The sequence below is a fragment of the Carcharodon carcharias genome, chromosome 11, assembly GCF_017639515.1.
Source record: "Carcharodon carcharias isolate sCarCar2 chromosome 11, sCarCar2.pri, whole genome shotgun sequence".
Lineage (NCBI taxonomy): Eukaryota > Metazoa > Chordata > Chondrichthyes > Lamniformes > Lamnidae > Carcharodon > Carcharodon carcharias.
The window spans coordinates 121,905,177-122,027,072 of record NC_054477.1 but is presented as its reverse complement, the minus strand read 5'-3'; the positions used below and the strand labels follow the sequence as shown (position 1 = coordinate 122,027,072).

Here is a 121,896-nt window from a genome sequence, read left to right as displayed (position 1 = left end):
TCAACTGTATGTCTTGTCCAAAACTTAAACCAGTATCCCTTAGTCCTTGTACCGTCAGCTAATGGGAACAATTTTTATTTGTTTACTTTCTCTAAACCTGTTATAATCTGGAATTTAGGGTGAAGGGAACTATTGCTGAAAAACAGTTTTTGTCAAAGCGTTTCATCCTGCACTCATCAGGACAATGCACAAGAAAATACCACTGCCAGGGGAAGCAACATGTTAATACTGTATGAGAAGAGAGTGCTGATTGGTTGGCAAGTGGACTGATAGTTTCCATGCTTTAAACTTGAAATTAAGCTTAAGCATGTTGCGATGAGCCTATAGAATGTAATCAATAGCCAGATTTTTAGTCAAAAAAAGTTGTGATCAGACTGTACAGTGCTTTTGTCAGTCCATACTTTGAGTGCTGCTGAGAAACAAAAAGGCCATTCAAGTACTGGAGAAAATGAAGAGATCCTGAGTATCAAAAATTTGATTGTGAAGAAAAGCTGGAACACTGAGCTTTTTAGGCTGGAAAGTAGATATTTGAGAACCAATCTTATAAATGTTCATGAAATAATTAAGAGGGTGGAAAAGTAAATACAGAAAAGCGCTTTACAATAAATTGGAAGGGTAGAACAAGGGGACCCAGGATCACACAAATAAAAGGAAAATTGAGGAATGATGCCTGAAAGTTCATCTTTATCTGTGATCAACACTTGGAATGGGTTTTTCAACTAAGATTTGGAGGCAATATCTTTTCAGAAACAGAACTTCAAGTGGATGAGCTAAGATGGACTTGCTGACCTTCTTCACCTGTACCTACCTTATGATCTTTAGTCCAGGGTATTTTCCTTCAAAACACAGCAGTTTGGTAGTTGGTAGTTAACACCATTATTAAACTCCAAGTTCATGTTTAACAGTATATTAGCGATACATGCCAATAAAGACCTGCTGATTTGCTCTTAAAATATAAAAATTAAGTTTGAACTATCAGCAATCTCTCTCTCATTAAGCTATCAAGTATATAATGGTGGTTTCATCACTGAAATATATCAATTTAATTTGATGCAAAAGCCTTCTAAGCTAAGTTTAGCCAAGCTAGAGGGAAATCTTCCAAGAGGTTATTACAGAAAAAAGCTTACTGATGACATAGAGTAGTTTGCAGATTAGTCCATCCTGCTGTATGACTTTGGGAGACTGTAGAGGAAAAAAACTAAATAAAATAAGCAGTCAAAAAAATATTCTTCCGGTCGCTTCAGTGCCTCAAGCCTCAACCCATTCCAGGCTGGCAAGATCATGGGATAATGTTCTCCCAGTCCTCATGGTATCCATGTCCCTCTGATACTATCTGCTTGTAGTTGAGCAAGAGTGGCTCACATTTAATTTCACTATAAAGTTTCTTCCTTTTCCATACAAATTTGGAGCTGGTATACAATCAAACTGGCCTTTCAAGGCTGAAGAAATGGGATCAACTCCATTGTTGGTGTTGCTTAAATGATAGACTCCTGATCATTTGTATCAAGCTTGAGACATTTAACATTCTGTTTGGAATCTTCAGATGCATCGCCATCTTGTTTAGCAGCACAACTGCCATCAACATCACTGATAGTCTCCTGGGTTGTATTTGTAGGGCCAATATTTTTTTGGGAATCCTGTGGTGTATTAGCCCGGTTGGTATCATTTCTCAAATCCTGTTGTGTTTTAATGCAGTGAAGGCCATCTCTGGCAGCCTGGTATCCAATGTTTTGAACCGAATATTGCTAAAAATGATAAATTATAAATTAATTTCAACACTTCCAAGAGGTAATAGCAAGTAGAGCACCTGAAATCATCAATAGCAAAAGTAATAAATACGTCTTCCAGCCATGAAAATTTTGGATAGATTTTGTCTTTTTCCCCTGGGCATCAAATAATCTACCTGGGTAGATTGCCTGGTCTTTATAGAATCCACCTGATTTGCATTCAATTCCTTTTAATCAGGCAGCTTCCATAAATAAGTCAAGCCATGGTTAATTAAAATCATGCAGGTTATATACCTGCACTGAGATTGCCCAGATCCCCTCAAATAAAAATTCTACATAGTCTTTTTTTAAACCACACACCCAAAGTCTTTCTTTAGATATGCAATTGTGATCTAATAGAACCATAGAACATTACAGCACAGAAAACAGGCCATTCGGCCCTTCTAGTCTGTGCCGAAATATTATTCCGCTAGTCCCATTGACCTGCGCCTAGTCCATAACTCTCCAGACCTCTCCCATAATGTTGTCATTGCCGAAAGGAATTTTAACTCTGCCCTGAAAAAGAAAGCAGCTTCAGCTTTCCTGCCAGGCTGAACCACAGTGAAAGAAGATTGGGATGTGAACAGGACCTGAAAAGTACGTCTTTCAGTCTTTCAGTTTTCTTTGGGGAACCAGCAGGCATGCTCCTTAGGTCCCATAAAGAAACTATGGTCCTTTCCTCCTCCAAACTCCCCATTTCCCTCCATAAGACCGTTCCAGAGCCCCTACCCCACACCTGCATGCAGCCATGACTCATCCAATTTTCTGCAGACCTGCAGATACCTCCCACCATTTTAGACATGAAGCAGACTGGAACCATATTAATGAATCCCAGAAGTTAAAATAGTCCAGGTCTGATTCACGTAACAAAAATAATCATCAAATTCCTAAGAATAAAGAGTAATATGTTCTCACCTGGGGAATAACAACCAGTTGCTTCCTTTTATGCCTGAAATACAAGGTTTCAATACTTCAGCACATTTTACCAATAATATGATTTCAAATTTATCATAACTTTTCATAACCCTTTCCGATCCCCCTTTTCCAATAATTTATCTTTATTTTTAGATATATTTTTATTTTCCCATCTATTTCCATTATTTTTAAATGTATTTCCAAGCATTGTTTTATCTCTACCTTTTAGCCTATTTCGATCCCTTCCCCCTACCCCACCCCCACTAGGGCTATCTGTACCTTGCTTGTCCTGCTTTCTACCCTTAATGTCACCATTAGCACATTCCTTAGCTAATATCACCACCGTCAACACCTCTTTGTCCTTTTGTCTATGACATCTTTGGCAATCTCTTCTCTGCCTCTGCCTATCACTGGCCCTCTATTCAGCTGTATCTGTCTCACCCCCCTCAACCAGCTTATATTTCACCTCATTTCTATATTTCTTAGTTCTGATGAAGAGTCATTCGGACTCGAAACGTTAACTGTATTCCTATCCGCAGATGCTGTCAGACCTGCTGAGTTTTTCCAGCTATTTTTGTTTTTGTCATAACTTTTGTGTGCAAAATTAGGATCAGTAGCACTATTGTTTGTGTGTGATGGTTGCTGTTTGGGGACCAAATGGACTGACACACACTTCTCTAAATCTCACCAAGTAACATCATGGTAAAGGACAAAGATGAGATATCTGTTATCCATATCTAAATCAGCTGTTAGCCATTTGCATTTGGAACTGCAGTGCCTACTTCAGGCCCCTGCTGTACTTTGTTTTTTTTCTGAGGCAGCTAGTGCCAGTGCTGATTGCCTCTTGAAGAAGCAAAGCTAAACACTACATAAGTTAAAAAAAGGTAAATATTTATCATAATCACAGTTGCTCCCTCTTCTGATATCTCTGACCTCACTCCTGATTCCAGCCTCCAAGCCATCCTCCTGCACCCGATCTCCCCGGACCATAGTACTTAGGCCTGGCCCTGACCTCCTTGTTCCACACCAAGAGCACTCATCACTCCCCAAAAGTAATCTCAAGATCTGCAATCTTGCACTTAACCACCTCCCTAACAGTGTTCCTAAGATCTTAGATCTTTCTAACCTAGCCTACAGCCAACGGTATTCCCTAAGCCTGCAATCTTCCTACCTATTACCAGATTAAATCCAGCCATGGACTCCGAGGCCCATCTGTTCCTCTTCTAGAACATTGAGATCCAACCAAATCACTTATCTAGAAATAGGAGCACTAGCCTGTGCCATTTATATTCTGATGAAACCTGAGGCCCAAAATCCTTGGACATTTGCATTTAAACATAGGCTGCTTACTCTGTACGTGTAAGGTGTCCAAGAACAGGCCTACCTGATTTTCTAGGCCATCTTCTTTTATTGCAACTTTTTGTTTGGTATAAAGTAATATTAATTTTCATAAATCTTTACTTCAATAAATAAATTTGATTATTAAGGTAAATCTGCCGAATCAGCCTAGCTCTCCATTTGGCTAATTCCTTCAATGCATTGCTGCCCCAAGTATATAGATCATGCAGATTTAATGAGGGAACAGGTTTGGCTATTAAATCACTCTTTAACAATAATAAATCATAAGGATTATATACTGCTCTCATTAATCGTTAACTCCCTCATCCCAGTTTGGATTGTCCTCTGTAGGGTGAGTATGCAGGCAGAAGAACAGGTAGCATTGCAGCAGAAAATGGCAGGTACAAGTGCAAACCAAATGCAGAAGCATGAGGTGAGGGATATGTAAATGTCCAAATATGTAAATTATGAAGGGCTAATTTAGAGGTGCAAAAAAAGGTGATCAAAATATCCCATAGGATTCTAGGGTTCACTGTAAGAGTGTTTTACATCATTGCAGTCAATGGTTGTAAAATACTCCACCCTGGGATTTTCTAGCTCCCTGTGAATGGCATCGCATGTCAGGAATGTTCGACTATGGTGTAGTTCAATCATGATTAACTGTGGTTGCCCCAGCTGGGAATGATATACTGGAAACAATACAACTGTGGTTCACCAGAATGGTAACAGGGATGGAGGCAATGAGCTGTAATAGAGCACTGCATAAATTTAGGTTAAATTGCATAAAGACAAGGAAAATTTCAGGCTGCTCTGACCAAGGTGTTTAAAACGATGAAAGGAATACAAAAACTGCACAGAGATTTTCTTCCGTCTCATCGGGAAATCCAGAACAAGGACACATAATCCTGGACTCCAAGCTGAATGAGGCACTAATTAATAAAAACAGAAAATGCTGGAAAAACTCAGCAGGTCTGACAGCATCTGTGGAGAGAGAAACAAAGTTAACATTTTGAGCTGGCACGGTTCTTCTTCAGAACTCAGGGCAATAGTTAACTGAGGATCAATTCTTTCAAAAAAAGGTCTGTGAAAGTGTGGAGTATAGAGTCCCAAGTGGGCACGTTGAAAAGGAAGAAAAGGTGTACAAAGACAGAGTGGGTGAACCAACTCCCAAAAACAGATGCGGGGATTGTAATATATGATGAACCCAGGGCTGCCGTTCATTATGTTGCAAACAAAACCTCTTCAAGGGGAGGTGCATTATAGTTGCAAGAAATGATGAGAGGCATTTCAAAACTGAATCTGTGCCCTGATACTTTGAGCAATGGCTGAACATGCAAGAGACCGGGCACCAGGTTTTCAGACGCTGGGCTGGCAATCTTCTGGAAGAGACATCTTGACTCCACAGGGGACAGCAGGCCTTCTAGACAAATTTTCAGGAGACAGTGGCAATAAGTAGCGGTGATGTCAATGGATTATTGTTCCAAGAACATGAATGCAGTACAGGAAGAGGCTTAGTAATTTCACGAGTTGTCAAGGTGAATGAGTTAATTTTCAAATGACATATCCTACCACTGCACCACTAGCCTCATCCACTCTCAATTCATTACACCTTCATCACCCACCTATCAATAAACTCTATTAATCATTACTCAAGCTTTCAACTAATAAAATTTGCACAGCTCTCACACTTAGCTTTGTTGCAAGATTTGCAAACACAACTTAAAGCTGGCAAACACTGCAAGGTATTCAGCCAAGACAGCTAGATCAGCCAAACTTATTGCAAGACATGTAGTGACATATTCCTTTCATTCTTGCATGGGAAGAATGCACACAGTAGCACACAGCAGCAAAAAACTAGAGGACAAGCAAGGCTGTATGTTTTAGCCCTACGGAGGAGACAGTGCTGGCCATCATGTGAAGGCACATCACTGAGGCCATGGCCATCAACGGGGTTGAAGTGATCGATAACAAGGGCATCTGCATATCTAATCCTCCTTCTCTCATCTCACTTTTCCCTTATCCCACAATTTCTTCTGATTTAGGAGTTGCAGATGGTGTAAGCATACACTTCTTACTTTCTTCACTCGCTTCAGCACAATCCAACCCTTGTTCCTTTATTAGCCACTAGAGGCTTCAAAGTCAGTGGAGAAAGTGAAAAAGAATGTGAAGTTGAGCAGGTACCATCACTTGATCTTACAGCTGCAGCCACCAGTTCAGAATCTGCACATATTTTAGAGACTAGGGAGGGAATCTTGTGCTCTGAAGTCTAAGTTTGATAGCGGGTGCAGAAGTGGGAGTGAATCCTGCTGGGGAGCCAGATAGCTGAACTTACACAATTTTGCACTCTTCAACTCATTACTTATTCATCCATGCAGAGCATGGCAAATCTTGTGGTGGGGGTGGGCAGGAAGTCGCTGTCCCTGTCATTACCTCATGGGGTCAAAGGTCTGGGCACCATACTTAAAGGGCAGTGGCCAGCCATTCACTCACTGCAAGCCAGGAGTTCCATACTGTGCATCAAACAGAATGCCGAAGAGAAGACAACAACATTGGGCCCTGCGGTTGTGCAAAGTCTCCCTGCAGACTTGCCTCCAGGCCATCCAGGAAAGGCGGTAGGTGCTGTTTCTCCGGGAAGGCAGTAGGAGATCCTCCCGTCTGACCACAGTGGTCGCAGCAGAGGTTTGCACCCATGGAGTCCAGTACGGAGACAGCCAGCAGTGTCAGAAGATGATGAATGATCTGCTGAGTTCCGCCAGGACAAGTGTACCATCTACTCACTGCAAATTGGCACTCTCATAAGGGCATCGGGCAATCTAAGTGTGCTAGTGCACAGGGATGTCACACACGAGTTTGGGTTGCAGCACTCACCAGAAGATGGGACACCTGCACTGAATGTGTGCCAGCCACTTAATGCTCTCAATCTCATATCAGTTGCAGGACAACAGGCTCCTTAATCACTTACTAGGGAGGACTCAGCAGCTGCCACAGGCATGCATGATCCTGAACTGCTCATACTACCACTGGCATGATAAGCAATTCTTCTGTCTTTCTGCAGCAGGAGAACGCCTACAACAAGCAGAATGCCCCCAGTCCGGAGGGGGAATCCCTGATGTTCAAGTTCTCACCCTGTGTGAGGAGATGGCTGCCGAGCTAACCAGGGAGGAGCAGGACAGTGCCTGTGCCAAGGGCGAGACAGGACTCCCCAAGGAAGCCAGTGAAGATGCCTCCAATCTGCAGTTGTCAGCTATGCCCACTGAGTGAGGTGTATTTAAATAATGAGCCTGCATGCTTAGTCAATCACTAAATCTTTCTTTTCTGTACTCCAGGTACCAGCAAGAAAGCGGGAGGACCACAAGGTAGACCAGACACGGCCCCTGCCCCAAACCCACCTCTGAACCCTCAGAGGATGCACTGTCATGGTGTTCACCTACACAATCCACACAGATACACTCACCTCAGTGGGTCTGAGTTCTAGATTAGGCTCGGGGTCACAATCTGGTGAGCACATCACTGATACAGTTCCACAGCTGGCACAGGAAGTGACAGCCAAGGCCTCTGATACTTGGAGGACTGCTGGAGACCAGGTCCCTGCTGAGCCCCAAGCAGATGACGAGCCTCTGGACTTGGCCCTAAGAGACCTGTTGGAGTTGCAGGAACAGGCAGGGGAACATCAGGGAAAGTTACCAGAGGCAATGCGCAGGCTGGACTGAAGGCTAGAGGGGTCCATCCATGTTCTGTCTGCTGCTATGGTTCTGGCAAGTTCTATGCACACATTTAGTGCCAGGTCTCTGCATATTAGCATAGTTTGGTGCATATGAAGGATCAAAACAACAGTAGGGTCAACGGCAACTAGTGCAATTTAATTCATCTATCATAAATCAACGTACATTAGAGAAAAATATTGTCTGTAACAAAAAAGGTGCTGGGACCTTCCAGCCAGCAGAAGATAGAAAACCTAAATGTTCAACAAATGTGTCGGCTGCTTACTCTGCCTGGAATCTGATAGCTATCAGATTGTCACGGGCCCTTCTGCAGTGTGTTACCAATGCTAGGGCCTCTGCATGTAGCTTGATGACATCCTGGCCCTCATCAGCTCCATCCCCTTCACCGTCCTCTTTGTCAGAGGAGACAGCTTGCTCCTCCATGTCTCCCTTGGCCAAGACAACCCCGTTTGTAGTATTAGGTTGTGCAGGACGCAGCACATAACAATGATCCGGGACACTCTATGAGGTGAGTATTAGAGAGCTCCACCTGATCAGTCCAAACATCTGAACCTCATCTTTAGGAGGCCTTTTGTCTGCTCAGTCATGGACCTGGTGGAGGCAAGGGCATCATTGTACCTCTTCTCAGCAGCATGGTGAACTGATGTCATCAACCAAGGCCTGGATTTTCCTGTCGGCGATTTGGGGGTGGGGCACACTCACCGACGAGAAAATGACATGGGATGATATCAGGTGGAGTCCCCGACGTCACCCTGGTCCCTTTAAACTTTTAGGAAGGCGGGTGGACAGTGAAATCAGCTGTCCGCCCGCCGACCTGTCAATGGCCAATTGAGGCCATTGACAGGATCATTAAGATAATTAAAGACCCTGCTTGTCCAACCTTAAGGCTGGCGGGCAGGCCAGGAGCCCCAGCGGGTTTCTGATAAAACATGAAATCTCATCCACTGGCGGGATGAGGTTTCATGTCCGTTTTTAAAAAGTCCAATAAAGTTTATGCCATTTTTATTAAAATGTCGCATCTCGTGTGACATTGTTACATGAGGGGGACATGTTAATAATTTTTTAATTTTTCTATTTTTTGACTTTTCTTACCTGTCACTAATCTCCCTGAGACAGGACTTTGCCTCAGGGAGCTGTGCGCTCTTTCGTGCCCATGCGTGAAAGAGCGCACTTTGATAGATGGGGAATCCCTCCTCCCCCACACAAGAAGCGCATAGCGCTTTTTGTCAGGAAAGCCGCTGGGCTGGCCTTTATTGGCCTGCCCACTCAAAATGGCGGTGGGGCCTGTTTCGGTGGCGGGGGTCGGCTGTCCGCCCACCGCCAAGCCAGTGGGGCCTGCCTGCCATCCAAGGGCAAAATTCTGCCCTAAGTCTTCTGGAGGTATCTGTTTTCCCTGAGTAGCTAGCCCTGCAATTGCCAAGGTCCTTCAAAAACTTACAGCGCCTGGGAGTGAGTTAGAATGTATGCAATGTGTGAGCACCCTGCAAACTGAGCACAAACTTTTAGGATTTGCCTTCAGTGATCACATATCAGCTGCATGTTCTATTGATAAATGTGACTGGCTGTTGCCAGAGAGTGCTCAAGTCCACATGTGTGTGGTGAATTGCACCATGCGCTTGCTGGAAACCTGATATTGCTGCAAATCCCAATGCTCATGGAAACTGGCTTTCAGGATCCAAATGGAATTGGACAAATTGGTGCACTCTCCTGAACATGCCCCCTGTGACCTCCCGTGTGTACTTGTGTGTCACTGACTGGGAGATGCCACACAAATCACCAGTGGAGCCCTAGGAGAATCCATTCGCAAAGAAGTTCAAGGTGGCAGTGACCTTCAATGCCATTGGCATTCCAAGTCCTTGCAGCCACAGCTTGTTGTGGAGAAGCTGGCAGATGTGAGCAACCACATCCCAGGATATCCAAATGGGCCTCTGGTATTGTCTTCCGCTCATTTGTAGATAAGTGTATATCACCTGCAATATACCCATGTTTGGGCCAATGGTCACCTTTGAAGTGGACCCTGTTCGCTAGCATCTTGACCTTCTTGAGGCCCCACTGTCTCTTGTTGCTCTCGCTGTTGCTCCTCCTGGCCCTGTGCCAACCTGCACCAGTCCCTCCTTCACCTCATCTGTGAGGCATTACCAAGTCAGGGTTGCCTGGGGCCTGCATCATCAAAGCCTCAGTGGATCTATGAAAGCACTGTAGTAATAAATTTAGCGCCTATGTCTTTTACAGGTTTCCCTCTATCTCAAAGCCAGCAAGCCAGTGATAAGCCAGGCCTTTTGCCTGGCCTCTGTCTAGACATGGCATCCCCCTTCCTGGTGAATGACATCTTGGGGGACCAGAGGTGGGTGTTCCTCTCATTCATATATGATTGCACATGGAGATATTGCTCTTTGACCAGGCTGTTGAAAGCCATGTGTGTGAAGCCTCCCTCTGACACTATTCCGCTTACCTCCACTATGCTCAAGACTCTATAGAAAGACCATTGCCTTGGCAGCATAGGAAGACTTACCATATGAGCCCTTGTCAAGTATGACCACTCACTTGGGAGGATGGAGGTTTGAAGTCGTGAGTTGGCTGCATCCACCAGCAGTGCCTGTTGGAGACACCCACCTCCCTTTTTCCCTTCATCCTTGCCTCTGACTGCAGCTGATGGTAAATGGCACAGAATGAACAGCAGCTCCACATCTTGCTAGGGTCTCAATGTTATGAGACCCATGGGGTGGAACAAACTTACTTCCATGCGAGCTTTACCAGAGAGGAACATAACTGAGCATGTTTGACATCCAGTCACCTCGTGATTAGAGTGTCACTTTAGTCAGCCACTTGTGCTGTCCTCGAAATCTACCCACCTGAAAAGACCCTCCTCCCACTTTGAGAGATCGCACTTACTGACTAATTGTGTTGTCAAGGTCAGATTTGAAAAATGGTGGGGGCCACCTTCCAAACTCGGCCCGCCACCTTCCAAATTCAGCCCGCCACCTTTCACCCTCCCCTGTTCCCTACGAAATTCCCCCTATCACCCAATATCACCTCTGTGATATTCCTCTCCCGTCTGTCACCCTTGAACCTCCCCCTAATACCCTGGACCCTATCACGATCCACCTGCACATGCCTTCCCTCCCTTCAGACCCAACACCCATTACCGGCCCCTTGCTCAACGTGACCCCTCCCATTATCCAAACCACCTGTCCAGTCTGACTCTGTGACCCCTTCCCCCCCTACAACATGAAATCTCCACCTGCCAAATTATCACGCTGGATCTGCCACCCTACCACACTCCACTTAGAAAATATCAATGGGATTAGACAAAGTCAACAAGGATTTATGACAGGGAAATCATGTTTGACAAACTTGCTGGAGTTTTTTGAGGATGTAACTAGCAGAATAGGTAAAGGAGAACCAGTGGATGTGGTGTATTTGGACTTTCAGAAAGCTTTTGATAAAGCCCCACATAAGCGGTTAGTGTACAAAATTAGAGCACATGGGATTGGGGGTAATATATTAACATGGATTGAGAATTAGTTAGCAGACAGGAAACAGAAAGTTGGAATAAATGGGTCTTTTTTAGAGTGGCAGGCCATGACTAGTGGGGTACCGCAGGGATCAGTGCTTGGGCCCCAGCTATTCATAATATATATCAATGATTTGGATGAGGGAACCAAATGTAATATTTCCAAAACAAAAACAGAATTACCTGGAAAAACTCAGCAGGTCTGGCAGCATCGGCGGAGAAGAGAAGAGTTGACGTTTCGAGTGCTCATGACCCTTCAACGGAACTAGGTGAATCCAAGGAAAGGGGTGAAATATAAACTGGTTTAAGGTGTGTGTGTGTGTGTGTGTGTGTGTATGTGTGTGTGTGTGTGTGTGTGTGTGTGTGTGGGGGTTGGGGAGGGTGGTGTTGGGTGGGGGGGGGAAAGTGGATGGGGGTGGTGTGGTTATAGGGACAAGCAAGCAGTGATAGAAGCAAATCATCAAAACATATCACAGACAAAAGAACAAAAGAACACATAGGTGTTGAAGTTGGTGATAATATCTAAACGAATGTACTAATTAAGAATGGATGTTAGGGCACTCAAGGTATAGCTCTAGTAGGGGTGGGGGGAACATAAAAGATTTAAAAATGTTTAAAAATAATGGAAATAGGTGGGAAAAGAAAAATCTATTTAATTTCTTGGAAAAAACAAAAGGAATGGGGAAGAAACAGAAAGGGGGTAGGGATGGAGGAAGAGAGTTCAAGACCTAAAGTTGTTGAATTCAGTATTCAGTCCGGAAGGCTGTAAAGGATCATCCTCCACCATTTCCGCCAACTCCAGCATGATGCCACCACCAAACACATCTTCCCTTCAACTGTCGGCATTCCGTAGGGATCATTCCCTCCGGGACACCCTGGTCCACTCCTCCATCACCCCCTACTCCTCAACCCCCACCTATGGCACCTCCCCATGCCCACGCAAAAGATGTAACACCTGTCCCTTCACTTCCTCTCTCCTCACCGTCCAAGGGCCCAAACACTCCTTTCAAGTGAAGCAGCATTTCACTTGCATTTCCCCCAACTTAGTCTACTGTATTCGTTGCTCCCAATGCGGTCTCCTCTACATTGGAGAGACCAAACGTAAACTGGGCGACCGCTTTGCAGAACACCTGCGGTCTGTCCGCAAGAATGACCCAAACCTCCCTGTCGCTTGCCATTTTAACACTCCACCCTGCTCCCTTGCCCACATGTCTGTCCTTGGCTTGCTGTTCCAGTGAAGCCCAACGCAAACTGGTGGAACAGCACCTCATCTTCCAACTAGGCACTTTACAGCCTTCTGGACTGAATATTGAATTCAACAACTTTAGGTCTTGAACTCCCTCCTTCATCCCCATCCCCTTTCTGTTTCTTCCCCCTTCCTTTTGTTTTTTCCAAAAAATTATATAGATTTTTCTTTTCCCACCTATTTCCATTATTTTTAAATATTTTTAAATCTTTTATGCTCCCCCCACCCCCACTAGAGCTATACCTTGAGTGCCCTACCATCCATTCTTAATTAGCACATTCATTTAAATAATATCACCAACTTCAACATCTATGTGTTCTTTCATTCTTTTGCCTGTGACATCTTTTGATGATCTGCTTCTATCACTGCTTGCTTGTCCCTACAACCACAACACCCCCCTCCACTTCTCTCCCCCCACCCAACCGCACCCCCACCCCCCCCCCCCAAACCCCACACAGACCTTAAACCAGCTTATATTTCACCTCTTTCCTTGGATTCACCTAGTTCTGTTGAAGGGTCATGAGGACTCGAAACGTCAACTCTTGTCTTCTCCACCGATGCTGTCAGACCTGCTGAGATTTTCCAGGTAATTCTGTTTTTGTTTTGGATTTCCAGCATCTGCAGTTTTTTGTTTTTATCTCTGTAATATTTCCAAGTTTGCTGATGACATGAAACTTGGTGGGAATGTTATCAGTGAGGAGGATGTTAAGAGGCTTCAAGGCAATTTAGAGAGGTTGGGCGAGTGGGTAAATACATGGCAGATGCAGTACAAACTGGATAAGTGTGAAGTTATCCACTTTGGTAGGAAAAGCAAAATGGCAGAGTATTATTTAAATGGTGATGGACTGGGAAATGTTGATGTTCAAAGGGACCTGGGTGTCCTTGTACATCAATCACTGAAAGCAAGCACGCAGGTGCAGCAAGCAGCTAAGAAGGGAAATGGTATGTTGGCCTTCATTGCAAGAGGACTTGAATACAGGAGCAACGATGTCTTACTGGATCTATACTTGGCAGATGGAGTTTAATGTAGGAAAGTGTAGGGTCATGCACTTTGGTAGGAAGCATCAAAAGGCAAAGTATTATTTAAATGGAGAGATTCCAAAAAAATGCAGCACAGAGGGTAAAAGCAAAATACTGTGGATGCTGGAAATCTGAAACAAAAACAAAAATTGCTGGAAAAACTCAGCAGGTCTGACAGCATCTGTGGAGAGGAATATAGTTAACATTTTGAGTCCGTGAACAGCACGGAGGGATCTGGATGTTCTTGTGCATGGAATACAAAAAGTTAGCTTGCAGGTGCAGCAAGTAATTAAGAAGACAAATTGAATTTTGGCCTGAATTGCTATGGGGTTGGAGTTTAAAAATAGGGAAGTCTTGTTACAACTATGTTGGTGAGGCTGCACCTGGAGTACTGTGTACAGTTTTGGTCCCCGTATTTAAGAAAGGATATACTGGCATTGGAGGCAGTTCAAAAGAGATTCACTAGGCTGATTTCTGGGATGAATAGGTTGACTTATCAAGAACAGCTAAACAAGTTAGGCCTTTATTCACTAGAGTTTAGAAGAATGAGTGGTGATCTTAATGAAATGTACAAAATTCTGAGGGGGCTTAACAAGGTAGATGTTGAAAAGATGTTTCCACTAGTGAGGGAACCTCGAACTAGGGGACAGAGTTACAGAATAAGGGGACAATCATTTCAAACTGTGATGTGAAGGAATTTCTTCTCTCAGAAGGTAGTGAATGTCTGGAATTCACTAGAGAGTTGTGGAGGCTATATCACTGAAAGCATTTAAAGAAGAGGTAGATAGATTTTTGAAATATTGGAGAGTTGAGGGCTATGAGGAGCTGGCATGAAAGAGGTGTTGAGGCAGATCTGGGGCACATCAACCATGATCCTATTGAATGGTGGGGCAGGCTTAAGGGGCTGAATGGCCTACCCCTGCTCCTATTTCTTATGTTCTTATGTACAGGGCCTTGGTGAGGCCACACCTGGACTATCGTGTGCAGTTGTGGTCTCCTTACCTAAGAAAGGGTATACTTGCCATAGAGGGAATGCAGCAAAGGTTCACTACACTGATTCCTGGATGGTAGGATTGTCGTGTGAGGAGAGATTGAGTCAACTGAGGCTGTATGCACTGGAGTTTATAAGAATGCGAGGGGATCATATTGAAACATGTAAAATTCTGACGGGGCTGGACAGACTGGATACAGAGATGATATTTCCTCTGGCTGGGGAAGTTTAGAACAAGGGGTCACAGTCTTGGGATACGGGGTAGCCCATTTAGGACTGAGATAAGGAGAAACTTCTTCATTCACAGGATGGTGAACCTATGGAATTCTCTACCACAGAACACTGTGGAGGCCAAGTCACTGAATATATTTAAGAAAGAAATAGATTCCTAGACTCTAAAAGCATCAAGGGTTATGGGGAGAGAGAGGGAGTATGGTGTTGAGATAGAGGATCAGCCATGATCATGTTCGAAGGGCCGAATGACCTACTCCTGCTCCTATTTTCTATATTTCTATGTTTCCCCCCTCTGACTGTGACTGTTCCCTCCTCTGACCAATACCCTGAGTTCAACAACCAGGACTCGACTGTCAACACCACTGATCCCATCCTCTAGGACATTCTCTCCTCAACGGTATTCAGATACTCTTCCCCCCATCCCACTCTCACTTCAACAGACACTCGCTTCCCCCCATTCCCCAGACATTTTCCCCCTCCCTTGCACCCCAATCCCTTTAGCCTGCCTCCCCTGCCCCAGCTTTCATCCACCCTACCCCACCTTTGAACCCTCACCTGCATCCCATGCTCAGCCTTGGTACAGCTTTTGCTACCAGCATGCAATATGAGTGAAGTTATGAGCAGTCCCCAAGAAGGCAAAAACAGTGTCCACTGACCTCAAAGTAGCAGAAGACGTGAAGCTTGCCAGGTGTGTGTCACTTATAGTCGTAAAACTGAACGTTCTAGCTTTGTTGGGGAGCTTGGCCCGCCTTTATTTCACCTTTAAAGTCCCGAGAACAAAATTCCTACAGTTCATTCCGATGTCAGGAAACAGATTTTCAGCCTCACGCCAAAACAAGTTCTCACGCCCACCACATCCTGGTTGCTGGTGGGACCAGAGGATCCTGCCCTCAGAGAGTGAGACACTGGGCACAAAAGTGCAGGAGTTAGTGCAGTGGGGAGGATGGTTTAAGTGCTAGGTCACTGGAGAGTAAGTTCGCGTTCCGCTGCAGACAAATCAGACAAGGACTTTGACGGGCCAGTTGATAGAAGGAGGCTAATGGGTATGCATATCCAAAGGTTTGGTGTACTGGAAAGTCTGACAGAAGCACCAGAAGCAACACCAGACATAAATAAAAATGAGCTGCCAACATGGTGAAGCTACAGTATAGGAATACATGCATGCTAAACAGCAAAAGCAGCATAGTATAGAGAAAGGAAAGTGATCCCACAATTAATGGATCAGATCAAAGCTCTGCAGTCCTGCCACATCCAGTCATGAATGATGTTGGACAATCATACAACTCACTGGAGGAGGCTCCACACATATCGCCATCCTCAATGATGGGGGAGTCCAGCACATCAGTACAAAAGACAAGGCCGAAGCATTTGCAATCATCCTTAACCAGCACTGCCAAGTGGATGATCCATCTCGGCCTCCTCCTGAGGTCTCCAGCATCACAGATGCTAATCTTCAGATAATTCGATTCACTGCACATGACATGAACCAATAAACATCTGAAGGCACTGAATGAACCAAAGGTTATGGGCCCTGACAACATCCCAGCCATAGTACTGAAATTTGTGCTCCAGAAATAGTCACATCCCTAGTCAAGCTGTACCAGTATAGCAACAACAATGGCATCAATCCGACAATGTGGAAAATTGCCCTGGTATGTCCTGTCTTTGAAAAACAAATCCAATTCCAGCCAATTATTGCCTCTTCTGTCTACCCTCAGTCTTCAGCAAGGTGATGCAAGGTATATTTCACAATGCTGTCACACAGTGCTAACACAGCAATAACGTGCTTAACTATGCTCAATTTGGGACCTGGCAAGACTGCTTAGCTCCTGACCTCATTAGAGACTTGGTCCAAAAGTGATTAACGAGTTGAATTCCAGAGGTGAAGTGAGCATGGCTGCCTTGACATGAAAGGCAACATTTTATCCAGTGTGGCATCAAGGAGCCCAAAAAAAACTGAAGTCAAGGGGAACTAGGGGGAGAACTCTCCACTGGTTGCAATCATATGTAGCACAAAAGAAGATGGCTATGGTTGTTGGAGATCAATCATCTCAGCCCTGGGATGTCACTGCAGGAGTTCCTCAGGGCAGTGTCCTAGGCCCAACCATCTTCTGTTGCTTTATCAATAACTCTTCCCTCTGATGTAAGACCTGAAGCGGGGATGTTCACTGATGATTGCACAACGTTCAGCACCATTTGTGACTCCTCAGACACTGAAGCATTCCATGTCCATATGGAGTAAGAGCTGGACAACATTCAAATTTGGGCGGATAAGTGGCAAGTCACATTTGTGCCACACAGGTGCAAGGCAATGACCATATCCACAAGAGAGAACCTAACTATCACCCCATGACATTCAATGGCATTGCTGTCATTGAATCCCCTACCATCAACATCCTGGGGGTTACCATTGATCAGAAACTGAACTGGACCAGCCATATAAATACTGTGGCTACAAGGGCAGGTTAGAGGCTGGAAATTCTCTAGCAAGTAACTCACCTCCTCAATCCCCGAATCCTGCCCATCATCTATAAGGAACAAGTCAGAATTATGATGGAATTCTCTCCAGTTCTCTGGATGAGTACAGTTCTAACAATACTCAAGATGCTTGACACATCCAAGACAAAGCAGCCATTTGATCAGGACCATATCCACTATCTTAAACATTCACTCCCTCTAATATCGGCATATAGTAGCAGCATCTACAAAATGAACTGCAACTCACCAAGGCTCTTTTGACAGCAACTTCCAAACCCGCCAACTCTACCACCTGGAAAGACCAAGGCAGCAGGCACATGGGAATACTGCCACCTTCAAGTTCTCTTCCAAGCCAAACACCATCCAGACTTGGAATTATATCACCGTTCCTCTCTCAAGACCTTCAATGGATATGACCAACCAATGAAAGCCTTTACTGTCACTGAATAAAAATGATAGAACTCCTTTCCTAATAGCACTGTGGGTATACCTACATCACATGGACTGCAGCAGTTCAAGCAAATAGCTCACCACCACCTTTTCAAGGGCAATTAGGGATGGGCAACAAATGTTGGTCTTGCCAGCAAGCTCACATCCCAAGGACAAATAAAAAATAAAGCCTGCCCATAATGTCAAGGAGCCAACCAGGCACTAGGCTGTGTTCAGATCTTGGAGTCATTAATTTCCAACATCCATCAGCACACCTGTGAAACCAATCATAATGCAGCAACTGCTGAGCAATGTCACAGATTCTATTGTGACACAAACAGCCTCCATCAAAGGTTTGAGTGGTGCAGTGGAAACTCACACCGCTTTCTTGTAAGTTCTCACTGCTGCTGTTGTTCTGGATATTCAAAGGTGCTTCTAAGACACCGCAGCAGTTCACCAATCTGCTCTTGTTGAATGGGGCGATATGGTTGAGGTTACTGGTACTGGTATCTCACATTAATTATTTCATTACATAAAGCCCAGGCAGAAAGGGGCTGTCCACAGTGTCGCCTCCCTTCCTCTTCCTGTTCCTCCACTTCCTGTTGTACTTCCCTTCCTCCACTTCACTGCTGTCCTCATCCTCCTTCTTGTGTCCCTTCTTATTTTCTCACATGATGGGTGGTGGCAAGACTTTCAAAATGGCCAGGTTGTGCAGCATGCAGCATACTACCACGAATTTTGACACCTGCTCAGCTTCCAGTCAGTGGAAGCATTATTTGTGCATGCCAGTGGTCTGCTCTGTAATGTTCCTTGTGGCAGCATGGTTGTCATTGTAGACCTGTTGTGCACATGTACATGGATTCTGGACCAGGGTTTTGAGATGAATGGAGAACCCTTGTCACCCAGTAGCCAGCCTTTGATATTTGGTGGTATAAGAAGAAAGCTGTCCTTCTGCTTAATGAACTTCATTGACCTCCCTTAGCAGCCTGGAAGAAGCCAAAGGCATAAATGTTAAGAGCCGTGATTAACCCGACAACCACAGGCAATGTAGTCCTTTCTTTGCTTTGAAGTTGCAGCTGTGACTGGAGCATTTGCCAGATTTCACTCACAATCTCTTTTGTAAAACAAAGCTATATTAACCATTGTCTTCACTAGAGTTGAGATAAGAGAATTTCTCTCTAGACCTTCAATGGATATGACCAACCAAAGAAAGCCTTTTTTTTACCTCCTCCTCCCTCTTCAAGCAGTGTGTTCTGCTCTGCATGACCTCTCTTCCTTTTTCCTCATCACACTTAATTCACAAAAGAAGACACATCTGGTCACCCATGCCTAGAAACAACTTGTTTCAGCAGAAACTTTTAAAGGACCAAAAATGTACTTCAGCATTAGCCTTTCTGTAGATTATTGAAACCTTAGGCAAGTATAGAGGAAAACTTCAAAAATTCGCTACAACTGCAGAAGCAGCCAGAAGAAATAATCCAAGAGCTAATTTATAAGTAGTTAACCATTCCTTAAGTAGCTCTTTCAGAGGTGTGGTGGTTAAAATCCAGGTCTTACAGAGGACTGATGCAGAATGAAGTGATGACTGCCATGATAATGAACACTCACCAGCAGACCTGTGGTCATACACTAGCTGCCCTCTGAGGGCGTGGAATCTCTTTCGGTTCATGAAAATAGTTGCGTTCACATGAGATGCCACAAGAAAAATGTGTGTGCAGTCAATGGCACCCGACACTATGGGGAAGTACACAATCTTTGCAAACCCTCGTGCTTGTTTCCCCTGCTTGTCTTTAGCAAGAGGAAAGCTGTCCTTCTGTTTAATGAACCTCAGTGGCCTCCCTTAGCAGCCTGGAAGAAGCCAAAGGCTTACATGTTAAGGGCTGCAATTACCTCACCAACCACAAAGAATGTAATCCTTTCTTTGTTTGAGGGTGCAGCTGTGACTGGAACAGTTGCTAGTTTTCACTCACAAACTCTTTTGTTAAAGCAAAGATATATTAAGTATTGTCTTCACTAGGGTTGAGATAAGAGAATTTCTCTCTAGATCTTCAATGGATATGGCCAACTAATGAAAGCCCTTCTTCACCTCCTCCTCCCTCTTCAAGCAGCTTGTCCTGCTCTGCATTACCTCTCTCACTTTTTCCTCGTCACACTTAAATCTCAAAGGAAGACATTTCCAATCACCCATGCCTAGAAATAACTTGTTTCAGCAGAAACTTTTAAAGGACCAAAAATGTACATTAGCATTAGCCTTTCTGTAGATTACTGAAACCTTAGGCAAGTATAAGAAAACTTCAAAAATGCATACAACTGCATAAGCAGTCAGAAGAAATAATTCAAGAGCTAATTTATTAGTGGTTAATTATTCCTTAAGTAGCACTGTCAGGGGTTGGATAGGGTGGGGAAGGGGGGCATCCTCCAAGTTATTTAATATCCTGTTCAGTCGTGGGAAGGTTAAGAAAGATGTAGTCTGAAGCTTGGCATTGAGAAATGGCAACATTGGTGTCAAATCGGCAGTGCACACAGATTAAGGTCATAATCTGCATACTGCCGGCAGTTATTGGGTGCATGCAAGCAAACCTCTTTAACAGGATGGTCCAGCGAATTTCCCATTGGAGATACGTGTGTATATCTCAGACACTATTCTGGAGTTTTAGGAGACTGTGTAGCATTTAAATAATGGTTGACACAGAGCCCAATTTCTCCAGAGAGTTACTGAATTGGAAAGGGTTATGTGGAGGGATTATGTAGAATTGGGATTAAAACATAGGAGTGCTAAGGCTAACAAAATAGCAGAACAGGTTCAGTGGGTGAAATGGCCTTCTTTTGTTCCTATGTTCTTCTATGTTGATGTCCTATCCCCTCAACTCCCACCAGTATTATTCCACAGCAGACTTCTGGGAGGTACTTTATCCCATTATAAATAGCCCTCTGTTTTCTTTCCAGTGATGTTCCTCAATATTGCTCCCCAGCCTGAGAGTTTGTGTAACCTGAGCTGGAGGCTTTCTTTGACACAGACTAATATGTTGAATATTAGGAATCACTGGTATGTATCAGACTAAGTAAAACACTTCATTTACCACTCCTGCCAGGAGCCATCATTTCATCCAACTGGGCTAAGCAAGTTGGAGGCATTAGCCCTGCAGTTGAGTTTGATGTAAATACCTCCTGAAGGGATGAATATTTGATCTTTCAGCTCCACCGTTATTGATAGCTTAACCATTGTTCTGATTAAGTTCATGTTTATGGCATTATGAATTTCAGTGTGATTTATGCCCACCTTATCAGCAGTTTGGTAATGCATTGTTAATGACTGACTGATTACTTCTTGTGATTTGTAGAATTGGAAGGCACACGCCAATGATCTTAGCAAAATAAACAATGGGGCTAAATTTAGGAATGAAACACTACCAATGGTCTGTCCCCATTTATCAGGAAATGGCAGACATGCTGCCCGACCAGTCTTTTAATGAAAATCACCCGCAGTCCACCTGATAGCAGCAGCCAACGGGCAAGGTTCCCCATTGATATTGCGTTTTTGTTAAACTGGCTTTAGTGTTATCACTCATTTGTCCTTCCTTGCCTGAGAGCTCAGAAAACTTGCTTCCAAGCCTGTCTTGTGGCCCTGGAGTCATGTATCTAGAGGTGTAAGCAGCCATTTCAACCCTTTGATTTTCTGCTGGAGTCTCATTTTTTTTTATTCATTGCTGGGATGTGAAATTCATTGGCAAGGCCAGAATTTGTTGCTCATCCCTAATTGCCCTTGAGAAGGTGGTGGTGAGCTGCCTTCTTGAACTACTACAGCTCCTCTTGTGGAGGTACACCCAGAGCGCTCTTAGGGAGGAAGTTCCAGGTTTCAGATCCAGGACCCAGGAGTAAAGGAATAGTGACAAGTAGCATTCATATCACATGTCACTAATTCAGAATGGTGTATGACTTGGAGGGGAATTTGATGCTTGTGGTGTTCCCACGTACTTGCTACTGTTGTCCTTCTAGGTGGTAGAGGTCATAGATTTGGAAGGTACTGTCAAAGGTGCCTTGGTGAGTTGTTGCAGTGCATCTTGTAGATGGTATCCATGATGCCATTGTGGGCTGGTAGTAGATGGGTGCCGATCAGATGGGCTGCCTGGTCCTGGATATTGTTGAATTTCTCGAGTGTTATTTGAGCTGCACTCATCAAGGCAAGTGGAGAGCATTCTATCACACTCTTGACTTGTGCCTTGTAGATGGTGGACAGACTTTGGGGAGTCAGGAGCTGAATTACTCACTGCTGAATTGCCAGCTTCTGACTTGCTGTGATATGCACAGCATTTATATGGCTGGTCCAGTTAAGTCTCTGGTCAATGGTAATCCCCAGGATGTTGATGGCAGGATTCAGCAATGGTAATGCCATTGAATGTCAGAGGGAGATGGATAGATTCTGCTTTGTTGAAAATGGTCATTGCCTGGCATTTGTGTGATATGAATGCTACTTGTCACTTATCAATACAAGCTTAAATGTTGTTCAGGTCTTGCTGCATGAACTGCTTCAGTATCTGAGGAATAATGATTGGTACTGAACATTATTCAATAATCAGCAAACATCCCTAATTCTGACCTTGTAAAGGAGGGAATGTAATTGATGAAGCAGCTAAAGATGTTAAGGCCTAAGACAACACCCTGAGGAAGTCCTGCATTGGATACCCTGGGAATGAGATAATTGGCCCCCAACAATCTCAACCTTCATCCCATATGCTTCATATGATTGCAATCGGTGGACGGTTTTCCCCCGATTCCCACTGACTTCAATTTTGCTCAGACTCTTTGGAGCTACGCCAGGTCAAATATTGCCTTAATTTCAAAGGCAATCACTCTCAACTCACTTCTGAAGTTCAGCTTTTTTGACCAAGTTTAGATCATAACTGTATTGAGATTTGGAGAATATTAGCCCTGACAGATCCCAATTGAGCCACATGAGAGAGTACTGTCGATGACATTTTCTATCACTTTGCTGATGGTTGAGATTAGACTAATGGAAGGGTATTGGCCAGAGTGAATTTATCCTGCTTTTTGTTGACAGGATATACCTGGACAATTTTCCACATTGTTGTGTAGATGCCAGTATTGTAGGTGTACATGAAAAGCTTGGCTAGAATTTGGAGCGCAAACTGGGATGTTTCCAACATCCATAGCCTTTCCTGCATCCAGTGCCTTCAGAATCCTTTGATAAGATGTGGAATTGAATTGGCTAAAGCCTGGCATTTGTAATCCTGGGAACCTCAGTGGGATGGTGAGATAGATCACTGGGTACTTCTGGCTGAAGATGGTTACAAATGTTTCAGCCTTGTCTTTTGCACTATTGTTCTGGGCTTCCCCATCATTGAGGATGGGAATATTTGTGGAGCCTGCCGCTCTGCTTAATTGTTTAATTGTCCACTACCATTCACAACTGGATGTGGCAGGACTGGGGAGCTTTGATCTGGTCCATTGTTTGTCGGATCACTTAGTTCTGTCTATCACATGCTGCTTCTGCTGTTTAGCATGATTGGAGTCCTGTGTTGTAGCTTCACCAGGTTGGCATCTCACTTTCAGATATGCCTAGTGCTGCTCCTATCGTGCTCTCCTGTACTCCTCAATGAATCACAGGGTGATCCCCTGGCCTGATGGTAATGGTAGGGTGAGGAATATACCAGACCATGAGATTACTGATTGTGCTTGAATACAATTCTGCTGCTGATGATAGCCCAGAGCACCTCATGGATGCCCAGTTTTGAGCTGCTTGATTTGTTCTGAATCTATCCCATTTAGCACAGCGGTAATGCCACACAACATGATGGAGGGTATCCTCAGTGTGAAGATGGGATTTTGTCTCCACAAGGATTGTGTTTGTCACTCCTTACCAATACCTTTATGGACAGAGGCATCTATGACAGGTAGACTGGTGAAGGTGAGGTCAAATAGGTATTTTTCCTCTGGTTGGTTCTCTTACCACCTGTTGCAGGACCTGTCTGGCAAATATGTTCTTTCGACCAGCTCAGTCAATAGTGGTGCTTGTTGGGGAGCTGCACCTGGAATACAGACCCCACCTAGAGTGCATTTGATGCCCTTGCTATCCGCAGTGTTTCTCCAAGTGGTGTTCAACATGGAGGAGTACTGATTCATCAGCTGGGCATTTAATGGGCTTAAATGACCACCCCCCCCCCACCCCCGATGTCATCATACCTCATTTCACCAAGGGTAAGGCCTACTGCATGCCTGCACGATGATCTTAAAACTCTAGGCCAGGTCTCTCTGTACTTAATACTCTTTAGATCTGTGCCGTTAAGTCTATGTTGCCTCTCCCAATCCCTGCTGCTAAAACGCATCACCTCACACTTCTCTGTAGTAAATTCCATCCGCCATTTGTCTGCGTATTTTGCTAGCCTATTCATGTCCTGTTTCAGCCGATTGGTATCATCGTCACTGTTTGGGGAACATCACTGTTTACCATCCTGCAGTCTGAAGAGCAAACATTTACCATGCCTCCCTTCTTTGTCCTTAAGCCAATTTTTTATCCAATTTCACAATGACCCTCCTATTCCATGAAACTCATTTGTGTTAATCAGCCTTTCATATGGTACTTTGTCAAACACTTTCTTAAGATCCATGTAGACAATATCCATGGCACTCCCTTAATTAACATTCTGTATTACTTTATCATCTGGGACCGAGACACCAAGGCCTCCACTTTCTAATGCAATTCCACAAAGAGAAATCAAACTTGTTATTAATTAATTGGAGATTGAAATAAACCACAGACCTGTGCAGTTTCTTTCCTTAGTCTATCCACCTCTCTCTGTTCCTCATAAATATTTATCTACATTTAAACAATGACTGCACCTGAAAATAGCTGATTTTGTGTAGACACTTTTCACAGATGTTCAAAGGTGCCAGAGTGGAAATTCCTCCCTTCTCCCTTTCTCCTTTCCTTCTCTCCTCTTTGCTTTTCTCCCTACCTTGCCCTATCTATAAGATAGTCTTTTTCTCTCAACCAATTGAAGCGCATCAATGCTGTTTATTATTACAAGTGGAAGTAGTTCCCAAGCTGGCCAGTTTGATTTAACTGGAACCTTTCTACTTTCTTGAGGAGTTCCGGATCAGGATCATTAATCTGGAAGCTGAAATGCAGACATTGCGCAACATACGGGAGGGGGAGAAATACCTGGATACACTGTTCCAGAAGACAGTCACACCTCTTTGAAAAGGATCATCTGTTTTGGTCAGCAGTGAGGGGCAGGAGGATGTGACTGTCAGTGAGGCAGGTAATGAGACTGAGCAGACAGTAGTGGAGGAGCCTCAGGCTTTGCAATTGTCAAACAGGTTTGAGGTTCTCACAATCTGTCTGGGTGAAAGGGAAGTCTGCAAGGTGGATGAGCTAGCTGGTCGTGGCACTGTGGTATAGGAAGCCATTCAAGCAGGGGGGGAGAAGAAAGGAATGTAGTGATAGTAGGGGATAGTATAGTGAGGGGGATTGAAGCAGTTCTCTGCAACAAAGAGCGAGAGTCCAGACGGCTGTCTGGCTTGCCCGGTACCAGGGTTTGGGACATCTGCTCAGGGCTGGAGAGGAATTACAGTGGGAGGGAGAGTGTCCAGTTGTCATGTTCCATGTACGTACCAATGACATAGACAGAACTAGAAAGAGGTTCTGAAAAGTCAGTATGAGGAACTAGGTACCAAATTAAGAAGCAGAAATCAAAGGTAATAATCTCTGAATTATTACCTGAGCCACTTGCAAATTGGCATAGAGCAAATACGATTAGAGAGACAAATGCAAGGCTCAAAGACTGGTGTGGGAGAAGTGGGTTCTGGTTTGTGGGGCTCTGGCATCAGTACTGGGGAAAGTGGGGGTGGTTTACACCTGAACCATGCTGAGGTGAGTGTCCTCGCAAATCGCATAACTAAGGAAGTAGTGAGGGCTTTAAACTAAACAAGAGTGGTGAGGGATCAAGCTTGGGTAGAGGTAGCAATTCGAGGTGTAGAGTCTGGACAGGAGAGCAAATTTGTAATATGAGAAGTGAGGGTGAGAGAGGGGTAGAAAGGGACAGAGAGAAAAAAAACCTAAGAATACATTAACAGTCAAGACTAGATGTTACAAAGGTAACAAAAAGACAAAACTGAAGGCTCTCTATCTGAATGCACATAGTATTCATAACAAAGTAAATGAATTGATGGTCCACATTGAAGTAAATAAATATGATCAGATAGCAATTACGGAGATGTGGCTGCAGGACGATGGGTGCATGACATTCAAGAAGAATAGGAAGCTAGGTAAAGGTGGAGGGGTAGCACTGTTAATCAAAGAGGGCTTGGTGCAATAGTTAGACATGACCTTGACTCAGGAGATCAGGATGTAGAATCGGTTTGGGTGGAGATGAGGAATAGTAGGGGGAGAAAGCCATCTGTGGGAGTGGTCTACAGTCCCCCCCAACTATCTCCAAAGTGTGGGACGACTTACTGAAGAGAAAATATTGTGTTCTTGTGATAAAGGGACGGCAATAATCATGGGTGATTTTAATCAACATATAAACTGGAAAAATCAGATTGGCAGTAGTAGCCTGGATGAGGAGTCATAGACTGCTTTTAAGATAGTTTCTTAAAGCAGCATGTTCTGGAACCAACCAGAGAGCAGGTTATATTAGACTTGGTATTGTGTAATTGACAGGGTTAATTAATGTCCTCAGAGTGCAGGCACCCCTCGGTAGAAGCAACCACAATATAATTGAATTTTACATCTAGTTTGAAGGGGAGATGAATGTGTCTAAGACTCATATCTTAAAATTAAATAAGGGCAACTATGTGGGGATGAAAGCTGAGCTAGCTGAAGTGAACTGGGAAACTAGGCTAGAGGACAGGTCAATAGAGAAGCAGTGGCAGAAATTTAAGGGGAGATTTCAGAGTATTCAGAATAAGTACATTCCTGCTGTCAAGAAAAATTCTAAGGGGAGGACCCAACATCTGTTGTTTACTAAATTAGTTAAGGAAAACATCAAACTTAAGGGAAAAGCATACAGCCCCCCAAAGCTGAATGGCAGGACAGATAATATGACAGAATATAAAAATGGCAGTGAATGATTAAAAGATTTATCATGACAGTGTGAGAGGAAGCTAGCTAGAAATGTAAAAACAGATAGCAAGAGTTTCTACAGGCATTTAAAAAGGAAAAGAGTAAGTAAAGTGAGTGTTGGTCCTCCAGAGGGTGTCAGTGGGGAGTTAATAGTAGCTAATAAGGAAATGGCAGAAGAAATCAACAAGTATTTTGCTTCTGTGTTCACTATAGAGGATATGAAAAACATTCCAGTAATAGCTGCAAATTTGGAAGAGAATGGGAGAAAGGAACTTGGTGAAATTGAAATCACCAGGGAAATGGTACTGAGCACATGCGGGTTGGCAAGTCTATGGGTCCCGATGGATTACATCCTAGAATCTTAAAAGATGTGGCTAATGAGGTAGCCGATGTGCTAGTGTTAATTTTCCACAATTAGCTAGATTCTGGAAAGGTTCCATCAGATTGGAAAGTAGTAAATATAACCCCTCTATTCAAAAAGGGAGGGAGGCAGAAAGCAGGAATCTATAGGCCAATTAGCTTGACGTCTGTTGCGGGGAAGTTTTTAGAACTGATCATTAAGGAGGTTACAGCTGGATTCTTAGGAGAGCTCAAGGCAATAGGAAAGAGTCAGCATGGTTTTGTGAAAGGAAAATCATGATTAACCAATGTATTGGAATTTTTTGAAGGAGTAACATGTGCAGTGGATAAAGGGGAGCCTATAGATGTACTGTACTTGGATTTCCAGAAGGCATTTGATAAGGTGTCACATCAAAGATGATTATGGAAAATAAAAACACATGGTGTAGGGAGTAACGTATTAGCATGGATAGAAGTATGCATAAATGGGTATTTTTCTGATTGGCAAGATGTGATGAGTGGAGTCCCACAGGCATCTGTACTGGGGCCTCAACTTTTTATGATTTACATCAATGACTTAGAGGACGGGAGTGAAGACATGGTAGCTAAATCTGCAGGTGACACAAAGGTAGGAAAATATGTTGTGAAGAAGACATGAGGAGGTTGTAGATGGATATAGATAGGTTGAGTGAGTGGGCAAAGATCTGGCAAATGGAGTTTAATGTGGGAAAATGTGAAGTTGTTTGGTAGGAAGAACAGAGTGGAGAACGGCTGCATAATTCTGAGGTGCAGAGAGATCTAGGTGTTCTTGTACATGAGTCACAAAAAGTTAGAATGCAGGTACAGCAAGTATTAAGATGGCTAATGGAATGTTATCCTGTATTACAAGAGGGATTAACATAAAAGTAAGGATGTTATGCTTCAGTTATATGGGGTATTGGTGAGACCGCACCTCAATTACTGTGTGCAGTTTTGGTCTCCTTATTTATGGAAGGATGTAAATGCATTGGAGGCGGTTCAAAGGAGGTTTACTAGATTGATACCTGGAATGAGTGAGTTGTCTTATGAGGAAAGTTTGGACAGACTGGGCTTGTTCCATTGGAGTTTAGAAGAGTGAGGGGTGATTTGATTGAAGTATACAAGATCCTGAACAGCCTTGATAAGTTGGACATCGAAAGGATGTTTCCTCATGTGGGTGAGTCCAGAACTAGGGGACATTGTTTTAAAATTAGGGGGTCACCCTTTTAGGACAGAGATGAGTGGAATTATTTTTCTCTCAGAGGGTTATGTGACTTTGGAACTCCCTGCCTCAGAAGATGGTGGAGGCGGGGACATTGAGTATTTTTAAGGCAGAGGTAGATAGATTCTTGTTAGGCAAGGGATGAAAGGTTATTGGGGTTAGCTGGGAATGTGGAAATCGAAACACAAACAGATCAGCCATGACTTTATTGAATGGTGGAGCAGGCATGAAGGGCCAAATGGTCTACTCCTGTTCCTATTTCTTATGTTCTTATGTTCTATGCTCTGTACTGAAGCACCGAGGGAAAGAGGTGGTTGAAGACCAGCAATATACAGACAGCTTTTTCAAATTTGTCCTTCACAAGCCATGAGTACATATCTGGAATTCAGGTAGCTGACATCCACACTTCTGTAATACAATTCTGTTCCATAAAGCTCAGTATCTGCAGTGTGAATTTTGATAATATTTGGGAAATGTGCACTATTAACAAGCTCAGCAGTAGCTTGTTCTGTAATTGGTCTTCCAGGAACTAAGAATGTGCAATTTATGTAATGGAAATAATGATGTGATTCCATTTAATTTGCTAAAGTTTATATAAAAAGAATTAGACTCAAACTGACTTCATTAGTTCATTTCAAACAAAGACTAATCTGATGCATGTGAGTGACTGGAGCAGCACCTAGTGAGCATGAGCATCAGGAAGCAAGGTTAAAAAAACTTTAAAAGTGGGTTTGTGCTGACTAGTGAATTATATCTTTTTATAAGTATTTCATAAGTCTTTAATTAGTCTAATAAATTGAAACATGACAGGAATTCTGAGCTCTATTGAGTGCACATCCTTTGACATCTGGACACTCCAGGATGCTACTCGTATCCTGGACAATTACACGTGCAGCGAGTGTTAGCTGAAAGAGTTTTATTTAGGGTCTTGGATCTTGAGTGGCAGCTGCAACCGCGAAGTTGGTAGCCACATGGATAGCATGTTTCTGGGTGTGGTCACCCTGAAGCTGAAGGGTTTGCAGGCAGAGAGGGAATGAGTGACCATCAAGAAGGAGCAGACAGGTAGTATAGGAGTCCCCTGAGTAGATCTTTCTCTCCAATCAGTATTCAATTCTCAATCCTGGTGAGAGTAATAGTTCCTCTGGAGAGTGCATCTTCGGCCAAGTCCGTAGCGCAGCAACTAGCTTGGAGGAAGATTGGGAGAGCAAGGAAATTATGGTGAAGCTTTATTAAACAAGTGAAGAATTGTATCCAAATTTGGGCACCACACTATAGGAAAGATGTGAAGGTATTGGAGTGAGTGCAGAAAAGATTTATGAGAATGATTCTGTGGATTGAGATATTTCAGTTACTTATATTGGCAAAGCTGAGATTGTTCCCTTTGGAGAAAGTTGGGAGGAGATTTGATAGAAATGTGGTTAGGATCTGGAATGAGCTGTCTAAGATTGTTGTGGAGATAGATTTGATTGAGGCTTTCAAAAAGGAATTGGATAATTATCTGAAGAGAAAGAATTTGCAGGGCTGTAGGACAAAGTTCAGGTCTGTGCAGCTTTATCACCTTCCAGAGATACCTTTTATCTTTGTATAAATCTTAACTTTTCAGTTAAAAGTTAAAGAAGTTAAAGGCATCAGTGGCGAAATCAAGTCTGGCTGACTTGGGAGGGATCAAATTCAAAACCTGGCTGACTTAGCAGAAAGGGGAGAAAGCTGAATCTGGAAGCCGAAGACACCCTCCCCCACCCACCCCATAAACCTCCACTGGCTCTGCCACTAAAATGGGTTAAAATCATTAAATTGTGCGATGATGAACATTTCACAACACTTTGTTGCTCCAGCTTTTCATTAAATACAGTGCGGGCTCCTGTTGTATGGAATACTCTAGTTCAGTTAATTAACTGCATGTCTTAGAGAGTAAGCTTTTCAATTGCAGAGTCCCAGTGTCGAACATAAATTCACCATTCATTCAAACATATTGAATATTATGCATGGTGCATAACTGAATTTTCAACATTCATTTCTGGTGGGAGAACAAAGTTAGGAACTGACCCCATGGGAAATAAGGCCTGTGCAGCCCACATTCTGTCAATTAACATCACCAAAAAATCACGAGCTACTTGATTATGTGGGTTCCTGATTTTCTCTCTACAGGCGAGAAACTCTGTGACCATTCAAAATACTGACACTGAAATGTCACCTCTTTGAACTCCTGATAGAATCTGTCTGTTCAACAATTTGAATGTCAACAATTTGCTTTTCCATGTATGTAACATACACATGTTAAAATAGTTACCACAAACAGCTGTATTTAAACTTCAGATGTGACACGTTGAAGTTCAGTGCTTGTATAAAAGCCCCACACACCTACTGTTAAGGAGCAAACACAGTCTGAAGTAACCTGTTGCTGTTATTATTCTTGTCTTTTATCCTAGAAGGCCTGTCCTTGAATTTGGAACAAGTTACTGGTTATAGTTCAAACCTTACAAAAATTGTCAGCATTTTCAGTAGCTTTAAGGGCTAATTGCAGACTCCTGCACTGCCAACAAGGGATGGTGCTCACAGGAAGAGTCTGGTGGGATTTCACAGCTTCACAGCCTGATTTTCAGCTCATTAAATTCAAGGAATGTAAAGTCAGGTCTCCATGTCTGCAATTTCAGTCATATGCTGCTTCCTATTGGCAGCTCATGAACTCAGCTTCAATCCTTCAGCTCATCATTGACTTCTAATGCTGGTTGGTGCCCTCACTGCAGCATTATGCCACAGGGCTGACATATACTCACTCTCTGTGAGTTGAGGGCTGATTTTATGCATACTGAGAAACTTTGGACTCTCTGATTTTTCCCATCTCCAAATTACAATGAATCGAAGATGATCCATAGAAATTCAAGGAATTTCCTAATATCTGATGTCACTGGACCCAGGCCTGCTTCAGGAGCTTATTCAGAAAATGGTCCCTCTATGGAGTATTGTGGTGGGAGATGCTATTTTGTGGGAACTGCACAGGTCAGACCAATGAGCCTCAATCTAAGAATTTTTTTGAAGGGAAGCAATGTTCAAACAAGTTAACAGAATAAGTGTGTGACACTTCGGATTGCCACTAGTTCTATAAATCTGAATGTATATCTACTTACCACTTCAAAACATAGCAAAAGCAGGCACTTGCTGCGAAGATCACACTTATTGCTATTAGCACAGCTCTTGTAGGAATCCCTGTAATAATAAATCACAATCACTAAACCCTTCGCCCACAGCACTTCATTTATTTGCTTTAATTGATTTCAGGTTCTTTTTTTCGTAACACAGACATTAAAATCTTATTTTATACCATTTACCACTGTAAAACACACAGAGCATTACTTAAAGGGTCATTACTCTTTCCAATCACTCATTCAACCAATAAAGACTAAGAGACACAGCTTTCTGCAATGTGATTTTGTCCCCTAAACTTTTGATTCTAACAATCACAACAGTTTTATTCTAATCTACTTCCCTCACAAGCTCCACAACTGGCAGCTGGTTAATTTTTTTGCGCTATCTAGCCCAGAAGGAAAACCACACACAAAAAAAGTTTTCTGGACCTTCCCTGGCCCTGAATCAACTTCCTGACAGTTGTCCAAGTGAAGAAACCACAAGGAGAGGAATCTTATTGAAGCGACGAAGGTCTTGCCTGCTGTTTGGAGAGCCAGCAAGACACCCATGCTGCCATTTTCCCTGAAAGCCCATCAAACCACAAGCCAATCAGGCAGTGGTGTGGCCAGCGGTGGGCCTACCCCTGGAATCAACACTCAGGGAGCAGAAATCTCACCTACCGAGAGTTACCAGCCAATCAGAGGTCAGCAGCTCTCCCGGGCTCATCAGCACCACATGGGAGGCTGTGGCTGCTGCCGGAAGGGCAGGCAGTGGAATCTCAGGATTGTGGAGCTACTCAGTAATGTAGCATGGTGGGAGTGGGGTGAGGTTGCAGGGAAAGGGATGCAGCAGGATCAGCAGCAAGGGCAGGGTTATGGTCTCAGTTCCCCCAACACCGCCCCAATGTCCAATCTCTTGATCAGGCACTGATTGCCTTAGATCAACAGACCTCACCACCTGCACCCCCCCCCCCCACCCCAACAAGGTGACAAGTAACCTGCACAGTTTTATATGTCATGCATGCCACATGACAAATAATCCGCCTGGAACTTTGTTAATATCAGTGATGGCGGGATGAGGTCCTTAAGTGGTCATTAATTGGTCACTTTAGGGCCTCAGTTGGTGATTGGAAGATCAAACATGGGCCTTCCTGCCCAGAACTTAATTCTGACAGAGGCAGGATGGTAGCAGAGTTCTGCCTAAGAAAATTCTCTTTCCACCTCCAAGCTCACCACCAGCCAGAGCACACGATTCCACCCGAAGAATTCCCATGTGGATGCTGGCCTATGGTTAAGAATACATTCAAGACCCAATACTATCCTTGGGACCTGATCTAATAAAGCAGCTTTGGGTATATGTCCCTCGCACCTGAGATCAATATGCTGGTTAGTAGCTCATGCACATTTTAACTGACCCTCCCAACACCTAACCCCCAGCTATTCTATTCATTATTCTGGCTGAAATTGTCCATATTGTACTAAATTTATGTCAATTTTTGATTGATGGTTTGTATCACAATACCTCATTCACAGACCTAATGTCAAAAACCTCCATCTTATTAAATATTGGTTGCCTGAATTCTGGAACTGACTTTCCCATGGTCCTAAAATTGGAGCCTTTGTTCTACACTCTGAAATCAAATGGTTTCATCTGTAATTTGAACTTTGAAACCCATCCCTAAACTTAGATTAATCTAGCTCCTTTTAATGGCATTGTAATGACACAGAAATAATTACACTTCATTGGAATCTGTTCCTAGTTCTATTATTTAATAAAGGAATATCTCCTACCAATCTCCCACCTGAGACTTACTGAACCTGCACCTGAACCTGCACATACCTTCTACATAGTTCACTTTGATCCATGTCACACAAACAAATCGAAATTGTAAAGATACGATCTTAGTACCACCCAAAACTCTGTGCTCAGATGAAAATCCCCCTCACCTTCCTAACATTATTTGGAAAAATAAAGTTCCACTATAATCCTCTGATGCTAATTTCAATTCTATCACAGGCTTTTCTTAATCCTCCATATTTATTAAAATAATTTTTAGCAAATAGTGTAGAGTATTCACAGAATTAGGGCTCAGTTAGGAACCAAGTGCAATGGGTTTTATAGCCATCCAAGTTGTGGACCTCAATGCTTGATAAACCTTCTGCAATAATTATGTGCAACATGTCATAAGACCATAAGACATAGGAGCAGAAATATGGCCATTCGGCCCATTGAGTCTGCTCTGCCATTTAATCATGGCTGATAAGTTTCTCAACCCCAACCTCCCGCCTTCTCCCCGTAACATTTGATCCCCTTACCAATCAAGAACCTATCTATCTCGGTCTTAAATACACTCAATGACCTGGCCTCCACAGCCTTCTGTGGCAATGAATTCCATAGATTCACCACTCTATGGCTAAAGAAGTTTCTTCGCATCTCTGTTCTAAAAGGTCTTCCCTTTACTCTGAGGCTGTGCCCTCCGGTCCTAGTCTCTCTTACTAATGGAAACATCTGGCCCCACATCCACTCTATCCAGGCCTTTCAGTATTCTGTAAGTTTCAATCAGATTCCCTTCATTCTTCTAAATTCCATCGAGTATAGCCCAGAGTTCTCAAACGTTCCTTATATGTTAAGCCTTTCATTTCTGGGATCATTCTCGTGAACCTCCTCTGGTCCAGAGAAGGGTCCCTCTCCAGGGCCAGAACATCCTTGCTGAGATACGGGGCCCAAAATTGCTCATAATATTCTAAATGTGGTCTGACCAGAGCCTTATAAAGCCTCAGCAGCACATCCCTGTTTTTATATTCGTGTCCTCTCGAAATAAATGCCAACATTGCATTTGCCTTCCTAACTACCGACTCAACCTGCAAGTTAACCTTAAGAGAATCCTGGACTAGTGCCCCCAAGTCCCTTTGCACTCCAGATTTCTGAATTCTCTCCCCATTTAGAAAATAGTCTATGCCTCTATTCTTCCTACCAAAGTGCATGACCTCACACTTCCCCACATTGTATTCGATCTGCCACTTCTTTGCCCATTCTCCTAACCTGTCCAAATCCTTCTGCAGCCCCCCGCCTCCTCAATACTACCTGTCCCTCCACCTATCTTTGTATCATCTGCAAACTTAGCCAGGATGCCCTCAGTTCCTTCATCTAGATCATTAATGTATAAAGTGAAAAGTTGTGGTCCCAACACTGACCCCTGCAGAACTCCACTAGTCACCAGCCGCCATCCTGAGAATGATCCCCTTATCCACACTCTCTGCCTCCTGCCAGACAGCCAATCTTCTATCCATGCTAGTGCCTTGCCTCTAACACCATGGGCTCTTATCTTACTGTGCAGCTCCTGTGCGGCACCTTATCAAAGGCCTTCTGGAAGTCCAAGTAGATAACATCCATTGGCTCTCCTTTGTCTAACCTACTCATTAGCTGCTCAAAGAATTCTAACAGATTTGTCAGGCATGACCTCCCCTTGATGAAACCATGCTGACTTTGCCCAATATTACCATGCACTTCCAAGTATTCTGAAATCCTTAATAATGGACTCTAAAATCTTACCAACGACCGAGGTCAGGCTAATCGGCCTGTAATTTCCTGTCTTTTGCCTCCCTTCTTAAACAGGGGGGTTACATTAGTGATTTTCCAGTCCTCTGGGACCCTCCCTGACTCGAGTGATTCCTGAAAGATCACCACTAATGCCTCCACTATCTCTTCAGCTATCTCCTTCAGAACTCTGGGGTGTAATCCTTCAGGTCCAGGTGATGTATCCACCTTCAGACCTTTCAGTATTCCTAGCACCTTCTACTTGGTAATGGCCACCATACTCACCTCTGCCCCCTGACTCTCTTGAACTTTGGGGTTACTCGTGTCTTCCACCATGAAGACTGACACAAAGTACCTATTCAGTTCCTCCTCCAGTTCTCTGTTACCCACTACTACTTCTCCAGCATCATTTTCCAACGGCCCAATGTCCACTTTTGCCTCTCTCTTACCCTTTATATATCTAAAAAACTCTTGCAATCTTCTTTTATATTACTGGCTAGTTTACCCACATATTTAATCTTCTCCCTCCTTATTTCTTTTTTAGTTGTCCTCTGTTGGTCTTTGTAGGCTTCCCAATCCCCTGGTTTCCCACTGCTCTTTGCCACATTGTATGCTTTCTCTTTAGCTTTTATGTTGTCCCTGACTTCCCTTGTCAGCTATGGTTGCCTCGTCCTCCCCTTATTATGCTTCTTCTTCCTAGGGATGAATTTTTGCTGTGTCTCCCAATTTACTCCCAGAAACTCCTGCCATTGCTGTTCCACTGTCTTTCCTGCTAGGCTCATCTCCCAGTCAATTCTCGCCAGCTCCTCCCTCATGCCTCTGTATTTGCCTTTATTCAACTGTAATACCGTTACATCTGATTCGCTTTTTCCTCTCAAATTGCAGGGTAAATTCTATCATATTATGGTCATTTCCTCCTAAGGGTTCCTTTACCTTAAGCTCCCTTAACAAATCTGCCTCATTACACATCACTAAATCTAGAATTGCCTGTTCCCTAGTGGGCTCCAACACAAGCTGCTCCAAAAAGCCATCTCGTAGACATTCCACAAATTCCTTTTCTTGGGATCCACTACCAACCTGATTTTCCCACTCTACCTGCATATTGAAATCCCCCATGATCACTGTAACCTTGCCTTTCTTACACACCTTTTCTATCTCCTGGTGTATCTTGTGCCCCACATCCTGACTACTGTTCGGAGGCCTGTACATAACTCCCATTATGGTTTTTTAACCTTAGTGGTTCCTCAACTCTACCCACACAGATTCTACATCATCTGACCCTATGTCATTTCTTGCTATCGATTTCATTTCATTTCTTACTAACAAAGCAACCCCACCCCCTCTGTCAACCTGCCAATCTTTTCGATAGGATGTAGATCTTTGGATATTTAGCTCCCAGTCCTGATCCCCTTGCAGCCATGTCGCGGTGACACCCACCACATCAGACCTGCCGATTTCAATCTGCACCACAAGCTCATTTACCTTATTTCATATACTGCGTGCATTCAGATGCAACACCTTCAGTCCTGTATTTCCCGTTCCCTTTCTCATTTTCGTCCCTTTATCTGATATGTTTGAAGTTAGATTCCTAGCCCTTTCCAAACACTCTGTCCTATTTTGTGTTCTGGAGACTTTAATATCCTCTCCTGGGCTGTTCTTTCTTTTCAGTTTTTTCATAATTTTCCATGAAGTTGAATCCACCACCACACCCCGCCCACCGCCCCCCCCCACCCCACCCCTGCCCCCCCACACACGCTAACTTGCTGCTTTGTTCCCATTAGCCATACTTCGTGGAGTTTTACCCTTCCCTCCCCCCCCTCACTTTCTAATTTAAAGTCCTTTCGACTACCCTATTTACCCTTTTCACCACAACATTGGTCCCAGATCTGTTCAGGTGAAGACCGTCCCCACGATACAGATCCCTCCTGTTCCTATACTGATGCCACTGCCCCACGAAATGGAATCCCTCTTTCCCGCACCACTCCTTTAGCCACGTTTTTACTTCCCTTATTCTCGCGTTCCCTATGCCAATTTGCACGTGGCTCGGGTAGTAATCCGGAGATTATAACCCCTGAGGACCTGTTCTTTAATTTAGTTCCTAGTTCCTGATAATCCCCAAACAGGTCCTCTTTCCTAGTCTTACCTATGTTATTTGTCCCGACATGGACCACAACAACTGGATCCTCCCCCTCCCTCTCCAATATCCTTTCAAGCCGGTCAGAGATGTCCCTCACCCTGGTACCGGGCAGGCAACATACCATGCGGGACTCTCGATTCTGCTTACTAAGGATGCTATCAATTCCCCTGATTATAGAATCCCCTACAACTACCACTTGTCTCTTTTCTCCCCCCTCTTGAATGGCCTCCTGAGCCATGGTGCCGTGGTCAGCTGGCTCATCCTCCCTACAGCCCTGTTCCTCATCCACACAGGGAGCAAGTACCTCGTACCTGTTGGACAAGGTCAAGAGCTGAGGTTCCTCTGTTCCTGAACACAGGATCCCTCTACCTGCCTCATTTGCAATCACACCCTGCTGACTCTGACTACTGACCGGACTTGAGGTACTTAATCTACCAGGTGTGACTGCCTCCTGAAACAAAGCGTCCAGGTAACTCTCCCCCTTCCGGATGTGCTGCAGCGTATGGAGCTCGGACTCCAGCTCATCAATTCTCTGCCAGAGTTCCTCCAGCAACCAACACTTGCTGCAGATGTGGTCACTGCGGCTCGCAATGGGATCTGCCAGCTCCCACATCGTACAGCTTTAGCACATCACCTGCCCAGCCATCTCAACTTAGATAATTAATATATTAATTAGCTTTGCAGTGTTTTTTTTTTCAAATTTGGTGCAGATTTCCTACCAACCTATCAGGTCACAGCTTTCCTGTGATGTCACTTTTACAGTTTTGGCTTCAGTTACTCTATGCCCTGAGGTCACCGCTCTGGTGCTCCTCCTTCCAAGTCTGCTCCCAGGATTTACTCACCAATCTGCTGCTTTTTCTTTAAAATCCACTTTTAGAAGAGTGTCCTTGCAGGTCTGGTACGCTCCTGAAGGCATTCCTCTCTTTTTTTTAGGCTTGAGGAGGATGGAGGTATGGAAATACTACAGCAATGTAATGTTTGGGGCCATTCCGTTCTTTGACAGTGGGTCCTCCTGAATTTCCTCCTGAGTCGTGGTGGCTGCGGTGATTTCTCCCAGAATGCTTCAGTCACTTCTCACCAGCACCCTCTGTTGGATGCTCTTCCTCCTGTTGAGTGCAAGAATCTTTCTCCTCGATTCCCTCCTGAGTGGCGGTGGCTGCAGTGACTTCTCCCAGAATGCTTCAGTCACTTCTCACCAGCGCCCTCTGTTGGATGCTCTTCCTCCTGTGGAGTGCAAGAGTCCTTCTCGATTCCCTCCTGAGTGGCGGTGGCTGCGGTGACTTCTCCCAGAATGCTTCAGTCACTTCTCATCAGCTCCCTGTGTTCTGGTCATATGCCAGTCACTGGAAGCTGGCTGTTTTTGTGAGGCAGGATACTTATCCTACTGTAAAAATCCCAAAGTGCTTCATAGCAAACACTATTTGACACCAAGCCACATAAGGTGATATTGGTCAAAGACGTATGTTTTAAGGAGCATGTTAAAGAAGCAGGGAGAGTTGGAGAAATTTATGAAAGGAATCCTAGAGATTAGGGTCTTGCAGTTGGTGGCATGACTCCCTGTCATGGAGCAATGAAAGTCAGGAATGTGCAAGAGGCCAGAATCAGAGGAGCATAAAGATCTTTGAGCAGCTTGAACTTAAAGAGGCGCCTGAGACAAGGGGGGATGAAACCATGGAGGGATTGACAAAAATGATTGATGATTTTAAAAGCAGTTTAAAGGATTGGGTATGGTGGGGGTGTCCTAACTGCTGCTATTAGCCTGTGCTGTTGCTTTGAAATCTTCCCCATTGTAAAATTCAGTGAAGTATCGATGATTTGATTGTATGGCTGCAAACTGCTGGACTAGTTCCTCATTAACCACTTTAACAGAATCTTAACAAGCAGTTAATTTTCTCCAATCCTAGTTAATCCATTTCTGGAAAGTATGGAATAATCTGGATGAGTCTATCAGTATTTGCCACCGACATCCAACCACATTTTATTTTATCTAGTTTTTGATTAAAACTAACAAGTTCAAGACTTCATTTTAAAGTAATATAAGGCAGAGCACGTCCATCAGTTGCTATAGTTACAGCCTTCCACCATCTTCTTATTTCATAGCTTTTGTGTATGACTGCAGTAAATCATTGCTTGGGCCCAAATACACATTGATTTAGCACCTCTCAAGATGCCATTGTATTAACTCACTGGAAAGCAGAAGACTAATACTACAACCATCTATTTAGCTATCTTTCTGCACTTTACAAGCATTTTAGTACAATCGATGTTCTACTGTACAATTTCCCCAGTCAATAGCCTACCACTTTGGGGAAACAACCTCGGCTCAGTCATTCACTATTGTTGCACAGATCCTCTCCCATTGGACTGTTAATGGCAAATTAGGTTTTTACAACAATTGAACAGTTTTCATGGTCAAATTTTCAGTCCTAACTCACAAATGAACACATTTATTGAATACAATGTTGTAACTTGCCCTGTGGAAGTTGAACTCTGAGTTGCTGGTTCCCCTACTAATGTCCTGATCCCTTTAAATTACATTTATGTAAATTGTCTGCCCTTGTCATGAGTATGGTTCTGATACATGCTCACATTTGCACCCTGATCATTAAAAATTGTCCCAGGAAGTCTCAGTGCTATTAGCAATTTACCTTTCTGGGGAGATTAGCTGTTCGAATTGACTAACATCCATACTTGAGAATTGAATCCCTAATTTCAGCCAATAAAGATTCAATAGAGAATGGAGGAAAGACCCTCCCCTGTGAACTCTGTTATTTTACTTCAGTCATTTAATGCTTTTTAAGTGTCCATTTTTAGCTACACCTTTGTTCTGCTGCCATCATGACTACAGATCATAACAGTTTTCCACAGAAATACATAATTCATTTTTCTCCCCCTAGTTATATTATTCTCTTGAATAGCAAGAGATTTCCTGGGATGAACTCAGATACTCTTTTCTTTGCCAAATCTCAATTTTAGCTCTCAGCCCTGTATTCCCCACACTAATAGCAAAATCTTCAACAAACTTTGTTCAACCAATTACCTATTAAACTCCAGATTTAGTCCCTTCCCCTAATTGGTTCCCTACAGCCAATCAAATCTTCAAAACAAGGAAATTAATTACTTAATTCATTTCATGCTATGTGTAAATTGACTGCAAGTTTTCCTATGCTATAGTGATTACACTTCAGAAGAAATTTACTGCTGTTCAACACTTTGGGATATCCTGACCACGAGATAAATGTAAGTTCTTTTCCACAGGAACTAATCTCTTCTTACAACCTATAACCGGGTAGCAGTCAAATTCTAGAACCATTTCTGCCATGTTATTTTTGATTATTTCAGTTACAAAAAGTATAATTTATATTCAAGAATTTTTTGGTGAAATATAGCTGTCACGTCAGTTCTTCACTATTCTACCATATACCTTAAATATTTCTAACATAACAAATGCATAAATGTATCTACAATTCAGAATGAAAATTATGAACTCACTCATAGACTTTTCCATTCAATTAACAAATCAGTATAATAACTTTCCCTTGCATAACCTGACATATCCCAATAAACCACATGAAGATTCCGTCCAATTTCACAGCCTTAATTTGACATTACCACATAAGCAAGAATGTACAAGTACATTGGGACTTCATTATTCAATCTCTTCTAGAACTGTGTACTTCCAGGCTCAACATCCTTCCAAGTGCTGTCAGACTTGCCACCACCTGAGCCTGATGTCGCTTTTCCACCAAGTCTCATTATCCTCAGACCCTTGCCACTGTTTCTCTCTCCCAGATCTTATTTAAATAGTACTGTCTCCTGCCGGAAGCTGGTGATGGCATCAAGTGATAATGTGAATTGGGTTCGGAGGTGAATGCAGTTGGGGCTCAAAGAACATAGGAATAGATTTGTGTGAATTTGATTTCATTCCTGGATGGCCCAGCTCTAATTTAAAAATGATATTGCTTTGTTCTTAATTCCCTAACTTGATGAAATAGTTTCTCTTCGTCTGTCCTATCAAATCCTTTTAATGTTTCAAAGACCTCATCTTTCAAACTTCTTGATAAGGGAGTAAAAGCCACATTTATGCAACCTGTCCTCATAATTTAACCCTCTAAGTGGTGAATTTCATCTGACATGTTACACATTGACGGCTCTGTGCCTTCTTATTTTAGATAAATGGGGTACAGTTAAAAAAGACTGCAAATGAAAAAGATTCTGGAGAATCTATGCTATTCCACACCCTCCAAAGCAAATATATCCTGAAGCATGACGCCCAGCACTGATTGCAATACTCCAGGTGGGGTCAAGGCTGTATGCAACTGAGGCATAATGTCCTTCTTTTTGTATTCCCACCCATGCAGGCCCAGTTATGCCTGTCTCTTTATTGGGTATGTGGAACATTACTTGTTCCAGTCCTACTCCGGCCCCCTTCCACAACTCTTTCTCTGGTACATCGATGACTGCTTTGGTGCCGCTTCATGCTCTCGTCTGGGTCTGGAAAAATGTATTAATTTTGCTTCCAATCTCCACCCCTCCATCATTTTCACGTGGTCCATCACTGACACTTCCCTTCCCTTCCTTGATCTCTCAGTCTCAATTTCTGGTGATAGACTGTCCACCAATATTCATTACAAGCCTACCGACTCCCACACCTACCTCAACTACAGCTCCTCACGCCCCGCTTCCTGTAAGGGCTCCATCCCATTCTCTCAGTTCCTTCGTCTCCAACGCATCTGTTCTGATGATGCCACTTTCAAAAACAGTTCCTTTGACATGTCTTCCTTCTCCCTTAACCAAGTGTTTTCCACCCACGATGGTTGACAGGGACCTCAACCGTGTCCGGCCCATCTCCTACGCATCCGCCCTCACACCTTCCTCTCCCTCCCAGAACAATGATAGGTTCCCCTTGTTCTCACTTTTCACCCCACCAGCCTCCAGGTTCAAAGGATCATCCTCTGCCATTTCCGCCAACTCCAGCATGATGCCACAACCAAACACATCTTCCCTTCACCCCCACAGGAAGCTTCCTGCAGGGATCGTTCCCTCCGGGACACCCTGGTCCACTCCTCCATCACCCCTTACACCTCAACCCCCTCCCACAGCACCTTCCCATGCAACCACAGAAGGTGCAACACCCGCCCCTTTACTTCCCCCCTCCTCACCGTCCAAGGGCTTAAACACTTCACTTGCACTTCCCTCAATATAGTCTACTGCATTCGCTGCTCCCAATGCAGTCCCCTCTACATTGTAGAGACCAATCGAAGACTAGGTGACCGCTCTGTGAAACACCTTCGGTCTGTCTGCAAGCATGACCCAGACCTCCCTGTCGCTTGCCATTTCAATACTCCACCATGCTCTCATGCCCACATGTCCGTCCTCGGCTTGCTGCATTGTTCCAGTGAAGCTTAACGCAAACTGGAGGAACAGCACCTCATCTTCCGACTAGGCACTTTTCAGCCTTCCGGACTTAATATTGAGTTCAACAATTTCAGATCATGAACTCTCTCCTCCAACCCCCTTTCCAAATGCCCTTTTTCGAATAATTTATAATTTTTTTACAAATATATTTTTCTTTTCCCACCTATTTTTAGATTTATTTTGATCCATTGTTTCATCTCCACTTTTTAGCCCATTTCAATCCCTTCCCCCCACCCCACCCCCACTAGGGCCATCTGTCACTAGCTTGTACTGCTTGCTACCCTTAATGTCCCCATTAGCGCATCCTTTAGATAATATCACCACCATCAACACCCCTTTGTCCTTTTGTCTATGACAACTTTGGCAGTCTCTTCTTGGCCTCCACCTATCACTGGCCCCCTATTGAGCTCTACCTGTCCCAACCCTTCTACCAGATTATATTTCACCTCATTTCTATATTTCTTATTTCTGATGAAGGGTCATATGGACTCGCAATGTCAACTGTATCCCTCCCCGCAGATGCGGTCAGACCTGTTGCGTTTTTCCAGGTATTTTTGTTTTTATTTTAGATTTCCAGCATCTTTAGTATTTTGCTTTTATCTTAGGGAATGTGCACATTCACCTGGGCATCCCTGAAGGAAAAGGGTTGTGGCTGGTAGGTCACAGAGGGTAAGTGGAAGGTGATGCCAGGGGGATCAACTGTGATGGTGGAAAGGAAATGGGTGACAGGAGGAGGAGAAAAGATGGGGTAGCACACAAGAAACCAAATCAAGGCCATGCTGTCTAAATAAAAAGTGAAATGGCAGTTGTGATGGGCAAGATCAGGTGTTGCACAGGGCTCTGATCATTGGATGAGTGGAGATGCAGGTCAGCTCAGATGGAGAAGTAAAAGTGAGATAGGCAGCATTGAATATTCTCAGGACAGTGAGGTGAGCGTGGTACGTGAAGGACCTGCATGCATAGTAGAGTGCTTGCACAAGGCTCTGAAAGGCCTTGCCCCACACACAGTCCTCTCTCTAGAATCACTCATTGACCAGCTGCTTCCTCTGCAGTAACAGAGGACAAGGTTCAGGGGCTCGCAGGCAAAGGGGACTCAGAGGGAGAGGACAGTCTCTGAGATTTCTGAGTGGATGTCCCAGGGGTGTCCAGTTGCCACTCCTCCTCCCTTTGGAGGGTAAGGAGCAGCTGGAGAGACATCGAGTTACCCCGTTTCCCTCTCACAGTGCCAATGCAGGAAATTATAGCTTGAGAGACATTGGCATTGCAAATTGGGATTATATTATAAGCATTAGGAATCAGGCAGGCAATCAGGCAAAAAAATCATTGGGAATAAGAAAGGTGGATAATTTGGGAGGTCAAGCAAAGCATCAGAATGGTGGGGCCAAAGTGGGCCAAAGAAGGCAAATGCAATTCATCGCAGTCCTCTTGCCCTGGTTTCTCGCCAAAGTCAACAACTACAGTCTTTATGATTTATTTTTATCGTCAGATCTGTAAACGGATTTCACATTGGAGGGGTTGTTTGTGCTAGTACTTCACACTGTGTGATTTTTTTTATGTCTGATAGTAACCCAAATGTAAATTTGTTAGATTCCCTGAAAATGCTGCTGGGATTACCTATTTTGTAATAGATGTCCCGAATAACCAATCTTTGAAAATAAGGCCAGTTTTCTTTGGAGTCACTAAATAACCCTTGGAGACCCATTGAAGATGTCTCTGCAAAAACTGGAATGTGACATTAACCCAGTCATGGTTTGATTTATCACTCAATATCAGTTAAATAAATATTATTCGGGACACTGTTCAGAATTCTGGTCAAAGTGTGCCTCAACAATATTATGCTAGCAAAATAATATCATAGATCTTATTCAAAACATGCTGGAGAAAATTATTTTAGAGGTACTATTTTGGTCACAACCTACATTTTAGGCTGGATGTTCATCTCAGAGGAAGGAAGCAGGATTTGGGAAATTTCCTGGTTCAGCATGCTTGCCTCATAATAAAGTGCCTGGGGGGAGGAGGTACAAGTGCATGCTTGGCTGAGAGCCCAGACTTCTAGTAGTTTGTTGAAACAACTACACACAAGGGAAAATATTGTTTGACAGTCTTTTTCATAGATCTATTTTCTGAATGGTTCAATGTTTATTTACACAAGATAAAGAGGTGTCAAGTGCTTATAGTTTCTGCTATTTCAACACTTGCCATTGTTATTATAGGGTTCATTGGTTCTGTACAGAGTGTATACGGGGTAAATGTGCATATAAGCACAATGAGTTGGCATGGGGGGTATGATTGGTTATTGGGGTGGGTGGGGGCATGGTTTGGCATGAAGGTTATAAATGGCCATTGGGATTGGGTAGGGACAGGGGTTGGCAAGCAGGGAGATGGAAAAACCTTTTGAAGTTATCTTTCAACAAGTTTCCACATTCCAGGCTATGGTTCACCACTCTTCTGAGGGACCATGAACCATAAGCCCTTGAGAAGCTACCCCCCAACTCAATGAAAATTGTGGGGAGCCACAAGCTTCGTATACCCACAATGGATCACACTCTTCCCACACTCTTCTCCCATATTATCCAAAATTTGGGATGCCAGGAATGGGGGCAGGAATCCCAGAATAGGGTATCATTCGCTATTTTTAAAGGTCCGCGGAGTCTCCCCAACTCTGTGAATATCTGACCCTTTATGTCAACAGCAATCTATATTGTAATTAAGTTACCAATATTATGGGTTACAACATTCAATAGCATTATCCTATAACATTAGTGTAAATTATGAACTGCCAAACAGAATGCAAAATCTATCAAGAATCTGGATCTGTCAACATTGAAATCTTCTCTATTTGACATCTGTTGAGAATTGGCATTTTTCCTCATCAGATATACAACCTAATTTTTATGTATAATGATGTTGTAAGTACAATGTCAAGCTGGTTTATAGAAATATATCAATTCATTTCAGATTCCAAAACCCTGTGATGTTCATCCAAACCATCTTAAGTCAAAACAAAATTGTTCTTAGTAAAATGTAAATACGTACATTGATTTTCATCTGAAGTAATCTCAATTTCCCAATATGCTCTCTTCTTCCAGTGTTGATAGGATACTACACACATATACATGCCAGCATAACTTTCCTTCATAGGTCCCTTGAATTTGAGGTTATTTTTGACTAGTTCAATGCCTTCAGGAAGTGAGTCATTTTGCCTTGGAAAATAATAGATAATAATTAAATTCACTTTAAATTAAAGATACTTGGAAAATACACTTTTCAGATTTTGTTGCAAAATATTTGAGATAATTTTGAATGCATATACTTTGATTAATACTGCTTCCAGAAAAGTAATTTGTTTTCAATCGGTAAGTCTCAGTCAATAAGTTTATGTGTTACATAAAAAGTTCAGGGTGGAAAGAATAAAATAATTAAAGATAAGAAAGTCCATTCAGCCCATCATAGCTGTTCCATCCAGAGAGACCCTATAATGCCCAGATAATACTTCTAATTATTCCACCCCCATAACTCTTTCTAAGAGTCTATTCCAAAAAAATCACTCTTTATGTGAGGAAGAACTTCCAGATAAATGTACCTTTATTCTTGTGCTAAAGCTACATTTAATTTAAAATAGTAATCCATATTTGCCTAATCCATTATCTCAATTATTTCATATACCTCTCAGACACATCCTTTAAAGTCCATTGTCTAGAATTTACACAGGGAGCAGGCTCCAACACCCCAGAGTAAATTTCGGGTGCGAACCCACCTCCATTTAGCTGGCTTACCCCACTTTAATTTTTCAGTGATGGTCCTTTAATTAGTATGAGGTGGGACTTTGGTTAATCTTCAGGAGAATATCCGACCTCGTAGACCAGGCTGTCAATTGGAGGCTGGCAATTCTGCACATCTGTATTACCAGCAGGGACAGTGGCCACTGCTGGTGCTGTAGGTAGGGCATGAGGTGGTGTTCCGTGATGGACCCGAACATTGAGGTAAGTCTGAGATCACTCAAGGAACGGGCTGACAGACCCCAGTGAGGAGGGGTGGGAGGCAGGTTAGATAGGGCAGGGAGCGGAGGGCAGACATGGAGAGACAAAACTGTTGGGGGCCTCTGATTAGCATGGGGGGGGAACCAAAAAGAAGGCACCTCCCCCTGTTTCAGAGTTAAACCTGCTGGACTACATGTTGGGCACTGGCCTCTACAGCTTGCTGTTATATCGGAGCCAACAGCAGGATAAGGCCCTTAATTGCCCATTTAATTTTCACTGGCCCGTCAGCCTTGACTCAATTTTTGAGTTCGAAGGTCATTGGTTTCAAATCACACTCCAGAGATTTGAGTATATAGGCTGCAACTTCAGTCCATTACTTTGGGAATGCTATACCTTCAGAGATACTGGCCGGGATTTTCCAGCCCCATCGCAGGTGGGACCCACTGTGGGCAAGGCGGTGCCCCAGTCAGAAGTCCATGCAGGTCTCCCTGCAGGTAGCCATATTACATTCAGTTCAATAAAGACATTATGCTAGAAAGACTGTAGTCTTTGAGTTTGTAACATAGGGGAGAACCTTCTCCCCATTTAGGGGGCCGCTGGGCCGGAGCGGGCGCGGGCAGGCATGCAGCTGATCGCCACCTGCGATCGGCTGGGTGCTGCTATTTTGAGTGAGCGGGCCAATTAAGGCCTTCCCAGTGTGATGCACACCCGGAAAAATTAAAGTGGGGTAAGCCAGCTAAATGGAGGTGGGTTCGCACCCGAAATTTACTCTGGGGTGTTGCAGCCTGCCCCCTGTGTAAATTCCAGACAATGGACTTTAAAGGATGTGTCTGAGAGGTATATGAAGTAATTGAGCTGAGCGGTCCCTGTGCGGGCAGGGGGAGTAGACTGAATCAGGGCCAGTGCTCTTTCCCACATGCGCACATAAGAGCGTAGAAATCTCCCTAACGCACAGAGCTACCTCAGGGAGATTAGTTTGTTAGATGGGAACACCAAAGCAAAGTAGATAGATGGGAACACCACCATCTAAAAGTTCCCCTGCAAGTCCCTCACAATTCTGACTTGGAAATATATTGCCGTTCCTTCACTGTCACTGGGTCAAAATTCAAAATCTTTGAACTCCCTTCCTAACAGCACTGTGGGTGTCCCTACACCACATGGACTGCAGTGGTTCAAAAAGGCAGTTCACCACCACCTTCTTAAGGGCAACTAAGGATGGGCAATAAATGCTGGCCCAGGCAGCAAAGTCCACATCCCATGAATGAATGAAAAAAAACAAGAAGTGTCAGATAGGCACTGGTGTGCTGTGCGACATCATGACCTTCACAGAGCAATGCAAAGAGGCTCAATGTGGCGATCCAAAAATGAAGCCTTCGAAAGTAAGTTTGAGGATATAAGATGGCACGATAATCACACTGAGAGGATAAGTTATTCTGAGAGCTCACTGCAATGGCAAGAAGGAAGATTTAGAGTTCATAGAGGGGATGCAACAGCCACTCATCTCAGCTGGGGCAAGTCTAAAGGTGAACTCATAACCCTAAATGTGCAAACAGCGACTTAAAATGTGTTGCAGGACACAAAACCATTGACTGCTGAACAGGTCCTAAAGGAGTACAAAGATGTTTTTACAGGGTTTGAATGTCTACCTGGAGAATATAATCTCCAAGTAGATGGCAGTGTAAGACCAATTCAGCATCTGCCAAGAAGAGTTCCAGCTGCCCTGAAGTCAACCCCAAAAGACAAGATAGAAGAGCTGGAGAAGAAGGGAGTAATCAAGAAAGTGACAACTCCTACAGACTGGATTAGCAGCATGGCAGCAGTGAAACAACCTGGAAAGCTGTGAGTATGCTTAGACCCAAAGGATCTAAATAACATGCTGAAGCAATCTCACTACCCATGACAACCATTGAAGGGATTTCACTGCAACTTGCCAAGACAAAAATATTCACTACCCTAAATGCGAACGATGGCTACTGGCAAGTGAAGGTGGATGAAAACAGGAGCTTTCTAGCTACCTTCTGAATGCCGTTTGGGAAATAGAGATGGTTGCATATGCTGTTTAGAATTTCCATGACTCCGGAATAGTATCAGCGCAGACAGCATGAGATATTTAGTGATCTTCCTGGAGTGGAAGCCATAGTGGATGGTCTACTAGTCTATGGATGTGGAGCTACAATCAAGAAACCATAGCTGACCATGATCAAATTTAATATGACAGCTAGAAAGAGCTCGCCAGAAGAACCTGAAGCTGAACAAGAAGAAATTGCAACTGAAGATGCGTGAAGCCAAAAACTTAGGTCACATATTATAAGCAAAAGGTCTTTGCCTGGCTCCTGACAAGGTGAAAGCACTAGCAGCAATGCAGTGATTAACAGTTGTGAAAGCAGTGCAATGATTTGTTGGATTCATGAACTATTTAGCAAAATTTTTTGCCTAATTTTTCGTCAGAGTGTGAACTATTATGCAAACTCACTGCCAAAGATGTGCAGTGGTATTGGGGAACAGAAGAAGCTGCCAGCATTCAGTAAAATCAAACAATTGGTGACAGCAACACCAGTGCTGAAGTAGTATCACATCACTGATGAAGTCATATTGCAGAGTAACACCAGTGAGACAGGTCTTGGAGCAACCCTAACACAACAAGGACAACCAGTCGCATTTACATCTAGGGCATTAACACAAATAGAACAACGCCACGCTCAGATCGAGAAAGAGTGCCAGGCTATTATTTTTGCTTGTGAGCATACTTGCTTGGGAGAGATAATATAACAGTGGAGTTCAATCACAAGCCACTTCACAGTATTTTTCTCAAACCATTACTATCTGCTCCAAAGTGCAAAGGATGTTACTTCGTTTACAGTGACATCATCTGGACTTGACACACAAGCAAGGGAAACAAATGTATATCGCTGACATGATGTCAAGAGCAGCATTTCCCATGAAGAAATTACAGGATGCTGCAACAGAACATGAAATGTTCCAGATTCAGCATGAGGCAGCAGCTCAACATGCTCTGGAAGTCATCAATTCAGAAGAGACATTGAACCTGACAGACAAGTGCCTTGCTCAAAACAAGCAAACTATCCAACAATATGCAACTCTCCAAGTTCTACAAGAAGCAGTGATGAAAGCATGGCCTGAGGTCATCAAGGACACGCCTGTGGTCACAAGAATATATTGGGCATACAGAGATGCAGTGACACCCCAAGATGGCACCTTGTACAAAGGAAGTAGAGTCATAGTCTCTAAGCAGATGAGAGGAGAGGTGCTGAAGCACATCTATGCAAGCCATTAAGGAATTGATAAGAGTCTGAGGATGGCAAGAAACATAGAAAATAGGAGCAGGAGTAGGTCATTCAGCCCCTCGAGCCTGCTCCACCAGTCAATATGATCATAGTTCATCCTGTATTGCAATGCCATACTCCCTCCCTATACCCATTGATGCCTTTAGAGTCCAGAAATCTATATATTTTCCTTCTTACATGTGCTCAGTAACTTGGACTCCACAGGCCTCTGTGGTAGAGAATCCCACTGGTTCACCACCGTCTGAGTGAAGAAATGTTTCCTCATCTCAGTCCTAAATGGTCCACCCAGTATCCTGATTCGGTGTCCCTTGTTCTAGACCCCCCAGCCAGAGGAAACATCATCCCTGCATACAACATGTCCCACCCTGTCAGAATTTTCGATGTCTGAATGAGATCCCCTCTCATTCTTCTAAACTCCAGTGAACACAGGTCAATTCAGTCCAATCTCTCCTAATACAAAGATCCTCCCATCCCAAGAATCAGTCTGGTGAACTTTCGCTGCACTCCCTCTATGGCAAGTGTATCCTCTCTTAGGGGAGAATTTTCCCCAAGTTGGGCGCCCTGTGTGGGAGCGGGCACCAGCGATCAGGACCGCGCTGCCATTTTATGCAGGTGGGCCAATTAAGGCCCGCCCAGTGTGTTTGCCGACTCCTGGGGACGGCGGGAGTGGATGGGTGGAGGCAGATCCGCAATCGCCGCCGGGTTGAATGGCGACCCGGCAGCCTGGTTAAAGGCCAAGCTGCAGCCGCTCCAAGGCTGTTGTACATGGCTAGAGGTCGGGGCCAAGGCACATCGAGGCTGGCCATGCAGGACAGTAGGGCGGGTGGTCACAGGTTTTCAGACGAGCACCTTGCTGCCCTCCTCAAGGAGGTGGCAGCACGACAGGAGGTGCTCTTCCTCGAGGACGGGAGAAGGAGGCCACCTCACTTGACCAAGCATTCGAGGAAGGAGGTAGCAGAGGTCGTGAGCTCCCACGACGTGATGCAGCGCTCATGGACCCAGTGCCGCAAACACTTCAACAACCTGCTGTGCACAGCAAGGGTGAGTAGCATGTTGGCATCGTTCAGTTCACCTATCATGTAAGTTTCTCCCCCACTGGCTGACGACCCATGTCTTAGTGACCTGAGTGCAATGAGTCATTAACGGCATGTGTCCTTAGCTGGATGGCCCAGCAGATATTCCCCATGCATTTGTCAGCCTGAGAGGGTTGTGGTGAGATGGGTTCTGCACCCACAGCATGTGATGGACTGACATCCACATGACTGTGGGGTGGGCAACCTGGAGGATCTGCACCCAGGCGCACTGCTCGAACTCCAGGACAAGTCGAAATCAGGGTGATGACATGGTGGGAGGGGATGTTCAAGGTGGCTTGAATCTGATGTATCTGCTGCCCTCTGCGCTCCACGTCATTGTGCCTCCTTGCAACGGCAGGTACAACTGTGTGTTCCCAACTGTGATGAAGGCAGCATGTGATCAAGGAGTTGGGGGGGTGGGGAAGGACACATATGGCGTATTTGTGTGAGCGCTGGGCTATCAGTGGGGGAAGGATGCACTGCACTCCTGCAATATCAAATGGGCTTGGGGTGAGCCGGCCGCCTGGAGATTGACAGTACAAGGATCACTTATCAATGCTATTATTTCATTTCCAGGAGAAGAATTCTCATAAAAAAAACACCAAGTGGCTGAGGACTGGCCGTGGGCCAGGCCAGATTTTGCTGCTTAGCCGTTTTGAGCAGGAGGCCCTTCACTTGGAGAAGCGCCACGCGCCCAGGTCCACTGGAGCCGGAGAGGTTGGGGTTCCACGGGCAGGTATGTATGGCCAGCACCCACGTCAACAGTAGTCTCCCAACATCCATGGCAGTGCTGATTGTTGAGTGAGTGACATAACCAACATGCTTGCCCAGTGTGTGTGGAATAATGAGCGCATGATGATCCTGGGGACAGACATGTACATTGACATTGCCCGCAGGCTAACTGATCAAATTTCCTTACTCTTCCTTTCAGTATCAGCGGCACAGGACCGGGACCCAGAGCAGCAGGGGCCCCCTCTGACCTGAGGGGCTTGAAGTTTTACCATCAGAAGCATCACACCATCTCTGCCAGGCAGGCGCCAAAGCAGATACTGGCATCTCGGTGGGCATCATATCTTCGGTTAGTGTCCCGTGTCACAGCGGTGAGGGCACTTCACAGTCACTGGAGCAGCTGGCGGAGACAGAGAGTGCCGATGGCGCCAGCAGCCGGAGGACTGCAGCGGCCCAGGCACATGCTCAGTCCGTCGCTGATGATCAGCCTCTGGAATCATTGGAGATGCAGCCAAGTGCTGATGCGTGGCCGAGTGTTTGGGAACATCTGGTGGAGATACATGAAGTTCTGCTTGGCTTGGTGTTAGTGGTGGAGGAATCTACACGGACTGTGGCCGATGCATTGAGCCTCATAGCTGAGCGCCAAGCTTCCTCCATGGAGAGAGTAGCGACTCTCATGGAGAGTCAGCTCCAAGGACAGGATCAAGGGTTCCTGGGGTTATGTTCGGACCTGCAATCCCTCACAGGGACATTGACCTCATGTGGTCAGTGCCCGTGTGGGCAGTGGTTTGGGCACCAGATATCTCACCTTGGTGCCCATCCATCTACGGTGAGCAGGGAGGGCCGAATGGACCTCACGTCGGTGGAGCAGCTGCCAGTTGTCTCTGCGGGTGCCTCTCAGGACACTCCGGTGAGGGCAGAATCCAATGAGGCTGCGGCGACTAGGGAGATGCCAGTTGAGGAGCTAGCAGCTCCCTCCCAGGCGGGGCCTGCACAGGCTCCACGGGCCAGAGGACGTCCGCCAAGGTCATCGAGGCCAACAGGACAGCAGAGAGAGAAGGCTGTCTTAGATGCCAGTGCCAGCGAGGGGGCACCACAAAGATGTAGCACCCGCAAATGTAAAATGAAGGCACCTTAGGCACACCCCGGGTTCATCACTGGTGGTTTTTTGTTGGCCCCCAGTATGAGTTCCTTCCGATTGTGTGTGACGTGCAACACCACTTTACTTCTGTTATGTCAAGAGACTTTTATTACAGCATTAAATTTATGTCATCTAAAATGGTTGGGGGTGCCTCTTTTCCTGGGCTGGTGCATGGATTCCTGAGATTTGATGAGTGATTTGTTGTCAATGCTCCTATCCAGTCAGATTTTGCACTAAGGTCTCCAGGATGGAGGCTACTACAGGCTGGGCTTGTGTTGGAGATCCATATGTACTGTGCCAGCTAAAGGTTCCTTGGATTAGAGTGTCCCAGGTGTCCCTGCCTCCCTAGAGTATGCCAGGGTTTGCTTGTGCCCCCTCCTCATTTCCCTGTGCGTGCTCATCCTCGGACTCACTGCTGGACTCATCGTGCTCAGCCGCAGCCATTCCGTCTACATCTTCTTCATCCACAGCGTCCCCCCTTTGCAGCTCAAGATTGTGGGGAGACCAGCATGCAACCACTACCAGCGACATTCAATCTGGGGGACACTGCAGTGCAGCCCCTGAACGGTCCAGGCATCTGAAGTACATTTTGAGAAGACTGATGGCTTTCTCCACCATAGCCCTTGTGGAGGCATGACTTCTATTATACTGCTGCTCAGTTTTTGTTCTTAGATGGGGGAGAGGCGTCATGAGCCACCTTCTGAGCCCTTGTCACCCAGCAGCCATCCATCCAGCCGTGCTGGAGCACTGAAGAGCCCCAGCACCTGGGAGTGTCTGAGGATGTAGCTGCCTGGGTACCTTGCGCAGACTTGCAGAACCTGCAGCTTGTGATCACACACTATCTGCACGTTCATGGAGTGGAAGCCCTTCCATTTGACGAAGGCACTGGGCTCACCTGCTGGCGCCTTGATGGCCACATGTGTGCAGTCGATTGCATTCTGGACACAGGGGAAGCCAGCAATCGCTACGAAGCCTCTAGCTCACTCAGTCTGGCTGGCCTCGTCCCAACATTAGTGGATGAAGGTGGATACCCGTCTGAACAGAGCGTCTGTAACCTGCTCGACACAAGTGTGGACGACTGATTGGGAGACACTGCAAAGATCACCCACTGACCCCTGGAAAGAGCCAGAGGCATAGAAGTTCAGGGAAGCTGTGACCTTTAGAGACACGGGCATGCGGTATCCACCCACACAGTTAGCTGAGATCTCTGGACCAATCATCTGACAGATATTGTTGACTGTCTCCCTTGACAGATGGAGCCTCCTTCGACACCGCACCTCAGACATGTTGAGGTAGGTGCTTCGCCGCCTGTATATCCTGGCAGCAGGAGAGTGCCGTCTTCTGCGGCCCCTTGCGCCTTGGACTACCTCTTAGCCCTGCAGTCCCTGTGCCTCCCAAAGGTGGCTCCCCTGGAGGCTGAATATGCACTACTAGCCTCCTCCCCCTTCTAGCCCTCCCTTCCTCCTCAGATGAGGTGCCTCCAGTGGAGAGGCCGCCTCCCATTCCCAGACTCAGGGAGGCTTCCTGAAACCTACATGCCCCAAAACAAATCCTCACTGAAAAGTGCTGACCTGAAGGTTATGAGTCCAGTCCAAGCAGCTGCTATGCGTTTGCAACTTTCCCACCTCACAAAGGAAAGTTTCACTAACTTCTGAGCAGTAATTTTTAAATGTCTTGATTCGTGAACCCACTGAGCCCTCTTCTCCTGCCTGTGGAGAGCTTCATGCAAATTTCTGATACCCACCTGCCCGTTGTGCCTGTGTAACGAGCCGAAGATTGCACAGGCGCCTTAAAATCCAGGTCAATTGGAGCCTCAAGGGTCTTAAGTGGCCCATTAATTAATGGCAGTCGCAACAAACATTGTTGCGTGCCCGCCCGCCAAAATATCGTGCTAATGCGCGGTGACATCGGGACATGCGCCCAACCTCACCACACACCATTTTATGTGTCGGCGAGTGGGGCCCCCCACACATCAACGGAAAAATTCTGCCCTTAGGTAAGACAACCTAAACTGCACACAATACTCCTGGTGTGGCCTCACCAAGGCCCTGTACAGCTGCAGTAAGACATCCTTGCTCCTGTGCTCAAGTCCTCTTGCAATGAAGGCCAACATATCATTTGTAGTCTTAACTGCTTGCTGTACCTGTGTGCTTGCTTTCAATGACTGGTGTACAAGGACACCCAGGTCCCTCTGTACATCAACATTTCCCAATCTATCACCATTTAAATAATACTCTGCCATTCTGTTTTTCCTACCAATGTGCATAACTTCACACTTATCCACGATATACTGCATCTGCCGTGCATTTGCCCACTCGCGCAACTTGTCTAAATCACTTTGAAGCGTCATAACATCCTCCTCACCACTCATGTTCCACCTAGTTTTGTGTCATCAGCAAACTTAGAAATGTTACATTTGGTTGCCTCATCCAAATCATTGATATATATTCTGGTTAGCTGGGGCCTAAGCACTGATCACTGCAGAACCCCACTATTCACAGCCTGTTATTCTGAAAAAGTCCCCTTTATCCCTACTCCATGATTCCTGTCTGCTAACCAATTCTCAATCCATGCCAATATATTACCCCCAATCCCATGTGCTTTAATTTTACACACTAACCTCTTATGTGGGACTTTATCAAAAGCTTTCTGAAAATCCAAATACACCACATCCACTGGTTCTTCCTTATCTATTCTGCTAGTTACATCCTTAAAAAACTCCAGTAGGTTTGTCAAACGTGATTTCACTTTCATAAATCCATGTTGACTTTGTCTAATCCTGTTGATATTTTCTAAGTGTCCTGTTATCATATCCTTTACAAAAGACTCTAGCATTTACCCTACCACTGATGTTAGGCTAACTGGTCTGTAATTCCATTTTTTCCCTCCCTCCTTTTTTAAATAGTGGGGTTACATTTTCCACCCTCCAATCTGCTGGGAGTGTTCCAGAATCTACAGAATTTTGGAAGGTGACAACCAACGCATCCACTATTTCCATGACCACCTCCTTTGGTATCCTGGGATGTAGATTATTAGGCCCTGAGGGTTTATTGGCTCTCAGTCCCATTAATTTCTCCAGCACTATTTTTTTAGTAATACCAATTTCCTTCAATTTCTCCTTCTCACTCGGCCCTCGATTCCTTAGCATTCCTGGCATGTTATTTGTGTCTTCCTCTGTAAAGACTGAACTAAAGTAGTTGTTTAATTTCTCTGCCATTTCCCTGTTCTCTATTATAAATTTGCCCATTTTGGACTGTAAGGGACACTTGTCTTCACCAATCTTTTTCTTCTTACATACTTATAGAAACTTTTACAGTCCTCTTTTATGTTCCTTGCAAGTTTACTCTCATACTCTATTTTTCCCCTCTTAATCAATTTCTGGTCCTCCTTTCCTGAATTCTAAACTGCTCCAAATCCTCAGGCTTGCTATTTTTTCCAGCAACTTTATAACTCCTCTTTGGATCTAATACTATCCTTAATTTATTTTGTTGTCCATGGTTGGGTCGCTTTTCCTGTTCTGTTTTTGCGCCAGAAAGGTATTTATAACTGTTGCAAGCATACATTTGTTCCTTAAATATTCGATATTATCTAGCCACCATCATGCCTTATAATGAAGTTCTCCAATCTATGTTATACCTTCTTAGATTCCTTTGTTTAGATTTAGGATCCTAGTTTCGGATTGGACTATTTCACTTTCCAACCTAAGGAAGAATTCCGTCACGTTTTGGTTACTGTTCCCTAAAGAACCACGTGCAACAAGAATATTAATTAACCCCATCTCATTGCACCATACCAAATCTAGGACAGCATGTTCCCTACTTGGTTCCTCGACATATTGTCTAAAAAACCATCTTGTACACAGTTCAGAAATTCATCCACCACAGTATTATTGCTAATTTAGTTTGCCCAGTTTATATGTAGACTAAAGTCACCCATGATTACTGGAGCACCCTTGTTACATGAATTTCTAATTTCCTGTTTAATACCATCCCCTACCTTATCACTACTATTTGGAGGCCTATAGACAACTTCCACTAATGTTTTCTGTCCCTTGTTTCTTCTTAGCTCCACCCAGAATGATTCTACATCTATATTTTCTGAGCCAATATCCTCTCTCACTATTGCACTTATTTGATCCTTAACTAACAATGCCACGCTATCTCCTTTTCCTTTTTTCCTGTCCTTCCTAAATATCGAATACCCTTGGATATTCAGTTACCAGCCTTGGTCACCTTGCAGCCATGTCTCCATAATCACAACCATATCGTACCCGCTTACATCTATTTGCGCTGTTAATTCATCTAGCTTATTGTGAATTTTCCATGCATTCAGAAACAGTGCCTTCAGACTTGCCTTTTTACACATTTTTTTTTGTCCTATGGCCCTTTTGCTGCTAGCCCCCCTTTCCTCTGCCTTCCACTTTTGCTTTTTACTTTTCTGTCTTTCATTCCTATCTTTGTTTCCCTATCTTCTGTCTCCCCACTCAGGTTCTCATTCTCCTGCCACTCTAGTTTAAACCCTCCCTCACAGTACTAGCAAATACCCCTACAAGGATATTGGCCCCAGTCCTGCAGGGGTGCAACCCATCTAGCTTTTTCAGGTCCCATCTTCCCCAGACTCGATCTCAATGCCTCAGAAATCCAAATGCCTCCCTCCTACACCATCACCCCAGCCACGTATTGATCTGGTCTATTCTCCTATTCCTGATCTCGCTAGAATGTGGCTATGGGATTGATCCTGAAATTACTATCTTTGAGTTCCTGCTTTTGAATTTAATTCCTAGCTCCCTACATTTTGCTTCCAGGATTTCATCCCACTTTTTCCCTATGTCATTGGTACCGATATGGACCATGACCTCTGGCTGTTCACCCTCCGCTTTCATCCTGAAAGCCACTCAGTGACATCCTTGACCCTGGCACCAGGGAGGCAACATACTATCATGGTGTGACGCCTGTGGCCGCAGGAACCTCCATCTGTTGCCGTTATGATGGTATCCCCTATCACTATTCCTTTCCCACTCTTTTTTCTCCCCCTCCACCGTGTAGCTGAGCCACTCATGATGCCATGGATTTGGCTCTCGCTGCAAATGGCAGCCATTCACTGACTCATTCCTCAGGGCAATGCCTTGACCAATCAGGGTCAAGCTGCCTGGTTTAACTTTCAAACAATGCTTGGCAGTTAACTGTCAGTCACCATCACTGGTGCATTCTCCATACTAACACCTTTACAAATCAGAGTCCACTTGCCAACCAATCAGCAGTCTCTTTGCATGCAGTATAAATTGTTGTTTTCCCCTTATAATGGTATTCTTGTGAATTGTCCCAATGAGTGCAACACGAAAAGCTCTAAAATGCCTCTTTTTTCAGCAATACAGAAATGTACCACTGGCCAAACATGAGCAATTAAATTAAAGAACGTATCAGCCATTGCGGTGCTTTTAACAACTACCAAGCTAAACAAGCTAGAGAACTGTTGATGAAACATGACATCCCAGACAGACCATGGATGAAGCTCTTCATTATGGCATTATGGTGAAGGCCTCTTCACTATAGCAGGAACTGGTTATCTTGTTACTGTACACCACTATTCTGACTACTGGGAGGTAGACCAGCTGACTTCAACAACAACAGGAGGGATAGTGGAATACTTGAAAGTACATTTAATTTGTTACGGCATTCCAAACATTGTGATGAGTGGCAATGGCCCTCAGTTCACAAGTGAAGAATTCAACCACTTCTCAAAGGATTGAGAAATTCAGCACTATACATCATCCCTGCACTATCCCCAATCGAATGGAAAAGCTGAGGCGGCAGTGAATATTGCCAAAGGAATCATCAAGAAATCTAGCACAGATGTATGCAAGGCAATTTTAAGTGGAGAAACACACCAATTGAAGGCATGGAAAGTAGTCCAGTCCAAAGACTAATGTCATGTCACACCCAAACTACTCTTCCAATAGCATAAAAGCTACTGAAGCCAAAGTTGTAACAGTCATGAGTGAAAAAAATCAAGGTGGATCAGCAGAAAGCTAAATTTCATTTTGACAAGACTGCCAAGCCAGGGTTAAACATTGGTGAGCCCACCAAGGTACAAACCTTAAATGCTCTTAACAGGACTCAGTAGAACATGTGTAGAGCAGTTGTCACCTCAATCAAGCATTGTGGAAGTGAACAACCAAATATACTGTCGCAACCACAGGCATACACAAACAACTAGAGAAGCTGTTCCTTCATTGTAGGTGGCCGATCAGGAAGATGGGATCTCGCCAGCTGCAGAGAGTACAAAATAGCCATCACCTCCAGAGGTCCACCGGTACCCAACAATAGAAATGGAACAACAACAACAGTTACAACTGCAACAAGTACCATGGGAACAACAGTCCCCACAGAAGGAACATCATCCTACCATTAAGAGACTTGCACAATTTAACAACTATGTGTTCAATGCAAGTGCAGAGTCTGACAAGAATAATAAACAGTTTGTTAATGCATGATAAAAAATGTGGTGTAGTCAGAAACTCACAGTTACACATGATAGTGCATGCAAAGTTGTCTGTTGTTTGTTGTGGAAAGGGGGATGTTTGAGTTTTGAAATGTAATAATTACTAAATGTCCTACCTGGCTTACCATGGTCATGTGACATCTGTCATGAGGGGATGTCTGAGGCAGCCATTATACATTCAGTGCAATAAAGCATTACATTGGAAAGACTGCAGTCTTTGAGCTCATAACAACCATAGTGAGGTTTGTTTTTAATTTATTGATGTAAGAACTTACTTATAGGTAGATAAAGAGATCAGCAGAATATAAATCTCTTTCTATTCTGCATTTGTGTAACAGAAGATTAATAATCTATAGCTGTATTGAATATGAAAGCTCCACTACAGAATACCACTGCATTTTTATTACAGGCTGAAAGTGAGTGCCATCAAGCAGAAAGAAACTCAAATTGACACCAGTATGTGTTGTTAATGCTCAGTCAAAAGCAGCAGTGCACAATAACAACCCACTAAGTATTGATTGCCAGGGTAGTTCGGCAGTAATGTGCACTAGTAGCGCACATTGGAAAAGTGGCTGTGCAATGCCCATAATTTTCAGCCTATTACTTTTTATGGGCAACTGAGGTATTATATTTTAATATATTTAGCTTTCAGTTTGTAAACTGTATCCTTCACTTGGAAATATGTTTGAACCTGTATAAATTCATCTTTAATGTAATAACATGAAGTAAAGCTTGGATATGCATGGTGTAAATATATCAATTGACTATTTTTACTTACTTTGAACAGTATAAATCAACCTGCTCCACAAAACTGTTTATGTTAAGCTGAATGATTTGCTCGCTGTCCATAGTGTTGAAGATAAATTTATTTTTCTTCCCTTTAACACTGTAATTGTTTGTTTTAATTGCAATCACAAAAGGACCTGAGAAAGAGAGGGTTCATCGATTAATACAAATAGCTTCAAACAAACAACAAAGTATATAGGGATGGGTGATAAAACTCCACATCAGAAAAACATGCACAAATTTCTCATCTTCATTAGTCACGCAGAGCCTCACCTGGTCCTACATTATGAAATCTCATTCTGGCAAGAACCAGGAAATAGAAATTGCTAGATGAATAAATGCCAATGTTCATCAAGTTCAACAGCTACTGTCCTGGCAGTAACACGTCAGAATGATGAAAGTTGTTGACTGCTCATGGTATTCAATCGATATTGATTAGTCTACAACAGATCCAGATGCGAGATGAGGAAAACCTCAGTGACTGAGAGCTTGTGGAGCCATAAATCCCAAATCATCTGTTCCTCCCAAGCATTTTGCACCACAAAGCCATCTAATTTGCATTTGGATCCTTTATTCCTTGATGGACATTGCTAGCAATGCCAGCATTTGTTGCCCATCCCTAATTACACTTGAACTAAGTGGCTTGCCAGGCCATTTCAGAGGGCAGTTACGAGTCAACCACATTGCTGTGGGTCTGGAGCCAAATATAGGCCAGAGCAGGTAAGAATGGCAGATTTCCTTCCCCAAAGGGCTTCAGTGAATCAGATGGGTTTTTATAACAATTGATTATAGTTTCACAGTCACTATTAATGAAACTAGCTTTTTTTTCCAGTTTTATTAACTGAATTCAAATTCCACCAGCTGCCATGGTGGGATTTGAATCCAAGTCCCCAGTGCAGTCTCTCATCCCTGGAACCATTCTTGTAAAGCAAACAGTGAAGCACACTCAGCTCAAAACACAAGAGGAAGTTAGGGGCAAACCAAACGTGGATTTGGCTGGGTATGGTGAGTCCTCTTGGTTGTTAGCAAAAATGTACATGAGGATGTAAACCAGTTGAATATTGGCATTAGGCTTTGCATGAACTGTTGCTGTTGGTTTTGTGATCTTTTTGTACGGGTAGCTAATTATTCTTTTTCAGTATTATGCTCTTCAAGGAGAATGGTGTCACTTGTATGTATGGCATGAAATTCCTTTTATTCCTCCTTCCACCTTAGTTTCACTTTGAACAAAATTCATGCTCTCGCATGATTTAATAAAGGGAATTCTCCCAGCTCGCTAGACGGGGGGATTTTGAGGCAGTCAGATGGGAAAATTGGAAAAAGTGCCATCAGACTGGTAGCCCGATGTCTTCCCATTTCCTTTCATCATTCCTGAGCCTGGTTGAAGGAGGCATCATGAACTCCTGTGGCCAAATCAGAAAGTCACTTAAAGACAGCTAAGCGGGATTTTCCAAGAGTTGAGCAGTCTCATGCTGTAAGAGAAGGCAAGAGCACAGACTAAGCAACTGCCTGAGTGACAGGCTATGATGGCTTTGATCAAGTGCACTGGAAGTGCAATCAGGAGGCCCGTTGCTCCAACGACTTGGTCCCGATGTCGGAGAAAAAAACCAAGGAGGTAAGATTCCATCCAATATCTCTTACGAAGAGATTTGTCTCTGAAAATCCTATGCCTCAAAGTACCACTGTAATCGATTAACAGGAGGGTAGTAAATCTTTGATAATTTTGCAATTCTTGGTTGCTTCAAAATAACTCCTTCCAGACTGTGACCTTGAAAAAAGCAGTGGTGTACCTTAAATCTAGTGAGAGCTGGGGTGATAAACACTGGTGATAATATGACCAAGTGGAAACTGAAGAATCACCCCTGATATTAATGTGGAGAGCTGATGTAAATATAGTACAGATGTAGGGCATGTGACCCTTAAGGTTGCATATTACTTGAACTTTGCCCAATGTCAACGACCTGTACACCCAAGGAAGTTTTCAAGTCAAATGACAACCTTAGATTCTGGTTGAGTGTTTGGAGCAACAAAGATAAGAGTAATTAATAAAACTGAATTAGTCAGATGGGCAAGGGATTATTTTAATGTTGATTGTGTCATATGCATAGGAACAAGAAACAGAAAACATCTATGCGATGAAATGCAGTTGACAAAGTAGATTGAGAGTGAGTATTAATCCAGCAAAAATGAAGGTGATATTTAAAAAGGTCATCAAATGTTAACGTCTTATCTGTGGATGGTGCCCAGTTATGGATAAATGGTGGAGAAGGTTTACTTGGTAATTCAAAACAAATTAACACAAATGAATTTAATTTCTTTACATCTTGCACAGAAGAAATTAAATCCATAAATTAGAAGTCTCATGTAGAAAGCCCAAAAACACCTGGGGTTTAGGTAAGAGATTCATTAATAGCTAGCCAGCAAAAGAACCATCGATGACATGAGAAGAAGTTTTTATATCCAGCAAATCTTTAGGATCTGGAATACACTGCCTGCGAAGTATGATGGTGACAGATTCATTTGTGGCACTCAAAAGGGAATTGGGTAATCATTTGATAAGAAAAAGCTTGCTGGACTATAGGGAAGGGGAGATGAAGGGAAACTAGCTGAGGTGCTCTTACAGAGAGCCAGCACAGTTACAATGGGCTGAATGGCCTCCTTCTGGGCTGTAGCCCTTCTATGATTCTATAATTCAAGAATAGGAAACTTGTGTCATATATTGAAAACTCAGTACTGAAGAAAGCCTAGAGATGTATGAAAAGTGTAGGGGTAAAATTGAAAAGGAAATTAGGAAAGCAAAGAGAGAATGTGGCCTGAATTTTTGCTCTCAAGCCAGGAGCACAGAGTTAGGAAAATTCCTGACTCCACAAACCCAAGTCAGGAGAAAGTGCCCTGATGTTCCAATTATTGTTCCGACGGGTGGGACTTCGTTCAGCTATAAAACGAACAATAAAACGAAAACGAGCCCACAAGTGTTTGCGACAGTCAGTGTATTTATTTTTGAATGTCCTTTTCAATCTGATAATGCCCTTTTGATTGGTTTGAGGGAAAGGCATTGATTCACATCAGTCTGGAATGTTCCTTTATTCCCTCTTGAAACAGGGAGTGGTTCTAATCCACAGAAGTCAGGTGACCTTCAGGCAGCCATCTTTTCCAGCTTTTGAATCCAGTTTTAAAATATAAAAATTTAATTTGAAGTTCAGAATTGGACATGCCAGCACTGGTCATGACACTCTCTATGCCAACTCACCCAGTATCCCCCTGGGCAGACATCAGGACCCATGCTGAGATGAAATAAAATGAAGTTCTAAATGTCTATTGATAATTCATTATTTAATAAAAACACTCTCATTGATAAAAACACATACACTTAACTCCCTTCAACAACTTAATCCTTTATAAAAACAAGCATTTGTGTTCATAGTCTCACAGCAAGGACTCTAGAACCACATGGAGCTGTCAATCAATTGTGGACCGACAGGAACACCACTATAATAATGATATGTTGTGAAATTATTCATGCAGCATAAATCCTGATAATGATTGTCCTCAGGTTTATGGCAACAGACAGAGTGAAATAGCAAGCACTGATTTTTTTTCAAACTACAGATTTTTTTAAATTTAATGGCCAGGAGATTTAAATGCCTTGACATCTTGACAGTTCCAGGGGGATTTAAATGCCTTAACAGCTTGACCGTTCCATTGTGTTTGTCCAGTTTTTATGAACAATCATGTCTCCTTTTAACAATCCCAAAGGGCACTTCACCTCTCCAAAAGGGCACCTTATGTCTCCAAAAGGTACCCTTGGACCTATCCAAAAGGGTACCTTATCTATCCAAAGAACTTGGGTAAGTTTAGATCTTTTCCTGAAAAATGTAAAGACCACATGACTTGTTTTAGACATCCCACTAGCAGAAATTGGATCTGATATAAGGCAGCTGCACTTTTACATGTGCTGTTTCCTCAGTGAACCACTGATGTACAAAGTACAAACCATAACCCCCGCAATGACTCCCCTCTTCTTCAGTGGAAATGGTGGTTCCAGGATCAGGGATAAAGCTTCAGGAATTGGGGCTTCGTCACCATTTTATCTAAGCCGCAGAGCCTTTCTGCCGTTGCAAAAATTCAGGCTGTGAAAGGACATTAGCAGGTAAAATTAAGGTAAACCCAAATATGTTTTATAAGTAAATTAAGAGCAGAAGGACAACTAATGAAAGATTAGGGTTGATTCCCAATTAAAATGCTAACTTATGAAGGTGGAAGACATGGGCATGATTTTTAATTAATAAAACAGAGGGATGAAGCAAACATTGAGCCAGATTTTGCTGTCCCAACGCTGTGAAAACCCAATGTCCAGCAGCCTAAAACAGAAGTGGGGGGGTTCTTTAAGTTAAATTTTCCAACCAATTCCCACCAGTTGCCATTTTGAACAATGCAAAAATCATGGTGGAGAGGGCCACTGGATGCACACTTAAAGTAATGTTCAGCTAAGCCTGTTAAATGCCTGATCAGTTTTGAATTTCCTGAAGGTTGATATCTTCAGTGAAGTGGGTGGTTCCTGAAACCTGTTGAAACAAGTCAGAACAGTCAGCTCGTGAACCTGTTGTGGAGTCAGGGACCATTTGATAGGTAGGTTTAAAAGTTATTGCCAACTTCAAATGTCATAATTAGATGTTGTATGGTAAAGTCCAGACATCTGTTGAACCTTTGAAATAGCTGAACAGATGCCTCGCTTTTTTGATTGAAAATCCATCTGTTGGGACTTTGAAAGAAATTAAAGATAGTTGGCCATCTGTTCCCACCTCAGGCTTGCACCGAGACATGACAGCCCTGACTCGAGCCTGCCCACAGCTTCCCATGGTGAAAATTATATGTGTGTGCAGGTTCATTCAGAACCTCAGAGTGCAGTGTCAAAAAATAATAGTTAAGTAGGTGAAATAGGAAATCATGGATAGGGCAAGCATAGTGAGAAAGGGGGTATTAAATGGATTAGCACTTTTTAAAGTGGATGAATTGCCAAGCTCAAATTAAATGTATCCCAGCCTGCTGACAGAAGAAAGGGAGAAAATAGTGAAAGCTTTGACCATCATTTTCCAATCCTGTCTGGCTACAAGCATGGTACCAGAGGAACTGCTAAATTGTGTTGTTGTTCAAGAAGGGGGAAATGGATAGACCATTGGCCAATCAGCCTAACCTGATTGCGTTTTTAGAGGAGGTAACAAGGAGGGCTGATGAGGATAACATCTTTGATGTGATCTACGTGGATTTTAGAAAATCTCTTGACAAGAAAAATAAGAAACCATGGCATCCAAGGGCAAGCTAGCTCAATGTCAGGAAGCAAAGTGTAGCGCCGACAAGGTTTCTTTGTGACTGGATGGCTGTTTCCACTGGCATTCTGGGTACGGAATATAAGTACAAGGATGTTATGCTAAAACTGAATAAGGCATTAGTTAGGTCACAGCTAGAGTACTACATATAGTTCTGGTCACTTTAGGAAGTATCTGATTTAGGAAGGTACAGAGGAAATTTATGAGCATGTTGTTAAAGGAGAATTTCACTATCAGGAAAGATTGGATAGGCTGGAGCTGTTTTCTTTGGAACAGAGGAGGCTGAGGAATCATGGAATCTCTTATGTCTACCTGAGGGCCTCAGTTTAAAGTCTCATCTGAAAGACAGTACCTCTGACACAGCAGCACTTTCCTTGGTATTGCACTGAACAGAAAGCCTAGATTTTGTGCTCGGATTTCTGGTGTGAAATTTGAACCCAATGGCAATAGTGCTTGAAAGAGCCACAGCTGACAATTAAAATAATTTAATAAGTTTATACAAAATATTATTTCCTTTTGATACGGTAGCAGTTGCCACGATGATTTTATTTATGCATGAGTGGTATTAATTTGTAATTTTATTGGCTGATCAAACTTATATGGAACTCTTTAAAAAGGACCTTTTAAAAGCAAGAAAAGACACTGATTTAAGTTGGCTGCCACAAGTCACCTGATGTCTAGTATTCATGTGACCAGATTTCTGTGGAATACAATTAAGACTTGCCTAGGCATCTACATGGAACTTCACACCTGCTGATGGCAAAGCGACATCAAAAGATTTACTGAAACTGCACTGGATGTCACATTTGCATTTCTATAAGGCTACCTCTGAGGTGGAGACAGAAAGTCTACTAGGGCAAAAGCTACATAGAAGTGTGTTCTTCCTATCTCTTCGACATGGATAATGGCTATTCAGGAATTAGTACAATGTTTTGGCCTCAACTGCTTTCTGTGGTAGCAAATTCCACAGGCTCACCACTCTCTGGGTGAAGAAATTTCTCCCCATCTCAGTCCTAAATGGTCTACCCCATATCCTCAGACTGTGACCCCTGGTTCTGGACTCCCCCACCATCGGGAACATCCTTCCTGCCCTGTCTAGTCCTGTTAGAATTTTATAGGTTTCTATGACATCCCCCCTCATTCTTCTGAACTCCAGTGAATATAATCCTAACTGACCCAATCTCTCCTCATATGTCAGTCCCACCATCCCAGGAATCAGTCTGGTAAACCTTCGCTGCACTCCCTCTGTAGCAAGAACATCCTTCCTCAGGTAAGGAGACCAAAACTGCACACAATATTCCAAGTGTGGTCTCACCAAGGCCCTGTATAATTGCAGCAAGACACCCTTGCTCCTGTACTTGAATCCTATAGAAACATAGAAAATAGGAGCAGGAGTAGGCTATTCGGCCCTTCAAGCCTGCTCCCACCATTCATTATGATCATGGCTGACCATCCAACTCAATAGCCTGCTCCTGCTTTCTCCCCATATCCTTTGATTCCTTTCGCCCCAAGAGCTATATCTAACTCATTCTTGAAAACATACAATGTTTAATGACTGGGACATTAAAAAATCTCAGCCATCAAACAAAGGTCATAGCCTGTCCAGTCATCAGCTAAGCAAGTAGCAACTGCAATCTTAATAGGGAGACAGATCATGTGACTGGAGCAACCGTTTCTGAAATCCCTTATAGTATAAGGCACAAGCTGCTGAGTAGGTTTCTGGAAAAGTGACAATGAAACAGTAAATCTCCCTTCTCTTCTCTCAAAGTAAAGGCCCTATCTCTATTCCAGTTAAGAATTCAGCACAGAGATAGTGAATTGCTACCAAAAGGAACCTCAGTGCAAAAATCATTGACTTCTGGAAAAAACGGATTACACTTTTTTAAAAATTGTCTTTGGCAATTGCAGTTATACATGGATTTTCACTCCTGGAACTTAAAGATCACCATGGAGAAAAAACTACCACAGCCACGGACACCAGTAAAGGACTCATAACAGTGAACATTTTTTTTTACCTTTTAACATTGACCTTTAATTTGGCTAAGAAAGCCACTTTCTACTGTATATCTTATAATTCTATATGTTTATGTATGTATGCGTGTGTGTTACAAAAGTCAGACATGAGTTAAACTTTTTAAATATTTTTAAATCTTTAACTACGTGGGTTTTTAATGCAAATAAAACTCCTTTTTAGTCATTTAGTGGACAGAACTTGTGTATTTCTGAACAAAGAGACACGTCTAAGCTTTTGTCTTTCACTCATCAGGACACTCTGCATTAATAATAATATAAAGGGAAAACAACAATTTATATTGTATGTGAAGAGAGTGTGGTGATTATATTCTCCCTTGTTGGAGATGGTCAATGTCTAGCACTTGTGTGGCACAAATGTTACATGCCCCTTGTCAGCCCAAGCCTGGATGTTGTCCTGGTTTTGCTACATTTGGACATGGACTGCTTGAGTATCTGAGGAGTAATGAATGGTGCTGAACATTGTGCAGTCATCAGCGAACATCCCCACTTGTGACCTTATGATGGAAGGAAAGTCATTGAAGAAGCAGCTGAAGATGGTTGGGCCTAGAACACTACCCTGAGGAACTTCTGCAACAATGTCTTGGAACTCAGATGTCTGGCCTCCAACAACCAAAACCATATTCCTTTGTGTTAGATAAGACTCCAACCAGTGGAGATTTTTCCCTGATTCCCATTGACTCCAGTTATGCTAGGGGTCTTTGATGTCGCACTTGGTTAAATGATGCCTTGATGTCAAGGGTAGTCAGTCTCACCTCACCTCTGCTATTCAGCTCTTTTATCCATGTTTGAACCAATGAGGTCAGGAGCTGAATGACCCTATCAGAACTCAAACTGAGCGTCAGTGAGCAGTTTAAAGTATCACTTGATAGCACTGTTGATGACCCCTTCCATCACTTTACTGATGATTGAGATTAGACTGATGGGATGGTAATTGGCCGGGTTGGACTTGTCCTGCTTTTAGCGTACAGGACATACCTGGACAATTTTCCACATTATTGGGTGGATGCAACTGTTGTAGCTGTACAGGAATAGCCTGGCGAGGGGCGCAGCAAGTTCTGGAGCACAAGTCTTCAGTACTGTTTCTGGAATATTATCAAGGCCCATAGCCTTTGCAGCATCCAGTTAATTCAGGCAATTGTAACTGAGTTTAACATCATGTAGGCCAGCCAGCCATTCCATATGGTTGATGCGTTCACACATTTCTCAGCTAGACTGCTAGGTAAAGCATTCCCATCCTATGATACAACAGAAGATAACAGGAGATTATAAAACTATATACTCACATCCTACAAACAATTCCACAGGTGCAGAAAGTGTTGGGTGATTTATCATACAGGTTACGTTCTTCAAGCTGTTTCTATGTTGTGTTGGCTTGTAGCTGCTGCTAACTGTCCTGGTTGGGTTATGTTGTTGGGTTCTGTTTCTTCCTCTCATTGAAGTCTTTGATGACACACAAACAATATTGGGTGCGAAGCCACCTTTAGCAGCTCTGCATGTTGTCACAAGCTGATCTTTAAAGCGACTTTGCTGCTTTTTAATAAAAGCAGAAGGAACTAGAGAGAGCAACAAATTCAGACATTATTTGTCATTTAGAACAATATGAAGACTGTAATATCATTCAAAGATTAAGCATTTCAGTACATTCATGGATTCAGTTTTCTGACAAAAGTGTTTCTTAATTTCTAATTAGCATCTTAAAAATCCATTTAAACATATACTTTCAGTGGTCTGATTTATCTTGCCATTATTATTACTATCCAGAAATATGCATGTTACCCAGGAATATGCAATGTTCCATTGTCTCCTTTAAATGTCAAAATATTGAAATGATTTTTTATTATACGGCTAGCCGTGAATTACATAGCAAGGGACATGACCAGCAAGTAAATCCCTGCCATATGGATTATACACTGGGTTATACCAGTGAAGCTCAGCAGACTCCCATTCTTTTCACACAGTTACTTCTACTTGCATAGAACTTGAAAGTGAACCAAACTTCCTGAGAATATTGATGGGCTCTACAAGTGAAGTGAAAATAGCCCACAGCAAATCCATAACTCCAAGCCTTCATAGTAGTGCATTTTTAAACTTTAAGATCCCGTTATCACAGCCATGACACTCCAGTTATCATATTTGGCAAACACATAGGAACACCTTGTTAGACTCAGTGGGCCTGTCCACATTCAAGAAATTATTCAAAAACCTTTATAAGTCTTATCTTCAAATTGCCTATTTATAATACAATGACAAGGAGCAGTAAAATGTAATATTACAGTTAACTTACTCAGAATTGTCAACTTTACTCGATTTTCTTTAGCTGCACAGGAGTTTGTAAATACACATGTGTATGGCTTTTCAGCAATAAACTGCCTATTACTGACTCTGTTGGTTAATGAGGCATTGATGCATTTTGAACCGTTGGCATTTTCTAAAGAGCTGTTCTTCAAGATTACAAGGAAATGTGTTGTTTCATTGTGTTCCACCTGCCATCCAAGCTGGCCGATCGCTGCTTTTTCAGTTAATTCACAACGTGAGCCCACACCATTTCTATGTCCAGGTGGAAGCTCCTTATGTACTTGTTTCCCTGCAGAAATAACTCAATATTAATAATAAATATCTTAAAGTAATATAAATGTAATAAATACATTTTGTTAGTATGAATTTCTTGGCTTATAGCATTGGGTCTTCAACAATAAGACAAGTTCTTTATCAACAAAATAATTCTGTTGATCTTAAGTCTGTTGTCCTGTCTTGTCCTCTATTAACATCACTGTTTTGATCTTGCTGACCTACACTGGCTTCCAGTCCAAATCTTTGGCCTCATCTTTAAATCTTTCTATGGATTCAGTCTACAATTTTCTTAGACCTATATCCCCTCCTGAACAGTCTATTCCTCTGAACCTAGCTCCTTGTGCATTCCACTCTGGTGGTAGGGATGTTTAGCAACCTCAAGTCTACTCTTTGCAACTTTCTGTCTGCACCTTTTTTAACTCTACAACTTACTATACACCTTGAAAAACCTTCATAAGATCAATTCCTTCAACCAAACTTTAACTCACATATCCCAATCTCTCCTTTCCTGCTTAAGTGTCTTTTTTTCCTTTATGGCAATTTGTATTGTGATGTTTTGTTACATTGAAGATCTTATAGAAATTGCAATCCTCCTCTTCCTACAGGTGCCATGCCCTAAGAGGATGTTGGTGACCATTGCATTGGTCCATGATTATGCTGGAAAAGTGTTGGAGTTATTTGCCATTTCCTCCTGCAGTATGGCTGACTGGGAAACGCTCCCGCTCTTACCACCTGTCATGATGGTGAAGAATCAACTTGACTGGCCACATTATGTGGTCATCAAGTTATGAAATGGGACCCAGAGCTTCTGGCTGAGCGTTAGGGATGCTACCACTATGCCACAAGACTCCACAGAAATTGCAATCTGTTGTGGTAATGTATATATATTATATACATATAGATATTCATATTTTTATATATATGTGCTATATATATAGATATTCAATTTATATTGAAATAGCAATACGTTGCTGTTTTAAACTATCAGTGTGAAGCACCTTGGTATATTGCATGCATCTAGTTTAGGTTAAATCAAATGTGTGTAAATTAATATTTGAGGTATTCAAGGCTTTTCATTTATAAAAAGAGAGGTCATCAAAGATCATCAACCAGACATGTTAACTCTGTTTCTCTCTACATAAATGCTTTCAGACCTGCTGAGTATTTCCAGCATTTTCCGTTTTTATTTCAGATTTTCACCACCTGCAGCATCTTATTTTTTTATAATAAAACAATACATCGGCAAAAAAAAGAGATGGGTCGAGAATTAAATACAAAATTGCCATCATGTTTGTTGAATACATGGGTTTTGAGAATTCTAACAGAAGCACCATTTATTGTTAACTGATAGAAATGATGATAGTTGATTTTGGCCAGGATGATGGAAAGGGTATGACAGTTGAGCTCAGTACCCTTTGAAGGAAGTGACATTGTCCTGTTGCTATCTTTTGATTCCATGAATAATAATAATTCTTCTATAAGAAGGTTCTAATTAATTCTCAGCCAATCTTTCTTCTTGCATTTCAAATATTAAAGCAAAATAAAAACAGAAATAGGGTCAGTTGTAGTTGCTGGATTTATCTCTGTTCCCTTTTTAAACATGGGTGTAACATTCACAATCCTTCAGTTCTCTGGCAGCACCCCAAAATCCAAGGAGGATTGGAAGATTGTGGTCAAAGCCTCCACTTCCTTTAGTAACCTGGATACCTCCCATCCAGACCAAGTGACTTTTCTACCTTGAAGCCTCCTAACCTTTTTTAAGTACTTTGTCTATTTTTGTCATCCAACAATTGCTACAGCCTCTTATTTTACATTTGCAGAATCCTTTTCACAGAATGGACTCATTTAGTATCTCAGCCATGTCCCTCTGCCTCCAAGGAGGATTTTCTTTTTGGTCCCAAATCATTTCCACCCTTCCTATGATTACCCTAAGATATTTATAATAAAAATGCAAACTCATTAGGAAGAACTAAAATCGGTCAGCATTCGAATGTCAATTATTCCAAATAGCACAATCTGTGAAGCTCTATTTATACTGTAACTTAATCAAATTCAGTGGGCACCCCTTAAAGATTCCACAAATTGATAAATATTACACAGTTGCAGTGTAATTAAATAACTGAAGTAGCATCTCATTCATATTTCCCATTTATTCCATGATACGTAAAGGGCAGAATTTTCTGCTTGTTGGGCGGACCGTGCAGGAGCGGACACACGCGTGCCATTTTACAATGAAGGCCCGCCAAGTGTGAAACCTGGCCCCCAAGGACAGCGGGAGTGGGCAGGCAGTGACTGGACTGCTATGACCACCAGGTCCAATGGCGACTCAGCGGCCTGTTTAAAAGAGCTCCTGCAGCCTTACAAAGGCTGTGAATCATGGCCAGCAGAAGGGCTCCCCAGAGCAGGCCAGGTAGGAGTGTAGGACAGGGGGGCACTGTGCACCTCGTTTCTCAGACGATAGCCCTCCTCGTGGAGGTGGCAGCATGGCAAGAGGTCCTCGTTCCGAGGGACGGGAGGAGGAGGCCCCCCCACATGACAAAACGTGCCTGGGAGGAGGTGGCGGAGATAGTCAGCTCACATGACGTGGGGCAGCGCACCTTGATCCTGTGCCGCAAGCATTTCAACGACCTCTTGCGCTCGGGAAGGATGAGTACCAAGTTGGCATTGGTCACTTAACCCAGCAGGTAGGCTTTCCCCCCTGGCCACAACACCCCCAACTCTGAGTGTAGTTACTGCATTGAATCATTGACGGCATGTGTCCTTCACTGGGTGGGCCAGAAGATATTGTCCATGCCTAGGTCACCCTGAGAGGTTGGTGATGAGATGGGTTCTGCACCCTACATGTGGTACACTAAGACCCACATTACTGTTTTGGAAGCAACCTGGAGGAGCTGCACTTAGGCACAGTGCTGGAAACTGCAAAACATGACAAACTCAGGGTGCTGACATGCTGGGAGGGTAGCTTCCAGGTGGCGTGGCGTCAATCCATCTGCTTTCCATGCATCCCTTTGCGTTCCATGTTCTAGCGCCTCCTTGCTTTGCAAGGTTAGACTGTGTGATGCCAAATGTTATGTAGGCAGCATCTGGCCAAGGAGGAGGGGTGGGGGGGAACAGGCCGGCATCTTTGTGAGTGTGTGGCAGCTGCGGGGTGAGGAGGCACTGGAGCCCTGCAATGTCCCACTCTGGCTGGGGTGGGACGGCAGTGAAAAGATTCCAGGTACAATTTGCACTAATCAAAGCTCTTCTCTCCTTTTCAGGAGAAGAATGCTCATAATGCCACCGAGCGGGTGAGGACTGGCGGAGGGCTGGCCCAGATGGCGATCATTAGCAGGCTCAAACAGGAGGCCCTCGATCTGGAGAGGCACCATGTGCCCATGTCCACTGGTGTCGATGAGGCTGGGGTGCCACAGGCAGGTATGTTTGCCCAGCACTGAGGTCACCATTAGTGTCCCAGCAGCCACGGCAGTGCTGAATGTTCAGTGATTGAAGTTTGCAACATGGTTTGACCATTACTTATGGAAGGATGAGCGCATAATAATCCTGGGGACAGGGATGCGCATTGACATTGTCTCCACGTTAACTAATCAAATGTCCTTATTCTTCCTTTCAGCATCACCAGAGCAGGGCAGGGAGGAGGAGGCACGGGGGCTCGCTCTCACTCTTGAGGGCCCTGAAGTCTCTGATCCACCAGTGTCACACCATTTCTGTGAGGCAGGCACCAGCGCAGATACTAGCAAATCGTTGGGAATTAGATCATCAGCTAGTATCCCGGGGTACAGCAGTGAGGGCACTTCACAGTCACTGGAGGAGCTGGTGGAGACAGAAAGTGTCCATGGTGCCAGCAGTCAGAGGACTGCAGGGGACCATGCACGTGCTCTGTTGGTGGCTGATGATGTGCCTCTGGAGTCGTCCATGAGGCAGCAAATGCTGCAAGTCTAGCAGGGTGTGCGGGAGGATCTGGCAGAGATACATGAGGCTATGCTTGGCTTGGACTCTATGGTAGAGCAGACCATGCAGGCATCGCTGATGCAATGGGCTGAGTGCCATGCTTCCTCCATGGAGAGAGTGGCAACACTTGTGGAGAGGATCCTCCAGGAGACCAATCAGGGTTTCCTGGGGATGCGCTCAGACCAGCAAGCCCTCACACCGGCATTGACCTCAGCTGATCAGTGCCAGTGTGGGAGATGGTTGGGCACCAAGCTTTCCAGCTCCGTGCCCATCCATCCACAGTGAGCAGGGAGGTCCGAAGCGACCTCACGTTGGTGCAGCAGCTGCCTGTCGTCTCTGCGGGCTCCTCTCAGGGCGCTCCAGATGAGGACAGCAGCTCCTCCGCCCCTCTGCCAGTGACCGTTGCATCAGATGAGGCTGCGACAACTTGAGAGATGCCAGCTGTGGAACTGGCTGCTCCCTCCTAGGCGGGGCTAGCACAGGCTCCGTGGGCCAGAGGACGGCTGCCAACAGGACAGCACAGTGAGCAGGCTGTCTTAGATGCTGGTGCCAGCAAGGGAGGAGCACCAAGACATAGCACCCAAAAGCGTAAATTTAAGGCACCTTAGGCACACGACGAGGTTATCACTGGTGCTTTTGTGTTGCCCTGCTATGAGGTCATGATTAGTTGGTGTGCTGTTTAACACCTTTGTCATTTTGTTTCCTTAAGTTCAGTTTGTTATATCATTAAATTTAGACATGTGACCTAGGCTGAGGGTGACTCTTTTCCTCTGCAGGTGGATGGTTACTCATGATGTTATACTTTATTGACAAGGCCCTTAGTTAATGTTCCTGACCAGGCAGATTTAGCACTCAGGTATCGAGTATAGAGCCTGCAGCACAGGCTTGTATTGGATGTCCATCTGTGGTGTGCTAGCTGAAGGTTCGTTGGATTAACGAGGATGGGTGTCCCTGCCTCCCTGGAATATGCCCGGTCAGCGTCTACCCCCTTAGCATTTCCCTGTGCGTGCTCATCCTTGGACTCACTGCTGGACTCATCGTGTGAGGCCAGAGCAGCTGCACCTACATCTTCTTCATCCACAGCATCTCCCCTTTCCAGCACCAGATTCTGGAGAGTGCAGCATGCAACCACTATCACCGAGACATGATCTGGGGGGTACTGGAGTGCGCCCCCTGAATGGTCCAGACATCGGAAGTGCATCTTGAGAAGCCCGATGGTTCTCCACCACAGCCCTTGTGGAGGTGTGACTCCTATTGTTGCGCTGCTCAGCTTCTGTTCTTGGATGGCGGAGAGGCGTCATGAGCCACCTTCTGAGGGGATAGCCCTCGTCACCCAGCAGCCACCCATCAAGCCGGCTGAAGCATTGAAGAGCCCTGGCATCTGGGAGTGTCTGAGGATGTAGGTGTCATGAGAGCTGCCTGAGTACCTTGCACAGACTTGCAGAATCAGCATCCTGTGATCTCACACTATCTGCATGTTCATGGATTGGAAGCCCTTCCTGTTGACAAAGGCACCGGGCTCACCTGCTGGCGCCTTGATGGCGACATATGTACAGTCTATAGCACCCTGGACACGGGAGAAGCCAGCAATGGCCGCGAAGCCTATGGCTTGCTCTGTCTGGCTGGCCTGGTCCCAGCAGTAGTGAATGAACGTCAGTGTACGCCTGAACAGAGGGTCTGTCACCTGCTTGACACGTGTGCAACAGCTGAATGGGAGACACCGCAAAGATCACCCACCGACCCCTGGAAAGAGCCAGAGGCATAGAAGTTGAGGGCAGTTGTGACCTTTAGAGCCACTGGCATGGGGTGTCCACCCATACTGTTTGCGGAGATCTCAGGGCCTATTATCTGACAGATAGAGTTGACTGTCTCCCTTGAGAGACAAAGCCTCCTTCAGCACTGCACCTCAGACATATTGAGGTAACTGCTTCGCTGCCTGTAAACCCTGGCAGCAGGATAGTGGCGTCTACTGCGGCCCCTTCCACCTTGGACTTCCTCTTGGGCCTGCGCCCCTTGTGCCTGCACCTCTCCTCCCAAAGATGGTCCCCCGGAGGCTGAATGTGCACTCCTGGCCTCTTCCCTCTGCTGGCCGTCCTTTCCTTCTCAGAGGAGGTGCCTCCAGTGGAGAGCACAACTCCCATTCCCAGGCTAAGGGAAGGCTTCCTTAAAATCTGCAGGCCCCAAAAAGGATCTTCACTGCAGAGTGCTGACCTGAAGGTTGTGAATCCTGTCCAAACAGCTGGTATGAGTTTTGAAGTATTTCTGCTCACACAGGCAAGTATCAGTAATTTTCCAAATTAAATACCTGACTGAGCACATTCGCAACCCCACTGAGCCCTCTTATCCCACCTGTGGATGAGGTTTATACAAATGTATCCTACCCGACGACCTGAAGATTGCACGGGTCCCGAAAAATCGGTGTCAATTGCTGCCTCAAGGGCTTTTTGTGGCCCGTTAATTAATGGCAGGCAGGCATCAGAGATCATCGCGCACCTACCCATCGAAATACCTGATGGCGTGCCGTGACATCGGGATGCTTGCCCGAAGTTACCGCGCGTCATTTTACCGTCTGCGTGTGGGTGCGGCCCGCTAACAGGAAAATTCTGCTCAAAGTGTTCCTAAGTGCTGATTGGAGATTGTTACATGAATGCATTGCTCACTGTCAACCAAGCAAGCACTTGCAAAGTGGATGTAGTTTATTTGGTTTGTCAGAAACTCGACATAACTCTATACATCACACTATGGGCAGAATCATCCCAGATTTGCACTAAGTGCAGAAGCAGGCGTGAGAAACAACATTTTAACTGGCAGCCGCAGTGGCAGGTTTTCACATTGTATCATCCACTTCCCACCTCATTAATTATGCAGCCATAGAAAACGTGTCATCTCACTGGCTGGAAGCCTCTGTAACACCCACCACTCCATTACCTCACCGTTTCCTCACTCTGGGTGCCATATCTTAACTGTAGCCATGCTCAATGCTTGTAGCCCAGGTCTGCTCCAGTGAAGACATGGCCCTGAAAGCCAAGGAGAGTTCAGTGACCCATCATTGGAATGCTTTTTCGAGGCCCACCGTGATGTCCTCCACCCTGCTCTGGCTGCAGGAAGTCGAGAAATCTCAACACTCCAGCTTGGGAGGTGGTGGTCAGTGCCAATGCTGTACAGAAGACATTGGCCATTCAGTGCAGAAAGAGGATGAACAATCTCATCTGTGCAGCCAGGGAAAGGCAACAATCTCATCACTGTAAACTCACAGACACACAAGGCCATCACACATTCACTGGCATCTCACTCATTGCCAAGAGACATCACTCACACTCTCACACACACCCTCACATCTCCATCTGGCCTCATCCTCTCTGGAGGCTGCCTCCTCAGCCCTCGCCATCTTGAAGCCATTTGCAGAGATCAACATGTGCCCCCACACACAACCTGGGATACCTCACTTTCCCAGTACAGAAGATGTCCTGCAGCATCTTCCCTAGCCTGTGGCCATTTCTCTCCTTCCCAAGCAAGCCCTCGCCCTGCAGCCTGTCAGCCCTCCTAAAAGTGATGTGGTGCTGCCTGCAAAGCCAGACACTGATGATCGCGCATGCTGCCAGAAGCAAGGTAGGCAAACCTCGAAGTCCCAAGCAAAGTACAGCTCACCAGGTGCACAGTGCTTACGTACAGCTGTGAAACACATTGGCATGCAATCACGCCAAAGTGCCCGAATGATCCAGTGTGGGGGGGGATAATTCCGTCGAGCAGTGCTCACAATGACGTGCAGAGGCAGGAAACATGGGCCGTCATTGACGAATGGAGTGGACAATTTCAAACTAGTTTTACAACGATGTGAAAGCAATTTTTACAATCTCCCAATATTTTCCGCTCCCACCTGCTCTGATGCCCGCCACAAATGGGAGCGGACGATTCCGCCCTATGGCAAGTTGCACCACATCAAGAATGGCACATTGCCATGCCATGCCAAAGAAAATACCAACACTCAGTTGTGCCCTCTATTTCAGCAGTAACCTCACTGAGTAGAGGTGAGACAACCACCTACCACTGCCCTCCCCATGCCGACTGTAAAAGGGACAATCGGAGGTACAATGACCTCATTTGGCTCTCACACAGTGTGAGTAATTGTAACTTTTGATAATAACATAAAGCATGGAAATAAAACATTGAGAAATAAGGGCCTGAATTTTTCGCTCGTCGGGTATGTGCGATCGATGGGCCCGGGAGCAAATGGGAAACAGGTGGGCCTTCTCCTGTGATCGGATGCCGACCGCGATTTCACACTAGCTAGCCAATTAATGGCCAGCCAACATGAAACTTGTGCTGAGAAAGGCTCAGCACTGCCAGTGAGGGCAGGAAGAGGGTGGTGGATGCAGGTGAACGCTCCTCGTGAGCTCCCTTAGGGGGCTGACAGGCTGACAGACAGCTGCCACAGGGAGATGCAGACCTCCACAGAATAAATACTGCAAAATATGCCCATGCAGCACAATCAAGCACCTGAAAGCATACCTCATTAAAAAACAGTCCCCAGATATCTCTTCTTATTTTATTTCCCCACGGAGATTTCATCCCACCCTGGATCGAGGTTTTAGCAAAAATGTAAAGGCCACCTGGCCGATTGGCCCATCTGCCAACCGTAAAAGTGGATGGGCCACAAAAAGTTGTTCTCAGTTGCCTCCTTGATGGCTTTATTTGCTTAATTGTCAGCAGGCACGCTTCTGACTGCCGCGCGCACCTGCCGAGCAACATATCACACAAGTGCGCGATGATGTCGGGACACTTGCCCAACGTCATCTCACACTATTTCCCATCCACCGGCATACATAAAACTCTGGCCATGGAATATGTGGCCAATCCAAAAACGGCAGTTTTACACTATAACCAAAATTGCCCTCAGTGAGTCTGCTTCAGAATTCCAATTTCAGCTTTCATTTCTATAGTTCTTTTTATAGAGTGGGAATACCAGAACACTTCAGAGGAGCTGAGAAAATGTTGAATAATCGTAAAATAAGAGTTAAAAGATTGAAGGTGTGGTTGAGGACCAAGGTACTGTGGGTGCTTTTGAAAATGGGGAAAGGAGTAGCAAGGCAGAGGGATTTAGGAAGAGAGTTCCAGGGTGAAATGTTCAGACAGCTGAAGGCTTTACTAGTGGATTAAAAATTAAGGTAAACGCAAGGAAGACCAGATTTGGAAGAGCAGTGGGGATCTCGGATAACTGACTGAAACAAGTTGCAGAGGTAGGATGTGGTGAGGCTGTGGAAGGTTTTCTAATTGAAGACAAAAATTTTGAGATTAATGCATCAGGGGAGAGGTTGCCACTGATATTTGGTGAGGGCAGAACTGATAGAGGAACAGGATTTAGGAAAATTAGGATGCAAGAAGCAGAGGTTTGGACGATTCCCTCTTTACCATTTGAACATTTAAGTGTTAGAAATTAAGTATATTTGGAAACTCACTATTCATGCTGAGGAAATGACATATTAGAAGTCAGAATATACCCTTTATTTTCAGAGGATGAGGAGATGGGAGAAGTTAAGCTCAGGAAAGCATCATTGAGGATTTCAATAGGCATGGGGCAAGGTAATGAGCAGAGGACAGGAAATGGTATACAGCTGGAAACAGGTGATCTAGACAAAGAAAGGATCATCAGCTCAATGTCAAACAGAACACTAGGGTTACATAACTATTGGGATTAATGAAGATCAATATCTTCTCACCACAGGATGGCACAAAGAAAAAGACCCCAAAGAAGTCAAAATCCTGTACACAATGTATTAGTTTTAATAACAAAATAACTGATAACAGTTTTGAATTTTTCCTGACAGAAATCAGTTAAAGAACAAGAAAGGAACAAAATTCATCAATCAGAATTTTACCAGACTTTTTGGAGCAAGTTTGGAATGGAAGGTTGCAGTCAGATGCATGTCTGATAACAATCTCTGACACATGGGAGCAGACGGTGTTTGATCAGAAATCTGATGTTTTGATGTCCCTTCCAGATTTTACCAACACAAGTAATCATAGAGGGCATTCTTCAGACATCAATTAAGGTAGTTGAAAGGCCAATTAACTCCAATTTTATGGCGCATTTGGATTTTATCAGTGGTGCCTCATGTGGTGTAACGAGGTGTTATGGAAGGCAGGTGACAAGCTAAATGCTGGGTCTCTCACAAAGCCATTCGGAGAGTTGGCATGGGGTGGCAAGAAGAGTGGTGCACAGAGGGCACTGCCAGATGTTAACTAAATGGGGGGAAGAAGGTGCCAGGACTGTGGGGGCCAGGGCCACATGGGGCAGTGGCAGTTGTTTCTAGAAGAGGCCTCAAGTACAGGTTTGGGATAAGGGTGATGGCATTTCTGGTAGAAGGCCTAGGGGCAACATTTTCCCCCCGTTGGGGGGAAGTGCAGGAGCGGGCATGGGTGGGCTTACGATTGGGGGTGCGCCGCCATTTTACATGTGCGGCCAATTAAGGCCCACCCAGCGCGACATCCGCCAGAAAGTGCTATGCGCTCCCTATGGGGGCAGGGGTGATTCCTGCAGCTGGGAGTGTGCTCTTTTGCGCATGTGCACGACAGAGCGCACAGATTTCCCTGAGACAAAGTGCTGCCTCAGGGAGATCAGCTCCGGCTTAAAACTTTCAATAAAGGTGAGAAAAAATTTCCCTGCTATGTCCCCTCATGTAACACTGTCACATGAGTTGGGATGTGTCCATAACTTTTATTTAAACATTTAATAAAAATTTAAATACCCTCATGAAACCTCATCTCGCCCGTGGATGAGGTTTCATGTTTTCTCAGAAGCTTACCTGGGCTCCTGGCCTGCCCGCCAACATTAAGGTTGGACAAACAGGTCCATTAATCATGTTAATTAGTTTTTTAATGGCCTTAATAGGCCGTTGACAGCAAATTCAGCTGCGCGCCCGCAGAACTAAGAATCTAAATGACGCGGGGTGACGTCAGGACGAACGCCCAAAGTATCCCTGTGTTATTTTACGTGTTGGCAAGTGGGCCCTACCCCCACTCGCCGACCGGAAGATGCTGCCCTAGGAATCAGAGAAAGGATACCTGACATCCACCCAGGCCTCATGGACCCCATTGAGCAGGAGTGGCAACTCAGAGGGAGGAAGCTGCAGGCACCATCAGGGGCACATCACAAAACTCATGACCATCAAGAGGGTCCTCCTCGGGTTGGCCACACCAGAGAAAGGCACAGAGCAACAGCCAACTGGCTATCCCCAGGAGAGAGTGTACTGCCTGAGGCTGAAATTTCTCAACATATCCAGGTGGCAGGGTCAGCAAAGACTGCGGCTCTTCAGCGAGGCCATCACTGATCTCTGTGCCATGCTGCAAGATGAGCTGAGACCTACGGGGATTGTTGAGCACCCAATGAAGATCTCCATATCCCTCAACTTCTATGCCACTAGCTCTTTCCAGTGATCCACTGGATACACGTGGAATCTTGCAGTCTGCAGCCCATTGGTGCATCAAGAAGATGAACAATGCCATGCTCAAGAGGGACAGTGACTATGTGCACAACTGCATTGATCTGAAAAGTCAGGTAGAGAGCAGCCGTAGCAGCATGTTTTAAGGTAGCAGTAGCAGGAAGGAGTTCTTTGTGCTGGCAGCAATATTTGCAGGGCTGGTAGCTCTACATGGTGCCAGCACCTACTGCAGCTTCACCTGACATCTATCTTGCTTCCTGCATTCCCACCTCGGGTCTGGGATTGGACAGCTCTTGCACCTCACTTTCCTTAATTGGCCAGCCACGAGATCATGTGTGGCCAACCACTCAACGACAAAGTGGACAGGGCACCTAATGCCAACACTGCTGCCATGATCTTCAGCTTTAGGACAAAATTCAGTCCATGGTGTCAGTAATTTTAATCAAAAGGTTGACGTGAAGACAAACACTATTGTTTGTGTTAACCTCATCGTCACCCTTCGGTTAAAAATAAAAGAATAAAAGTCAAGAGGAATTTTATACCCAAATGCCAACATTGATTTTTTAAAGAAATTGTCTTTCCAACTTTCTACTCAGGCAGATACCATCAGAACAGTGGCTAGTCTGATTGCTATAAACTGAATCTCTTTAAATTAAAAACAGAAAATTCTGGAAATACTCAGCCAGTCTGGTAGCATCGGTGGAGAGAGAAACAGAGTTAAGGCTCTCTCCAAAGATGCTGTCAGACCTGTTCAGTATTTCCAACATTTTCTGTTTTTATTTCTGATTTCCAGCATCTGCAGTGCTTCATCTTAAACTCTCTGTTGCCCATTAACTGCTGATAAGAATTTTATGTAAAGCAAAAAGAATTAGATTATTGTAAACATTCATTCAGCTCAAAAGCATTTTGTTCAAATGATAAACGAAGGCTACCCATAGACTGAAATCTATACTGCACAGAGTTTGTTGATACCTGAATCAAAGCTTGTTCAGATCAACAAGTTAAGGTGACCATCAGTATAGCCAGAAAATGTCTCTTTCTTTACCATCTGAATGTTTTAAGTTACTGAAACAAAGCGTGTTTGGAAACTTACCATTTGTGCTGAGGAACAGACATATAAAGAGACAGAAGACATCATCCATTTTCAGAAAAAGTCAGACGTACGTCTGATAACAATCTCTGCTCTAATTAGGAAGGAAGTAACTAGGTGTCATGTGATAGAAAACCAAGTAACTAACCAAACTTATATCATTCTTCTACAATCAGCACCTACTTCAAAATTCTGCTGCAAAAACCGCCTGGGTTTCACAAATTGCTAGGCATAGAGATAAAGGATGACAAAATGCCATACTTGAAACATTCACCTGCTTCTTACTAATATTGTCAGAGTCTCAGTGCATTTCCAACATTTACTGCTAAGCAATCCCACAACCAACTGAACTGATCTGCATTCCTGCCACATCCAGTGGTGAATGGTGGTGGACAATAAAACAACTCACTGGAGGAGGCGGAGGATCCACAAATATCCCCATCCTCAATGATGGAGGAGCCCAGCACACCAGTGCAAAAGATGAGGCTGAGGCATTTGCTACAATCTTCAGCTAGAAGTGCCAAGTGGTTGATCCATTTCGGCCTCCTCTGGAGATCCTCAGGATCATGGATGCCAGTCTTCAATTCACTCTACATTATATCAAGAAACGGTTGAAGGCACTGAATAGTGCAAAGGCTATGGGCCCTGACAATATTCCGGCAATTGTACTGAAGACTTGTGCTCCAGAACTTGCCACGCCCCTAGCCAAGCTGTTCCAGTGCAGCTACAACACTGACATCTACCCGGCAATGTGGAAGATTGCCTAAATATGTCCTGTACACAAAAGCAGGACAAATCCAACCCAGCCAATTATCGCCCATCAGTCTACTCTTGATCATCAGTAAAGTAATGAAAGGGGTCATCAACAATGCGATCAAGTGATACTAGCTCAGCAATAACCTGCTCACTGATACCCAGTTTGGGTTTCACTAGGGCCATTCAGCTCCTGACCTCATTACAGACTTGGTTCAAACATGGACAAAAGAGATGAACTCCCTCGGTGAGGTGAGAGTGACTGCCCTTGATGTAAGGGCCATATTTGACCAAGTGTGGCATCAAAAGCCCTAGCAAAACTGGAGTCAGTGGGAATCTGGGGGAAAACTCTCCACTGGTTGGAGTCATTCCTGGCACAAAGGAAGATGATTGTGGTTGTTGGAGGTCAGTCTCTCAGCTTCACGACATCACTGCAGGAGTTCCTTAGGACAGAGTCCTCGGCCCAGCCATCTTCAGCTGCTTCATCAATGACCTTCCTTCCATCATAAGGTCAGAAGTGGGGATGTTCATTGATGATCGCACAATGCTCAGCAGCATTTGCAACTCCTCAGATACTGAAGCAGTCCCATGTCCAAATGCAGCAAGACCTGGACAATATCCAGGTATGGACTGACAAGTGGCAATTAATATTCGCACCACAGAAGTGCAAGGCAATGACCATCGCTCCTTGATGTTCAATGGCATTACCATCACTGAATCCCCCACCATCAACATCCTGGTGGTAACCATTGACTCAAAACTGAACTGGACTAGCCATATAAATACTGTGGCTACAAGAGCAGGTCAAAAGCTAGGAATCCTGAGACGAGTAACTCACCTCCTGACTCCCCAGTGCCTGGTCACCATCTGCAAGGCACAAGTGAGGAGTGCGATGGATGAAATGGTCCCCACTTGCGTGATGAGTGCAGCTCCCACAACATTCAAGAAGCTTGACATCATCCTGGACAAGGCAGCCTGCTTGATTAGCATCACATCCACAAACAATCACACCCTCCTCCACCGATGCACATTAGCAGCAGTGTGTACCATCTACAAGATGCATTACAGGAATTCACCAAGGCTCTAAGGACAACATCTTCCAGACCCACAGCCACTACCATCTAGAAGGGCAAGGGCCTCAAGAGTTGTGAACACCACCACCTGGAATTTCCCCTCCAAGTCACTTACCATCCTGACTTGGAAATATATTGCCATTCCTTCACTGTCATTGTGTCAAAATCCTGGAACTCCCTTCCTAACAGCACTGTGGAGTACCTACACCACATGGGCTACAGCGGTTCATGAAGGCAGTTCACTACCACCTTCTCAGGGGCAACTAGGGATGAGCAATAAATGTTGGCCCAGCCAGCGAAGCCCACATCCCATGAATGAATTTTAAAAAACCTACAAGAAGACCTTTTAGCCCATTGATTTGTGCCAACATTTTGAAAGCAGTATCCAATGACCCCAATTTTCTTGGTCTCTCCCCACTGCCCTGCAAATTATCCTGTTCATGTATTAACCCAATTCCCCTTTGAAAGATTTTCCATTCATTGATTAAATGTGGGCATCACTGACAAGGCCAGCATATATTGCCCATCCTAAATCGTCCTTGAGAAGATGGTGACAAACAGCCTACTTAAATCTCTGCAGTTTGCGTGGTGAGGGTATTTCCACAGATTGTTAGGGATGGAGTTCCAGAATTTTGCTGTATGACTTGAAGGGAAAGTTGGAGGTGGTGGTGTTCCCATGCTTCTGCTGCCTTTGTCCTCCTCGGTTAGAGGTTGCAGTTTGGGACCTGCTGTTGAAGAAGCCTTGAAGAGTTGCTGCAATGTAGATGGTACACACTGTAGCCACTTGCACCAGCAGGGGATGGAGTTAACATACTTGTGATTTTCAGAAATGCAAAGCCAACTTGCAGTTGTAAAAATTAGTCCTCTAGCATGTATTATGTTAGAGTAAAGAGAAAGACTTACATTTATTCAATATCTTAACAAGTCGCTCAGAAACATCAAAATGCTTCATATATTTTGTTTTGAAGGTAAATTCTTCAGCGTTGTACAAACTGCAAGACCCCATCCATGGCAATTAGATGTATGGCCAATTAATTTGTTTTGATGCCATTGGTTGGGGAAGAATGTTGGCTGGTGTTTCTTCAAATCATAAAATCATAGAATAGTTACAGCACAGAAAGATGCCGTTTGCCCAATTGTTTCTATGTTGACTCTCTGTAAGAGCTACTCAGCTAGTCCCACTATCCTGCCTTTTCCCTGTAGCCCTGCAAATCTATTCTCTTCAGATAATTATCCAATTCCTTTTCGAAAGCCACAATTGAAGTTGCCTCCAGCTCACTCTCATTCCAGATCCTAGCCGTTCGCTGTGTAAAAAGATTTTTCCACATGTCATCTCTGGTTCTTTTGCTAATCACTTTAAATTTTTGACCCTTCCACCAACAGGAACAGATTCTCTCTATCTACTCTGTCCAGACCCCTCATGATTTTGAATCATGATGTTAAATACCTCAACATTCTCTCCTCTAAGACAAATAACTCTATCTTCTCCAACCTATAATTGTAACTACCATCCCTCATCCCCAGAACCATTCTCATGAATCTTTTCTGCCCCTTTCAGGAAGGCTCATCAAATTAAGTCCTAATGAGGCCGCTCCCAGGATCAAGGACCCCGGGGTCAGAAATCCCACCTGCTGAGAGCTGCCACCAATCAAAGGCTGGAAGCACTTCGATGCTCGACAGAGCCACTGAGGAAGTGGTGGCTGCTGCCAGTAGTATACCAACCTGAGGCCCAGATTGGCTGACACAGATGGACCCAGGCACAGGTGAGTGATGATGGGAGTCATGGGGGAGGGGAGGCAGTAATGGCAGTTGGTGGGGTGGCCCTCAGCGGGCATACCCCCCTTTCCGATGCCAGGTCCCTTGGTCATGAACTGGGTGCTTTTGAAAGAGGTACACCTCTCGAAATCCCCAGGCAACTCCAACAGAGTTTATTTTTCAGGCCTTCTGCATGGCAAATCCCCTGCCTGCTGCTGGGCGAATACCAGTGGCAGCAAAATGAGGCCCTTAAATGGGCATTAATTGCCCACTACAGGTGTTGGGGCAGGATGTCCATCCACAGGGAAGAGGCAGGAATGTGGCAGAGTACCCACCTGCTACCCTCCTACCTAATTAGATGCCTTCCCCACCACGAAACTCATTTCAGGGGAGAGCATTAAATTATGCCCAAAACGCTAGTTGAGGCCAAATTAGTGTTATATAAAAGTTTACCATGGCTGGATTTTATGACCACCTGTGAGATGTGTTTTCAGCAGGTGAGGCATGTAAAGACCCACTGCCTTCCCATTTGCCCATACCTGGTCACTATAATACAGGGGGTAGGTAAGATGCCCACAAGCCTGCCTGCCCTTAGGCCTATAAAGGATGACCACTTAAGGGCCTCAATCCGCCGCCATTGCCATAATACACAGGGTGGTGAAGACAGGCTAGAAAGGGAAAGCCATTTTTTCACCAAAGTTGTTGAAAAGGCAGAAAGGATGGGGGTGCATCCTTTTGGGGCACTGCCCTAAGATTGTACCCCTGTTTGTGCTTCCCTGCCAGGCCTCCCAATCCAAAAAGTACCTGTTTCCAGTATCCTCTATCCCACTTCTTTATGGGCCTCCTTGTAGCCCCAGCAATGCCCAATACTCCCTTCTGGCGCTGCTGGGACTGCAAGTTGGCTGGCAGCTCTTGAGGGCTTCCAATGAGAGACAGTTTGCAACCAGCATTTCTTCTGTGGGGGCGAGCAATTCATGGCTGCTCTGATTGTGGTCTTAACTTTTCTGCCTGCCACCCAATTCACACTTCCCTGCATTAAATTTCATCAACCGTGTGTCTGCTATTGCGGCATCCAGTGCTGAATGAGCAGAAATTTTCTCCATTTAAATATTGTGAAGACTGAAGCCATTGCTTTCTGTTGCTATCACAAGATCTATTTGCATGCTATCAACTTCATTCCTCTCTCTGGGATCTGTCTGAGGCTGAACAATACTGTTAGCAGCCATGGTGTTATATTTGAGCCCGAGAAGAGCTTCCAGCCACAAATCTGCACTATCACAAACCCATCTATTTCCACCTCCGTAACATCATCTGACTCAGCCCTGTCTCAGTTCATCTGTCTTTGAAATTCTCATTTATATCTTTGTTACTTCTAAATTTGACTATTCCAATGCATTCCTAGCTTCCTCCCACATTCTACCATCTGCAAACTCGAGGTCATCTAAAATGTTGCTGCCTGTGTCCTTACTTACACAAAGTTCTGTTCACCCATCACTCCTGTGCTTGTTGGCCAACATTGGCTCCCAGTCAAAAAATGCATTCATTTTATCACTTTCAACCTTGTTTACAAATCCCTTCCATGATCTTGCCCCTCCAAATCTCTGTAAAGTCCTCCAGCCTCACAAGATATCTGCGCTCATCTAATTCTGACCTCTTGATAATCCCTGCCTTCAGCTTGCCTCGGTCCTAAATTCTGGAATTTCCTTCCTAAACCTCTCCACCTGTCTACCTCCCTTTCCTTCTTTAATACAATCCTTAAAACCTATCTCTTTGACCAAGCTTTCAGTCATCTGTCCTAACATTGCCTTGTGTGAATCAAAACCAAATTTTACTCTGTACCATTCCTGTGAAGTGACTTGAAGCATTTTATGTTAAAACACCATATAAAAATTTGACACAAGTTTAGCATAACTGCACTATTTTTCAATTTTAACCCTTTAGAAAACAAATTGAGTTTTGTTAACCTACGTCATTACTTTCAGTGATTTGTGTATTTCTACTCTTGGATTCCTTTGCTCCACAGCACTATTTAGGTTCATGTTTTCTATGTAATACCTGACCTTCTTAATTTACTTGCCAAAAGCCTCAGACTTAGCTCTGCTGAAATTAATTTTCTCTGCCTATTCTGCAAGTTTATTCTTGTGATTTGTTGCAATCCTCCTCTGTATTGACTATTCCTCCCATCCCCAATATGGTGCCAACTGTAAGTTTAGAAATTGTGTTTTTTTATTCCTAAGTCTAAGTAATTAATTTGTGAACAACTGTGGTCTTAAGAGTGGTTCTTTGTTTCCTATTCTAGGCACACAATCAAAACATATAAAGGTATGAGGATCAGTGAAAATAGTCCCAAGGGCATAGCAAGTTGTGAAATTGATCTATAATACAGAAGCTAAAAAATCTCAATTAAAAATGGGAAAAGACCCAGCAGCATGACAACCACACATTAGTATCATAACACTGTCCCAACCTTTTACAATAGCTAAGATGGATTGCTACACAATAGCTAGATTTTTAAGCACAAACAAACAGAATTATTATCCTTTGATTTTGTCATTTTATAGAGCAATAAAAATTATGTGCTTCAAGACCCGCATAGAGGATTACCCTGCTCGTAGTGCTAATCAGCCATTTATAACATTGCAATGGTGGGGAGAGGGAGCAGGGAAGCTGTTAGCAGTGCTATTCTGTTAGCAGTGCTATTCTGTTAGCAGTGCTATTCTGTTGACGATGCTATTCTGGCGAGAGTGCTCATGTGTTGACAATGGTGCTCTCCTGTTAACTGTTCTATTTTTTTCACATTGCTATTCTGTTGTACTGTGGAAACTGATCAAGAAGGAGCAGCTTTGACAACAATGCTTCAGGAAGAGCTTCAGAAAAAAGTGAAGGAAAAAGTGGGACTCTGTATGCCAGAGGTGGCCATTCTTCTCAGAAGCTTTTCATGCAGCAGACATATGCAGAGATTGCAAAAATCTCCAGAGCTGGAGAAATAGAGGAAATATAGGAAAGAAGGTGTCAGATCTGCTTATGAATGACAAGAACCTCAGAGGAATGTAGATCTTTCTGTATAAGAAACTTATACAATTAATGCATGTGTGAGCAACAATAATTCTTAAAGGGATTTCACTCAGAGGAGCCAACCCAGCAGGATAACGTTGTTCTGTTTTGTAACATACAGTTTGACCAAGAAACTGGCAGCTTATGATGTTTGTGCTCTAAAAAGGAAATAGTAAACCATCCATAGCTACTGGGCTTTGGTTGTGGCTAATAACCTAATGTTTGTCACTATGTGAGTGTGGCACAGGCACAATGCAGTTACTGAGAAACATCACAAGCGATTCAATGAGACAGTGGCAGGATTTTCCAGTGATTGGGCAGGCTCGGTGGGTGAGTTCGCGAGCGGCGAAGAAGCTGATCGTCGCTTGCGATCGGGCACCGACCGCGATTTCATGCTGGTTGGCCAATTAACGGCCAGGCAGTGTGAAATGCATGCTGCAGCTCTCAGCACTGCTGGGGTGGGGGCACAGGAGGAGCACTGAAGTTTGCGCATGTGCGTGGGTGCTCGCAGTAAAAGTTCCCTAAGGCACAGAGCTGCCTCAGGGAGTGGAGATTTTTTAAATTAAAAATTAAAAACTTAAGCAATGTTAAAAATTTGTCCCCTCATGTGACTCTGTCACATCAGCAGGGGCATGTTATGAGTGAAATTTTCAAATGTCTATTTCATTTTTATTTGTTGTTGGAAATATCATCCTGCCCATGGATGAGGTTTCCAAAAAATCCAAAGACTGTAAGGTTGGATGGGCAGCGGAAAATTTAATTTAATTATCACTTTACTGGCCTTAATAGGCCTGTTAATTGTTGGTGGGCATACAGCTGACTCCCACGCTTGCCTGCCAACTGAAATATCACGTGAGTGCGCAATGACGTTGAGACGCTTGCCTGACTCATCGCACATCATTTTACACTCATTCAGGTCAGGTCGGGCGCGTGCCCGCCGGACAAGCACAATATTCTGACCAGTGTTTTAATATTTTGTTCCTTTTTCTCAGAACAGAGTAAAAACAACTGCTGGTGACCCCAAGGAAATCTTATACTGCAGAACACTCTACATCCCAAGCAATAACTGGCAGTTAACCTACATGGTTACACGCACGCACCCTGAACAAAGTACAAAATGAGTAATAGTGGCTGGGGGAGAAGAACAAGTGGTTTCACTTACATAAAATGAGATAGCAGCAGATCAGAGATTACAGTAAGTATAGCTCAGCTCTGGTTCAGTTCAGGCTCTGCTCCAGAGATTAAAACACACTTGATCTTTTTTAATGAGCTAATCTTTCCCTCAAATTTGTGCTAACATTTTGTAATCTAATTTTCCCACAGAAAGCCTTAAAAAATTCATAGCTTCTGCTTATAAACAAATATTGCTGTCAGAGGATCTTGTCCAAGATTGCACCTTACACAGCGAGGTCTAGCAAGGCAACCACGACTTAGTTGTACAGTTTCGAGCAGTTGACTACACTGCAGTCTGTAATGGTGTAAATGGCAATTCCTGTGGTGTACAGCATAACTCGCAGGCACAAATTTCAAAACAGAGTGGAAGCACCCTTCATGAATGCTCATGCTGCTGCTAAGAAATACCAGACTTAATGATGCACCTTAGTTAACATATCAAATTCAGACCTGCCAGGGAAAATTCCTCAGATTCAGTAGCATCAGTTACCTAAGAGAGTGATCTGAGCATTATTCCTATATCAACCTGTACATGAGAATGATTTGGAGTTGTAACAAGGAAGGAGAAATTCAATTACAGCCATTCATTTTGCTCCTCCTTGACGACAGACCAAGGAAAACACTCGAGAGACAATGCATGCGAAAAATTATTGAAGAGAATGGTAGTGAAGTGGGAATGTTACCGGACTAGTAACCAGAGGTTCAGACTAAGGCTCCAGAGACACAAGTTCAAATCCCACCGTAGTAGCTCAGGGACTTAAATTCAATGCATTTTAAAAATCTGCAATCAAAAATTCGACTCACTAGGAAGAAGCACTGAAGGTAGAAGAGGCAAAGAATGTACCCAGAATGAGAGACTTTAATGCCCATCACCAAGACTGACTCAATAGCACCATGAGTGACCAAGCTGGCAGATCCCTGAAGGGCATATCTGGCTGACAGGTGATGAGAGAACCAACAAAAACCTACTTAAATACAAATTAGCAATAGGCCCTTTGTGCCCACTCTGCCATTCAATAAGATCATGATGATCTGACTAATCTCAGCCCCACATTCCCACCTATCCCTCGATAACCTTTCAACCCCTTTCTTATGAAGAACCTATCTAGCTCTGCCTTAAAAATATTCAAAAATTTGCTTCCACTGCCTTTTGAGGAAGAAAGTTCCAAAAACTCACAATCATCTGAGAAAAAAAATTTATCCTCATCTTTGTGATTCTTAGTAGCAGATTCTCCCACAACAGGAAACATCCTCTTCACATCCACCCTGTCAAGGCCCTTCAGGATATTGAAGGTTTCAATCAAGTTGCCTTCTTGATTGACAAGGGAGTCAAATGTTATAGGGGTAGACAGGAAAGTAGAGCTCACAATCAGACCAGTCATGATCTTATCAAATGGTAGAGCAGGCTCTAGGGGCTGAATGGCCTACTCCTGCTCCAAGTTCATATGTATGTGCAATTCACTCGATTTGAGATCAAGAAATGGCTGAAGGTGCAGGTTACAGCAAACACTATGGCAACAAAGGCCCTGACAACATCCTAGCTGTAGTACTGAAGACTTGTGCTCCAGAAGTAGCCACACCCCTAGCTATGCTGTTCCAATACAGCTACAACATGGGCATCCACTTGCCAATGTGGAAATGTGCCCAGGTTTGTGCTGTCCGTAAGAAGCAGGACAAATCCAATCCAGCCAATTAGTGTACAATCAGTCTACTCTCAATCACCTGCAAAGTGATGGTAAATGTTGTTGACAATGCTAGCAAGCAGCATTTCCCTAGCAATAACCAGCTTATCAATGCTCAGTTTGGGTTACCAAGAGCCAGTAGCTAGATTTTCACCTCCCAAAAAAGTATGGGAAGGGTGCTGGAAAAGGCAAAATTGAGGCCATGGGGCAGGAAATTTTGTATTTTCCTCTCAAGAAGAGTCCCACATAAAATTCCCATAGGTGGAAAAAGGTTCAGGTTTGCCTCGGTCCACACCCCACACTAATTTCCTGTGATGTCAGGATCACCATTGTCAGGGCTAGGGGAAAATTGTATTTGATGTCTCCCATCATTTTCATTGGGTCAGAATGATTTTGGAAGTCTTTGGAAAACCCACCAGTTAAGAAACTTTGGGAACCTTAGGGGAGCCTGCTGAGAGGTCGGGAACATTCTGACAAGTAAATGTTAAATGATTTGACAACTTCAAATGTTATTATTAGATGCTTTATTATAAGTCATTTGTATCTTTACTGCAGTGATTGATCATGGGACTCTGACTTGAAAAAGTAAGTTGGCTGCTGCATTCACCAGTATGGTGTAAATGTTGAAACCATGCTACTATGCATTCAAAATTGCATTCAGAAAACCATAGAAAAAAAGCAAAATCATGGGATGTTGGAAATCTGAAACAAAACCAGAAAACGCAGGAAATACACAGCAGGTCAAGCAGCACCCTGCCGGTATTTCCAGCATTTTTCTGCTTTAATTACAGAAAACAGAGCTTGGGAAATTTAGTGTCATGATCTGAGGTGATTTAAATATCCACAGTGCTGTAGTACAGAAAAACATTGGTCTTCTGCTTTAACATAGAAAACAACAGCCACTGGTCAGCTGGTGTAGCTTAGAAAAAAAATTCCTAGCCATCTGTCCTTTCAGTTTCAATATATTCATTGTCTGAAGCTGAAGGTTTTATGACTGCTGAGCCCATTTTGATGCATCTCAAAACCTTATAAGCACTTGGCTCAGCAGGTGGTTGTGCACAATTTGATTGACAGTTTGAGAAGGTTATTAAAGGACTATCTGTCTTTGATGTGGTTTCTGAATAGATGTCTATTTGTTTTTACAACTAAATGGCCACTTGAGGGGTCTTAAGTTTTTTTTTTCAATGGCCTGCATTTTTTCTTTCAGAATGAAAGATTGTGTTATTATTAGCTCTATTAGATAGTTTGATGTTTAATGTTGTTCACATCCATTTTAAAGACTTCCCATTGCTATTACATGGCTCCTGAGGTCTTTCCTCAGTGGATATTGGGTGAATGGCTATGGAGGATACATGGAGGGCATGGAAGGGGATATGGAGATATACTGGGCCATGGAGGAGCCATGGGAATGCGGGGGTGAGTATTCAGGGTCATAAGAATGATGTGGAGTGCTGGAATGGTGTCCTCAAGAATTGAGCCAGGCCTTCTAACCAGTCAGCCTTAGCACCTGAGCACCTCCAACACTACCCCAGGCATGCTTAGGAAGGCAGCAGACCCAAACCTTGCCACACATGTCTCTAGAGACAAAAATATGGCTGGTATGGGAGGAGTTATAGAGTCATAGTCAAAGTGTCATAGAGGTCTACAGCACAGAAAAAGGCCATTCAGCCCATCGAGTCTGCACCAGTCAAACAAGTACCCAATTCTCTAATCCCATTGTCCAGCACTAGGCCCATAGCCTTGTGTGCCATGTCATGGCAAGTGCACATCCAAATACTTCTTAAATGTTATAAAGGTTTCTGCCTCTACCACCCTTTCAGGCAGTGAGTTCCAGATTCCCACCCCTCTGTGGGCGAAAAAATTCTTCCTCACATCCCCTCTAAACCTCCTGCCCCTTACCTTAAATCTATGCCCCCTGGTTATTGATCCCTCCACCAAGGGGAAATGTTCCTTCCTGTCTACCCTATCTATGCCCCTCATAATTTTATACACCTCAATCATGTCCCTCTTCAACCTCCTCTGCTCCAGGGAAAAGAACCACAGTCTATCCAATCTCCTCATAATTAAAACTCTCCAGCCAAGGCAACATCCTGGTAAATCTCCTCTGCACTCTAGTGAAATCACATCCTTCCTATAATGCAGATTCCAGACCTGCATGCAATACTTTAGCTGTGGCCTAACCAGCATTTTATATAGTTCCAGCATAGCCTCCCTGCTCTTATATTCTATGCCTTGGCTAATAAAGGCAAGCATCCCATATGCCTTCTTAACCACCTTATCTACCTGTCCCGCTACCTTAAGGGACTGGTGGACATGTACACCAAGGTCCCTCTGATCCCCGGTACTTCCCAGGGTCCTACCATTTATCGTGTATTCCCGTGCCTTGTTTGTCCTGCCCAGATCACCTCACACTTATCCGGATTAAATTCCATTTGCCGCTGATCAGCCCATCCAACCAGCCCGTCTATATCCTCCTGTAATCTAAGGCTATCCTCCTCACTATTTACCTCCCCACCAATTTTGAGTTGATGGGTTCGGGTTGGTGTAGTAAAAAACTGCTCTAATTCACATTTCTCAGACTTGAGTTAAAATTCAGCCCCAGGTCTCATTACAGCCTTGATCCAAATGTGGAAAAAAGAGCGGAATTCAAGAGGTGAGGTGAGAGTGACTGCCCTTGACATCAAGCAGCATTTCACCACATCATGCTTGGCACGAAGGAGGATGGTTGTGGCCATCTCCTTCCCAGGACATCACTGGAGGTGCTCCTCAGGGCAATTACCAAGGCCCAACAACCTTCAGCTGCTTCATTAATGACCTTTTTTCCATCATTTTATCAGAAATGGTGATGGTCACTGATAGCTGTACAATTTTCAGCACCATTCAGATACTGAAGCAGTCTGTGTCCGCTTGTGGTAAATCCTGTACAACATTCAGGCTTCGACTGATAACTGGCAAGTAACATTCACACCGCACAAATGCCAAGCAATGACCACCCCCAACAATAGAGAATCTATTGATATCCCCTTGACATATAATGATATTATCATTGAACATCGTGGGAATTACCATTGACCAGAAACCTAACCGGAGCACGCACATAAATACTGTGGCTACAAAAGCAGATAGGAAGCTGGGGATTTTGTGGCAAGTAACTCACCTCCTGACTCCCCAAAGCCTGTCCAAGGCACAAGTCAAGAATGTGGTGGAATATTTTCCATTTGTCTGGATGAATGTAGCTTCAACAACAGCTTAAGTTTATACGGCGCCTTGAACATAATGGAACATTCCAAGGCACTTCAGAGAAGCATTATAAAACAAAGTATGACACTAAGCAGCATAAAGAGCTTTTAGATCAAATGACCAAAGCTTTAGTCGAGGAGGTAGGTTTTAAGGAATGTCTTAAAGGCGGAAAGGGAGTTAGAAAGACAAAGAGTTGTAGGGAGGGGATTCAAGAGCCTGAGCCTAGATAACTAAAGGCATGGCCACCAATGTTGGAGCAATTAAAATTGGGAATGCACGAGAGGCCAGAATTAGATGTGCACAGATATCTTGGAGGGTTGTGGGAATGGAGGAGATAGGAAGGGGCAAGGAGGATTTGAAAGCAAAGCTGAGAATTTTAAAATCAAGATATTTCTTGACGGGAGTCAATGTAGGTCAGCAAGCACAAGGGTGGTGACCTCAATATTATGGAGAGTTGAATGTAGGAAACCAGCCAGGAGTGCATTAGAATAATCGAGTCTAGGGTTAATGAAGGCTTGAATGAGTGTTCTGCAGCAGATGGGCTGAGACAGGTGCAAATCCAGTTGATATTATGGAGGTGGAAATAAGCTGTCTTAGTAATAGCATGAATATAAGGAAGTTCAGCTTGGGATCAATGTGACACCATGATTGCAAACAAACCTGCTTTAGAGAGGGAGAAGATTAGAGTTGGTAGCTAGGGAACAGAGTCTGAAGTGGGGGCTGAAAACAATGGCTTCAGTCTTCCCAATATTTAATTGGAGGAAATTTCTGCTCATCCACTACTGGATATTGAATAAGCATTCTGATAATTTAGCAACAGTGAGGGAGTCAAGAGTGGTGGTGGTGAGGTAAAGCCAGGTGTCATCAGCATACATGTGAAAACTAATGCTGTGCCCATGGAGGATGTTACAGACGGCAGCATATAAATGAGAAATAGGAAGAGGTCAAGTAAAGATCTTTTGGGGCACCAGATGTAATGGTGTGAGAACAGGAAGAGTTACTTGGTCTGAAATGAAAAATTTTGGTAATATTTTCTCAGTCAATAGAAAGTAAAAACTAATGTTAAAAATAATCAGCAGCTGATTAGCTATAAACCCATTTCATGCATTTGACATAGACCAGCTTCACCCCTTTGTGATCAGAAAGTAGATGAAAAGATCAGACTATTGCATATTAAAGTTGCATTAATTGTAGTTCACTCAGCAGCACATTTTAGAATAACTGTATGAAAGTTTATCATCATCTAAAACCTCAATGTATGTAGGTCAGCATCAACTTGAGCTGTTTACAGAAGTGATCCCTGCAGCTTTTTAAGCTGTTCCTTCCACCCGACTTGTTAGAGGAAATCACACTTAACAGTTTTAGAACAGCAGCTGCCTTTATCTAAAAGTAAAAACTTACATTCAAACTTATTTAAACAGCTGCCCAGTCATTGGATTTGAATTAAAATCTAAAACTTAAGATATATAGTTATTGATATAAGTATAGTAAATATTAGATTAAATGTAAATGATTTAGGACAGAGAGCAGGAGAAACATTTTACACCAAGGGTTATGAGGCTGTGAAATGCAATGACTGAAGCAGAATCCATGTCATGTAGATCTAAGGATCTACCTCTGTTAATTTTGGCAGATGCTTGACAGAAATCTTAGAATGGATGGAATTTTACGCTTCCCACCACCACACTCCCCCCACCCACACCCTCCGAATGTGGTTTGACACACTTAAAATTAGGTGCCATGGCAGCTGCGTTGTGCATCAGCAACCTGCCCCCGTGAGTATTTGCCCCCAATGAGGGATGGTGTCGGGTGGTCTGCTCACCTGTGGGCCAATTGAGACCCTTAAGTGGCAATTAATGGCCATGTAAGTATCCCCCCGGTCACAACTGGGGTTTTCCCATGTGGCAAGGTCACCAGGTGAAACCTGGCAGCATCATGGTCAGGCTAGAAGGGTACCTCGTGGTCAGACACCTTGTGCCCATTGCAGTGGGTCACCAAGGTATTTCTTTCCCCACTCCCATATTTCTCCCCCCTCACCACCCTTGCAATCCCAGATGCCCACTCCCCTCACTGCGGCTACCAGCCAAGTCAATCAGCATCAAGACGGCTTTTAAAAGGTTGTGGGTTGAGTCGGCCAAGCAAAAGCAGCTGTCCCCCAACTTTTACACTTCAGGTGAGATCACCATCTCCCAGGTAAAATTCAGCCCTATGGGCTGGATTTAACAGAGTATTGTGGTCCCCACTCCCCAGCTAAAAAGTCAGGGGTGTGCCCACCAACGTTTCCTTTGCTGCCTGCACAAATTTTATGGTCGATTGACCATCACTTGACTTGAGGTGGGACTTCCACCCCTCAGCAATTCACTGAGTTGTCAACTCAGCAACGCAGAGAGCTGCCAACCGATCAGAGTCCAGCAGCTCTAAAGTACCAGTATCACCACCAGGAGCAGCAAGGCCCATGAGGTGGCATGTTCCACTGGATCCAGGATATGAGTCAAGTGTGGGCTTCTTGCTGGGACCAGGCTGGCAGGCCCCAGCAAGGAGAATGAGGAGCCAGGATAGAAAGGCTGGGAATTGGGGAACTGGAGGAGTGTTGCACCTTGGGAGGGCCCAGTATTCCATTAAGGAGGAGACTTGCTTCCTGCCTGCAGTCTATACAAGGAATGTTACTGGGCTGGACACTTGGTGTGGGACTCACACAGTGGTGGGATGAGGCCCTTAAGCGCGCATTAATTGGCCACTCAAAGGCCTCAATTGGCGGGCTACCCAACGATCCCCCCGCCACCACACGACTTTAAAATCATGGCGTGGGCAGGGGCAGGAGGGTAGGCAGTGAGCATGCCGCCACCTGGATTTATAACATGCCCCATCAAACCCACTGGCAGGGGAGCATTATATCCAACCCTATGGGCAGAATTATCCCCCTGTCGGGGGGGATGTTGATGGGTGGGTGCATGCAGGCGCACTTCCAATCGGCGCCCCTGATCAGAGGTGTGGCGCCGCTTTATGTGGGTGGGCCAATTAAGCGCTATGCGCTCCCTGTGCAGACAGTGGGGGGGGGGGGGGGGAGGGGATGCCTAAAATCGAGAGTGTGCATTTTCGCATATGCGCACGAAAGAGCACATTCATCATCCTGAGGCTAAGTGCTGCGTCAGGGAGATCGCCTCCACTTTCAAAAATATTAAAAATAGAGAAAAAAAATTCCCTTACATGTCCCCCCATGTGACAATGTCACATGAGTTGGGACATGTTCAAAATTTAAAAAAAAAATGTATTCAAATTTTTAAAGCCCTACATGAAGCCTCATCCCGCCGGTGGACGAGGTTTCATGTTTTTACTACTACCCGCCGGGGCTCCTGGCCTGCCTGCTAACCTTAAGGTTGGGTGGGCAGGTCCACTAATTACTTTAATTGATCTGTCAATGGCCTCAACTGGCCATTGACAGGTCGGCTGATTTTGCTGCGCCCCCACCTTCCTGAAGATTTAAATGGGGCATGGTGACGTTGGGAGTTCCACGCGTCATTTTACACATTGGTGAGCGAGTCCCGCCCCTGCTCGCCGACGGTAAAATCCTGCCCTACATGTGTAAATGGGGATTCCTGCTCACTTCCCACTAAAGTTTTGATAGAGGAGTGCGAGAATCTCTGGGGTGATTCACCTCCCATGTTAATAACTCAGAAAGAGTTAGATGAAGGAAATTGAAATCAAAGAATATGGGTAAAGGGTGGGGATATGGAATTAGGATGTTATGCTTATTTTTTGTTGGGTTTCAATGTTATAATTTCTATGTAATTAGTTTTAGACTTTACATGCTTTAAACATGTAGCTGCCTTTTTCTCAAGGTGAAAATGATTAAGATTAAAACTTTAAAATAAGGGACAGCTACCCTGTCATTCAGAATAAAAATATCTGTCACAAAGATCGTGTTTTGCAACATGGTACAAGCACTCGCATATAGTTTCAACATTGCACCAGGCAGTGACAGATCGCATTCAAAGAGGTACAAACCCAAGGTGACAATATTTCAACAGGGTCAGGATCTTTAGGTCGGCGAGCAGGAGGCAGGGCGCACTCACCGACGCAAGGACGGAATTCCCAACGTCACCCCGCGTCATCTCCATTTTCAAGTCAGCGGGGGTGCAGCCGAATCAGCAGTGCACCCGCCGGCCTGTCAACAGCCTATTGAGGCCATTTAAAAAGTACTTAACCTAATTAATAGACCTGCCCGTCCAATCTTAGGGTTGGCGGGCAGGCCTGGAGCCCCGGCGGGCTTCAGAAAAAGCATGAAACTTCATCCATGGGTGGGATGAGGTTTCATGAGGGTTTTTAAAAATTTATTAATTGTTTGAGTTAAAGTGATGGACATGTCCCAACTCATGTGACAGTCCGCACAGGGAGCGCATAGCACTTCCTGGCAGAAGTCGCGCTGGGCGGGCCTTAACTGGCCCACCCACTTAAAATGGCGGTGTGCCTCCCGATCAGGAGCGCTGAGCGGAGGCGCGCCTGCCCGCATCTGCTCCTGCACTTCCCCAACCCCGACGAGGGGATAATTCTTTCCCTTGTTCCAGCTTAGACAGTTTTGAAGAATATACTTTTGGCTGCTGCAAAGGAAAATTATGAACATATGAAATAGGAGCAGATGTAAGCCATTCAGCCCCTTCAGCCTGCTCTTGCCATTCAATAAGATCGTGGCTGACCTGTTTGTATTTCGAATTCCAAATTCCCATCTACGTCCGATAACCTTTAATTCCCTTGCCTAACAAGAATCTATCTACCTCTGCCTTAAAAATATTCAGTGACCCCACCTCCACTGTCTTCACAGGCAGAGTTCCAAAGTCGCACAACCCTCTGAGAAAAAAATTCTCCTCATCTTTATCCTATAAGAGCAGCCCCGAATTGTAAAACAGTGCTTCCTAGTTCTGGACTTGCCCACAAGAGGAAACATCCTTTTCCTGTCCACCTTGGCAATACCATTCAAGATATTGTATACTTCAATCAAGTCACCCCTCACTCTTTTAAACTCCAATGGAAACAAACCCAGTCTGTCTTACCTTTCCTCATAAGACAACTCACTCATTCCAGGTATCAATCTAGTAAACCTCCTCTGAACTGCCTCCAATGCATTTACATCCTTCCTTAAATAAGGAGACCAAAACTGCACACAATATTTGAGATATAGTCTCAGCAATGCCCTGTATAACTGAAGCATAACATCCTATGTTCAATTCTTCTCATAATAAAGGGTAGAATTCTGTTAGTTTTCTTAATTACTTACTGTACCTGCATACTAACTTTTTGTGACTCATGCACTAGAACAACCAGACCCCTCTGCACCTCAGAATTCTGCAGCCGTTCTTCATTTAAGTAATACTCTGCTTTTTTATTCTTCCTGCCAAAGTGAACAACTTTACATTTTCTTACTTTATACTCCATCTGCCAGATTTTTGCCCACTCACTTAACCTATCTATATCCATCTCCAACCTCCTTATGCCCTCTTCACAATATACTTTCCTACCTATCTTTGTGCCATCTGCAAATTTAGATACCATGCCTTCAGTCCCCTCATCTAAGTCATTAACATAAATTGTAAAAAGTTGAGGCCCCAGCACAGACCCTTGCAGGACTCTACTCATCACATCCTGCCAATTCGAAAAAGACCCATTTATGCATACTCTGTTTTCTGTTAGTCAATCAATCTTCTACCCTTGTTAATATGTTATCCCCCTACACCATGAACTTTTATTTTCTGCAATAACCTTTGATGTGGCACCTTATAAAATCCTCTCTGGAAGTCCAAATACAACACGTCTACAGGCTCGCCTTTATCCACAGTGCATGTTATTCCTTCAAAGAGGTCCAATAAATGGGCTAAACATGATTTACCTTTCACAAAAGGATGCCGACTCTTCCTGATACCTTGAGTTCCTTTAAGTGCCCAGCCATAACCTCCTTAATGATCGATTCAACCACCTTCCCCACAACTGACGTCAAGCTAACTGGCCTAGAGTTTCCCATTTTCTGCCTCCCTCCCTTCCTGAATAGAGGGGGTTATATTTGCTACTTTCCAGCCTGAAGGAACCTTTTCAGAATCCATCAAATTTTGGAAAATTAACACCAACACATCGACTACCTCATTAGCCACAACTTTTAAAAGACTTGGATGAAGTCCATCAGGACCCGAAGATTTGTCAGCCCACAGCTCCAACAGTTTGCTCAGTACTGCTTACCTAGTGATTGTAATTTCACCAAATTCCCCTTTCGCCTTTCCTGATTTACTGCTATTACAGGTATGTTTTTGTATCCTCTATCGTGAAGACAGAAGCAAAAACCTTTGTTAATTTCATCTGCCATTTCCTTATTATCAACTATTAACTACCCACTGACACTCTCTGGAGGACCAACATACTTTATTTATTCTTTTCCCTTTTAAATACCGATAGAAACTCCTGCTATCCATTTTTACATTTCTAGCTAGCTTCCTCTCATACTCTAATTTCTTTCTCCTGAGTAAACTTTTAGTCATTCTCTGTCATTCTTTATCCTACCCAATCATTTCACCTGCCACTCATTTTTGTGCAGTTATATGCTTTTTCCTGAAGTTTGATGCTGTCCTTAACTTCTTTAGTTAATCAGCATGGTGGGCCCTCCCCTTAGAATTTTTCATCATAATTTTTGTTTTATTCATTCATGGGATGTGGGCTTTGCCGGCTGGGCCAACATTTATTGCCCACCCCTAGTTGTCCTTGAGAAGTTGTTGGTGAGCTGCCTTCTTGAAACGCTGCAGTCCATGTGGTGTAGGTACACCCACAGTGCTGTTAAGAAGGAAGGGAGTTCCAGGATTTTGACACAGCAACAGTGAAGGAACGATGATATATTTCCAAGTCAGGATGGTGAGTGACTTGGAGAGGAAATTCCAGTTGGTGGTGTTCCCATTTATCTGCTGCCCTTGTCCTTCTAGGTGGTAGTAGTCATGGGTTTGGAAAGTGATGTCTAAGGAGCCTTGGTGAATTCCTGCAGTGCATCTTATAGAAGGTATACACTGCTGTTACTGTGCATCGGTGGTGGAGGGAGTGAATGTTTGTGGATGTGGTGCCCATCAAGTGGACTGCTTTGTCCTGGACGTATCCAGCTTCTTCAGTGTTGTAGGAGCTGCACTCATCTAGGCAAGTGGGGAGTATTCCATCACATTCCTGACTTGTGCCATGTAGGTGGTGGACAAGCTTTGAAGAGTCATGAGGTGAGTTACTCATCACATGATTCCTAGCCTCTGACCTGCTCTTGTAACCACAGTATTTATGTGGCTAGTCCAATTCAGTTTCTGGTCAATGGTAACCCCCAGGATGTTGATAATGGGGCATTCAGTGATGGTAATGCCATTGAACATCAAGGGGCGATGGTTGGAGGTGGTCATTGCCTGACACTTGTGTGGCGCGAATGTTACTTGCCACTTGTCAGCTCAAGCCTGGATATTGTCCAGGTCTAGCTGCATTTGGACATGGACTGCTTCAGTATCTGAGGAGTCACGAATGGTGCTGAACACTGTACAATCATCAACGAACATCCCCACTTCTGACCTTATGATGGAAGGAAGGTCATTGATGAAACAGCCGAAGTAGGAATATACATATCTGGAACATTCTGAAATATCCCCTTAAACATCTGCCACTGCTTCTCTATTGATTTATCCTCTAGCCTAGTATCCCAGTTCACTTTAGCTAGCTCAGCTTTCATGCCCATATAAGGTTTAAAATACTAGTCTCAGACCCACCCTTCTCCTTTTGAAGCTGGATTTAAAATTCAATCATATTGTGGTCACTGCTACTAAGGGGTGCCTGCACTCTGAGGTAATTAATTAATTCTGTCACCTTACACAATACCAAGTCTAATATAACCTGCTCTCTGGTTGGTTCCAGAACATGCTGCTCTAAGAAACTATCTCAAAAGCATTCTATGAAATTTTCATCCAGGCTACTGCTACTGCCAACCTGATTTTTCCAGTTTATATGTAAATTAAATTTACCCATAATTATTGCTGTTCCTTTATCACAAACACCCAATATTTCTTCTTGTATACTTTGTCCTACATTGTGGTTACTGTTAGGGGGCCTGTAGACCACTCCCACTGGTAACTTCTTTCCCTTACTATTCCTCACCTCCACCCAAACTGATTCTACATCCTGATCTTCTGACCCAAGGTCACCTGTAGCTATTGCACCAATGCCATCCTTGCTCAACAGTGCTACCCCTCCCCCTTTACCCAGCTCCCTATTCTTCTTGAATATCATATATCCTTCAATATTCAGGACCAAATCCTTGTCATCCTGCAGCTGCATCTCTGTAATGGTTATCAGATCATACTTATTTGCTTCAACGTGCGCCATAAAATCATTTACTTTGTTATGAATATTGCAAGCATTCAGTTACAGAGCCTTTAGTTTTGTCTTTTTTGTGATCTTTGTAACACCTACTCTTGACTGTTGGTGTATTATTTTTATCTCTCTGTCCCTTCCTGCTATTCTATGACCCTCATTTCCCATATTACAATTATGGTCTCTTGCCTTAAATCTAACACTTGATTTGCCACATCTACCCAAGCTTGATGCCTCACCAACACCACCCCCCCTCCCACCCCACCCCCCCACCCTCGTGCTTAAAGCCCCCTCTACTTCCCTATTAATGCGATTTGCAAGAATACACATTGTACTGTAGACCGTCCCGACAGTACAGCCCCCACTTTCCCCAATACTGGTGCCAGTGCCGCATGGACCAGAACCCACTTCTCTCACACCAGTTTTTGGGCCACGCATTTATGTCTCTAATCTTATTTGCCCTATGCCAATTTACAAGTGGCTTGTAAATAAATGTAAATAAAAAAAATAAATCTCTGAATTATTACCTTTGAGGTTCTACTTCTTAATTTGGTGCCTGGCTTCTCAGACTATGCAGAACCTCCTTCCTTGTCCTGCCTATGTCATTGGTACCTACATGAACCACTCTGACCAGATCCTTCCCCTCCCACTGCAGGTTCCTCTCCAGGTCCAAGCAGATGTCCCAACCCTGGCACTGTCCAGGCAACACGGCCTTCTGGACTCTCACTTTTTGCTGCAGGGAACAGTGTCAATCTCTGTGTCAATGACCGTCTCCTACTACCACTACATTCCTGTTTGCTCCCCCAACTTGAACAGCTTCCTGTACTATGGTGCCATAGCCAGCCTGCACATCCATCTGGCAGACCTCGTTTTCATCCATACAGGTTGTGAGCACCTTAAACCTGTTTGACAATTGCAAAGTCTGAGGCTCGTCCACTACTGTCTGCTTGGTTCATAGTCAAGTCTCTATTCACCTCTTTTTTGGTTATTGGCTGCACTGATTCTACACAAATATAGGCTGGGATTTTCCTTGCCTGCTGGCATCAGGTGTGTTCGGTGGTGTGAGTAGACAATATGGCAAGAAGGACAAAGATTGTCTGCTCAGCCCGTTTTTGGCGGGCTGCATTCCCCACCATCGGACGTCAGGAACCTCATTGTAATTCATCAGCATATCATTATAAGGCTAGCCCACCGAAGTAATCTCTCCACTACTGGATTGTCTGCCCACGTCATCAGGAAAACATGTTGGTGCAGAACATGTCTTAACAACTGTGACGTGTAGAAGTCGGGGCTTACTGTCAGGGCCTTGCTCACATTATGCACATCCAAGGAGCCTGACAGCAACGGAATCCTGAGGAACATCCACGGCATGCTGGGTGGATTCTCATGGACATGGCTCTGCTGTGAAGCCCCTCACGGAAATTGGAAAGTCACCATTGATGCTCATAATGTATGATGGTCGAGGGGGTGGGAGAGGAAGTTCTAGGATCAACTGGGAGATAAAGAGGTGTTGGGGGGGTGAGGTTGGTAGTGGGGGAATGAAAGTTTCAGGGGATGAGGTTGAAAGGGGGGAATGTAGGTGTCGGGGGAGTGAGATTGGGAGGGGGTAATGTAGGTGTTGGGGATTGAGGTTGGGGGGGAAAAGAAATGTCAGGTGGTGAGTTTGGGAGGGGGAGTGAGTACGGTGGGGGAGGGGGTTAGGAGGAAGAAGATGGCAACTGGGTAGGTCAGTGTAAGTGGGGTGGAAGGTGAAAGAGAAGGAGTTCAGAGGAGGGAAGCAGTACGGAGAGGTGAAGCAGTCCAGAGGAGAGGAAGGAGTGTGGAAATGGGATGGAGTAAGAGTGGGGGAAGAAGTAAGGATGCCTGAGAGAGTCAGAAAGGGGGAGGGATTAAGCAGGTGGGAGTCCGGGGAGGGCTGGAAAGACTGGGGGGTTGGGGGGGGTGGGGGGTAAGGGGTTCTAGGTGGAATGGGTCCGGACGGGGCAAGGGTTCCGGGGGAAGAGTCCGGAGGGGGGAAGGGTTCCAGGTGATGAAGTGAGAAGGGATACCGAATGGAAGAAGTTCTTGGGGTAATGGGTCGGAGAGGGGAAGGGCTTCCGGGGCTGGGAGAAGGAATGCAGAGGGGCAATGGGTTCCGGGGGGAAAGGGGTATGGGGGGGTGATGTCCAGGTGAACATGCAAGGTGGGGTCTGATGGGTCCATGAATGCCTTCAAGGGAGCTAACTGAGGGTGGGCACTGAATAAGCGAGGGAACGGCAAGAATGACCGAGGGCAAAATGAGGCGGTAGGATGAGAGGGTGAGTGTTCGACAGTAGCAGCAGAAGGGACAGCGAGTGTTGTTGGTGGCACTCATAGGCAGACACAAGCCCTGGGGGTGGGAAGGAAGAGGTCAAGGAGCTGAAAGTGGATAGGGGTGGAATTTTCGGGAAGGAAGGGAATGTGCATGTTCCGAAGGTAAAGGGTTGTGGCTGGTAGGTCATAGAGGGGAGATAGAAGGTGATGCTGGGGGGTCAGCAGTGAAGAGGGTAAGGAAGTGGGTGACTGGGGGAGGGGAAAAGATTGGGGAGCACACAAAAAACTGGATCAAGACCATGATGTCTAACTCGAAAGTGAAACGAATGGTGGGCGAGATCAAGTGCTGCATGGGAATGTGATCATTGGGTAGGCAGAGATGCAGGTCAACTCAGATGGACAGCTTAAAGCAAACACCAGCAGGCAGCATTGAAAATGCTCAGGACATTGAGGTGAGTGTGATATGTGAAGGATCCACGTGCGTGGGAGAATGCTTGCTGGAGGCTCTAAAAGGCCCTCCACACAAACTCACACACACACACACACTTCTCCTTCCAGAATCCCTCATCGCCCAGCTGCTACCTCTGTGGTGGCAGAGGACGAGGTTGAAGAGCTCACACGCAAAAGGGACTTGGAGGGAGAGGACAGCCTCTGAGATTCCTGAGTGGATGATCCAGGGGTGTCCAGCTGCCAGTCCTCCTCCCTTCAGTGCCCGAGGGCCCTTGCCTGACACCTTGAGGGGAAGGTGCACCTAGAAGATCGTCCAGCTGCCCCATTTCCGTCTCATGTTGCCACTGCAGGAACTCACCCATGGCTCCCATGATGGAATGCAGGTCTGCACACATCTCTGCATTCTGCTGGATCAGGGTCTCCATGGCATTCACTATCCTCCCTAAACGCACATGTGGGCACCACTTCATCAGCGAGCAAGCAGACACATTCCTCAACTCGTGCCACTCCACTGAGGGCTTCCAACAGCTCTGCATGATGTTCCCACATCTGCTGCTGACTCTCCAGGATGAATTGGAAGGCCAAAAATGGAGGCTCATTACCTGACTCAGACCTCACAGATGCCCCTTCTCCAGCAGTCCTCTGACTGCCGGGAGCTCACATGAACCTGCCTCCTGCTGCTGCGGACATGTGTCTAGGTTCCACTGAGGTGTGTGTCTCTGCGCTGGTGGAGCGTGTAGGTAAGCGCTGTGATGGGTCTTCCAGGCTGCTTATTTCCAGCTCTTAAATGGAGGAGGTGTCCTCTTGGCTGGAGGTGAGGACCTGAATGGACCTGAGGACTGGTTGGCTGAGAGTGTCATTCGCTTGCCAGAGCTCCAAGTGAACCAAAGTATAGATAATTAGTGCATGGCAGCAGAGTCAAAAGCAGGAGAGAGAGCACTCATGGTTACGTTGAGAGAGGGATGATAAGGTGTAGGATCCTCATTTGGGTGTTCACCACCAACCTCATTGTCACCGCAGGCACAGTCCATGTCCTCACCAGTCAGGGCAATGGCACACTCCTCAAAGTGAGTGAGGGGCTTAACGTGGGCCACTCCACCCCTGGTCTGGGACCTCTCCCTGCTGATGTGAGCCAGCTTCTCCTGAAAGAAAACAGACGGAGAGAGTGTGAGCAGGACACATGCCACTCCGTGGAATGTTTGTGTTGTGTGTGGAGCCATGGATGGGATGAGGGTGCGAGCTCGAGGGGATATGAACCTGATGGAGATGTGAGAGTTAGTGTGTGAGAGTTAGTGGTGTTATCCCTTGAGGTGTGAGATCCCTGTGGATGTGTGATGGGTTTGTAAGTGTGTGAGTTGAGAGTGATGAGAAGAGTGACTTACCTGTCTTTGCCTCTCAAGCCGGATTAGTGAGGTTGCTGCCCATCCTGCTGCCAGAGCAGGAGTAGAGAACATCACAGCGAGCCTCCACTGCACCCAAAACATGCTCGAGGGATGTGTCATTGAACCTGGGGCTGCGGTATTTTTTGCCTTTCAAGGCCTTGTCTTCTTTGCAGTAGTCATGAGCTGGAAGAACTGAGAGGTGTGCGAGCAGTTGGACTTTAAATATGGTGCCCGGCATGCTGAAGCGGCAAGGTGATGGCGCGGTAGGCAAATGAGAGCCCGCTCCTATGGAAATGGCGTGTTTCCCAGGAATGCATAATTATTGCGGGGGGCTTTGGGCCGATACAGCATGAAAAGCCGTCATTGCGGTCAGCAGGTAAAACATTGTTTTACCCGTCTACTCCCACACCTAGTGCAAATCTGGGTTGATTCCACCCATAGGCTGGAGGGCTGTGTCTCTTTGCATGAGAAATTGCACTTGCTGCCTGTCTGCCTGTTGTCCTTGTGCTGTTGGAAAACAGATGCTGCAACAATTTTGCGCTGCTGAGGGAAAGAGCTTGCTTCTCCTTTAGCTGTATATTTTAAATGTAGCACTTTAGTTGCTGGTTTCTTCTAGTCTAGCTTGAAATAAGTAGAAAGAATTTCAAATTGCAGATCTTTAAATTGCAAAAATTGTGCCTTGTTTGTTGTTTCTGTTTCAGTATTGAATCTGTGCCTTTTAATTCTGCTGGGTTGCTACCACGCCTCGATGATCGGGTTTTGGCGCCGTAACTAAAAAATCAAAATGGCGGAACCAACATACAGTCGTGCTGAGCTCCATTGAGAGCCATTGGAACTTGCCTGTCCTGGCCCTCTCAGCCTGGGGTACGTTACTTTTTCACTGAGTTTGGGGTGAGATCTTCACTCGCTGCTGAACGCGGATGTTTGTTGGCATTAGTCTCTGTGCCTAATGTCAGATGACAAGTTGTTGTTGTTGAAGAACTGGATCTTTTTTTTAAACTGAAGCACAGGAACTGAGGTTCCCTGTGAATGACTTCCTTTAAAGTGCTGCACTTACAGACTGTCCTTCCCTCGAGGAATCTGGACTGGAGCTGAGTAAGTGGAATCACTACCATTGGTGTTGATGTTTAACTCGTCTTCTGCCTTTTGTTCTGCTATCTTCAGAAATTATCTTTGATGCTGCAAGATCTTTAGAAGTGACAGCCGCTGCCAGCCATGTCGTGGCCTCTTACAGGCTGCTGACACCAAATATGTTGAAGGTCAAAATGGAGGCCTCAAGGGATCTGATTTTATGCTATCTGTGCTTAGCAAGATATTGAAACTGATGAAGGTTTGGTTGAACACAATTACATGGGGCAGGATTTTTACCTCAGAGGGCAGGTGCAGTGGGCAGGCCCAGGAGTGGTCGTGAAGCCAACCGCCATCCACGATCGGGCCCCAATATCGATTTCATGCTGTCAGTTCATGACCAGCCAGCGTGAAACGCACACTAGACCATTGAGCGCTGCCGGGGTGGGGGCAGGAGGAGGGCAAGCGTGGAAATTTATGCATACGCGCGAGTGCCTGCAAAGAAAGCTACTTGAGGCACTGAGCTGCCTCAGGGAGCTGAAGATTTTTAAAATTAGCAATAAAAAACTTACAAATGTTAAAACCATTTCCCTGAGCAGGGACATGTTATAAATGACATTTCAACTTTTGTTTATTTTTAATTCTTGTTGGAAACCACATCCTGCCTGCGGATGAGATTTCATAAAAAATCCAAAGACTGCCTTGCTGATCCCCCTGCCTTCAAGGCCAACCCAGCAACCACACGACCAAGTAATGCCGGCAGCCCAGTGACTGGCAAGGTCAGCAGCACGGGAAAAGACAACCTCTAATCAAGGTGAGAAATAGCTGCCACTTTGCCCCCACCAGAATCATTTCAAGATACAGAGAGCCCCGGACAGGCTGGGCAATGGCAAAATAGGTGAAGATGTTTTACCCAGCACCACAATGCTCCATGTCTTGTGAGCAAAGAGAACAAAAATCAAGTTAGCACTTTGTTATAAGCTGTTGAGAGCATCATGATGATGTGCTGGCCAAACAGGAGGTGAATGAAGAGACAACCTCCTATGAGGATGTTATCGGAGCCTTTAACTCATACTTCATTCTTCATAAAAATATTGTGGTCAAGAGAGTGAAATTTAACTGATGCAGTCAAAAACAGGGTGAAGATATTGACTCATTCATCAATGACTTGTACCACCTAGCAGAAAATTGAGTATGAAACACTGAAAGATGACCTGATCAGAGATAGAATAATTGTTCACATTTTAGTTAAGAATCTCTCTGACTTCTAACAATCTCGGGAAGATTTAAATTTAAGCAAAGTCACACAGGCTGAGAAACAAAGGCAGAATAAGGCTTTCGTCAGAAATGGAAGGGAAATTTTCCAAGAACAGCCCAACGAAGTTGTCCAATTTGTGGATTGTAAAACCCAAAGCATAGCAAGGTAGCAACCAGGGAAATGCCCTGAAGAGGCACCAAATGCCATTTTCCAATGTCCAAAGGCCCACAGGTGGGAAGAATGCCCCACCTGAATTGTGCAGTGCCATGCGTGTGGCAAGTTAGGCCATTTTAAAGTGGTCTACTGTTCCAGGAAATCCGTGTTTACAAGGTGGAAGGAGAAATCTGTTAAAAGACCCTCCATTCAAGAAAATGAAGATTTTGACAACCAGGAAATCATCTTCCTCAGAGAAATAAAGGAAAATACAAACCAGCATTGGAGTTCTGACATTAGTGTAAATGGGCATCTGACCAAATTCAAGCTAGACACAGGAGCTGGTGTCTCAGCATTACCTGACAGAGTTTCATGGCTGAATAAAATGACACTGCAACCGACCCCTCCTCAACCGCAAGGACAATAGGATTTTGCAGGTCTTTCACTTCTCTTTCGGGACAGGCTAGAAAAAGCAGGAACAGGACGCACCAGAAATAACAGTGACCACCCACAAGATGATATTCTGGACCTTACTTTGCTCTTTCAAGAAAGAGTGCGAGAGAATGAAGCCACCGCAGAGGCAGATAATCTGTTGGAAGAAGAGATCTTCTTACTACAATCATTGACTCCACTACCAATGATCATGAAGTCTTTGTTGACTCTTTTGCGGAGAATTGCCCTTTTTTTGAAGAAAGGGAAGAGTGATCTTGGGGAGATGTTAACTGTATGCCAGAAGCCTCAAAAATCATCTTGGCCTTGAATTTCTATGCCATCATGTCATGGGCTCCATGGAGGACATTTTTTTTAATTTCATTCACAGGATGTGGCCTTTGCTGTCTGGGCCAGCATTTATTGCCCATCACTAGTTGTCCTTGAGAAGGTGATGGTGAGCTGCCTTCTTGAACCGCTGCAGTCCATGTGGTGTAGGTACACCCACAGTGCTGTTAGGAATGGAGTTCCAGAATTTTTGACATGCATGGCATCTCCCAGTCAGCCACACACAGATGCATCAAGGAGTTCACCAATGTCATCTTCAAAAGGGCCAATAAGTTTATGCGATTCACCACAGACCCTGAGAAACAGGCAGACAGGGCTGTTGGATTCAGCTCCATAGCTGTATTTCCACAGGACAAGGAGCAATTGATTGCATACATGTGGCATTGAGATCTCCCTGGGAACAGCCAGAAAACCAAAAGTATTATCACTCTCTCAATGTGCAGCTGGTTTGTGACTGCAGAAAACCAATCCGGCAGATGTGTGTTCCCTTCCCAGGCAGCTGTCATTCCTCGTACATTTTCAGTCACACTCAGGTGCCACAGCTTTTTGCTTCCCCTCAGGGGAAGCTCCTGAGTGACAGGAGATATCCACAGAAGACCTGGCTCATGACGCCAGTGCGGAACTCAAAAAGCCCAGCAGAGGAAAGGTATAATACTTCCCATGCTTTAACAAGGGCAACAAAAGGACAGACCAGTGGACAGCTGAAGATGAAGTTTCACTTCCTGGACTGCTGAGATGGAGTGTTGTCATACGCAGCACAGAGAGTCTCACAGATCATTGTGGTCTACTGCGCCCTACATAACATTGCATATCAAAGAGTGAAGAATTGCCAGCTGGAGAGTTGGAGGAGTTGGATACATCCTCAGATAAGGATGAAGGTGAAAAATCAGAAGACCATGAGGTGATGCATGGTGCAGCTCCAGCTGCAGATGCCAGAGTGATGGAGCAATGTATTGGACAAGCCCATGGCACTCTCATTGGATCCCAATTTCACCAAGAGTGAGGGCCCCACCACAAGATCTCTTGATTCCTGCCTCAAGAAATGTCACGGTGGAAATGCCACCAGATCAGACACACATTATTCTGACCAACCTACAGCCTGGAAACCTCTGGCACCTAGAAGAGTTCAGGCCCTTAGAATGAACAAGCCCATATGCATGGTTCTGTCAAAGCCATTTGGAAGGAGGTCGCAAATGACTAAGTGACACACGCTCCAATCCTGGCAAGGCCTGGCTAAGAACTCTATGCATTCACCTACAAAATATGGAATGCCTCAGCTTCTGAAGGATGAAAAGGGATAGCAATATATCCTGGTTTGCCTGCAAGGTTCCAATCCTCCAACTTAACAAAGGTTGACAAACGTAGAAACCACCATATGTCAAGAAGCTCAATATGCCACTACTTCTGAGGGTCCACAATAAATGCTGTGTCCATAACCCTCTCATTGTTTAATTTTCAATGAAGTGCCAAGCCCTTAAAAACCCATATCTGGTTACAAAAGTCCGAACAACATGACCATTCAACACACATGAATGAAGTGATCAAATTATATATTTACACATAAACTTACAACATCAATGATTAAACACCTGTGCCACCTTTGTGTCATTAGAAGGTTTTTTGCTTGCGTTTTCCACCAATATGCCTTGATGCGATCCCAACACCCGCAGCTGAGGTGGAGGCAGCCTGCTATGTCCCATTGCCTGAGATGAACTTCGCAGCCCTTGTCTGGCAGTTCAAGGCCTAGAGGGCTCCAGTCTACTCAGAGTTTTCTGCCCAGGTGCAGGTGCCCCCTCTTCAGCTTCATTTGCTGGAGGCAGTTTGGTCACTGACAGAAGGGAGGAGGAGCAGCAACTGATCCTTGGAGTGCCCTGAGATGACACACCTGAGGCAGATTGCTGGTACTCCTCCTCCCTGTCAGTGTGCAATGGCACCTCTCTGAATCCAGGAGAAGGAATATCTTAAGGTAAATTGAGGCTCCTCAACCCTCTCTTGCCTAGCCAACAGCATATGGAGCCTATGGCCAGAGCAACCGGATGCAGGTCTGAGCACATATCCAGCAACCACTGAGTTGGACCTGGCTCTCCACAGCTGAACTCTTGGCTTGGATGGGCACCTCCAGCATTCATTCGAGACTGTGCATAGCCTCTAGCATCCCTGCCCGGTATTCCCCTGTTTGTCTCTGCATCTCCAGCAGGTGAAATTATTATGACCAATTAAATTATTTTGTGATGTTGGATGAGGAATAATGTTTTCCAGGGCATAATTTGTGCTCATTAGTGCATGGGTCCTATTCCATTTACCTGAGCGGTTTCCATGTCATGTTTCCCCAGATTACAACAATAACTATGGGCCTAATTTTAATTCTAGGCTAGTGGGCATGTGTTGAATGAGTTAAAATCTCGCCCTATGTTTCAAAAGTACTTCATTGGCTGTGAAGCATTTTCTGTCTTCCTGAGGTTGGGAAACGTGTATAGCTTTATTGCCTCTTTACTCATCATGTCTGGACAGGAGCAAGGACCTTGAAATTAGCCTCAGGTACCCTGAAGCAGGGAAGGATAAGACAGCTAAGACTCCTACACCCAACCATTTTCCTGCCAGAGATCAACATGGATGTTGTGTGAGAACACTGGTAACTACCATAGTTTAGTAGCTCACCAATGTTCATTATTGAACAATGTTAATTTCAATGCTTCATTCATTGAGATGGTGCTACTTAGGACAGTATGAGAAAGCTGCTGGCATTTATATGCCTGGTTAACAATAGGAAGATGGGGAAACCTGAGAGGAAGAAGTAGAGAAGTAGAAAGGAGCGTTCAACAAATTACAACATAGATGAGTTCAAAAATTATTTTTATTTCTTCAATTAACTTAAGGCATCAAACTACGATGTTTTGAATAAAAAAAATCTGTCCTTCCAGATAGTCATTTCATATTACATACTGTTATTTGTATGAAGGTTTTCAGTTCTAAGCTGTTAAAGGGAAGTCAATAGTCTGTGCGGAAATAGAGGTTAAACAGTAATTAAAAATCAGCAAGTATTTTGTACCCTCTGTGGTCAGACTTTAACTGATGTCTATCTCTCAATACCTGGCAGAACATAAATTGTGTTTTGTAAGCTATTTCAATTAGAACAGAGTGAAATGCAGGGTCATTTAAATACTTAGAAATAAATGGGTCGCAGGAAACTCACAGCAAAGATGCCCATCCCTACTCCAACTGCCAAATCTATTACTATTTCAGCATTTTTAAACAACAGTAGTCACTTAACCCTAGTTATCAGGGCTCAGCCAGAAGGTATTTTAGATATCAACACAATAAAAAATGCCAAATGTTGATGACGTTCACAATAAAATATACAGAACAACTGTCAACGGCAATCAAGGGACAACATACACACCAACTGTTGACTATAGTCGCTCAGCCTGTCAGAACTTGGTGACCAGAATCAGCAGAACAAGGCCATCTCACTTTAGCCCTGCTGCTCCTCTTTTTCCTAACATCACCACCCCCAAGCTCCCACACCAATTCCTACCCGAGTCCATGCCTCCCTATTGCTTCTTTCATTACTACCCAAATCTAGTTGCTAATGAACTAGATCAGAACCCCTCTCAGGACTTAACTTCTCTGTGGCAAGATGTATGAGATTCTCAGCACCAGCGATGGCAACTCTTTGCCACTGGTTGAACATCTGAGCATCATTTGTTGGGAGAGTATGGCTTACAGAACAGTTCTCTTAAGATTTTGTAGTCTTTAGTAGGTTAACTGTAAGCCTTTTTTAACAAGTAGAAGTATTTACACATGTACAGTAAAGAGTACAGGCTATCTCCATGCTTAGGTCTTAACCCACTGGGTCTGGGTCATATGCCTTCTTAGTTCACTGTGTAGGTGGCACTGTACTCAGTCCCACATTAACCCTGTATGTACAAGACCCTTACACTACTTCTCCCCCAAGTCTTTACCCAATGTATATGGAGTTACATTAGTTTACTTCATGTCTTATATTGTTATCAGTCTCATGCATTTACATTGTTGTTACCACATTATTGCTATTACCACATTATTGCTATTAATATATTAGCACTATTATAACATTCTCACTACCCCATCTCCCCCCCCTTCAAGATTTTGAATTTACAGGTTCAGGTGGCCAGGAGACCTTATAACCTTTCCATATCTCGATTATTGCACTGTTGGATAAGTGGGAGGCTCTGTTGTCTTTGCTTCTCCCTGTTGGCTTGAGGTTGGACTAGCATTTGGGTATGCTTTCATTATTTTCTTCCATTGCTTCATGTTAAACTGCAGTTGGTCGGTTCAGCTGTTACATTGCTCAGTGGTCAATGCTACTCTGAATCATTTCTTGTGGGGTGGATGAACATTGTAGTCAGCTCCTTGGTGCTCCTTTCTCTTCTTTCATTGTGTGGGCATGTCACTGCATATGGACATTCACATTTCAACAATAGAACATTCATTCCCACCTGTTTTACAATTTTGGCCAAATTTTTGATTACTTTCTTCTTTCTCAGTTGTTTTGAGAGCTTACAAGTTTTTCATTCAGCTCGGCAACTACTCTGGAAGGTTGATAAAAACAAAAAACTGCGGATGCTGGAAATCCAAAACCAAAACAGAATTACCTGGAAAAACTCATCAGGTCTGGCAGCATGGCGGAGAAGGAAAGAGTTGACGTTTCGAAACATCAACTCTTTTCTTCTCCGCCAATGCTGCCAGACCTGCTGAGTTTTTCCAGGTAATTCTGTTTTTACTCTGGTAGGTTGAGTTGTCTTTGTCTCAGAGTTATCTGCGCAACTCTTATATAAGTTTGACAATATCACCGGGGCATTCACTTCTGTTCGGAATGTTTCTTGCCAGGTCACTGACTGCTGTTTAGACTCTTTCAGTTCATTTGTTAGATTCTTAATGTGTTTCTTAGAATTTTCCTTCTCTGCCATTCTATACAATGCATCTCGTCCATCATGTTGTTGAGGTTGAATCGGAGTTCAGCAATTTAATCAGTTTTGGTCATGAATTCTATATTCAAGTAACTGTTCCACGTCTTCAACAATTCCTCCTCTTGTCCCAAGCATTTTTCACAATATTTACTGCAACTGATGTTTGAAGTTCATCATTTTCTTCTTTGAATTTGTTTGGACAAGTTCATCATTTAAGTATTTCAAGTCCTCTTTCAAATATCCTACTTCCTGTGAGTGACACTCCAGTGTTCTCATTAGTTCTTGTTTTTCCTTAACAAACTCATCATTCATATGTGAAAGCTGATTCTCTATACTGATCAGTTTTACCTTGACAAAGTATAATTCCTCTGTGTCATCCTTCAAGCTCACATTCTGCAATTGCGCTTCTGCCAATTGTTTTTTAAACATCTCACACTCTTTAGTGCGAACTTCTACCTTGGCTTGGCTTTCTATGTTCTGGATTTTCATTTCTTTGTACATCTCTTTGGAAATGTAATATTTTTTCCAAGGTTTCTTCTGAATGTGCAATTGTTTCCTTCAACTCTGTAATCTCTTTCTTCAACCGCTCGACATCCTCCCAGAATATTGAACACTCCTGAGTCCTATCTGAAAATTGGTTCATCAGTTCTTTAAGAATGGCATTACATTCATTTTGTTTCACTTCATAATGATCCAGAGAAACAGACTCTGACCTGAGGGATCCTCGTAGCATGTGAATGTCCTTCAAGGTTTTCCTTTTTGTTGCCAAACTCAGTTACTTTGTCTTGCGTTTTCTTGTAATTTACCAGAGTCTCATTGAGTTTCTTATGCTGTTCTGCCATTCTGCTGCTCAAGATATTCTTTATTATATCATGTTGCTGAAGGCTAATATACTGTTTTTGAATCTGATCTTGAAAGACAATTAGCTGTTCATTCAATTTATTTTTTTTTCTTCAGCTCTTGCCTTCTCACTCTGAGTTTCAGTGTATTATTTTATCACTACTGATAATTCTAACACAGCTTTATCTGAAGTAGGTACAAGGTGCAAGGTCTTTTTTTAACTTCTTGTGTTTTTCCAGGAGCATGTATTGGTTCTTCAAAGAGTCTTTCAAGGCCACAACTTCTTTAAGTGCCTTTCTTGCCTGCTGTTGTGCTTGGCTGTACAGCTGGTTGAGTTTTCCCAAATCACACTTCGATTTGCCAACCGTGGAATTGAGGGTCATTATTTCCTCCTGGTACCTTTGTGGCATCTCTGAAATGTTTGTTCAGATCTTGAACAGTTTGGTACTTTGAAGACTTTAGTTTATCATGCATTTTCAAAGGTATATACTCAGCTTAAACCTTGTGCTTCAAATTTTCCAGTTCAGATTTGATAAGAACATTTTCTGATTTTTCTTCTGCTTTTTCTTGCTCCACCTGCCGCAGGGCTGCTCCCCTGTTGTTCACTACTAGCTGCTGGTACAGTTCTGGAAACATGCCAGGGTCTTCAAAAAGGTGTTCCTTTGGGACTCCCTGCCTCTCTAGCGCCCTCGTATGGTTTACCCGAGCTGTCCTTTTGTCGCTTTGCTGTGGGTTTTCTATGCCTTTCCTCAGCTTGAAGATTAAAATGTTCATCAAAGGCTGCTAGTAGTTCCTCGAGGCTGATGCCGATTCATCAATGCCTTGCATTATGATAACATGATTCACAAGATCACCAAACCAATATAAAAAAGCAGGAATCTGGGCTTCCTCTGATTTTTTTTACTGAGGCCTGACGTACTCCAGTAATGTGAAAGGTTTCCTTTCAAGGATGGCACATTTCCTGTTGGGTTTGGCTCTTAGATATGTCAAAACTGATCTGGTAAGTTGGAATTTTGATCCATGGTCATTTAATATTTTAATGTAGTTACAGCTTTAAATATTTTCACAATGGCTGGGGAGTAACCATTTTTTTTTCAAACTTCTAACTCTGCATGAAAGCTTCAAAACAAGAAGATTGGGCCATTTCAGTGTTTTTTAAATGGGGGAACTGTGCTGGAAGGTGATATTTTTTTCCTCTGCCTTCAGTGTTTAAACTTTCTCTGGAGATTTTCTTGGATGTCAAGATAGCGTCACCATTGACTCTAAGGCAGTTCTGGCAGACTCCACAAAATGATGATGTCACATTGCTTGAAGAAGACTCTTAGCAATGGCTGTCTGGATTGGCTTTGGGTGACTTCTTTCATTCCGTGGTTTGTCATGATGAGTAATGAGGCATTCAAGTTTAAAGTTGTGTCTGCTGTTTACCTAGCTGGACAGTTGCGATGTTCCCGAGACATTTAAATAATTAATTATTTTCTCTTATCTTACAAATTCAGAGGCTGTGTTTTGGGGCTCTGACTGGGGAATCAGGTTTTAGCAACGAGCTTTCCTTCAACAGCGTCTCTGACACTGAATTAGGGAAAGGGTTCTCAAAACCAGCTGCAGCCTGGAACTTGAAAAGATTTAGCTCTGCACTTTGAAGGTGAGCTTCCAAGAGAGTTTCAGTGGAGTCTTCTGCTGTAGTAAAAAATCTCTGCCTTCAGCTTCTAGCCCTTTTCTCTGAAGTGTTTTCTGGTGAATTTTCTCTGCTTCTTTAGCTTCTGTTGGGACCTTCTCTCAGGTCAAAATTTTTGTTAAAGATTTTTCTTAGGCTTCAGTATCTCGGCTTGTTTCAGCATTTTAGCGAGGTTGAGGGTTTTTGATCCCCAGCTGCCACCGTGTTAGGAAGGTGCTGGTTGCAGAACAGTATCTCTTATAGAAGTCTTCATAGTCTTCAGAAGGCAACTGTAAGTCTTCATTAACAAATAGAACTATTTACACATACACAGTAAAGAATACAGGCTGGGAGCTATCTTCAGGCTTAGGTCTTAACCTGTCTCTGCTCAACACCACACTGACCCCTGGGTCTTACATCACTGTGTGGGCAGTACTGTGTTCAGTCCCACATTAACCCTGTATGTACCAGCCACTTATACTACATTATTATCCATCTTTTAAATAAGTTGACCAGTGTCTCCATTCGCCCACATTTCTCTCTGCTATGTGCATGCCAGGTTTACCCTGACATGTCCAAGACATTGAGCGTTCCCTGTGCCTGCTAATTAAAAATCTGAAACTTTCCCAATGAGGCCTTTTAATTAGCTCAACAACAAGCTTAACAACCAGTTGATCTGAGGAATGGCGGGGACCAGACAACTCCACCCATCTCCCCCCCGCCCCATTGAAAATTGTGCCAGGTTCTGGAGGCACTGGGACCTGGTGCCATCCTCCGGGAATGTGATTTTCAAACCATGCCTGCACCTGTTCCTGTTCCTGCTGGCAATTGGAAATCCAGCCCCAAATCTCTCAATTCTACTTCAGGATCACATTGAAAAGAATTTCAACAAAACCGACTGCTTATAACATTAGAGGTGGAGCGGGGGAAGAGGAAGTGGATCGGGAGCCCAGTTGTGACTGAAGTGGTCTTTGTCATGACTGTTTAAGTCAACCAATTTGCATCCCGCTTTTGGATTTTGGGACCAATCACAGAATGGCAACCCACATCTGAAGGATTCCTGTTTAAAGGGACCCAGCAAGGGTCACAATGGTTTAATTATAGGTCTCTCAATAAGCATACAGTAACCAGAGGGATGGATGTGCAATGTGGGAAAGATACCCACCTCCATAGTTCTCTAAAGCTTCCTTTGAGGTCATGATGCTGGCAGTGAGGACCCAAAGAGAAGAATTATTCCCTTTGAATGGGAAGAAGAGGCCAGTCTCAGAAACCAAACAGGAATGGCAGGAAGTAACTGATGACATGAGCAACAGTAGTGTGATTCCTCATAGCTAGAATCAACGCCAGAAGAGGTTCAATGACCTCATTAGGGCAGGAAAATTAATGTCATCCCACATTCAGGTGCAAAGCCCCATACTCTGAAATCCACAGTGTTCTCCAGCACAGCATGCCTCAGGTGAATACCTTGCTGCCCCATTCTCATCCCTCTCCCAAGGATTCTCCTCATATCCACATTTAAACAGCCAACACTCACATTCATCCTCATTGTATTTCCATCTCAGACCCAATCCTCACAGTCACCCTCCACAAAGCTGTCATTCCATTATCTTCCCACAATCCATTTCTCCCACTAATAAGTTTCTGCTTTCTTTCCTTGGAGAAGAGAGCACAAAGCTCCAGGGAGAGGCAGAAAACATTTGGTGTCATTCCAGTGATAACTACTTTGACTGTTGTTACAGAGGAGGCAATGGAGATCGAGAGAGTGGCAAGCTGTATAGCTATTGGGGTCTCTCAGATATCTGATAGCAGAATTATGTACCACACTGCCAAATGGTACATGGCAATCATCCATGCTGAACTGCTGTCACCACTAACTAAATATGAACATCTGCCCATTGCTGACTTTGACCCTTGTCAATTCTAATTCATAACTTTCACCTCCACAGATTATTTAAGGGTGACACAGAGCTGGAGTGGAGGAAGCCAAGGAGACCTCAGAGGGAGTCGTGAACTCTGAGGAAGCACCATCACATGACTCATATGCACCCTGCACCAGCTTAGATGCAGGTGGGGCCTCCAAAAAGGCGGCTGATTTATCAAATGGTAGCAACGTCAATAGGAGCAAGGTTTGGAGACAGGGACAGCAGTAGTGAGTCCCCGTCGGATAGTGCAGGACACTCCAAGCTCAGCTCAGCTGGAACCAAATACTGAGGCCCAGATGGTCGCGGAGTCGTTCTGATTTCATGCCTTATCCAAATTGATGTTGGGACTCCAAATATAGAAGTTCTGCCCCCATATCCGGCACCCACCATTTTTGCCAGGGCAGAACAGGAGCAGGACGGATTTCAATTATGCACGTTTCTCGGAAGCGGCAGCACATTTAAAAATGCGGCTGACTGCAAGCAGAAGCGATTTTCTTCACTGCCATTTCCAGAACTGACTCATGACTTACAAGTATGTGCAAAAGTCGTAAAGCTAGCAGAAAATCTTTGGAGAAGTCAGGTACACTTTTGGAGAGGTTAGGAACCCTTTTGGAGAGCGCAAAATGTTTCAAGAAGTGCCACAGAAGTTCAACCATTTCAAACACAGTTGTCTGGCTGACACCCAAGGTAGTTGGAGGGTGGGGCCTAAGGCCTTGGAAGGGCATGCCTCTTGCACCCCCCTGACTTGGGCATCCTGGTGAGAGAAAGTGTGTGCCAGTTAAGGAGTTGAGGGTGTATCGTGGCAAAGAAGCTGCAAAATGGGTATGTTACCACCATATGTTGGTTACAGTTGGTTACAAAGATAAGTGCCATGGTGCAACAAGATCTGGCACCACAGTTTGCAGATCCGCATGACCTGGCAGTGGCACCTAAGGTCACAGTGGTTTTGAATTTTTATGTCGCTGGCTCTTTCCAAGGGTCAGCCGCAGACCTCTGTGACATCTCACAATCAGCCACACACAGAGGCATCAAGGCAGTTACAGATGCCCTCTTTGCTCGGGTGGGAAAACACATAAACTTCCCAATGGATGTGTTATCTCAGATACAGTGGACCAGGGGGTTTGCAGAATTAGCAAACATCCTTCAAGTACAGGGAGCTACCAACTGCACCCACTTCCCATAAGAGCACCAAGTCATCAGCCAGAGACCTATGTAAACAGGAAATCCTTCCCCTCCTTGAATGTGCAGGTGGCATGTAACCGGTCCAAGGCATTCCTGCATGTATGTTCACAGTAACCTGGAAGCTTCCACAATTCTTTTATACTGAGGAATTTGCAGATGCCTCAGCTTTTTCAGACACCAACACAGGTCCGTGGTTGGCTTCTGGGGAACAAGGGCTACCCCTAAAGGAGGTGGCTGATGACCCCTTTTAGGCAGTTGCAAATGGAGCCTGAAAGGTACTACAGCAACAACCATGTGCTGACCCACAGCAAAGGTGCACTTTAGGTGCCTTGACCATTCTGGATGAGTACTACAGTATTCCTCTGCAAGGGTGTTGCAAATACTCATCATGTGTTCATGCTCCACAATATGGCGCA

The 121,896-nt window shown here is 44.3% G+C and overlaps 1 protein-coding gene and 1 long non-coding RNA gene across 6 annotated transcripts; one reads left to right on the top strand and one right to left on the bottom strand.

Annotated features, from left to right (window-relative positions):
- Nucleotides 1–667: 667 nt before the first annotated feature.
- LOC121284247 (nectin-1-like) lies at nt 668–82,550 on the bottom strand. Of its 3 annotated transcripts, XM_041199568.1 has the most exons (8): nt 82,460–82,550; nt 69,693–69,992; nt 68,692–68,961; nt 60,040–60,184; nt 45,569–45,735; nt 31,443–31,521; nt 2,682–2,715; nt 668–1,745 (listed from the first exon to the last, which is right to left on the bottom strand). In XM_041199568.1, the coding sequence occupies exons 1-8, from the start codon at nt 82,506–82,508 to the stop codon at nt 1,476–1,478; spliced, it is 1,314 nt and encodes a 437-aa protein (XP_041055502.1). In that variant the 5' UTR covers nt 82,509–82,550; the 3' UTR covers nt 668–1,475. The 3 variants fall into 3 exon arrangements, with proteins under 3 accessions (XP_041055502.1, XP_041055505.1, XP_041055504.1); XM_041199571.1 differs by lacking the exon at nt 31,443–31,521 and having other exon boundaries at nt 1,225–1,745; XM_041199570.1 differs by lacking the exons at nt 668–1,745; nt 2,682–2,715 and adding an exon at nt 29,174–29,494.
- Nucleotides 58,132–91,536, top strand: LOC121284248. 3 transcript variants are annotated; one of them, XR_005944455.1, is made up of 5 exons: nt 58,132–59,503; nt 70,585–70,852; nt 79,753–79,977; nt 85,841–86,045; nt 90,084–91,536. It is a non-coding gene; the product is annotated as an uncharacterized LOC121284248 (long non-coding RNA). The 3 variants fall into 3 exon arrangements; XR_005944454.1 differs by lacking the exon at nt 90,084–91,536 and adding an exon at nt 88,870–89,583; XR_005944456.1 differs by lacking the exons at nt 79,753–79,977; nt 90,084–91,536 and adding an exon at nt 88,870–89,583.
- The last annotated feature ends 30,360 nt before the right edge of the window (nt 91,537–121,896 follow it).

What these genes read in the sequence shown, in the direction of transcription:
- LOC121284247 (XM_041199568.1), bottom strand. Translation starts at nt 82,508, where the DNA reads ATGGATGATGTCTTCTGTCTCTTTATATGTCTGTTCCTCAGCACAAAT. An exon ending in TCTGTTCCTCAGCACAAATG is followed by an intron (nt 69,993 to 82,459) that starts GTAAGTTTCCAA and finishes TTATTTCTGCAG; the next exon opens with GGAAACAAGTACATAAGGAG. An exon ending in TACTTCAGATGAAAATCAAT is followed by an intron (nt 31,522 to 45,568) that starts GTACGTATTTAC and finishes TTATTATTACAG; the next exon opens with GGATTCCTACAAGAGCTGTG.